The 144,179-nt window shown below is 34.8% G+C and overlaps 1 protein-coding gene, 1 long non-coding RNA gene and 2 other non-coding genes across 10 annotated transcripts; 1 reads left to right on the top strand and 3 right to left on the bottom strand.

Annotated features, from left to right (window-relative positions):
- Positions 1 to 28,605: 28,605 nt before the first annotated feature.
- Positions 28,606 to 36,332, bottom strand: LOC120597138 (uncharacterized). The gene is made up of 3 exons (XR_005651342.1): positions 31,713 to 36,332; positions 31,215 to 31,346; positions 28,606 to 29,997 (listed from the first exon to the last, which is right to left on the bottom strand). It is a non-coding gene; the product is annotated as an uncharacterized LOC120597138 (long non-coding RNA).
- A 7,173-nt stretch (positions 36,333 to 43,505) lies between these two features.
- On the bottom strand, positions 43,506 to 121,036 carry UBE2E3 (ubiquitin conjugating enzyme E2 E3). 7 transcript variants are annotated; one of them, XM_039855830.1, is made up of 6 exons: positions 120,898 to 121,036; positions 119,157 to 119,375; positions 117,341 to 117,391; positions 49,513 to 49,645; positions 45,725 to 45,872; positions 43,506 to 44,144 (listed from the first exon to the last, which is right to left on the bottom strand). In XM_039855830.1, the coding sequence occupies exons 2-6, from the start codon at positions 119,348 to 119,350 to the stop codon at positions 44,047 to 44,049; spliced, it is 624 nt and encodes a 207-aa protein (XP_039711764.1). In that variant the 5' UTR covers positions 119,351 to 119,375; positions 120,898 to 121,036; the 3' UTR covers positions 43,506 to 44,046. The 7 variants fall into 7 exon arrangements, with proteins under 7 accessions (XP_039711764.1, XP_039711769.1, XP_039711762.1 ...); XM_039855835.1 differs by having other exon boundaries at positions 120,907 to 121,016; XM_039855828.1 differs by having other exon boundaries at positions 120,821 to 121,001.
- LOC120597295 (5S ribosomal RNA) lies at positions 65,069 to 65,187 on the bottom strand. The gene has a single exon (XR_005651366.1). It is a non-coding gene; the product is annotated as a 5S ribosomal RNA (ribosomal RNA).
- LOC120597272 (5S ribosomal RNA) lies at positions 71,823 to 71,941 on the top strand. The gene has a single exon (XR_005651364.1). It is a non-coding gene; the product is annotated as a 5S ribosomal RNA (ribosomal RNA).
- Positions 121,037 to 144,179: the final 23,143 nt, after the last annotated feature.

Raw genomic sequence — 144,179 nt, 5'->3', positions numbered from 1 at the left:
TCACTTCAATGAACTTTTAAACATCAGTTATATGTAGGAATGTGTACCACTCTAATGTCAAAGTCAGTTGAGTTTGAAATACAAATTTTCTCCACTCTCAGTCAAACTTCATCACTTGCTAGAGTATATATGATGGTTTTATTCACATTACTCAGGTGAACTCTCAGCAAAAATTCGACTCAACTTTTTAGTGAAAAATTTCTAGGAAGCATTATGGTAGTGGCATGACCCAGAAGAAATGGCTCAGTCTTTGGAGGTAGGATTTGAATTCTGGCTCTGCCTCCTATTTATTGTGTGATTTTTGAACAAGTTAATTTCTCTAAGGCACAATGTCTTCGTTTGTAAAATAATGCCTACCTCTAGGAACGAGGTTCACCTAGCACACAGAGGTATTGCTATACTGGTTAATAAATAGTTGAAGTACTTCCATACATAAGTAAGTAGCTGCCACCCAACTCTCATGAATCCCCATGTCCCACTCTACCCCAGAATCTCCTGGACCTTCCCCAAATTCAGGAACCAAAGGGTCAATGCCTCACCAAGCAGGGAGGCTTCTGGAATTCTTCACCAAAACAGACATTCTGATTGATCAGTGCCCTGATTTCACTGGTTGTTACACATAAAATTATTAACATAAAATACTTCATGCGGCTATCCTTAGGATTTAGTGAGACAGCAATACTTAACATTCAGCAGGGTTTTGTGTTCTTTACTGTAAACTGTCCTACCGATGCTCAGTCTCACAATGCTGAATATGTTTGCTGTGGCTTATCAAGAAAATCTCTTACTTCATAAGGTCATAGAAGCTTTACACCAAAATTATTTCCTCTTTTCTTTGTTCCCTGACAATTCTATCCACATGTCTGTAGTATAAACATATTTGGCAATCTTAAAAAGCAGGTAAAATAAAAGATTTCTAAACTGCATCCAAATAGGTTAGTAGACTGAATTTCAAAATGACTTGTGTTTGACTTTATATCAATTCCTTAAATGAAAGTCTATATGTTGTTTCTATGTTTGCATGGTTTGTTTGACGTATAATCGTAAATACACACAAAATTAAGAGGAGAAAAAAGGGTTTGTGATCTGGTTTAACTGTGAAGTATGAACCCAAACAATTCTGATTTCTTTGTTTTAGGCAAAGAAAGGTTCAATTCTCTAAAATAAATAAAAACAAAAAATAGTGAGATAAATTTCTTTTCTCCACTTTATGGTTCAAGAAAATGGCTAATTCAGAAAAACCGAAATCTAAGAACCATGTAAGTCCTTGACCTTGATAAGATCAAGTGTATAAGACAGTAAACAGATGTATTGCAGAGGTGTTTGTTTCTTTCTGCTGTTTGCTGCTTAGTCCCTGTTAGCAGGGAGTGATACTGTGAATGTACATCCCTATGTATTTCTGCTCAGAACTGACCTGTGTGCATTGGATTGGAAGCATTTCTGCTCCTCTCTGTTCCTGTTGGCCTGATAGGGCATAATTAACATAGAATATTAGGTAGGGCAGGGAGACGATAGCTTGCCAATCAGATTTACTGTTGAAATGGTCGGTGTTGCTTTTTCTAGCTATTTCTGACAGTACTGTTAGGAATTAAATCACGGTATTAGCCAAGCACCGTTTGGCTGTGGAAACCTAGTAGGTCATCAGTTTATGCCCCTACCCTCAATACAAGTGACAGGTGGAGCAGCACTAGCCACTGCTAATGCCATGAGCTAGAGGCTCTGGCCAGTAGATGGGAGTTTACAGGGTTTTGTTTTTTTTTAGTTCATCAGGCCATATGCTGCCAGGCTCTCATGCAAATAGACAAAATTACAAATAATAAAAAAGAACCAACTATTTTAGCAGTCAGCTGTTTTCTGTCACCATTGCCATTTATGCAAGAGGCCAGTTAATGAAACAAGAGTCTTGGACTCCCAGTGACATCAACCTAAAGGGATGGATACTTCAAAATCCAAGCTTCGTTCAAACCATGTTAAACCTCTGCCCTAGGGAACCTCAGCGCCAGTGTCTATTTGGCTAAAAAGCAGAGAAGGCTGGCCTTCCAGCTGGCCTAGAGATTGGGCAAGCTTCTCTAATGCTCCCTGCAGCTGAGACCCATTGTCCACTTATGTGAGCAGAGAGAAAAGGTTAAGTTTCGTTTAGGTTAAGTTGGGCACATGGGTCTAACAGATTAAGATACTTAAAATAAGCAGTTTTAGAAATAAAAGAGATTAGTCAATGAAAAGTTTTGTTTTAAAATTATAAGAAAATTAGCATTTGTAGGCTATTTAGAAATCCCTTTTTAATATCAAAGACTGCAAAAAAAATCCCTCCAAACAGATTCTAAATTCTTCCCCTGTAATACTTGCACTTAAAATTAAAATGTTGCCAAACTTTTGAATAATTGCTGATATGTCTATAGTCATGATTATTACCAAGTTTCCAGTCTGTATAAATAAAGAATTTCACACCCTTGATAACATTCACATATTTATTTCCCATTTTAAGGCAATAGACTCCCAGTCGAAAGAAATGGGGTGGATTGACTCAGAATTCATATCTATATGTATATATTTAAAATTATTTCATTCTAGAAATGTTGTGCTAACGTTCATTTGCACCTCTATCAGGTCACTTTGAAGCCATAATTTACACCTTTTAAAGATAATTTAAGACCATTTGTACTCAATTAATACGCAAAATGTTACAGTTCAAGAATTGTCAGAATAAAAGTATCACGGAAATATGTATACCTGCATGTGTGATATTGGATGAAGTCTGCAATGAGAGTCTCTTGTTCAACTCTTGCTACACAGTAAGGATCTGTCAAGCAAAAGCAAATTATTTTCTTTCCTGTTTTCCCTACCATGTCACCAAAACCTGAGCTCCTTAGTGTGTCACTGGGTTTGCTTCTACCTCCTGGCTAATTTATGATCTAAAGTATGATTATAAAATACACATAAAATATGATTATAAAATACACATAAAGTATGATTATAAAATTCCTAACTCTGTCAGGAATTGTTCCCAGATCTACTGGGGGGCAGGGGACAAATCATAACTTTGAAGGCTACAAAGTTTGTCTCCAACGAATTGTCATAAACATAGTCTGCCAAAATTTGACAGCTTTTAAATAAAGGAAAATTGTTAGTTCATAGATAAAATTAACATTTTTAGAAAAACTATTTCATATTGTATATAAATGAGGACAATAAAAGATAATGCTCCCTTTAATTGTTCAAAAGAAAGATCATAGAGTCCTATAATAGGGAATAACAGACACCCTTGTCACTGATATTTATGACCTTGTACTCCAAATCAAATTGAATTTGTTTTTCCCTAATTTGAAAAGGTTTACTTCACTGGGAGACAAGGTTCATGGTGTAATGTTTTACAAGGAAAGCTCTACCTTTTCAATAAATTTAAAGCTGAAAAAATAGCACCCAGATTGACCTTAACTTGAATGTCTAGTGAACCAAAAAATAATTCTGCCAGTTCACAAAGGATAAATGATGAGATTTTCAAATGTTTTCATGTTATGGGAAACTATACAAGAGAGGTGTGGAATAACAGGTATGTTCTAATATTTCACTAGAAAATTTCAAGATGTAATACTTGCACAATAAATTATAAAATTTACAATTTACATTTAATGGTGATAAAAAGTCTTCTCTCAGATGAAAATACATGCCTCTAAGAGGCAAATTTATTTACACAATATAAAAATGTACCTAGATATCACTATGTACTCAAGTAGGACCATTTCATAAACCATTTCAGATAACTGAAGATGATTCTTTTCCTGGTGTGAAAAGAATAATATAATTTACTTACTTAGTCAAAGACAGATAAAATCAGAGAGCCAAATCTTTTCGGAGCTAAAAAGGGCCTTAGAGATTATTCAGTATCACTTTCTCATTTTACACAATAAAACCAAAGTTCAGATAGGTTAAGTTGCTTACTCAATGTCCCACAGCTTTAGCTGAACAATTAGCTTTCACTTTAAAAAGTAAAGGGAAAAGCTTTGTTGGTATATATTAGTTTACTAATTATTGCATGTTGGCAAGACATATATCTAATGGCATAACTAAATCTAGTCATAAATCCAGTTATAATGGAAAGAAACTATGTAAATAATGATCTTCATTTAATTAGATTATTTAAAAACTCTTATATGGCACGTGGACCTGAATATTTGACATCAAGTTTCTACTTTCATTTCTTCATAATAATGATTTTCCTTTCCAGAATGATCTAAGAAGGCTGTATTCCTTGGATACTAGATGCATAAATACATACATGGAAAACATTAGCAACAAAATTTTCTCTTGAATTTTATGAGATCATCATAATATTAAAAATCTATTGGGCTAGATCAGATATTAAAGCTATAATAATAATAATAATAATAATAATAATAATAATAATAATAATAATAAAAATAAAGTGATACCATCAAACACCTATTTATCATTATCTCAGTAATGTAATTTGATCCTGAAATGAATAAGGATGGGATAAATAGAATGGATATTATAATTCTTTTAGAAATGATAAACTGAGATTCAGAGAAGATAAGTGACTTATCCAAGGTCACATAACTAGGAAATATCAAAGAAAATTGAAACCTAGTCTTCTCATTTCAACCTTCATGTGTTTTTTCCAGAACACCTACTCCCTCACAAACATGTATTACAGAGGCATTGAGTGTTTAACACAGTGCCAAGATCCAGGGCAGAAAAAGAGACAGGGGCTTTGCCATTCAACAGCTCATAGTGTAAATGCTTTTGCACCCTCATGCTCAAGCTCGCACTCTCCCCCTTCCCCTCCCCCTGCCCTCCACTCTCTGAAATAATGGATCAGCTTGCTTGAAGAATGAAAGAATGACCCTCAGCAGCCAGGTCTTTCTACAGTGTCTCCGTTGCAAACATTTCCTTCTTATAATGTCCCATCAGTAAATTCTCAGGCATGAAGGTATTAATAGCTCCCAGTTGTGGAGCACTATCTTGCTAGTTTGTCTTCTTGCTTTCTATGAGCCATATTAAAGAATTCAGCAAAGAAGCACATGTGAGTAATTATAACAGACTAATTTACTTCCACCATTAACCTAAATGCACTATATTTAAACTATAATGGACAAACAGAGGCAGCCTGAGCTAGGGAATGCCCTAGGCATCAAAATGGTTTCATTAACTAGGAAATTTGTCCCACCAGGCTAAAGAAATCCACCATAGAAAGATAGATTATTCCATCATCTCGTGGCCAGTATCGCTATTATGTGAGTCCAGCTTAGTACAACATCCCCTCACTGCAGATGAGCTGGGCCGTTGAGATTGCCAATTGCTTGCTCAAAGACTTACATGTAAAGCTCTAAAATGGCCCATTACATCAGGTGGCTCAGAGACATTTCATGATCCTGACTTCTAGAACAAGCATAGATAATTAATAAGGCTGACAGAGACCATTATTTTTACACTCAAGTGCATCACATTAAATTAACAGAGAGAGGCCACATGATGTGTGACATTTTTTTTCTACTGATAATCCCTTTTGCCACCACATTTTTCTCTTTCATGGGCTGAACTCCAATAGCCATTCTACCAGGACACAGTGTTTTGTTTTGTTTTGATTTTCTTTAACTGGGAAAGCTATTTTGAGTCATTCTCACTGGTAGGACTCTGACACAGTGGGAAAGAAATTTGAGATAAAATATTAGCATAAAGAGAGACAAATATAGAGCTGACATTGTTTGAGCCAAAGGATATCCAATGTAGATAGAAAAAAATATATGACCTTAGTGGGTCTGTTAGAAAATAATCTTTGAATCTACCCTCATATTTTCGGAAATGGTATTTGTTGATCCTAATGAATTATCTCATAAAATGCAGCTATCCTTTGAGGAATTAAAGAAGATATTTTAATTTTTTATCATTGTGTGTTATTTTATAAGTTCTCATTTTCATACATAAAAAAATTGAATGTACAACTTCTATTATTAGTAATGTTAGAAATAATGCACTTGTGTATTTAGTGTGACTTTCATTATAGAAATAATTACTGAAAAATGATAGCTAAAATTAATTCATAAGCATTAAATTTGACTACAGAGCAATGAAACCTATTACAAACACACTAGAACATGTACATTTTAATGTTTGTTGCTATCAGAGTCTCTTTGCAAGGAATTGTAAAGCCAATGCTGCTGACTTTTGGAACTAAAGAGAGAATTTTCAGTGCATGAGTGTAAACTTGTTCTTATTTCATAGTTATGTGGTCTTTCTTCCCTCCCTTCTTTCTTCCCTTTCGTCCATTCATTCTTCCTTCCTAACAATTTACTAGAAATTGACCTAACGATTTACTAGAAATTGACGACCTAATTTATCATGTACAGTTCCAGATAACCTTCATAAGTAAAATATCAGATCTACCCTTAAATAACCTTCATAAGTAAAATATAAAATCTACCCTTAAATGTTGAAGATTTGCCACCAGTGAAATATTCCTCATCCACATAACTCATATTTGTAGTGTAAAATTTAATCTATAGAACTCAAAGTCATGAGAAATATTATCCTTTAAACATTGTACATTTACTAATGTTCAATATATCTACTAATTCATTGGATGAGGGGACATTTCTATGGCTATGTAGAAAAAATTCACCCCAAAACAGTGTCTGTCTAAATTACATTAAAATAATTTTGCTTTGAAAATACCATTCAAAATAAGATCAACTAATCTTCTTAGTCTACTACAAAATTTTCACCTGTGGACCCTATCTCTAGCTAGAAAACTCTCTTCCAAAACACTACATGGCCACACTTACTTCTCCATCTTCCTATACTCATTAACTAGGAGAATAAAATCCAAGAATTATCGATCAAGGTTTTTTTTTTTTTTTTTTTGAGACTCTCTATTCAGAGAAAAGAATACCTTTTCACCATTGTGCTGATGCATTGAAACATAGCACTGAAAATTTTCAGATGGCATGCCCTGAGCTTTGTCCAGTATACTGCTCTAGGCTCTATGTCTCACTGATGAAGTCTGTCATTTATTGGAGTGCTGCAGGCTTCTCCCTGTCAACTCAGGTTTGTGTGCAGATAAGTCATGTGTGTAAAGCACACTGAATGCCACATTAACAGATGCCCACAAAACATGAGATATAGATGTCATTTTTAAAGTATCTCAGGAACAAAATTATTTGCTGGGCAGTCTTAAGGGGCCTAATAAACAAATGTAAATATTTTATAAATGCCATCAGGTCAATTGGGTTACAAAGAATTGGCCCCCAGATGCTTTCAAACTTGAAAATGGAAGTATCCCTGTGCATGGGGACAAATCCCACAAGTGGACAGAAATTATTTGGCATGGTGTGATTCAAAGAAATGTATCTGAGAAGGTCATCAGTCCCTCAATATTGTCCTTATTGGCTTTCGCCATAATGGTATCTTCATTTCCTTGTGTGTTAATGACTGCAAAAGCTAAGAAGAGGGTCACAGAAAGGATGATAGAAGTAGATAAAAATACCATAGATAAAATTTATTTTCTCACAATCTTATGTAGGAACTTTTTGGTTATAAAGACATAATTCTATGTAGATAAAAATGTAAACAGGCTTTTCCTCCTAAATAACATTCTCCATTAATTTTAAAGCAAGATTACTGATCCAAATTATCTGATAACTCATTTTTCTCCATATCTAAGGTTTGATATAAATGTATTTTTTTTAAAAAAAAGTACAGATATAAAATGCTATACCTTGATTTGTATCTATTCGTTGATTTTCACTGTAATTTCAGAATTCAAAAAATATCAGCTCTAAAAATTAATTTAAAAATAAACTTTGAAAAGTTCAGGTCAAGATGGTGAAACAGCTAAATGCTGTGCTTGCTTCTTCTCACAACCACATCAAAATTACAACTAAACTACAAACCAATCATCATTGGGAGTCGCCTGAAGTCTGGCTGAACAGAAGTTCTACAACTGGAGACATACAGAGGAGTCACCTCAAGACTGGTAGGAGGGGCAGAGATGTAGAATGGGCTGGTCCCCATACCCACCTGTGGTGGATGAGAATTGGGAGGAAAATCTTGGCTGCAGAGGTTTCCCTTTGAGGAGCAAGGGGTCCAAGTCTCACACCAGGCTTTCCAGCCTGGAATTCCAGTGTCAGTTATAGAAGTCCCCACAATTTCTTGCTGTGGAAACCAGCAGAGATTGTGGCTGAGTGAGATGGTAGGCAGCTGCAGTCGCTGATGTTCCTCTAAAGGCGCTGACACATGGATTTACTTGCTGACAGACTCACTCGCTCTGAGCTCCAGTGCTGGGGCAGCTGCTTGAAAAGCACCAGGGACATACGGGGAGGAACTGAGTTGCCTGGATTTAGGGCCAGGTCTAGAGGGGCAGCTTCTTCCAGACAAAAGTTCAAGCAGAATCCATTATCTCTTTGTTGAGCGCCCCCAGCTCCTGGCATGCAGACCCAGGTGGCACCCGTATTTGAGTCTCCATCAACCTGGCTAACACTGGGTCATCCCACCCTGGTGATTCCCTGAGACTTCGCCACATCCAACTTGCAGGCCCACCCAATGGCTTTTCCATACAAATTGCCTGTCTTGGCTCATGCTGTGGGCTTTCCTAAAATCTCTCTAAGCTTCACAAAATTGAAACAAGCATCTGGCCTCAGCATGACCCATACCGCTTACTGAGCAGCCCCAAGCCCGAGACTAGTAACAGCTGGCCTAGGTTCACGGTTTGGCCTCTCAAGGCACCTCTACACCCAGCACAGGTGATGGCTATCTACAGCTTGCTTGGTGACTCTTGCCAGGTGGCCATAGGCAGGGCACAGACTGTGCTGAACTTAGCCTGTGATAGGGCTCCTCCCAGGAGACCCTGGGGCTGGCACACCCAGTCGCCAGCTTCTGACCAAGCCAGAGGACCTACTCTGGATAAGAAAATCCCACCCCCAGCTGCTGCATCATCATGGGTAACCCATCCCCACTTCCAGAGTCTAGAATCTAAACTATTCTCCTTCCTCCCAGCTTTGAGTCTCATATAACCATACTTTATCAATCATCACTCCTCCCTATGAATCATCAACCAATTCCTAGTTCATTCCTACTATTTCTTGAAGAATCATTCTCAACTAGCTTCTAAAACTTCATATTTTGAATCATATTTCAGATTATATCTAATCCCCTCTGCCATTGACTGAATATTTATGTCCCCCCAAAATTTATATGATGGTAATAGAAGGTAGAGTTTTAGGGAGGTGATTATGTCATGAGATTAGTTCCTTTACAAAAGAGACCCCAGAGAGTTCCATTGCCCTTTCCATCGTGTTAGGTTAAAGCACGAAGACAGAGCTATGGACCAAGACGCAGACCCACAATAGACACCAAATCAATTGGTACCTTGACTTAGACTCCCCAGCCTCTGGAATTCTGAGAAATAAATTGTTGTTTTAATAAACAACTTGGCCTATGGTGTTCTATTATAGCAGCCCAAACAGACTAAGACAAACTCTCTAACCTGCCTCAATTTGCCTTCCTCCTTCTTTTAAAACTTAGTGACCTCTTATTTCAGCTCCTCTATAAAGCTTTCCATAATTCTTCTAGCACAGTGCTTTTCAAATTTTACTTGAGTCAGTTGGGCATCTTGTTAAAATGCAGATTCTAATTCAATAGATCTGGATGGGGCCTGAGAGTATGCATTTCTAACAAGCTTCTAGGTGATGCTGATGCTGATGGCCCTCAGGTGCACTTTTAATAACAGATTTCTAGCCTTTAAATTCATGTAGGGCAGGGCAGGAACCATGCATGATCTATTCATCTTTATATCTCCAGTGAATCATAACACTCAATAAATATTTGTTGAGTAAATAACTGACTGAATAAATAAATATGTAACACTTACTCTACAACATAGAAAATTCTGCTTAAAATACTTTTATATGCACTTTTTATTTGACGGAAATTTAGTTGAGGGCAGGTATCATATTGTACTTCTTTGTATCTGTGAATGGCTGTATATGCCCTTGTGTCCACAAAATATAGACATTCAATATAAATATTGATTAAGCAGTAGATTGATAAAATAATTTATTGAATAAATAACTGGTAAAGGAAGGGTATCAGGTGTAGCCTACACATGAGGTACTTAGAGTTCAAGGGTCATTTAACAAGCTGGCTATATCTATAGAGAAAAAGCTTCAAGTCCACCAAAAAGCAGAGTAAGAGGGCAGAAATACTGAAATGAGCTATGAGAAAAAAAGGCCCTTTGTAGACTTTAATAAGAAAAGTGCTTCAGTTAGTTGAAATGCCAAGCCAGTGGTTGATATGCTTGGGAATAAAACCAAGCATTATTACAGCAGTAGGCAGATGGTGCATTTTCTTTTTCTTAATTCAAAGCTTCACTTTTGTAAATAACAATGGAAATTGAACAACTGGCACATACCAAGCTTTGCAGACTATATTAAGGGTTTTCAGAAATGAATTTCCTCAACAATTTCTGCCTTTAGAGTATTTAAATGTATACTGACTTACAGTATTATTTATTCAATATTTCACATATGTGTGTTATCTTTTCAATCAGCTACAGCCACCCAGGGATAGAGACCTGATCTATGCATATAGTAGGCACATAGTGATACCTGTTGAATGAATAAAGTATTTAGAAGAACTTGGATGACACACCTCTCTGGTTCCAGATATGGATCTGGCATTAAGCAGAGAAGAGCAAGGATTGGGAAGTGGAATTTGAGGCATGTAACTTGAGTGGATTCCCAGACTAGAGAGGGACTTAGCATATATTGGATATGGATTTCTTTCTTTTTCATTTTATTTTTTAAATTATATTCCCAGAAGATGATCGAGCTTAGAATTCTTCTAGTGACTGGTTCTTACAAAATATTACATCATGTAAATAGAGGAAAACTGCAATACGCTGAAGTTCTTAGAATCACTTCACCAAACATTGACTCTGCCACCAGGTTGCAAGTAAGCCAGATACAAATACTTTATCAGTAGGGGCAATGCACTATTATTTTCTGATTATATTATATTTGTCAGAAAAAGTAGTTAGGGTATTGATTCTTAAAAATATAGGGTATATGTGTGTATTTAAAGGCTCAGATAACTTATGGTTCAAAATATCCCTATAATGCTTAGGATTCATGTTTTAATTTATTAACTTCCTATTCTATAATTAGACAATTATGCTTTGATTCTGCTTAAAAGGATTCTGCAAGAACATAGGGGCTTCTCATACAAAGAGTATTTAAAATAGAATCGAATTAGCAATCTGTAACTTAAAATTATACATAACATTTAGCTTCATTTAAAATTAAAGCACCAGAAGAAGCAGATTTCCATGGTATTTTCATTATGCAGAGGTAAACAACAAGTAAATAAGCCATACATGAATATGAAATTAACAGCACGATAATTGCTTTACTCCTAGAGTGTGTGCAATATTAAATCCTCAAACACTTAGTTAACCTTATTCTCACATATGCTTATTGCTTTTATCAAAAGCAGCGTAGCTAGAATACTCAAACTAAGTCAGCTTCCACCATTAGATACAAAGTCCAGAGAATTCACTTCCATCCCCTGGAAATTTCAGTGATTTCTTTGCAAGTTCTCATCCTGGAGATATAGTCAAGAACCAGAGGAAATTTAGAAGTCAATAAGAAATGCATTTCACATAACATTATTATTGAGCATATGACCTCATACTTAACTCCTCTGTGAGTTCTTCAAAAAGTTTCATCCAGATCATCAGTAGAGCCATTCCAAGGAAGCACTACCACCCTGCTGAGCCCAAGTCCACCTCTCCCTCTCTTACACAGACCCCTGCTGACTTGTTTTACAACATTTATGTGGGAAACTGTTAAACCTTATTTTTGCTGAATTTTCCTTTCTCTGCAGTAAGCAGAAATTCTTTTTGTCGTTTCCTCATGATTTTCAGTAACGGCTAAACTCTATCTTGGGCTCTGGGCCCTGCTTTGCCCTAGGTAATAGTTTCTCCATCTTACTCAGACTCTAAAACTGACTCATTTATAAAGAGGCTTCTGGCACTACTGGAGTTTTCCAGTAAGCAGGGTTAAAAGGTCAGTAGTAATGTTACCTCTACCCTTATGAGTATGAAACTGGTAGAATTTCAACTTATTTGTTGTAAACTGGAAAAACTTCTCATTATTTTACACTATGTACTCAAAGATAAGCTTTAGATGTATGGCTTGTGCACACATGACACCGTCTTTCCTAGCAGGAAGTATCAACCACTTCGTCAGAAGCCAGTGACTAAAAAATAAAATAAATAAAATAAAATAATTACGAGGTCCAAAGGAAAGAAAATCTTGCTGTCCCAAATAAGCATCTTTAAAAATTATTAAGTTATTGTTCCAGTAATGAAATTAGTATGTCTTTGTTGATCTAAACTTAAATTTGACACAATGGGTAAATTTAAGCCTGAGGCTTTTATGCCATTATCAGAGCCTCTGTCAGTGAGTGCTTTAACCTAATTACATTTGATGCAGCAAATCAACAAAACCACTGCTGGTTATGACCTCTGCCAAGAGCACTAGTGAGCTAGACAAATGGAGCTTAAGATGCTGTTAGTTGTTCCGTTGCAAAGTTCCAGATACAAACCGACAGGAGGCTGTTGCATGGCTTGGGCATGCATCCTCCAGATGGCATTCTGCATTGGCTTGTGGCAAAGCTCACAGGGATACTGGCACATTTTCTCTGTCAAAATGAAAGTTTTCCAATTACAAGGAGATAATGTGAGGAGATGCAAACTTAATCTCTCGAACAAAAGGTTGCAAGCTGTGTAATAGCCATTTCGGGGGAGAGATTTCACTATCGTTCAATTGATTTAAACATTGCAGATCACAAAATGGGCTATTTTTCCTAATAAAACCAAGGAATCAGCTGCAGTTGATTTTATTTCCTGGAACGGTGTTGTAATAGTTTCATCATCTAAGGGAGGCTTCTTTTAAATTAGTGTTCTTTCATTGAATTGAACCCTGTGATTTTTTTTTTTTTCTCCTCATGTGTGAACAGGTACAGAGCAGCCATTTTTCCTTTTAGTTAAACACCAAATGCCTTAAATGAAAGCTTCAGGTATGATATTATGACAGACCACTACTGGATACCAGATCATAGAATTTCATTAGGAAGACTATACATGTTAAATGAAAAGAAAGAACTATTATCATCAAAACCTGTAGTTAAATGTTTGCTTCTTCATTTTCTAACCTGGTAAACATCAGCAAAAATGACATACAGAAATATCAATAGCTATGAAAATAAGGCGATATGCCTATAACCCTTGTCCAAAAATAACTGACCTATTAAAGCAAGTCAGTAGTACTTTGTTGTTAGATTACTTCTCAGGAAGGTGTAGATTTGCCACTTGACATGGACATGCTGTGAGGAAGCAAGAGAACCATGCTATATCCACTTCATGGACTCCAGCAGGGACACTACATACGATGAGAGTGGCATGTGCTGGCTTCCAGTGAAATGGTTCACAGGGTAACTGTAACCACACTTCTGTACAGAATATGTCGTACAGAATTTCAGCAGAGAGTAAGTGCAAATGATCATATAATTCTAATGTAAGCAAAGATCTTTCAATATTTATGCTGGATTTTTTTTTTGCAATTTAAGGAGAATTAACCAATCCAAAATTTCTAAGCAGAGATTTGCAATATTAAAAGGGACAAAGTAGACTTCCCAAAATTAATTATGCTAACTCACATACAGCAAACACTTTTACAACAAATTTCAAAATCATTTCAAATACATGTTTCACTCATTTAGATGAAGACCAACGATGCGTTTGTATAAAACACCAAACTGCAGTCAATAGGGTAAAAACATAGTAAACAGATACCTTTTGTCATTTCTATAGAAAGTAGCTAGGAAACTGTCATTTCTTTGCTGAAAATTCAGTCAGCTAAATAAAGCAGGATTATAAGTTCTAAGCAGTCTCAACTGTAACATTGTAAGATCTGTAAATCAGTCAGAAATATAAGCAAGCTCTTCAAATCACTCAGAAAACTTCACAGACTCCTATTGATGAGTTAACATTTACAAGCAATGAGCATTTTCAAAAAGTCTCAACATCAACATAAAGTGGTCTATAACAGCTGTTGTAAAGCTCAACATCAATTTTATGTCGGCTCAACTGCTAAACAGCGATCACAATAGCATCCCTTAGGAGGCATTTAAGGGCCCAAGTGTATAGCAATTTAAAAACTGAGCAGGAAATCAGAACTAATTCCTAGTCTGTTTACGAAAATATTTCTCCCTGTGTTCTTGTACCACCACCTAGCGGTTACATAGCTCTCAATCCGCCCATTAATAGAAAACAAATAGTAGCTGTTGTGATGTTTAAAAATAGAAAGGAGAAAGAGAAAAAGATAAGGTAAGATAGGGGTGAGGGGGAAAGAGAAGGAAAAGAAAAACAGAAGAGAGAATATAGAAAGAAAAATGGAAAAAGAAGAAAGTAAAACAAACAAAAACAAGTACACATATAATTTCCAGGTCTTAAGATCTATTTCTTCATAAAATTCATACAGTGTTATCATTTGAAATTAAAACATTATTTAAAACAACTTTGGTTTGTGTCACGTTCATGGAAATTCTGTATTTGATGTAACAACTGCCTATTTAAAAAAAAAAAAAAGGTGGGTGAGTTTCCAGGGATTTATCCTACACTATAGAACCAACATATATATTAACCTGTGTATATGAACTGATTAAGTACAAGATTATACAATTATTTGTAATAGCTTCACTGTTGATCAGCAGAGCTGTTTATGTAAATTATGGCGCATTCATAAAATTAAGAATGGAATAGGTCCTTGTCTTGCTGTGGAACAATCTCTAAGATATTTGGTTATGTGAGGATGAAAGAAAGATGTAGAACAATGTGTTTTGCATACTCCTACTTGTATAGAAATATACTTTTGTATGTATACAGTCCTTTCTTTCATATGTATACAGTCCCTCTAAAAAAGAGAGACAAGAAGCTGGAAAAATAACCTCCACAAAGGGGAACTGGGTGAGTTGGAGGCCAAGGGGAGAAGGAGACATTTTGTAGTTTACACCACGTGGATGTATTCCCTTCCCAAAACTAAATAAATTTTAAACCTAAAAATTAGTACATAACTAAAATAAACTTAAGTATTACATGTGGCTTCTTCTAATCAATAAAACCACCTCTAAAATTTTTCATTTAAAGAAATATTTGTCACATTGAATGTGAATGTAAATTTAATGTAACTGACAAAAACTCACATTTCAATTTTTCTATTAAAAAGAAATATGATAGTCCAAAGGGGAGAGATTATTTGTAAAAAGCATAAAATTAATGAAAAAAGTATTTTACTCTCATGGTTTGATAAGCTCTGCAGACCCGGGTTGAGGAATATTCTTGCCAGAAGAGTCAGGGCATTTTAGACCCTCGCGGCTCCGGGCTGAAATGCTTGGACAGTGAGACAAGTACATTGGAGGAAACTAGTTGCTCATCAGACGTCTATAGGTAGAAAAGTCAAGGATATAAGGAGGTGAAAGGAAGTAGGGAAGGTGTATGTAAGTTCTTTAATAGAGGGAGAATGATATCAAGACCACTTGGACTCAGCTCAGCCTTCACAAAGGACTGTTCTTTTAAATGTTAGCCTTTATCTTCCATCGCCACAGGGAGAGGTAGACACAACAGGCAGAAAAATAAGGTTCATTGTAAATTTTTGTTAAAATGTTCAGTTATCAAATACAAACATTTAACATATACCATCATTTCTGTACTCCTGACTTAGCAGATCTTTATTTTCTATTATTCTAGGACTCTTGCAAAAATGAAAACCTTGGAAAAGTCCTAGAGAAGACCCTGAGTAATCCAGGGAAGCTGGAAAAATAGGGTTAGAAAGGAAAAAAAAAATTCAACAGGTTTTGGATCATGAAACCTGTAGAAACTGATGTCATAACACTGAAGAAGGGCATATGAGAACATGAAAGAAATAAAGCTCAGCACGAATGAGGCACAGACAAGGAAGTACCGCTAGCATCTACTGTCCTCATAAAAGAGAATGCATTGGAATGCTTGATTTTGTTTCATGACCTGATAAAAACTTCCTAACATTGATACCTCCTCCCTCATTTTGTTGATGTTCATATTATTTACTATGTTTCAAAGGTCAGTATAAGCTACGCCACTCTAAAGGTTAATTTAATGTGTCAACTTGACTGGGCCAGGGGACACCAAGATATTTGGTTCAATGTTTTTCTGGGTGTGTCTGTGAAGATGTTTCTGGATGAGATTAATATTTGAATCTATAGACTAAATAGAGCAGATTGTCTTCCCAGATGTGGGTAGTTCTTATCCAATCACTTGAAGTCCTGATAGAATAAAAGGTAGAATTCTGTCCAGTTTTTTTTCTATATCAATTAATATGATCATGTGATTTTTTTTCTTCTTTAGTCTATCAATATAGTGAACTACACTGATTGATTTTCCTATATTGAAGCAGCCTTGCATATCTGGAATGAAACCCACTTGGTCATGAAGAATTTTTTGGAGATTGCTGGCTTCTATTTGTTAATATTTTTAAAGTATTTTCATGTCTGTATTCATGAGGGGTATCAGTCTGTAGTTTTCTTTCTGTGTTCTATCTTTGGTTTTGGTACTAAGTTATTACTAGCTTTATATAAATATAAATATATCCTCTTTTCTGGAAGAAATTATGTAGAATTGGTATGAACTTTTCTTTAAATATTTGGTAGAATTTTCTTGTAAAACTATTTGGGCCTGGAGATTTTTGGGGGGTGTATTTTAATTATGAATTGAATTTTCTTAATAGTCATAGAGATAGTCAAGTTATCTATTTTTCATTGGATGAGTTGTAGTAGTTTGTTTTTTGAGGAATTTGTCCATTTTATCTAACTTGTCAAAAATTTAGGACTGTAGCATTATTGATAGCATTCTCTTATTGTTCTTTTGATGTCTGTAAGATGTGTAGTGATATATTTTCTCCATTCCTAATATGTAATATATGTCTTTTTTTTGGTCAGTATTGTCAGAGGTTTATAAATGAACTTTTCAAGAGACTAGTTTTTATTTTCATTGATTTCTCCTTTTACCTTTATTGTTTCCTTTCTTCTGCTTGCTTTGTGTTTATTTTTTTCTAGTTTTTTGTTGTGGGAGCTTAGATTATTAATTCGATAACTTTCCTTTTTCAATACACTCTAATATATTTCGTGCCATAAACTTTCTCTTCAGTATTGCTTTAGCTGTGTCTTAAAAGTCCTAATATTTTGCATATTTATTTTCATTCAGTTCAACGTATTTTTTTAATTTCTCCTGAGACTTCCTCTTTGACACATGGATTATTAAAAAGTGCATTGTTTAGTTTCTGATTATTTGGAAATGTTCCTATTTCTGTTATTGATTTCTAGTTTGATACTATTATGGTCAGAGAACACATACTGTATGATTTCAATTCTTTAAAATTTGTTACAACTTGATTCAGGATTTGGTTTATCTTGTTATATGGTCTGCAGGCATTTGAAAATATGCATTTTGTTATTGTTGGGTAGAATGTTCTATAAATGTTAGCTAGATCCTGTTGGTTGATGTTGTCGAGTTATTTTATATCCTTGGTGATCTTTCTAGCTCTCTCAATTTCTAAGATAGGGGGATTGAAGTCTCCAGCTATATATGTGGATCTGACCATTTCTCCCTTCAGTTCTGTCAGCTCTTGCTTACATGATTTATATCTCTGGTGTTCAGTACACACATACTTAGGATTACTATGTCTTTTTTTGGGTGAATTGATATTTTTATAATTATATAATGTTTCTCTCTGTAGTTAGTCTTTGCTCTGAAGACTATTCAATATTAATATGGCCACTCATGCTTTCCTTTAATTAACTTTAACACAATATAATTTTTTCCACCCTTTTACTTTCAACCTGCCTATATACCCGTTACATTTTAAGTGAGTTTCTTATAGGCAGTAAATAGTTGGGTCATATTTTAAAAATCTACTCTTCCAATCCTCATCTTTTAATTGGTGTATTTGGAACTTTATATTTAGTGTAATTATTGATATATTGAGGTGTGAGTCAGTCTTTTATTTCTTGTTTTGTCTATTCTGTTTTTGACTTCCTATGAGTTACTTCTACATTTTCTAGAATTGAATTTTGACTCATCTGTCATGTTTTTGTGTGTATCTCTTTGTAATTTGTATCGTTATCTCTTTATATTTTATTGGTTGCTTTAGGTATTACATTATATATACAAAACTTATCACAATCTACTACTGGTGTCAAACTTTTACCAGTTTAAGTGAAGTATAGAAATCTTACCTCTCTTCACATCCCTTTATGTTCCTGTTTATAACTGTCTTAAATATTTCTTCTCCATACATTTAAAACCACAGTGTTATTATTTTTGCATCAGCAAACAAACGTAAAAAATTTAGAAGGAAAAGTAAATTGTATTTTATTTATTTATTTTTTTTCCTATGGAAAGGCCCCTGAACTAAAAACATCTGGTACCTATGTAGGCAGGAGCAGGGTATGAAGCTTTGATTGAAAGTTGTTTGCCTAACTGGCAATTAAACACCCAGATTCCCACATCTACTCTGCACAACCTTCCACCATTCTCATATTATAGGTGCTTCCAGGATAACAGATAGCTAAAGAAAGAGACACTTGGAAAACAGGAATAGTAAAAGGAGTCTACATACCAATAGTAATATTCCAATCCACTCTTCACCCTCTACCATGCTCCACTCCACACTCAGATGCTAGCAAACAAGATTATATTCTCAGGCGGAAAACTGGAAGATTTACTTGATTACTAAACTAAACCCAAAAGAAAAACCCTACATATTCTGGCCTTTATGTGATTTTATCATTGAAAATCATTATCCTGTAATGAAACCCATACAGTAAACAAGCACAACCATGGACATAGCACTTCCAATCAACTTTTTAGTAACTCCCTCTTAAATGTGAACAATCAAGAATCACCTGGCATTTTAAGGACAGCTTCTGATGTGAAAGAGACCAAAGCAAATAAGCAGAAAAAAATAAAAATTTTGGAAGAGTCAAGGACAATGTAGTAAGCTGAATAAAAGTTAAAAGAGAAGATACTGCTTTCATGATGAAAGAGTAAGATACCAGAAAAAGGAACATTCAAAGAATAAGAAAGAGCTCTTGAAAACTAAAAATATAACAGAAATAAAAGATTCAATAACAATTGGAAGGTAATGTTCAAGATGAGGATGTCTCTTAGAAAAACAGAAAAAGCATAAAAATAGGAGGGGGAGAAGAAGAATAACAGTATCAAATGAAGAGTTCTAACATTTAATTATAAAATAATGTATTGCTTCGCTGTGGAAGACTTTTATGCTATCATAATAATGTAACACTGAATATATATTTAACCCAATGTGACTCGGTTTGGGGGGAATAGAATGAGGGAGGTTGGGAAAGGGAATGAGAGAAGGTTAGTGAAAAACTCCATCTTCTCAAGTAGAATGTCACGTCTCAAATCGGAAAGCCAAGCAATAGCAGTAAAAATGTTATTGGAAACAGAGAGTTTAAAACCAGGAAAAAAAAGTTAAAAGTGTTAAAAAGGGAATACCTACAGGAAATGGGAATCAGAGAGTGGGGAGGAATGGGATGAAAGCCTATAAAATTCCTCATAAACTTAGTGGTATTTTACTTTACCTCCATACATGTGCTATTTTGATTAAAAACTAATTTGAAAATATAAGAACAGTAATCACAATGCACTGTGAAAAAATTTGAGCAATACAGAATGGTACTACCCAAAAGTTAAGTTTCTCCCCCTTCCCCGCTGCCCAAGGTGATATATCCTTTCAATTGTAAAGAATCTGGTTTGTATACTGCAGAACATTTTTTTCTGCACACAGAAATGTACATCTAAGTAAAACAAACAAACAAACAAACAAAAAAACAGTAGCTCAGGGGGAAGTAGTCGTTCTGGTTAATTTTATGCGTCAAGTTGGTTAGGCCATAGCACCTAGATATTTGGTTAAACACTATTCTAGATGTTTCTGTGAAGGAATTTTTTGAATTGGATTAATATTTAAGTCAGTTGACTTTGAATAAAGTAGATAATCCTCAGTAATGTGAGTGGGCTTCCGCCAATAGTTGAAAATTTTAAGGAAAAACAGATTGAAATCCCTAGAGGAAGAGCAATTCTACCTCTAGGATGTTTTCAAATTCTTTCCTGGGTTTCTAGCCTGTCAGCCTATTTTGTAGATTTTGCTTTTGCCAGCCTCCACTATCATGTGAGCAAAGACTTTAAAAAATAAATCCCTTTTTTTCTATCTATCTGCCTGTCTGTCTGTCCATCCATCCGTCCGTCCGTCCATCCATCCATCCGTCTATCTATCTGTATATACAAACACATTATTAGTTCTGTTTTCCTGGAGAACCTGGCTGTTACAGTAGTGTTAAGAGGATATATCGAGAATGAACTTGAAGGCTGAGAGGAATGACTCTGAACAAATAAAATGGGATATGCTCTAAAGAAGTCTTGAGATAGAAAATGGAAAAGCAAAGTTAAACTGGTTAGGTGCTCTGTATGGCTGCAGTAAAGGGAAATGCATTATAAGGACCATTAATATGAGGCCAGTTTGTTAAAGTTTTTAAATTTTAATAATAATTTAAAAGATGACATGCTGGTGGTTTTGTTCATATTAGTGCAGCTTTAATTCTTCTTTCACTCAAGCCAAAGACTAAAAAAAAAAACTGGGAGAGAAGCTGAAATAGTAAAAGTAGTAAGGAGTCAACCTAATTTACTTTCAAATCCCTGCAGAATTGCTTTCAAATTCTTATTCTGTCTTGAATTTGTGTAGTCTTGAACAGGTTCTTTTATTTCTCTAATCTTGTTTCCATATCTATAAAAATGAGGATAATTATACCTCTCTTGTATGGTTATGGAGATAATTAAATAAGAGAATGTATGTAACTGTAAAACCCACATTAAGTTGGACAAGAAGTCGTTAACAAGTAATGAATATTAGTTGCTTCTAGGGAGCAGTTTCAAGGACAGGAGGAGGTCTTAAGTGACTCTTCCAGGCAGGGGGAGTTTCATCTCTCATTATCACAGGGGGGAGAGGGAAGAGAAAGAGAGGGGAAATGGGGGGAGGAGGAAGGAAGAAAGATGGAAGAAGTGGAGAGAGGGAAAACCCTGATCACCCAGAAATAAAATGACTACCATTTAGAAAGAGAATGTAGGTGGAGTGTCCAAGTTAGTGAGGCAGGGAGTTGAGCTACAGGAACAAACAAAGAGGAACTGGAGAAAATATTTTTTGTTATATTCTTTGTCATCGTATGTGTAATGAAGTTAATTTTTCAATGAGGGCTTTAATAGCTAGCACCAGAATTTCTCTTAGGGAAAGAACTGTCTTTGTTGAGGAAAATGTCCTGCTTGTGGGCTCTTTCCCACCTTGGTGCCCAGCTGAGTGTTAACAGAAATCAAGAAATCAGAGGAAGGGGAAGCATGAGAGGACAATGGCATTTCTTGTTCTTTTGTCTCCCTCTGGATAAAAGGGACAAATATGAGTAAAGTTTGGAGACAACAGAGGAGAAGCCAGCAAGATAGAAATAAACCTGGGAGGAGGTGAGAGGAATCAGTGAACCCCTGGGGTAGTGGAGTGGCCCAAGAAGTTATTTTAAAGTATTTGCTCTGCTGCAATGAAAATTCACACCTCCAGCATTGTCTCCCCATTGAACTACTGTATGAGGTGACTAAGCTCATGGATGCTAAGGTTGTTCATCTGTACATTTGTACCTTTGCCTTCGGGAGCATATATTTTGAAGACCCCAGAGTAGGTATGCATGTGCCCCATAAGTCTCAAGGAACTTACTGGTTTTCAATGAATTCACTTTTCCAACATTATTTCTTACTTTCTCAATCCAAGTATTCTCCTACAACTATTTCTCAATACATCATCTACCAAATGTACTTGATAGTAATCATCAGAGGTATTACCACTGTCTTTTCCCATCTTTTCCTACCTTTTTAATTTCTGTAGCATTCAGCTCAATAGCCTCTTCTTCCATGAAGCCTTCTTTATGACTCCAGCCCAGAGCTATTCCCTCCTGCCTTAATGTCTTTAGGATATGTGTGTATCTTTAGGATTTATGTGTATCATTAATTTGATGATTCGTCTTTATCTTTTCACACACAAATTACTTAGGGAAGGAGTCAGTAAATTCAGTAAAAGTAACCTAAAACACAAGAGTATCACTATTTATGTTGTAGAGACAAATTATAAGGAAGTTGTCTGAGTTTTCCAACTTTTCAGCTATAAGTTTTAAGCAGAATCATTCATAACAACACAATAACTGGTTAATTCTCGTTTGTTTTATACTAATTCTTTGTCACAATACTTTGGCTAAAACTCCTAAATTAATCTTCAGCATACTCACAAGCTATAAAATATTTGAGGAAGGGAGGAGTCAGGTTCTGCCAATGAGTAGAGCAGAGCTACTGTGTTCATTTGTCAAATGTTCAGAGAAGTATCTCTTAAAAAGGACTACCTATTAGTACTAAGTACAGTTTTCTGGGCCCTACATATTTTTGGCTGAGGGTCTTCAATCAACATCTCACACCTTTAACAACACAGATAGGTGCATCGATCAAATTATTTTATTGATCGCTCTGTAAATGTAAAAATAATGGAATTTTAGAGCCGCAAAGCCGTCTTCAGAAACACTTTGCTTCTTCTTGGTCACTTTGGTTTCATAAGATATTGCTTAAGACACCAGAATGATAATGACATGCTCTGCTTTCTATGGGACATATTTTTGCTTCCAGTTTCATTGACTGAGCATTGTACTGGGGTAGCACTGCGCAGCACTATAATGGTTCATGACTTGAGAGAAAAATATTCTTGCCTAACTCCAACAAAAATCAGTGCAGATTACAACTACAGAAATTTAAAAAATAATGCCATGAAAAGCAAACACCAGTGTTTCATAGCAAATGAAATACCCCTCTCGCCAAAGCACATATACTTTTCACCAAAAGGAGGCATCTTTTTAGAAAGCTGTTGCTATAACATACGAATCTCGACTGCAGCAATGATCATAAGCAAATAAAAATGACTTCTTTTTGGGCCCCTATATATCTCAGAATATATATTTTAAAAAATCAACAATAGATGGTTGTATAAAAAATATTCCCAAGGGCCTGTTCTTGCTCATCACCCTAGGAGGAATGCCTCGGCTATATCCATGAGTGTATTGCAAAAGTGGCCCGTATACATAAATCTTGACCAGTTGTTTCAGGCAGTATGAAAACCATATTGGATGTTTATTAAAATGCAGATTCTTGGATCACTTTGCAATATAATCTGTTAGAGGACATTTGGAATGGGGCCTGAACACTCACATACTCTCCAACCAGATGATGAGTTGTGGGACCACGCTTTTAAGAAACACTGCTGTGGATCTTGGACAACATAGGCCCTACACTCTCTATAATGAGAAATGGAAAATAATATTGATGTCTTCCCCGCCCCAATTTGTTAAGGACCTGAACAAATATGGACTTGAGGCAGTTACTCGTGTCTGAAACAGCATATTGCACTAGGAAAGGAATTTCTAATACGAAAATTTCCAGTAAAGAAGGTTCAATACAACGAGGTTGTATGACTGACAGTTGGTTTAGTACAAGAATGTTTGATGCTTGGTTTCAAGGCCTGGGCAAATTTATAATTATCAAGACAATAAAACACTTCAGTATTGTATTTCTGGTGATTCATTTACGTGGGTAAGTTTCCTCTTAATTGAATAAGTTGCATTTGATGTAAATTGACAAAGTATGATTGGTGGGTTGTTACAGACACTGGGTCCTTAATAATTATTAATTTGGGGGACATTTCAGCTCATAGAATCAATTTTAGAATTGGGGAACAATACTAGCAGAATAAGAAGCATCCTTACTAAGATAGCATGCCTTATGTTCCTATTGGTTACCATGTAAAACAAAGCCACTTGCCTTGTCAGTTACAGGGTCTCGAATTTGAATCCTGATTCTGCCATGTCCGCTTTTTGCAACTTTGGGCAAATTAGTCTCAACAAAGGTGCAGGTACAGTTAATCATGAGATTAGAGGTAGACAAAGAACTAGGCTAGTCAGATTGTTTAGGAAATAGGAAAAATAAAGACTCTAAGGTGCTGTTTGATGTTGTGTACCTCCAAAAAACATAATAACTGACACTGACGGAGCACATAATGCACCAGGCAAATGCAGTTATGCTACACTCTACCACCTTTATCTCGCTCAAGCCTTACAGCAACCCTATGAAAAAAGTAAGATTGCTACATGCATTTTACAGATAAAAAATTTAAACCACAAAGAGGTTAAATAATTTGCCCAAGGTTAAACAGCTAGCATGGGGTAGAAAGCCCATGTTTTTAACTGCCACACTCTATGCCCATTCTTACTATGTAATGTTAATAATTTCAACTAACCAAATTTTGTCTGCTCCTCATAGACTGAAAAAACAAAACAAAACCTTAAAACCAAATAACTATCAAATCGTTCTTTTTGTACACTGAGCACAAAATTAAAGATTTAATTCATCTAGATAAGTAAATTACACTGTTAAAAAAATATACCATAAGAACTGAGAAATTAGAGGGGAAGAGTGCTATCGTGATGAAAACCGGCATGGGGAAAAGCCAACAATGTTAAGGTCTAAAACAAAGTTGTCCTATTAAAAAAAAAAAAAAAGCACAGATGGGCCGAGAGAGTATGAAGGCGAGACCTAGTTAACAGATATTTTTAAGTTCATAAAAATCTGAAAACATTTTACATCTACAACTCCAAATAACAATACTAAATGTAGAAATAAATTTAATGCAAATGTTTGCTTCTATATATTGCCTTAAAGTCACATTTTAAAAAATGAATGAACACTTTCATAGCCCAAATTCCCTTTCCTCTCTCCCACTGAAAATTATGCCTGGGAATGGGAGACATGTGGCTAGCTGGGCAAGGAGAATCTGGAACATAGCTAGGATTGTTGAACACAGCCTGGTTGATGAACACACACCTCCCTGGAAGAGGAAAGAGAGAATACTCAGGCCAGGATGGGTACGGAATGGTACGAAACAACTCATAAAACAACTTCAGAGCATTGGAAACAGAGTGCCTAGCTAGCTCCTTTGATAATGGGCTCTGGGTTCAATTTTACCAAAAAGAATAAAACTAAAGCCTCAAGTTTCTAGCAAAGAAGTAGAAAAATATCCCCTCAAATATGTTTGGTCCACAAGCATTTATTAAAGGTACAAAAATGTGTCAGCCAGCAGGTTAGACACTGAGTATAGAAAAATAACAACTTTGTTCCTAGGGAGCCTACTTATGGTCTAGGATGAAACAAACAAGATATTCAACAGTCTCTAGCTACAGAGGGGTCCTGAGTTTACCAAGAGTGGAAGCAGAAACGTATGGGTTCATGAAACGGGGACAAAGCTGGCTCTAGCCCTGATAGTGCCTGTCTCCCTGGAGAATGCAGCCTTTGTCAAGTCATGGCACCCTGCACACAGGTGTGGGAGATGGGGGCAGCGGTGGCAGCAGCCACGGCCAATGGGTTCTCAGGCCTATGCTGGGAAGTCAGGTCCAGGATGCTGGAGTAGCCACATTTTAATGGAAGGGCAGTAGAGACTTCCAAGCAATCAGCTCTCTTTTATCTGAACTAGAGAGAAATTTGAGGGACCAAAGCACAAAGTAACTATTAATACACATTCTGAATGGCCCCCAAGGCTGAATACCTAGAGAAATATCTGTTACGTATGAGTACAGAGAAATTTTTAATAGCAAATAACTATTAATAAATATTTTTTGAGTATCACTATGCTGAGTGCTGGACAGTCAGTGAAGAGTAAAAAGGCATGGTCCTCGTGTCCCTGTGCTTCAGAAGCCCAGATGGGGAAGATACATAGTCAAATAGATACATAAATGAGAAAATAACCTTAATCACAGAGTGAAGTGATATCTATGAAGAAAAAAGCCTGGTTATATGAGAGTATATAACAAAAGAAACTGGCCTAAGTGGGTTGGTGGGGTGAAGTTTTCTCATTCGAAAATCTCTTATAGTGATAGAATTGTAAATAATGTAACTGAACTATTGACATTTAAAGTTAACTGAAAAAAATACATCACTATAGCACACGACCTAGAAGTTTCTATAAGTATGAAAGGAAAAGAAGCATGCTTTAGCTAGATTTGTTCAGATTAGCCCTGCTAAGTAGACCAGCCTCTAACAAGCAACATTTGACGAATCTTATTATTATTGTAGTTTCATATAGTACATGTTGTTATGTCGTTACAAAATGAGGTTTCTTAGCTATTGCCAATTGTGCAACTCAGCTATGGAATGGGGTACTTTTTTATCAATTCTCTCACAAATCCCCAGTGAGGAAAGCTAATGGTCTTAAATGCATGCCCGCTGAGAGAAATTTTACAAATTCCAGCACACTAGAGCTCAAATAGGATGGCTATATATTAATGAAATGAGTAAAACTGATTAAAAGATGAAATATATATAATCTTCATACTTTTTTAAAGATATATTGTTAAACATAATACTTAGCATATTTAATCTTTCAGGCATTAAATTTTGATAATCCTTAAACTGAAGTAATTATCAAATACTGCTATGTGAAGGTCAAGGAGCTATACGATGTTTTCTCATCATGATGATGATGATAACACATCCAAAGATACTGAAGAAAAGAGAACCGATTAAAATAAAAAGAAAACGGCTTGTTGGAAACAAACATTTGAGTAACAGTTTTGTATTTTAAGCTGTTGTAATAACAAAAACAAAAATTTCTTTTAAGTCAATTTAAGTTAAAATCTTTTATTTTTAGCCCCATCTTTACTCTTTAACTTAACAAGAACAGAATAAGCATTATCCTAGAAAGATAAAAACTTTAAGAAGTTTTTTTCCAGTTGCCTATGGAGGATTTTCAACATTTTTAATGTGTTGGATTCTTAAATTAAAAAGAAAAAATTTCCAAGTTTTTAAAATTTCTATCAACGTTTGAAGAGATTTTGCCAAGAAAAGCCTGCAACATTTGAAACAGTATCATTACCAACACCTGCTGAATATCCTTAAACAAGTTGTGGATTTCAAGCAAGTCAACCCACTACCGCCAGGAAATTATGATCTACATGAATTTGAGGTCCTGTGCCTACAGCATTTCTAGTCTTTATCCTCCTGATAACTGAGCATTGAGCATGCAAGCCACCAATACAAAGAAATCTTGATCTTCCTGTGTGACTAACCTTACAAAGACAAGCCAACATCAAAAGAGCTTGCATGGAGATCTAGCTGATATTTTTTTTTTTTTTTTTTGGGGCAGAAAATGAGGATGCAGGGCTCACCTTTGTTAGCACGTCAGGAAGCCCCCACAACTTGGATCTTTGGGATATGTTGGGATACCGGCTTCAGGGCCGCAGATGTGAGTTGGAGATACGCTGTCTAAAGCATTGCTACTCAAAGTCTGTCCCCAGCATCAGTCGTTAGAAAGGCAAACCTGTGGCCCTCACCTACTGAATCGGAATCTCTGAGATAGAACCAATAAGTGTTTAAACATGTCTTCCAGGTGATTCTTAGTCTGACTCAAGGACACCAGCTTCTGGTCTCATGAATCCTGTGTGCTGGGTTGTAGGTCTTGCTATAGACATACAGGTGGAGGAGATTAAGTTCCTCTATACCAGCAGCATGGAGATCACCTGGAGCTTCTTAGAAATGCAGAATCTCCTCCCCCAGCCCTACAGAATCACAGCCTGCATTTTAGTTAAAAATGGATCTCCTGTTTCCAGGAGGAACTCCCTTAAACAAACAGCTTCTGCCCCTCCTGCCTGTCCCCTAGAACGTTCTGGTTTTTTGGTTTTTTTTTTTCCACTCTCTTAGCAAAGTCTCTCCCCAAACACTTGCTTCAGTCAGCTGGGCTTGGAAGTGATTTTTCCGAGTTAATGAGCTTTAGTGTATAGTCACTGAATAAACTCAAGTGTTACTGATACCTGTAATATCAGTATTAAAAAGAAAAGATGTCTGGAGATGCCTTTAAGCCAGAGAATGAATCTCTAATGGTGGGATTCTAGATACAGCAAACAACTATCATAAAGGTTTTATGGGAGCTGTAGTTTTTGATATGCTATGAATCAGACATGAGGTAGGCTGAGCTGGTCTTGGTCTTCCACCTGTGCTCTTTTCCTTTACATTCAACAATTGATTGAACAGAGTTCACCTCCAAATGGGAGTCTGATCACACCTCAACTAACTTATCACTTAATTTGTTTCAACTCTAACTCCAGATCACTGTGAGTCCAGTATTCAAAATGTTTAAGGCTAGTAACATTTTAGTGGCTCCAGGAGTCTAAGAATTAAACTGAGTATACACCTGTGGGTGGCAGTGATTTTGAAGGTCTTATATGCACCAAGACTTTGCAGCATCCTTAAAAATCCTGAAGTTGCACACTCTTGCCTCTATCCACCCACTCTGACAAATCTAAAAATCCAAGTTTCCAAATCATGATTATAGGATGGAGATAGTACAAAGAAAACATGGTTCATAAAAAGTTTTATAGTTAATTTTGACACACATGCCCAACTTTTCCAGCCGTTAATCCCCGATCAGTTCTGTAGATTATTGTCCATGAATTTTTTAATATATAATTCAATGGTAGCTACACCACTTTTTCTTAAAATGAGACATACCATAAAAGTACAGGTTTTCTTTCACATATGTGAAATGTTATTTTACACCTCAATTTGATTCATGCATGTTTTAATATATGTTTTGAGTTGAAATATAGGTCCGAGCATGCAAAGTCAATAGCTATTATAATTTTTAATTTAAAAAATCTCTTTAACTTTACTGGTAATTCTTTTAATCTTGCACCATTTAAAAGAAAATACAAATTGAAGAAAGCTACATTTACTAAACACTTCATTGATATTTACTTAATATTGACAATGCACTAAATACTTCAGCAAACAGTCTACTGGGATTTGGGTGATCATTTATTTTCATTTAAAATTCACAGTAATGTTTGAAAGTATGACCCTGTACTTCTGCCACTTTAACCTTGATTTCTATGATTTAACTGAAACATTTGAAGTAAACAAACCAAACCAAATCTTCTCAAATTTTGATATTTAATGTACTTTATTGATACAAAAAACAAGCCTTTCTAAAGTTGGATTGTGGCAAATTTTTTACAAGATGAACCATAAAGGAGAAACCATTTTTTCTTTTTATTTATTATAAAAACAATACTACCACATAATGGGGAAATTTAAATTTACCATAATCCCGCCACCTAAAATCTTTTCTGTGTATTCTTTACATTTATATACACAAACATAATTTTTACATAGTTGTAACCTGTATATTTACACAAATTTGGAAAAATCACTATTTAAATCCTTATATTCAGGATTATACGTACTCTCCTCTTTAAGGAAATTATACAGTGTAAAACCTATAATATACAATATGCTCCATAAATCCCCAAAATACAGTAGCTTCAACCTTCCAAACCAAATTACGACTGGCTTTCTTTCCTTCTCTACTTGAGTACATGAACTAAGGTGAGGTTCACATTAGTCTGAATTCACCATCTTTAATATAGTATACGTAAATATAAATTTATCATCTTGGTTGTTTAGCAGACTCTTTGTATAATCTTTATAAAATCTTAAAATTCCATCTTAAACATTACCATACTAAATTGATAATCTCAATCATGCTTAATCATTCCACTCTTCTTGAGCTTCTTTTATACGTATGGTAGTTGATACAAATGGCAGATGAAAGAAATCTGCATTTAAATACACCAAAGGAGAAGCAGGAGTGTTTAGGTAGAGTAGGCTGCAGAAATGCCAGCCTGGGTCCATCAGATGTTGACTGGTGATCTTGGGCCATTTGTCCCCTTGCACTTCAGGTTACTCTGCTGTAACATGTAAAATGAATATTTGCATTCTCTCTCTTTGGGGATATCATAGCAAAAAAAAAAAACAGAACACAAGTAGAGCATTTTGAAATCCTCAAATGAATAGTACTGGATTTTTTAAATAAAAGATTTCACTTTTATTAATATTCATTAGGACAAATATTACTAACTTGTATACTAAAACTTCTCTATCACTCTGGTTAAAAATCATGAGAGTTCACCTCTCCAATGTTTCAAGCATGGGTGTGGGGAGCATGCTTAACCGGCTTCACTTAGTGACACACTGACATCTAGTGGACATTTATGGTGCTCTACGGGATACCATACACCCCAAATAAACTCCACGTTTCTGGTGGGGCACAGGGAAACAAAAGCACTTCACGGTCTTTATGCAAAGCATCAAGAAAAAAATACAAACAAATTTAAAAAGCAAGGCACACTTACTGTATATTTAAGTTTTTGCTTGTTCAATTATAAACAATGACCAATTTTCAACATTTAATCCAAAGTTAAGAGATGATGCAGGTAGGGTTGGCAAACAGCTATTTAGTGTTGTAGCTGTGAAATATCTCAAAATAACCTCCCTGATTCAGCATTTAAAGGAGCAGGAATGTAACTATGTGCTCTCCTACTCTTCTTTCTACAGTGAATGATAGCAAGGGTGGGAGAAAGCTTGAGAAGGAAGGAGAAATAAGAGAAGGAAAATGTGGGGAAAGTGAGTTTTCTCACTTTATATCTCTTGAATTAATTTACCTCTTTGTGGTTAGAATTTTATTAAATCCACAGGGAAACTTCGTTTAACCAAATGTATGTGTAAGCTTTTTGGCATTTCACTAAGCATTTATCTAACTGCTCATTTAATACATTTGCTTTAATAATGGAATAAAAATATAAAATGAAATGTTTCTATTACTCTGAGCTTTCACAAATGTAAACTGTAGCTGTTTCCTCTATCTCTGCCTAAGGCTGCAAGAAATAAATGTCAAGTGGCCTTGGGAGGTAGTCCATCTGACACCCGCCCCTGTGTTCAAATTAGGATTAACAAATATTCACTGGAAGACTGTCACGATCACATTATATCTGCTGCAGTACAAATTAAATTTAAATGTTGTCTCCTCCCCTTTAGTAAAAGTGGGAGGGACTGCGTGATCCCCACCACCCCACTTCCTTGTTTTCTACCGAGATTCCACCACTGGAAGGGGCTTCTTGTACACTACCGTTTAATGGCTTTGTTATTCCAATGAACATGCAAGGCTGTAGAGGAGGAATTCTGGAAGCTGGAATAAAGAATTTTTTTATACTGCTCTGCTTAGTCTCTGGTTCTGGCAGACCCTTCCAACACACCTTTTCTGGGAAGAAAAAAAAAAGAAAAAAAAAATAAAGAAAGTGAAAACATTTTTACTGTAGGTCTAGAGGAAACAGGGAACTAAAAAGAAACCTCAAGGATTAGGAAATGTGTAATTTTTTTTTTTAAAGAATGTGCATGAGTTTGTTCCTACCACACCCAGAATATTTCTAAATTCTTTTAACTCCTTCACTCTTTCATTTATGTCTGGGAATCAGAAGAATCAGCTAGAAATGATTAGAACAGGCCAGCTCTTGAGTGTAAAATCATGGAAGAATATATGGCAGCTATATTGCTTAATTCAATTTAAACATCCTTATGTATCTATCCATTATTGGTGATGTTAAATTTAAAAAATATATATACTCACTTATGTCCTTGTTGGCAATTAATTAACTTCAATCTTCAGAGCCCAGAGACAAAAACAAACAGAAAAACAAAAAAAGATGCGACACAACCTATTAGCACAAGCAAAAACAATATTCAAATAGTGAAGCTTCATGCTAAACTCAAACATATAATTATCCAGACAATTTGCAATTGTGTTTTACTGCTTTAAAAAGTCTTTCCAGACACTTTCCACTGCCCAGTGTTTTACCACTAAATAATTTTGTTTCCTGTCACATTTCTTCAGTGTTCTTGTTTTTTGTTCACTTATATAATGGAGAAAATTAGGCCCAGAGAAATAAAAAATATATGTTCCTACTTACAAACAAGACCATAAATGAGAAATCTGAAAGCTTACTCTATTACAGGCTGGTGGTTAATTAAACTATGTTGGCTCTAGAGTTCAGTATCCTGAAGACCCAGAAGTCAGAATTGAATTATTATTGAAGTCTTTTACTCACAAAGAAACTATTGTGATAAATCTATAACCTCTAATTACTCTAAGTGATAGATAATACAACTAAAATCTAAATGTTGTGACCTCCATATTCATTTCTTCAAGAGAAAGTGTCAAAATGTCAGGATTCATTTGGTCCTTGGTAACTAGTTTTCATATATGTGCAATATGTATTTTATTTGATCATGTTCTATCTAAGATATGATTTTAAAGATTCCTGATCAGGATTCCAACTTTGGAGCCAAGGTTACTATCCCTACTGTGTTTAACAGACTCCAGTGATTTCCAGAGAAGCCTTCAGTCATTGAGGTGTGTATGTGTCCTCCTAAATCACTCTTCGGGTGCCATTCTCCCAGGGTATGCCACTATGTAGTAGACAAGAACTGAGTCTTCCAGACATGCTAAAAGTTGTAGATGCTGAAGAGGTGACTGTTAAGAGATCAGTCCTTGGATATGTTATATGATATGAATCTAGGGATGTGGTCAGCGCACCTCTGCACGATATATTTAATATCAGAAAAGAAATTTACAGTAACATTATAGAATCAATACTAACAGCCCCACCACTAGAATCCACCAGCTTTTGTGATCTCGGCTTCCTTGGAAATATGTAGAGAAAAGAGAGACAAGTCTGACTTACAGAATCTGAGAAAACTTTTTATTGATCTCTTTATACTTCCAGCATTATGAGAACAGGCAATACAATATTTTTAACCCAAGCTCAGACGTGTAAACCTTTTCCCAAAGCTTAAATGGGCCAGGCATTTTCTCCACATTACGGTACCCTCTCTTAAATCAACAATCATCCTCCTCCATCAACATAATCCACAACCGAGTACAGAACGTGGGTGTTTTTGCTGTTCCTCTTCAGAGGTCCCCCTGGAGTGTTTTTGTCTTGTGGGACTTGGCATCCTATAATACTTAACACCTAGTGTTCCCCAAATGAAAACCACAGAGTTACATAAATCCTACTTTGAAAATACATGAGGAGAAAAAAAAACACATTTCTGGCTAATCACTCAGAAGGCTCTAATGAGCTGTTAAGTCAAAAGGAATACAAAACACAATTTCTAAATTTAAGTAACAAAACATAGGGCTTTGGAGATGCTATTTGTTGCAATCTTCCAGTCTGGCCTTAAATAAGAAAATTCTGTCTTCGCAAGGTACCTTAAAAGAGATGTTAACCAGGGGAATAAAATGAAACCAAGAAGTGATGACCAACACAAGATTTAAAAGCCTCTGCCCCATTTAAAGTCACTTCAAAAACATTTGAAAAACCTCCCCTTTTTGATCTTAACTCACATTGGTCTAGCTAACAGGTAACTTTAAACCTGAAAAGTTGTGTGCCCATGTTTAAATATGCCCAAATACTTGTTAATCTTATTATAAACATATCACTATAATGAAAATAAAAACAAATGGTGTCATATGCCAAAATGAAAAACAGTGCTTATCCACTGATTATGTACTTGCCTGTACTGTCATTTAATAAAGGCGCTCACATATAGTTAATATGTAAGCTAAAACACTTCCAAATATTCAAATCCAGCCAAAAAATATATATATACGAAGTTGCCCACTCATCACTGAATTATTCTGGACTGAACAGAAGGCTCGATTTCAGCACTGCCAAATGCTCTTAGGCACAGAAGCAACACACCATCTGTCTTGAAGCACCAAGTATATCAATTCAGATGGAAAATACTGGTGTGCTTAGCAAAGTATCTCAAGCAATTCACTTTCTGATGCTTGAAACTTAACATGGCCACTAGGTTAAATGTATCAATACTTCAAACTGCTAGTAGTAACAAAAATTATAAAAATGTCAGAGCATGATAGAGTTGTAGTCGTACCAGCAGAAAACCATGAAGAGGAATCGGAGGATTAAAGAAGTGTTCTCAGTGAGTCACTATTGCTACTTCTCTGAGAAAATATTTTTAAGTGAAAGATGGAACTGCTGCCATTGCAAGAGTGACTCTGGTATTTCACAACAAAACAAGTGCCTCTGAAGCTGCTACTGAAATAGATGCTGCTTCATCATGGAAGTACACTGATGTCATGACAGAAAGCTAGGCTTCTAAAGAGTCTGGACTTTATTCTGTAAACAGTGGGCAACCACTCAAGTCTTATGAGTAGGGAGTGTCCCGATAAAGAGCTTATTCTGGGAGGATTAATGTGATAGCTGTGTGAAGAATAGATGGGAATCTTCTGTGTGGACAAGAAGGTACCTTAAAGGGCCCCTGTAGATCACAGATAACCAAGGGCCTGACTAAGGCTAGGCTGGAAAGGAGAGAACAGAATCAAAACATGATGTCCTTCAGAAATAAGGGGAAAAGTCAGCAACTATCAGCCTGTGTGTATGTGAAATATGCTAATGAGTATTATGATTAACTTAAGAAGAACCAAACCCTTCTTTAAGTTCAGACGAGTATAGTTGGGTTTTAATGTGCCATAATCACAGCAAAGGAATTGTTCAGCAAGGCTCAATCAGGAAAAAGTTAACCTCCAAATATTTAATTCCTAGCTCTCTAAGCAAAATTAAGCGGTTGTGCCAATTACGACTCGGGCCTCTGACTCTGACTAGATTTTTAGAGGAAATAAGCTAAGATATGCCTCATTTCTTGTGTATGAACCTTGGGGAGCAGGAAGTCAAGACAGTGGCAGGGAAATGGAAGCACAACATAAGGTATGAGCCCTGGCCATAAGCTCACTGCTTCATAGGTTCTCTGCAAATGAAACCTGCTCTTCAAATTCCCTACTTCCCGAGTAAAGGTATGGCCTGGAGGAACAGAAGGCCTGGAACTGGGAGTACCTTACCATGTGACTAGGGGGAGAAGTCAGGGTAATGGGAGTTGGTATCACTATCCTTCTCTGACCACCACATCCACAAAGACCTGGGGTGAAGAATGCTCCATTTTCTAGAATCAACTGAATAGGCAAGAAAGGATTTTTGAGAAGCCATTTTCCTCTACTAAACTGTGAGAAGTCACCTGCCACGTCATCTACTATGGTGTTTCTGAAGCTCTCTGTAAGTCGTCTCTTTTTCCAATTACACTATGATGAGCTTTTGGGGAAACGTCATTTTCTTCTGTTTCCAGAATTTAAAACAGAAATAGCTTTCAATAAATAAATTCTTCTAGTTAAGTTTGGTATCAATGTAGATTCTTCAATGGCATAAGGAAAATCACTTGAAGAAAATATTAAGGTGCGTTTAAACCAACTAACTGATGCCCCCATCCTCACTTTTAGCCAATAAACACTTCCTATTTCATGGAGTAGAAGCAACAAGAGAGCTTTGCACTACATCTACCCTCCAGCCTGGACTTATCCCTTTGTCCTCTGTTGTTTTTCTGTTAACCACACATGATGGGGTGAGATGTCTGAGGCCGACCACTTCACTTGTGAGTTAGATACTATCCCCTCCAGCCCACCAAGTACAATTCAAGAATCTGGTGAAGGCAATATGGCTTTAAGTGCTGGTGCTGGACACTATGTTTCCGAGTCCCTAGTCAAATCAGGAAAAGACAAATGTCCAAATAAAGTGCAGAGCTTTGAAAACACCCTCAATACATGGTATAGCAGATGATCTTCTGCAAGACATTGCCTCTCTGCCCTACATCATCCATTTTCCCTATTTCATCTTTCCCATCAACATACAAGTACACTGTAATTTTTTCCATCTTAAAGAAAAAATATCCAACTCCAATTACTCCCCATTTTTCTACTTTATTGCAAATGAGAATCTCCAATTTCTTTCCTTCCATTATCTTTGGTACCTACTCTAATCAAGCTTTTGACCTCACTGCTCCAACGAAACTGCTTGTAAAAGTCACCAATGATACCACCCATCAGTTGCTAAATAAAATGGACACTTGAGTCCTCTTCTTATATATTTGACTCATCAGCAGCATATGATGTAGTAGGTCATTTCCACCTCCTTGAAATTCACTTCCTTTCCCAGTCCCCATACTTTTCTGGGGTTTTCCTTTTACTTCTTTGCTTCTTCCTGGGTTCCTTTGCTGATTCCTCATCTCAGCTTCTTAATGTTGGAGCGCCGGCTTTCTTCTCTAGCTGCACTTATTTCTTTGATTTCATACTTTTTAGAAAACAAAGAAACAATAACAACCAAAAAAAAAAAAAATGTCACAACACTCAGGTCACCAGTTTCTATAGTTGTAACATATCATCTGTGGGACTCATATGAGTACCAAATGTACACACTGGCCCAGAACGAACTTCTAAATTCCAGTTTTGCATATCTACTGCCCTGACATCTCTATTTGGATGTTTTACAGGCATTTGAAACTTAGCCTGTAGAAAATGAAGCTCTTAAACTTTTCCCAATCCTGCCCCACTCCAAGATTCTTCATCTTAGTTAATTCTAACTCCAGCATACTAGTTTGCTCAGATGCCAAATTTTTATTCCTTTTTCAGATGACATAGTCAAATCTATTAGTTTAAACCTTGCTAGCTCTACCTTGAACTAGAATCTGATCACCTTTACTACCTACACCAATGCCACCCAAGTTGAAGCCATCAGTATCTCTTACCCTGCTGCTCCCTCTCCTTCTCCCTCATCTTTTCCCTAACAGTAATCAGAGATTCTAATAAAACATTGTCATATCCTATCGCTCGGGCTAAAAAGCCCTCCAATGGCTTCCCATCTTATTTAGCATACTATCAAACTCCTTACAACGAAATATGATGAACTATAAGACCATATGTGATCTGTCCAGCTGTCATTTTCTTGCGCCTGCTTCCCACTCCTCTCCTAGTTGCTCGTTCTGGTCCACTTCCTCTGGGGCCTTGCTATTTTTTACATGCATCAGGCATGCTCTTACTGCAGGGTCTTTTCACTTGCTATTCCCTCTGCCTGGAATAGTCTTCCCCTATGTGGCTAATCGCTCACCATCTTCAGCTCCTGACTCATCTTTTTACTGACATCTTCTCTATCTTTTTATAACTGTACTGCAACCTCCTCTTTCTCCCACCCAGCACACACTCCCTATTTCCCTTTCTCACTTTAGTTTTCTCTATAGTACTTAACATGTATATAATTTACTACACTCTTTTCTTTTTTCAACTTTCGTCTCCCTGCTCTGAAAAGTAAATGCCATAGTCAGGGATTTTGTGTGCTTTGTTCACTGCTAATCCTAAACCTAAAAATATTTGCTAGAGTATACAACTAATGACTTGACTGAGTGAAATGAATGGAATCCCTGATTTCTAGGGGCTCATGATCGAGTTAAGGGAGATGACATAAAACACAAATAAAACCGTCATTAAAAAAACTATAGAATAAATATTGTCTCACAGGTATATTTAAAATTACCTTTTACCATCTGGGAGTTGTGAGGCCAAGGGAAGAATTTAGCAGAGGGCTAAAGTGCTCCTAAAAATGATAAAGGAATCAGGTTAAGGGGTGTCAGTGATACTCTTATAAATTTATTCACTCATTCCCTTCTGTTCTTCATAATTATTCTTCATAACTTCGTAGATGAAATTGTGACATGCTCATGTAAAGACTATTATAAGCCCCCCAAATTTCAGACACTGGGATATCTTTAAGTTTCCTTACACACTTGACTCCATGATTGTAAGTACTTCTCTTGGTGCCCAACACCTCTCAGTAACCTGTTTCTCCACAGGTTTGCCTTCCCCACTCTCAGACTGAAGTGGGCCTGGGTCAGTAAGCAGCCAGCACACCTGAGTTTGCTCAGCTGACTTATGAAATACTCATGCTACAATAATTGAGAAGTTGTATGAATTACACTCCTGGAGTTAGGGAGCCTTTACCCAGTCATCTTTCAATTTTACATACTGGTGCAGGAAAACATGGGGCAATAAAGAGTGACCTGTTTGAGTCTTTATCCTATTCTATTTCCCTTTCTCACAGAAGCTAGAAATGAAAAAGAAAAAAAAATTAAGAGACGTGGATAATAATACCTGAATAATCAACTTTCAATACTCCTCCATATTACTTTATTCTGGTTCTTTTACTCTAAATTTACTTCTCTTAATTTTTTTCAAAGGCCATCACTTTTTATTTTCCCCATTAGATTTCCCTAAAAGAATATGGTAAAAACAGATACATGCATTCTCTTTAACAGCAAAAGGGAATAGGAGAAATGTATCAATTAAGGAGATAGTAATAACAATGGGAAATTATGTAAATTTTGTAGAACAGAAAGTATTTTGGTTTATTTATGGACTCTGAAAATTACCAAATCATTCTCCATTTTAAACAAGGAAACATTAAAGATAGGAATAACCCTCTGCTACTTCTCATATTTCAAGTTAACAGGAATCAATCCAGCACCTACAACATATAAAGCACTGAATCAGTATGATGGGGAATTAAGACATGACTGATATGCTTCACATGGTCTCTGAATAACCTTATGGAGAAGACTTATATCCATGATACAATATTCATCATTCAGCAAGCACATGCGTTAGATACTGGGCTGAGATAGAGACAAGAAGTACATTTATTATCCTCCAAAAGGTCACTGTCCAGAAATATGTATAAGGTGTTAAACTGAATATAAAATGCCAAAATGAATGTTAAAAACACTGGGTAGTAAGAACAGTATGACAGAGAGAAATTATTTTAAAAGCATCAAATAGTATTATGTTTAATGTCATATAGATTGGGAAAAACTTAGCAAATCATTACACTAATATTTTCATAGTTAAATCAGCAGGGACATCTGTTCAATTTCTCATTCAACAGAAAATGGATACACATTAGCAAAGATGTGTCCTCCTCTGTTAAGAAGAGGGAAAAAATCTATCTGGACAAGAAATTAAAAACAACTTAAAGATGTGACAGTGTATTCATCTCTGTATGCATCACAGTGCCTTCTGCCATCTGGGAATTGTGAGGCCAAGAGAAGAATTTAGCAGAAGATGAAAGTGCTCCTAAAAATGATAAAGGAATCAGGTTAAGGGGTGCCAGTGATACCCTACACTGGGATTTATTCCCTCACTCTCTTGTGCTCCTCAAAAATACCGTTCATAATTTTGTAGATGAAATTGTGAAATTCTCATGTAAAGGACCTTCAATTAACAAGTACTTATAATCTGTAAAATAAACTCTTAGTTAAGGAGTTAAATAGCATAACGCCCTCCTCCACACACCCTCTCTAAAAGAAAAAAAAAAAGAAAGAAAAAGAAAACAGGATTCTTACTGAGGAAGGAACTTGGCTTGTTGCTGGTACTTGGAAATATGCACATGCTTGAATTCCTTTTATTATTTCTGATATTTGTGCAGACAGTGCCACAGAGAAACAGAATGAGAGACTAACGGTACAATAGTAAAATGAAAAGGTTTCATCAAAGGAGCTGGAATTGATTGGAGGATTTGGGGGGAAAAAACTGCTAGTAATGCTTTGTGTTGGGTAGACTTGCATAATTGGGACTTCAGCTCTACTGGGTTTCAACAAGGTAACCAACCTATAAATACGAAAGATTTAAAGAATCTTCTCTAAATACACTCATTGGTAATATCCAGATTTGCTGAACAACTCCTTTGCTATGCCATAGTTTCTGAATGCACCCAGGGCTAACACCCAGAGCTCTGTTGCCTAATCAAAGTCAAATCACTCTTTTTCATATATAATTAAATTAATGAAAAATACTACTGCTAAAGGATGTTTATATTACCCCTGTACCTGAATGTGGGTAATCTATTACTTTTTTTTTTTAATTTTCAAACTTAGCTTCTATGTTTGGTCTTACTAATACATAAGATATTATCATTTAAATATGTCATTTAAATATCACCTTGGGCTTCTAGTCACTTGAGCTACTGGGACCCCAAGAAGTTGCGAACACAGCAGGTGCCACACTAAAACAACAGAGATACTGCTGGAAATCCAGGATATTCCCTTCAGAGAAGTACTTATGAGTTTAACAGAGAGTCTGGGAGAAAAAGAGTAAAGTGAGACTGGGTTTGATAATATACAACCACTCTAGAGGATCACTCATCTCTAATTAACAAGGTTGATTCTGAGTAACAGGGTTTAATACTACCCATCACTGTTGGCAATGCAGTTTATAAATCGGTCCCCAAAATTTACTTCATAACCACTTTGAAAGGACTATCAGTCCACTGTGTAGTAACATTCTATTATACACTAGAGAGATACACAGTTAAATAACTGAAGAACTTTACTCCCCAAAAGTTAACAAACTAGTTACAAAAAATTGCTGTTTCAAATAATGCCTATCTACTAAAATGTAGATATAAATTATTTTTATTATTTGGGTATTACTTGAAAAAACTTTAGACAAAAAACAATAGATTTATATATTCTATTTATCTAAAATAAGGAAGATTAACAGACATATAAGTGGATAATGTAATTACTGTAGAATCATCTCAGCCCCTTAAAATAATTTGGAATGGTTTTATAAAATTAATGTTTCCTATCATGCCATAATTCTGTCCAAAGATACACTATAAATGTTAACTGAAAATGTGTTAATGTACTGCATTAGCATGACTACAATGCAGGTTAATATCTGAAGTCAGAGGGCTGAAATTGACTTAAATTTTACAAGTCATTCTTGTATTGTTTAAAGAACACACCTGGACAAGTTAATGGGCTGAGTTCAAGTACACAACATCTCAAAGTTCTTATTAGAAATAGCAGCATATACATGGGTCAATTCAAACTGTGTGTCTACAGAATTCTATCCCTGTGATTACTTAAGATTTCCTGGATTTAAAGAAAAAAAAAAGCAATGTCTCGATAACTAACGCATTTTGTCATTTTGGAAAAAAGTAGTCATCAAATACTTTAGATTTTCTAATGTAGTTATGTGATGTGTGGTTAAATAAATTTAAAATAACATTTTTTTCCAAATTAAAAAAAAGGGAAATCACTGATGTTAAAAGTATTCTTTTGACAAATCTCTAAGGCAGAAGATAAACATATCTCATATTCACTGGAAACTATCAACAAAGCTTTATAAGGTTTGATTTAAGACTTTAAAATAGACTATTAAAATAAGGATTTACTAAAATACAAAACCGTACCTTCTATTACTGAATAATTTTCAGAAGTTATCAATTAATCATGTATATCTGCTTTTCTATATATATATATATATATTCAATATTACCTAAACTCAGCCTAGTGGTAAAGATCGGAGGATTGTACCTCCACATCATATTAGCTATGTAATTTGGGACAAGTTATTTAACCTGTCTGTGCATCAGTTTCACTCTGTCAACTGAGGATCATCAGTGTCTCCTCTCCTAGAGCTCTTTAGGAGATTTTAAATAAGATAAGGCCCTTCAGTAACTAAATGATGCCTGGCATATAGTAGTGCACTGCATGGCGCCTCTGAGGGAACATGAGACGCGGGCTCGATGGGATGCATGGTGCCATGACCATTTTTGAATACTTATGAAGTTACATTTGGACTTGTAACTTGTAAATTTTGCTCTTAATGAATGAGAAAAAGTCTGGGTTTTGAAATATCATAATTTACATCTAGAGCAAAGTTTCAAAGAAAAAGCCCTTAAGAGTATACACAGATAAATATCTACTGAACTGGGAAGCAGATACATAGTTTTTCAAAAATAGAGAACATAAGAAAATTTCAGAATTTTAAAGGAACCTAATATAGGAAACCAAATGATGATTTTTTTTTTGATCCATTTGAAATTATAGCCTGTTCTTTAAAGAAAAAGTGAAACAAGCATAAATTTTATAAGGTTAGAATTACTTGAGTTTGTGGGCTAATAGAGGATAGGGAAATAATCAAATTCGATTGTTTCATAGACAAATTGAAATTCAGAGAAGTTAGAAGTATCTTATTCAAGGCTACAAGGCAGTTTGTGGAAGAGTCACAATACTTTTTCAAGTAACAATTTCCTCTACTCTGTCCCAGGTGAGTAGAGGACAACCCACAAGTATCAAAACAGGTTGGTGGTTGTAATAAGGCTAATAGCAAATGAAGGAAGACCAATGATAGCATCCCTAAACATCCTAATATTCAGAATGATGAAAGCTTTTCTAGCACCAAGAGAGAAATATATTACTCTAAGAAGTAGAATGTACAAAATTGGAATTGGGCAAAAACTTTCTATAGTGAACCTACACAGAAAGCTTTATTGTTTACATAAAAGATCCCCATTCTCATCCCACTGACTTGAACTTCATTACAGATTATTAGTCACCATCGAAAATAGTCAAGGCTTAGAGGTTTTCATAGGCCTAAGCCTGAATTTTTCAAAATACCACCTTTTTGTTTGGTGTTCCTTTATAATAAAGGGAGATTTTTTTTTAGGGGGCAGTTTAAGTGAAAAATAGATATATAAGTAATTTTATTTTTATTCCGATTTAGACTTCTATTAGACTACTCAAGTAGGAGACCACTATTCTTAGTGAGAGGATATGCAACTATAAATGTTTTATTATCTTAAAGCAATGTATTTTTATGCTAATAATTCCACTCTGTAAATTTTAAGATGGCACTCTATTTTCATACCTAGGACTAAAGAAGACATTTGTCTTAAATTCCACAAACTTGGTTACATGACCAGGGAATTACCTCAATAATTATCCCAGTCGCAGAAAATAATAGCATATTTATATTGTTTATCAAACCTGAATATTGGAAAGTAATTGTAATTTCCGTAAGGAAACTCATATTTAAAAATTTTAACTAGAAAGAAAAAATTTATAAGCTGTAAACCCCTTAAAATTTGGTATTTTTTCAACTGAGAAAAAAATGCCACATCTGCACACCAATGCAGTTTTATTCTACCTTAGGGTTGACAAGGGTTTCTGTAGTCAACTCTGCCTCTGACTACATCTGCTGGCCAAGTTGCCACAATGAGAATGGTAACCCATATGAGACCAGGATTAGAAGTAAAAAATGCACCAAGACATAGAATAGCTATCAAATTACAGTTATTTGACAACACTGCCTAATGGTGGATAGAAATCACCAATTTGGTAACAAAATGTTCCATAAGACAATATCAAATTCTTGAGTGTGCCAGGATTTCGTATTATTTTTAGCTCAAATATTATATTATCAAAAGCAGTGCTTTATACGTTTTTGAGACCAATGGTTTAAAATTCAGTTTTGCATATTTAAGCTCATTATATGCTCTCATTAGGACTTGAAGGGAAAAAACTAGGCATTTAATAAAATTTCAAATGTTTTCAATTTAATAATTCATTTATTTTTACTAATCTTTAGTAGTCAATCTTCATATCCGCATTTTTACTTCATCAACAATCATCTCAGACACACCTTCTAACAAGACTGACTTAAAATATTACGACAGGAAACTATGCCTTCAGGAGCATGTTTATTGTGTTTGAGATGATACATCAGGTGCTCTCTGAGCTACAAAGGGTAAAAGGAAATCCTCTCATTACAAACTGACAAAGGTAAAAGGTAAAACATTTTTCACAACAGCATTAACCACATACTCAGAAATAGATCTGGGTTTAATACAAATGACATAATTCCTAGTCATCTACGGCTACTTTTATAACTTCATACAGATAATGAATTAGGCTAAAATGCACTATAATATTTGGTAGACTTCAGGACCAGTATCCTTAGTACATCACAAAATACATTTTGATATCCCAAAGAAGCAAGACTTGCAAGTAGGCATTTTAAACATAACTAATCTACAGCTACAAAGTTCTACTCTTGATAGCGTTTACCTTTTTGGGGAGTCTCCCAGTCTCCAAAGGATAAAAGCAGAGAGTAGAATCAGTATAACATATACACAGAAGTCCGTATTGTAAAGGCTATAAAGATTTGCAGCACAGTGAGAAGATGCCTTCTGCTCCTTCACACTGCATACAAATTATGTGAATTATGTTGCGTATCTCTTGGTCCACTGTCTGGCTATCCTGTCATGTTCTGCTCTGTTGGTCAAATACTGAGTGGCTATGCTTCCAACCAGAGGATCCGCTGGAAAAGTGGAAAGAATATTAAAATATATGGTGTCTTAAGGTACACTCCTAATAGTCTATTAAGTTTGAAATGCTATTTTTTTCAGCAGCATCTTGACATACAATGGCTAAAATTTCAAAATAAAAATGTTTAAAGTAACAATCATCTGTGTATTTTAATATTCAAACTAGAAAATCCCCTTTAAATAAAAAACATGTTGAGCTAATTTTTTAAAAAGATGAATGGCTTTAATATACAAACTTTTTTTACTCTTGGCATTTTATTCCACAATAAAAGTATGCTAGATAATTATATTTCTGCCTTCTTATATTAAAAAAATATAATTTTAAAATAAAAACTCAGGTCTAAATGCAATTCTATTCAGAATAAAATGTTTCCTTCTTTCTGTGCAGTATAATTCAAATTACTATCCTTGTCTCCATTTTAAAACTTACCATTTTGCTTTAAATAGAATTCTGAACTAGAATCTGATATAAACCTTTATTTTGAATTTGCTTTTCAAAAAATTAAGATATGTACACGATACAATATGTGAAACATACCAAATAGCAATCAGTAAAACGTAAAGCTCTCTCCCTTCCTGACTCGAACCACTCAGAAGTTTCTCTCCCTGGCAAATGACTGTTATCTGTATATGGCATTTCTACCGAGATATCATACACACTTAGAAATTATTGTTATGCATATGTATTTTTTTTCAGTGCCTTGCTTTTTTATTTAATGTATCTTAGAGTGCTTTCCCTACCAGTTCATATAGAACAGTCTCATTTTTGTTAATAGGTGCATCCTCTATTAATGGACATTGTTTGTTTCTAATCTTTTCTTTAATAAACGATGCCACAAAAAAAAATCCTTCTAGATATCCCTATTTCTCTGTCTGTGTCTCCTATCTTTGGTATGTGTGTAACTGCTGAGCCTAAGATAATAGTAATAGCCTTTAGTGACCAATCAAAAGTCAACTTCTTTTTAAAAAATGACTTCTCAGTAAGATAACATGCAAAATCTCTGGTTTAAACATCACTTTTTCAAGTCAGCTACCCATGTTAAAGATCATGTGTGGAAATTATGCATTAAAGTGTTATGAATTATGCAGTAACGACTTTATCTCTGAGTTTATATAATCATAATCTAGTCCAACTCTCTCATCAGCTATAATTTTTTAATATCCACTATTATTACATGTAGTACAACTAACTATAATTCACAAAGGAAGAGAGAACAAGAAGCCCTTCATTACTAACAGTTGTTTTAAAGCACATGGCAGCATAAGAGAAAAGGAAGCATTAGTGTCAGAAACATTTATTACTGTCAAAAGTGGTTTGCACAGTTACATAATTCAGAAAACAGTCCATCAATGATAGAAAACAATTAGAAGGTAGTATTCTACTAACTAATGAAAGTTATCGTGAAACTTCTGGTCTATTCTAACTGAAATAGCACTGATAATTTCCTGGCAAAATGTTTTATGCTGATCTTTCCACCAAAAGCATTTACTTCTCAAACCCACATTTAAGTCAACCAAGAAAATTCAATGGTTTCTGTAGCCTCATTGTATGTGTTAATAAAGATTTGCTTACCAGGGTTGCAGTCTGTCAAAAGAGAACAAATCGACAGCAAAACTTTTGAAATAGTCAAAGCAGGACTCCAATTGTCTTTAAGGATGTCCAGACAGATGACTCCCTGACTGTTGATGTTGCAGTGATAGATTCTGGTGCGGAAAGTAACCTAAGGGCAGTCACATTAAAAACAGAAAGAAAATGAAATCTTTCTTACCAACTAAAACTCTCACCAGCAAAAATGAAGGGTAACACAACACATCACAAATCATACTAAATAACAGATAATTTATCTGAAGAGCTAATCAAATACTAGGCTTAAGTGATAACAAAAATAAATGGTTTTATTTATTTTGGTTGAAAGAAATTGTTTTTATCAAGTATAGCAGGAACTATATTAATTTTTAAACCAAAGTGAGTAGTTGATTAGATTAGCTTCACCAAAATTAATGATGCAGTAATTCTATATATGTATGTGTGCATGCACCATACACAAATGCATGCCTGTGTATACACATACTCCTATTTAAAGACAAAGTGAGGGACAACAAAAATGAAAGGTAAGTAGAACTGGTAAAGAATTTTTTTAAAAACATAAAACGAAAGTTACATTAGTTTATAAGTAGAAAATATCAGTATCAATTCAGCTATTTCTTGCCAAATGTCAGAAAATACTGGAGAAGGATTTGGAGGAAGACTGGTTAAATTACGAGCCTATTTTCTCAGGCTTTCATTTCCACAACTGGCTCATTGTCTTGTTAGACTAAGACAGTAAAATAAAACACACAAGATCTTAAGCTACTAAATAAAGGAAGCTAATATATCCCTGAGATGTGTAAAAAAGAGAGGATAAACTATAGGAACAAATGCTGTCAAGTTTCAAAACAGTTACAAAAACTAACTGGGTGGTTATTTCTTAATTTGGAGTTGCAGAAAAAAACAGTTTCTGATCTCTTGGAACTAGCAGTGTACTATGATCTCCCAAGTAGAGTCTGCAAAGAAAATATTAAAAGCCCTCAAAAGTGTTTTTCTGATAAGGATGCAAAAAGAAGAAAGAAACCACTGGTCTTGCAGGAGTGAGGAGATGGGAGACTATGCACCTCTACAACTGTGTTCTACTACAATACATACTAGTTACACGGAGCTCTTAAAATGTGATTAGTTGAACTGAGATAGGCTACAAGGGTAAAATACATATCAGATTTCCAAGACTAAGTACCAAAAAGAGAATGTAAAATATCACATTAATAATAATTGGTTATATGCTGAAATAAAAATATTTTAGATATATTGGGTTAAATAAAAATATTAAGATTTACAGTTTCTATTCTTTAATGTAACTAGAAAATTTAAAATTACACGTGTAGCTTGCATTATATTTTATTAGACAGTTCTGCTCTAGAACGTAGGAATAATATATGTTCAGATCATTCACAACTGACTATATGCGTGGTTTACAAACAATATAATATTATGAATACTTTCAGCTATTCATGAGTGAACAGAAGAAAACTGAATTTTATTATTATATTTCAAGAAATTCAACCCCTTATCTTAACTTCAAAAATAGGCAGTACTGTAAAGAAATAACTGTACCTATCACTAACGTAACAGGAGAAGTCTTATTTCTTTTTCACTTGTCCAACTATAGATCTGAATAATGCTTCGTAATTCTATATAAGGTATCTTAGGCAAAAGGAACTAATCAACATTAAAGCATTAGAAAATTAAAAATTGAGACCATCGAAAAAATTAACATGCCAAATAACCATTACATTAACCAAATGATTATGATCAATCGTATACAGAACTACAGTTTAGAACTGTTGCATCAGTCAATTTCTATTTTTCCTTTAAAAGATGCTAAGAAAGAAGTCTAACAGATTTTCCTCACATGTGAAGATAATTTTGTAAAAAATAAATCTTGCGAAACTTTTTCTGCTGATTTTGCTACCAGGTTAAAACTACTTTCCAGTATGAAAAACAAGGCATGTAGAAATAAGTATCACTATTTATAAATATAGTCATGAGCTATTTTGCTCAAGTTTTGTTTCCTATAGTACAGAAAGCTACTGAATTCAAGTTGAGCAGTTAGTGATATACTGCCATTTAACATGTCATTTGTTTTCTTTTTTGTTTATATAATAGCTTACTTGTTGTATTTTGCAATTTCATTTCTTTCATCTGTACATAGTTGAGAGAAATAGCTGCAAAAAAAAAAGACAAGGGCTATCTTCTATTTTTACCTTCCTCAATTATTTAGGTTTCCTAGAAGGAGAACATGAGAGAAGATATATACACTTACCTCATTGTCTCCTTCTTACTTCATATGAATACTATTTGTGGTATTATTAACATGAGGGTTTTGTCCTTTTATTAGATTAATCTAGTAAAACATACACTACATACCTGAGAACATTAAATAAGACAATCATTTAAAAATCTTAAATTCTGATGGGAACACATAGTAAAGAACTCAAAAAACTGATAGCTATAATTGACCAAAAAAAGAAAATTTTCTTTTATTAGATGTTTTCATTACGGGGTCGGACTGGCAAAGAGAACGTCAGAAGTTTTATGCTGACCATGAAATATAGTTCTAAGCTCACATGGAATCAAGCTTCATCAGAAAAGGTGCTGGTGGCTTCATCATGGAGACTGCAGATGTGATACAATGTGGCCACTGAATCTAAAGTCCCAGGAGCCAAGAGGGCAGCTCGGCTGTGGCCCCCTGGCCCCAGGGCTCCCAGACCCCACGCAGGCCACAGTTCCAGCAGCCTTAATCGCCCAAGGGGCACGAAATGAGTGGGGACACCGACATCTCTCCGAAGATGATAGGTAAGCTTGGCATCTGCAATTCGAGGTAAATACCACTAGGTGGAACTGTTTGTTACTAGATAATGGACAAATGATCTTTTTTTTTTTTTAAAACAAAATAAATCCTTTATTTTTACACACACCAACATACGCTTGTGCATGTATATGACTGCAGGCATTATACCAATACATGTATTTTAAAGGGAATTGGGAAGAGAAGGAACAATGTTGAAAAGAAAAACATTTCACCACAGTTAAGGGCTTGATAACACATATGGTGAAAGTCTCTGTGACTAAAGCATAATAGTGCACAGGCTTAATACTGGTGGTTTTTATCTGATGGCTTGACCATTTTATAATGAGAAGGCAGAAGAGAAAGCTATTTAAGTAACTGTTATGTTTAAGACTCGAAAAATAATTGCCGGTCATTACAAAGCACAACTCAACCCTTCTCTCTATTATCCATTTATTCATATTCTGTGACATGTCACCTAGCCACCCTCATTCTCATTACTACATCATACCTACTAAGGGCACAAAATAAATTTACTAAATAGTATCTTCTTTCCCATGGCTTTCTAGTTTTTGCTCATCTATAAAGACAGGTATTTAACACAAAATTCAACTTATTTAACTCTTATTTCTGTAAGCTGTCAAACAGGTTTATTTCTTATCCCAATGTTTCTCAAGGAAGATTCGCAGGGCATTCCTGCTCTTATTAAAAACCTAAAATTTATCTGCTTCACTGATGTGCAAAGTGGCATGCTTTTATTTACAATTAACAAACCACCTTTCTGCTGATTGCAAAGTTATTTGTAAAAGGCAGAAATCAATTACTTTAACAGTTTCAAAATTCCTGGTTACACGAGTTTCCATATCAATCCAGGAAAAACAATGAAATTAAAATGATTACATCAATACACATTTAACCTCTAGGACAAACTGATTTTGGAGAGGGATAAATATTAAAGAACACACTTCTAGGTTCTTACCTTTGGTGGCTTAAATGGATAATCAGATGAAAATGTAATATCCAGAAAAAACACACCACCTTCATATACAGAACCTGGTGGACCAAGTATAGTCGATCTCCATTCATAAATGTTATCTCCTTTAGGCCCAGCACTATTAAAAAGAAATTAAAAATCAATGTATATATCTATAAACAATGAACGTTAACATCTTAAATGAATTTAGTATTAAAGGTAAATTAGCAACCTAGAGCAATAAGCCCCAATGAGTGCATGCATGTGTGCATAAACTTATTTGGAAATATTTCAAACTTAGAGGAAAACTGCAAGAACTAAGAACACATGTATAACTTTACCCAGAATCTCCTTCTGTCAGCATTTTGCCTACTTTGCTTGATTACCCCCCTTTTTTGAGCCATTTGAGAATAAGTTGAACACATCGTAGCCCCTGCCTCATAAATATTTCAGTGTGCATTTCCTAAAATAACCTCCAATACAACCATAATATAGATACAACTCTAAGTAGACTATCAATATTTCACCCTACAATTTGCAAAATTATGTTGTCAACTGATCCAATAATGCCTTAAACAAACAAACAAACAAAAACATTTAATTTTTCTCCAGATTCAGGATCCAGTCTTGGGATAATCCATGTCCTAAGTCTTCTTTAATATGGAGACTTTCACTCTTTGACTTTATAACATTAACATTTTTGAGGAATGGTTTTTTAATAGAATGCTCATCATCTTGAACTTGTCTAATGTTTCCTCATGATTAGATGCAGGTGGTGCATTCCTGGCCAGAACAGCACATTAAGTGATGTGTTCTCAGGGTATCACATAGGGAGGCACATGGTATTTACCTGTCCCTAATTGGTGATGTTAATTTTCATTACCCAGATCAAATGCTGTCCAATTTTCCTACTGCTTAGTGTCTTTTCCCTGCAACCGACAGGCAACTTGTGGACAGACTCTTTAAGACCATGCAACTATTCTGCTCTTCATCAACATTTCTTCCCTAGATTTAACACCCATCTGTGATTCTTAGCTGAACTGAGCTATGATGATGCTGATTAAATCATGATTTTCCAACTCTAGTATTATCTCCACTGGACTAATCTTAACTTTCTGAACTAATGTACTATATAAAGTTTTTCTTCTTTTAAGGTGACCATCAGTTTAGAAATGATCTGTGTATGTTTGATTTAAAATAAGTGCAAACCAGCACTGATAAATCAACCATGTTAATTGCAATATGACACTAAGGTATAGTTTAAATGCTTTAATTATTATACTTTATTAATTCTAAAACATAAACTATGACCTATAAACAACAGGTAAGTGCTATCAATAATCAAATATGTGCTCTGAAAAACAGTTCGTACCGAAAGGCCGTAGAAAACTTGATGGTATAATCAAAAAAGTTTACAGGATGCTTCAATAATCTGCAATTCAAGGCAGATACATATGACAAAATCTTATTATTTTGGCCTATTTTAGAAAAATATATCTTGAAAATAATACTTTATAAGTTTTAAGTATACACAGCAATCAGAAATAATTGCAGTAATGGCTCACTGTTCTATCATCACTTGAGAATCAGGTATATTCCTTAGGTGAATTTTCATTGTTAACTAAAAACATATAAAACCAGGTACCAATTTAGTTTTAAAAAAAAATGTTAAACCTGATTCAATGGCATTTCCTTTTTCTAAGTTATTTTTTCCCCCTTGGTGGCTCAAACTAATCATTATAAATTAAATTATAGCTACTTTACTAAAATGTTTCTAAACTATACATGTCACACACCAGTAGTGGTGGTGGTGGTGGTAGTAGTGTTAGCTAAGGTTTACTTCATCCTTATTATAAGCCAGGCACTGTTCAAAGCATCATAGTGCAAAACTCATTTAATTCTCCTTACAAATCTAGGGAAGAGTTAGAGAGTTAAATACTTTCTGTATGTCCCACAGCTACAAAATGAGTCAGACAGAATTTGGACAAAGTCTGTGAACTAGTCTGTATTGTCCTCAGTGGTTTTGCTTTACTCCTTCTTATAATTTCAGTGCTTCTATATCTAATTTAATTCCTAGTCAAATTTTGCAAATAATCATTTGTGTAAGAACCCAAGGGGAGCTGTTCTCCATAGAAACCAAATTTCTTCAATGATATTTTTTGGTTCTTAGCAGAACTGTTATGCTTCAGATAGTTGGATAGCGGGTAAGTTGGGGATTACTATATTTTAATGAATTATAGAATTTCAGACTGAAAAGGATCTTGTTGAGGCTGAACCCCTCCCCTTACATATGAAGAAACCAAAGCACAGAAAGTAAATAATCCATCTTAAATTTCCTCTGCTGGTTGGTAGAAGAGCTGGGATTTCCACACCAAATTCTTGATTCTTAAATTTGCTGCCTTATCATGCTATTTGCACAGGCCAAAAGATATATTTATTATAGCAGAATATTAAATGTGACTTTCCCTTTGTCTTGCAGTAGACTGAGTAGGGTTGTAGTTTATGGTAGTGTGATTCCTTTACTGTTGTGTTCCAAAAACACCTAGCCTACGGTAAGGGCTAAAATCTAACCCTTGTGTTTGCTGCCTTGTTTGAATTAAGGGGCCCTTTCTCCTTCTCACAAAGGTGTCATCTGTTCCTCAAGACCTGGGGCAGGTAGGGAAGGGGAGGGAGGGAAAGTGTTGGATCAAGGTTTGACTCTCCACCCTAATTCAAACAAAGCATTTTATAGGCTAGCACCAGATCTGCCACTGAGGACTCACAGCTGAGTAGAAAATAAGTGATAAATGCTGACAATTTCAAGATAGGTGCTATTACACCTTTCACTAGTTTTCATTCTCTTTTTCCACAAGAGCAACACTCCAGCAACTCTACATTCCATCTTAGATCATCTATTTTTCCCTCTCTTGTGAATCACACCAACAACAATACCACAATGTCGTTTCCCCAATCTTTATTTATACCCCCACCCCATTCCTCTAACCCTTACATCTCATGTTATCTTAATAGGCTTACTCCCTATCACTCCACTGAAACAGCTCTCATCCAACCTTACTATGTTAGACTCAAAGTTCATTTATCAAATCCTAATCTTTTTTGCCTGGTGCAACATTTAACACAGTTGATTACTTCCTCCTCCTTGATATACTGTCCTCTGTTTCCTTCCTAGAATAATATACTTACTGGTTTTCCTCCTAACTTTCCTGGCCCCACCTTCTCAACCACTATTGCTATTCTTTACCTCCCTAATAACCTTTAAATATTGCCAGTCCTCCAGAGCTCAGTCCTTGGGCCTCTTCTATTTTCTACCTATATCCATTCTTTGGTGATTTCAAGCAGTTCTACAGTTTCCAACAGAGCTAATGAGCTCTTAACTCCTAAATCTGTATCTCCGGCCTAGATTTCTATACTGAAATCCAGAGCTTTGTATACTAAATTCTCACTAAAAAGTCTAATAATTTTGAAAAATGCCTCAAATTTAACATGTTCCATCCACATTGAGTTCTTGATATTCTAATTCCTCCTACAGTCTTCATTATTTCAGCTAACGGCAACTCCATTCTTCCAGTTCGTAGGGGCAAAACCCTAGACCTCATCCTTGACAACATTCTTTCTACCCCACATCCAGTTTATGAGCAAATTCTATTCATTCACCTTCAAAACATACCCCAAATTTTACTACTCCCCACTCCTACCACCTCCACCTTAACTCAAACACCAGCATCCTCTGCTTGGTTAATTACAATAGCCTCCCTGCTTTCCCCTTTGACCCTAGCCCTACCACAGTAATCTCTTTTCAATATGACAAACAGGCAGCGTGAGAATAAATAGTAAATCAGATCATGTAACTTTGGTCAAAACCATCCAAAGGCTTACCTTCTTATTCTGTGTTAAAGTCAAGGTCTATGACCCTATAAGACATTGTATAATATGCTGCCATCACCACCACCACCATCTTTCTTATCTGTTCCTCTCTTCCTTGTTCAACTGGCTGAACAACCTGTTTCTCCAACATATAATGTCCACTTCCACCTCAGGGCCTCTGAACCAGTTGTGTCTCTGTATGAATGCTCTTTCTCAAGATATCCACATGGTTTTGCTTCATCATCTTCTGCGGGTCTTGACTCAAAAGTCATCTTCTCAGTGAGGCCTTTCCTAGCCACTCTATCTAAAATGTCACACATGATCTCCATGTTTCATATCCTTTCTATTTTTTCTCCATAGCATCTATTACTCTCTAATACCTTATCTATTTATCAGACTTACTGTCTTCTACTAAAATATAAGCTCCATCAGGTTACAAAATGTGGACTGGGCTCTCAAATTTACAGTGGAAGAGGTTTCTTATGCCCTAAAAGTATGATGTATTTTAATAACTCAAAGTGACTGAAGAGTTGTGGGATACCCTCAACGGGAGAAGAAAAGAAAATCTCACAGAGTAAATTTAAAGGCAGAAGAAAGCGAAAGGGGAAAGGGAAGAAAAAAGAAAGAAAAAATGAGGAAAGAGGGAAGTGAAAAGGGAATTTTTTCTTATATTATCTTCATAAGGAAGGGTTCATTTACTTCATAATTTACTGATATTGCAAAAGTAAAATTCATTCCAGTTCTGAGTCAAATTATGAAACAAACAAGAAAAATGCAGAGACCAAACTGACAGGGGTTTTGTTTACTGAAACTTCAATATGCACTAATGCCAAAAAGAAAGATCAATAGTTAAATTCCACAATTGAGGACTTAATTCTTTGTTTAAATACCATCAAGAAAATGAAAAGCACCTTTATTCTATTGTTTTCCCCTGCAAACACTCATTTCTTCCTTTTAAATACCATGTTTCCCATAAGTTATTGTATCTTCTACACATAACAGCAAAAGTAAAAGCAGGTTTAGATAGAATAATAAACCTGCACCTGGGAATTTTCAGTTACTAGCTGCTCTTACTGCTAACAAGTGGCACTATTTCAGACATTAGCAGCAACTGATATTTTAGCAAAATCCATTTCTCATTGCTTGATTTTTTTTTTTTCAGTGATTACTGTTATTGCAAGGGTCATAACGCTATACCCTTCCAGCCCTGGAATGATTCTCTATAAGAACTTTCAAATGCTTAATTTAATAATGGATTCGACTTACAAATATACTTTTTTAATATAATGCTTTTAACACATACAATTTAATCCCATACTAAGCCAAATGCAAAGATTTATACTACATTCTAAATGTTTTTTTATCCCTCTGGCAAAAAGTCTTATCTTAAAATGAGCTAAACTAAATTTAAGTAGAGAAGAACATAATAATGACTTTAGTCTTGATATAACTATGAAAACTGTGGTATATGGTGAGAGTCCCATTTTAAATCGTTAAACTGTTAACATAAATATTCCTATGTGTGTAGTCTGTATTTGAAATGAAAAAAGAAAAATCTCACTAAGTTCTTAAGCATGGGTTTAATTTTATGGCTACAAAAATGAAAGAGCTTGAACTAAGATGCCATATTAGTATAACTTCAATAGTCCTTATCCACCTTGACTAAATTCTAAAGTACTATATAGCAAAATATAATAAAAATATAAAGAACAAAATAAATGAAGAAATAGTCTACGTTCATGGGTCAGAAGATTCAATGTTGTCAAGATGTCGGTTCTTCCAAACTTGATCTATAGATTCAATGCCACTCCAATCAAAATCCCAGCAAGTTATTTTGTGTATACGAACAACTGACTCTAAAGTTTATATGGAAGGGCAAAAGAGGCAGAAGACCCAGAATAGCCAATTCATCATTGAAGGGGGACAAAATCAGAGGACTGACACTACCCAATATCAAGATTTACTATAAAGCAAAAATAATCAAGACAAAAGAATATATAGATCAATGAAACAAAAGATCCAGAAATAGACCCACAGAAATAAAGTCAAAAGTTACCTTTGACAAAGGAACAAAGGCTACAATGGAGCAAAGATAGTCTTTTCAAAAAATGGTGCTGGAACAGGACATCCACATGTAAAAAAAATGAAATTTACACAGCCTTAATACTCTTTATGAACATTAACTCAAAATGGATCACAGACCTAAAATAAAATGCAAAACTATAAAACTCCTACAAGATAACACAGGAGAAAACCTAGATAACCTTGGGTATGGCATTAACATTTTAGATATAACACCAGAGGCATGATCCATGAAAGAAATAATTAATTGATAAGTTTAACTTCATTAAAGTTAAAATCTGCTCTGCAAAAGACAATGTCAGAGTATAAGACAATTTACAGACTAGGAGAAAATAACTGTAGAAGACCCATCTGATAAAGAACTATTATCCAAGATTTACAAAGAACTCTTAAAACTCAGCAAGAAAATGAACAATTTAAAAATGGGCAGAAGACCTGAAAAGACACCTCACCAAAGAAGATATACAATGACAAATAAACATATGAAAAGATATTTGACATCATATGCTATTATGGACTAAATTTTTGTGTGCCCCTATAAATTCATGTTGAAATCCTAACTCCCAATATGATGGTATTAGCAGGGGTATTTCTGGAAGGTGATTAGGTCATGAGGATATAGCCGTCATGAATGAACTAATACTCTTATAAAAGAGATCCCACAGCTCTTTGGCCTTTTCTGCTATGGAAGGACACAAGAAGATAGCCATCTATGAACCAGAAAGCAAGCAAGCCCTCAGCAGACACCAAATCTTTAGCTTCTCAGCCTCCAGAACCATAAGAAATAAATTTCTGTTGTTTATAAGCCACTCAGTTTACGGTACTCTGTTAGAAGAGCCCAAAGGCACTAAGACATGTCATTAGGGAACTGCAAATTAAAACAAGATACAACTCCATACCTATTAGAATGGCCAAAATTCAAAACACTGACAACAATAAATGCTGACAAGAATGTGAAGCACTCATTCATTGATGGTGGTGGGAATGCAAAATGGTATAGCCACTCTGGAATATGGTTTAACAGTTTCTTACAAAACTAAACATATTCTTACCATACATACAATCCAGCAATTGTGCTCCTTGGTATTTAATGAACTTAAAACTTATGTCCACACAAAAATCTGCACACAGAAGTTTACAGCATCTTTACTCATAATGGCCAGAACTTGGAAGCAATCAAGATATCCTTTAGTAAGTCAATGGATAAACTGTGGTACATACAGATGATGAAACATTATTCAGCACTCAAAAACAAAACAAACAAACAAAAAAAAACCAAAAAAAAGCTATCAAATCATAAAAGAAATGGAGGAAATGTATATGCATATTACTAAGTGGAAGAAGACAATCTGAAAAGGCTACATACTATATAATTCTAACTATATGACATGATGGAAAAAGCAAAACTATGGAGACAGTAAAAAGATAAGTGGTTACCAGGGGTTTAGGCAGAGAGATGGACAGGCAGGGCACAGAGGATCTTTAGAACAATCTAAGTATTCTGTGTGGTATTACAATAGTGAATACATGTCATTATGCATTTGTCAAAACCCAAAGAATGTAGAACACCACAAATGAACCCTAATGTAAACTATGGTTTTTGAGAGATAACGATGTGTCAAGTATAGGTTCATCAATTTTAACAAACCTACCAGTATGATGCGGGATGTTAGTAGTGAGGAGGTTGTGCATGTGGGGACAGCAGGTATATAAGAGCTCCTTACACCTTTTGTTCAATTTTGCTGTGTACCTAAAACTGCTCTTAAAAAGTAAAGTTAATCAATGAGAAAAAAATACAAATAAAGTACAGAACAATTAAATGTTTCTATATTAAAGCAAGAAGTAGAAAATGTTTAAGTGTTGGTGTATAAAAACAGTTTCCAACTTGTTTTAAAATCAGGTACTTTGAAACTTGGAACACTTTTTAACCACGGTTACATAAATGGTGGTTTCAAAGTTGGCTCACAAGTCATTTCCCCATGACTTTAAATAAGGTACTGTTTATTTGCAGATCCCTGGTTTTTCTCTTAGTAATGGATACATCGAAAATGCCTATCCTCCACTCCAAAATGCTAATTCAAACACCCATCACCCCTTCTCCTCCTAGTCCACTACGCTCTCAGATGAAGCCTACCGAGTTCTACCTTTTCTGAAACACAGGAAACAGGGTAAGGTAATCTTATTTATCAATGAGTTGTTCACTTGAACGAAGTTATCCACGGTGGTCAGAGCTTTGACTTATTTCTGGCATACAGAATAAATTTAATTAAGTACATCAAAAGCTAAATGAACAAAAGTTAGCTAGACTGGAAACCTAAGCAACCTCTGTATTGAGAAAATGTATCCCAACAAGAATAGCAGCTGTAGCAACAACAACAAGCATTTGCATTGACCAAGAGCTGTATGTTGCCAGGAGGCACTAGGTTAAATGGTATGTATCTCATTTAACCCTCACAGAAATACTATTTTGAGACAGATACTGAAAATGAGAAAACCAAGGCTCACAGCAGTTAAGTAGTTTCAGTTTCCTCTTAAGTCTCATGGCTAGCAGACAGTATCTAGACAGCATACAATCTTAATCATCTCTATTTCTTTTCAAACTTCAAACAATTGTTTTATAAGTGAACAGGTGGTATCCCTGAGTGCTAGGTTGAAAGTAATTAGGAGTTTACAATTTATTAGGGAGAGATATAAGACAATGAAAGAGGGGAATAAACTAGAAAACAATATAGGGAAATAATTCTACTAACTAAAATAACAGACCTCATTATCTGCTAGCAATTCACAATTATCTTCCCCCAGAATCACTTTTCTCTGGTAAATATAAGACCTTGTGAAGTCTAGTAAAGAATGATATTGCTTATTAATCCACACTGAGTATATGAAATCACTTTGATTCTGAAAAGTGTATTCGAGCTTTTACAATATGCAAAGTACAGCATTTTGCATACTTTCCACAGTAGAGTCAATGGAGAAAGTAGAAATATATTCATTCATTAAAGATTTGAGTGTTTACTGTTTGTGCTGGGTACCTGTGCTGGAAACTAAAGATAAAATAGCCACTGCCTTCAGGGAAATTACCACCTAGCTGGGGATATAGATATTAACCAAAAGTACAAAAAAATGTGAAACAGAAGATGTGGTACAAAGGAGAGGTATACCTTGCTGAGTGCTAGGGGGATGTGACCTAGTTAGGAAGATCAGAAAAGATTCACAGAGGAAGCAATGCTTGAGATGATATTTTAAAAACCCAGTGGGAGTTTACTAGAAGTAGAAGGGAGAACTGGAAAAGGCTGAACAGCATACGTAAATGCCCTGAGGCAGTAAGAAGCAAGGGGAGTGGCAAGGCCTATAAATAAGTTCACAGTGGTACAAGCAAAGAGAAGGTAGTGAAATATGAACTAAAGAGGAAAGTAGTAATAAATGTCTATGCAGAACCTTATCAGACTATATTAAAGGTATCTGTCTTTATTCTAAATGTAATAGGAAGTCATCAATACATGTTAAGCGAAGGAGGAGGGCATACTAATATTTACATTTTGAAAAGCTTCCTCAGTGTAGAGAGAATGGTCTGGAAAAGGACCAGAGGGGCTGTAGGGGGACTACTGTAGAGTAATCCAGGTGAAGATGATAGCAGGCTGTATTAAAGTGATATTACAAGAAGCTGATGGATTTGAGAGGTACTTAGGTAAAAACCAATCAAACTCATGTTTTTGAAATATGGGAGGTGAGGGAGATGGGGATATCAAAATTTGTAGTTTTCTGGATCGAGATGAATATAGATGCCATTAACAGTAGAGACAGGAACAATGAAAAAGAAGCTGGTTTTAGAAATACTAGGATTAAGATGTATTTGAGATAAACTAGAAATAGACATGTTAAAGATGTATTTTCAAAGATATATACGTATCTTTACAACTCAAGAGTTGGGCCCTGGGCTGAGAACTTGGCACACAGGTGGTAATTAAAAGACCTTTAGGTGGAATGGGCCAGATTATGAAGAGTGCAGAGTGAGACAAGGAGGTAACATCTGGGATGAGAGAACCACATATAAGTCACGATAATATATGGCAGACCTGTGACAGGTAGGTGTATAATAGAGAGACAAAAAAAAAAAAAAGTAAATGGGAGCAAAGCAGAGAGAGATTATGGGAAGAAACTGGGTTTGAAAAGGATATTACAAAATAAGGAAGACTTCATCTGCTAAGGATATGGGGATCATACAAGTTCACAGTGAGAAAAATAAAAAGTAACTTGGAAAGATCTCCAAGAAATATGTTAAATGAGGGGAAAAAAGGAAGGTAGAGAGCAGTGGATATGAATGTTTCTGCTATAGGGATAAACTATCTGCATGCTGGATGTGTGTGCTGGCAATATGAACTGACTCTCCTGGAAAGATACATAAGAAAATACTAATAATGGCTTTCTCTAAGAAGGATTTAGTAATCTGGAGTAGAAAGAAAACCACTTTTATTGTATATTCTTTTCTATTCTGAATTACAAAAAAAAAAAAAAAGTGAGTTTTATATGGCTGAAGCACTAAGACCACAGGAGTAAATCTAAACTATAAAAGATTTTAAATAGGCAAAGTAAATTTGTATGATATGCTTTGTTATCCTCAATCCTAAAACTGGAGAACTCTGGCAACAGAGATTCCCTAACTCTAAAATAACATAGATTTAATAAGAGCTTTTAGAGACCTTGGCTAGAACTACTTATCCTTTCTTAGGTAACTTCCTTCCTCCCATTGCACACTGTAAAGTTAAGGGCTCATCCAAAACTTAAGCTATTTTGTCACTATGCTGTAAATCTGTATCAAAAGTCAAACATATTTGACAGGATCATCTGTCTTATTTTTATTTTCCACCTTCTACTTTAAGACAGAGTATGACTGTGTAAAATACAACTAACAAGCTGACAAATGTGCCAAGCTCTAGTCTAGTTTATTATAAAGCTTAAACTAAGGACAGACTCCAAAAGCACCTGTTTGGCCATTAGTTTTTCTACACATTTTGTTTTGTTTTGAAGTTTGATCTAAGGGCCAAGTACAGAAATGTAGCATCTCCTAGGAATTGTTTGTGTTGTGTGCTGCATCTTTGTTCAAAACTTAATAATGTCCACACAGAATCTTTGACTTGCAAAAGACTTTCAAAATTCAATAAACCTTTATCCTGCTCTATGAAAGATCATTTTCCTCAGTAGATAATATAATTATAAAACTTCAACATATATGTAGTACATATAGATATAAAACAGTGAGGTACTCCCGAAACTCAGTGTTAATGATTCATTCTTGTAACATTTATTGAGTATCTGCTATGTACTGAGCACTATCAGGTACTGAAAGCAGTGTGAAAAACAGAACAGACACCAGCCCTACCCTCATAGAGATTATACAAATACTGAACAAACACCACAAAATTATAACATGAAACAATACTGGATAAATCCGAAGTCACTTATATAAGCAGAGTATCTCCCGAAAAGAGTACAGGAAAAATAGCAATTAACAAATTGATCCTATGGTTTTTTTGTCCTAACAGATCTAAAGCATGGCTATATTCTCATCAGTTAACATTAGTTCACTCAAGTAATAAGGGGAGAAAGAAAGAACACGATGGATAAAATCTCCCACGTGATTTTAATAAGCAATCCTGTTAGGAACTACAGCAGGTCCTTGAATATGTTGTTTCATTTTAAGTTGATAAGGCACCACAGGAACTTAAATCTTGGCTACATCAATTAGCGTATGATAAAATCAGTTTTGTTACTCAGTTGACCCTTGAATGCTAGGGTTAAGGGATGCCAATCTCCCTGCACAGTCAAAAGTCCACAAATAACTTCTGACTCTCCCAAAACTTAACTACTAATACCCTACTGTTGACTGGAAGCCTTCCCAATAACCAATAGTTACTTAACACATATTTTATATGTTATATGTATTATATACTGTATTCTTACAATAAGTAAGCTAGAGGAAAGAAACTGTTAAGAAAATCATAAGGAAGACAAAATACATTTATAGTACTGTCTTATTTTTTGAAAAAAATTTGGGTGTAAATGGACCCATACAGTTCAAATCTGTGTTGTTCAAGAGCCAATGTACTTCATTTCACTTAAAGTTGCAGAACTTACCGACGTTAAGTGAGGACTTATTATAGTAGTTCACTATATTACTACATCTGAAACAATGGGTCAACATGACCTTGGCCACCAAGTGGATTCACCTGTGGAGCTTTAAAAATGACTGATTTCTAGGTCCTAGCCATCCTATCCCCCAACAAAAGATTTTGATTTAATCAGTGTGCGGTGTGGTCTGAGTTTAGAGAGGTTAAAAGCTCATCAGGTGATACAATGTGCAGTCAAGACTTAAAAGCATAAACACAAGGTAGAGCTATTAGAGACAGGTAAAATCTTATTTTAAAGTCCTAGTTAAACATTTAGTAAGTTCTTTCACTTTACATGCTAACATTTAGAAAATTCTACATAATGGAAAAATATATTATTATGTATAATATCTAATTATTAAGCCTAATCACTAACAGTAACATCAGTAGATATTATATGACCATTTTGCTATAAAATACTTTTAAAACAACTGAACAGTTTGAGACCTGTAACTATCATTCAAGGACTTTAGTAATATCTTACCATCTGAAAGAATATAAAACAGCAAAAGGTTCACTATATGACATAAAACACTTCTACTGGCATTATTGGAATACTATAATTAGATCAGAAACTTCGAATTATAAAAGCAGTTGCTACACAATAAGCAAAAACTACGTACTCCTCAGGATAAGGCCTTACAGAAAACACAATATCCTGTTAATGTAAACACACATTCTCTATCACCTCCAGCATTCTTTCACCTCGAAAGATTCTTTTTTTCACTTCCATCCCTTATTATCTGGGTTTGCCCTGAAGTTCAGTCTTTAGCGCTCTACTTTTTCCTATGTATAATGTCACAGATGTCATTACACATACTATACACACCCACAGACATAAACACACTCTCTCTCTTAGAGATATCCTGTTTCATATAAACTACATATAGACAATTTCTAAACTTTTAGTTGTAGCATTATATATTTTGCATTTATCTCTCTGCTTCATCAAGCGCTAGTTACTGAACATTATATTTGTCCAACTGTTTACCTCAAACTCAACAAAGTCAAAATAATCTTCAAAATAAAACCTGGCCCTTCTCAAGACCAAAACTGTTGTACCTGACTGCAAAAGTGTTAAGAGGAACAGTTATGCTCACTACTAGTGGGAGGAGAAGAGTACAAGTTTTTTTAAAGGTTTCATAATCGCATGTGTCGAAAGCCATTCCTAAGAGACTATACAAAGAGATGTGGATAAAGACTTTGTACAAGGAAGCTGAAAGCAAATAACAATAATGAGACTCTAACTTAAAAAGTCCAACAAAATGGTACTATGAACTATGATACAGCCACTAAAAATCAAGATTTTGAAGACTGACATGGGAAAATGATAGAGTAAGGGGAAAAAAGGGTAACAAAACTGTATATAGTAATATATCAAAATGTGTAAAAAATATGTATATGTATCATATTTTAGAGATAAAATGGTTACGTCTACAAAGAAATGGTTGATTTTTATTATTTACTTTTTGCTTTTGAATCTTAACAAATATTCTACAATAATTATACTTTCATAATAAAAAAATAAATGTTATTTTTAAAAATAGCACTTTCATTTATCACCACTGGTGCGGGCATAAAACTTAAGATTTAAGTCTCATTTCTCATAGGGCTCCATATCCAGTCATTCAGCAAGCTTTTTAAAACAATCCTTCTTATAACACAAGAACGGAAGCACTGGAAAGCCACGGAAATCCTCTGGAATTCTTGGAAAATTCCTCAGGTTTTTACTCATGCCATTTCTCCTACTTCCCTGATCACTCCTGCCTCTTTCAATATTCTTATCTGAATTCATTAATAAATAGAAGGTCCTCCCTAAAGCTAAAAGTAACTTCCTCTTTCTGAACTTATCTAGTACATTCTGGTGTTTGGCTTTCTGGTTAGGTCGCCCTGATGGACGGCCAACTAGAAGCAGAACGCAACAGCTTGAGGTCAAGACAGAAAACATGAAATATGTAAACCCTTGAAGGCACAGAATAGTATAGTAACATCTTTCACAATAACAGCCTAGAGTTAACAAGAAAAGACTGAGTGAAGTTCAGTACATACTTTGTTTCTTAAGCAAGAGCAAACATTATTTTTTCAAACATCTGGAAAACTTAAAATATGCTTGAAAATTGATGTGTTAGACCAAAGAGATGTGACAACTAAATGCAATGTGGTATCCTGCCTGGAATGGCTCCTAAACCAAAAAAAAAAAAAAGATATAGTGAAAAAAACAGATAAATCTGAATAAAGCTTAGAGCTTAGTTCATTGTAATTTACCAATATTGATTTCTTACTTTGGACAAATGTAGCAGAAGGCTTCACAAATATTCTTTAATTTGTGATTGCTTTCTCTTGCCTAAGGCACAGGCATCACTATAGTACTAAGTCAATTGTAGTAAAGTCTGCCCAGATGACCCTTCACTTTGTGATGGTGTCATGTGCCTCACACTCCAATGCTCTTCTAGATCACACTACCTCATATGCAAGGAAAGCTCGGTTATCATTCCAGTCAAAAAGCGAAAGCAACAGCCATGAATACAATTCTATTTCACAAAACCTTATCAAAACTTACAGTATTAAGAATCCTTTTTCACATCACCCACAAAAAACCCTGACATCCATTTTTAACAATTAGTACTGAGCTATAGTGATCATCTATATAAAAGATATTGCATACTAAGCCTCAATTTTCTGTTCAATGCCCCTAATAAGGAAAGGTAAAGGACTATGTCTCAAGTGCTATTTGATACTCTATATGAGGGCTAAAACCTACTTTAAGGGGAAAAAATGCCAGTGAAATTCTAAAGTATAGTGCTTGTACTTCTTTGAGAAAAGGAAATGTGCTGAACCACCAGAAGGAACCTCTAAGAGACTACTTATAAAAATTCAAGTCTTCTACTCTTCTAAGATAGAGTATTTCATTTACTGCACAGTCCAACTCTTTTGATCAACTCAACATATATGACAGTAAGGAGATAACTTCAGAAAAATCCCATAAACTGTTTTGTTAAAAGACATTTAAACTGATTATTCTGAATATTATAGCTGCTGAAAAGGGATTTCCTTTGTGAGCAGACTAAACAGTTTTTCCAATATTTTTAACCTATGATCCAAATGAAAGCTCTAATGATTACCCTCCCTCCTCTTTTATATTACACCTTACACTACATAGAGATTCTATTTTATTCTAACCTTAAAAGTTTAGATGTTATAGCATTTTTATATGTCCCAAAACAGCTAATATAATGCTTTCTACAGAACACGTACTCAATAAATGCTTGCTAAATAAATGTTAAGTATGACAACAAGCATCAGGGCACAAGATGGAGTTTTTATAAAAAATATTTTTAATTTTAATTTTATTTTTATTTATTTATTTCTTTTTGGGCGAGGCAACCCTCTGTTGACCTCACAGATTGCAAGGATCTTGTCAGCTTACAATCTCTTATTTTTTATTTTTACACCTACAGCACCTGGTCTTCCTAGGTGGTCTCCCATCCAAGTACTAACCAGGCCTGACCCTGCTTAGCTTCCAAGATCAGATGGGATCGGGTTTGTTCAGGGTGGCATGGCTGTAGACTATAAAAAATTTTTTGACCTATCCATCGACTTTATGTACATTATCAGAAGCCAGACATTATAACTATGGTAAGGAAAACTGAATTTACAGATATGAAAATGGTTAAATGCAACTCAGTGCCACATGTGCAAAACTAGAGATAGTTCAATGTCTCATGGAAGAATGAAGGGGATAGTATCTACTCTGTTTAACTGGGTATAACAAAAAGCTCTACGCATGCCTAGATAAAAGGCAATCCTCCACTTTCCCAGTAATAAGGAAAAAAGTTTCCCCTAAGCCTATTTAAGTATATCAATTTTAGGTACGTCAAGGAAACAGGAGGTTAGTCTATGTTTCATGACTACACTGCAGCCTTTGTATGGATCGTGAAGAGCTCTGGGTTGCTCTGAAAGAAATGAGTGTGCCTCAGCACTTAACTGTCTTGATGAGTAACCTGTATTGTGGATAGGAAGCCACTGTCAGGACAGAATAGAGAGACAGAATATCTTCTTATAGGCAAAGGCATCAGACAAGGGTGCATTTTATCTCTTTTTGTTTAATCGGAATGTAGAACATATACAAAAACACTGGGCTGGATTCAGAGGAGTGAAAACTGCTGTGCAAGAAATATCAGTAACTTATAAGCAGATGACACCATCTTACTGGCAGAAAGTAGCTGTGATTTCTGATGAAAGTGAAAGAAAGTCAAAGCGGGACTGCATCTGAACATTAAGACAAAAATGACTACAGAAGAAATATACAACTTTAACATAAATAATGAAGACAAAGAAACTTAAAGATTCTGCTTACTTTGGTTAAGTCATCAATTCAAATGGAGGCTTCAGTCAAGAAATCAAGAGAAGGCTGAGACTTGGAAGTGAAGCAATGAAGGAATTAAGATCGTCAGGAAGAGCAAAGATGTGTCATTAGAGACCAACCTAAGGTTATACACGCCTTCACATTCCCAATTACTATGTATGGATGTGAAAGTTGGAGAGCGAAGAAGGACAGTAAGAAAGAAACTGATTACTATGAAATACAATACTCGAGAAGAGCTCTGTGGATACTCTAGGTCACCGGAATGACAAACATATGGGTCCTAGAGCAAATTAAGCCCAAAGCATCACTGGAAGGTAAAATGACAAAACTGAGGCTGTGTAATCTTAGGTACGTCATGAGAACACAGGGTTCTTTGGAAAAGATAATAATGCTGGAAAAGATCTAAGACAGCAAGAAAACAGAAAGACCAAGCATGTGATGGACTGACTCCATAAAAGCACAGGCATGAATGTACAGCAGGGGTTCCCAACCCCTTGAACTGGGCCACACAGCAGGAGGTGAGCAGTGGGGAGTGAGGAAAGCATCATCTGTATTTACAGCACTAGCATCACTGCCTCAGCTCCACCTCAGATCATCAGGCATTAGATTCTCATCGGAGCACCAGTCCCTGGTGCCAAAAAGGTTGGAGTCCATTGAACTACAGGAACTGAATAGGGTTATGGAGGACAGGACATTGTGGACATAACTCATTCACAGGGTCACCAAAAGTCAAAGTTGACTCAATGGCAGATAAAATGTACACATAAGGAAAACAGTCAAATGGCCACTTAAAATATTTACTAGTCTTGCAAATAATGCTTTCCTTCACTCTCAGGTTTCATTAAAATTTTATTCAACCTCTTGACATAAGTCTTTATCACTAGAATCCTTTTCTAGGGTACATTACCATCACTTCTGTTATTGAGATGTAGTACTTTTTGATTCTGCAACTGACAGTTATTAGAAATTTTATCATAGCCTAAAGTAACATTTGTACAATCTTGAGACAATTTTTTTTATTCAATCTTAAAGTATATTCATTATATGCTCAATGTACCCATTTATTATATTTCTTCGTAAATGTTTTAATCAGCTTTGTTGAGGTAGAATTTATAATAAAAATCACCATTTTGAAGTGAACAATTTGATAAGTTTTGACAAACATGTAGTCCTGTAACATTACTCCAATCATGATTTAGAACATTCCACTATCCCCAAAGGGTTCATTCCTGTTCCTTGCAGTTAATCTCCTCTCCCCACCCTTTCCATGAGAACTACTGATGTGCTGTCACTATTATTTTGTCTTTTCAAGCACGCTGTATCAGTAGAAACATACAGTACATAGCATTTTGTGAATGGGTTTGTTAATTTCACATAATCTCTTTAGACTCATTCCTTTATGTAGATATACCACAATTTGTTTATCCATTCACCCAGTTGGTAGACACTGGTTTTCAGCTTTTGGCTATTAGGACTACATCTGCTATAAATATTCAAGTGCACCTTTGTGAAACTATGCTTTCATTTCTCTTAAGCAAATGCCTGTGCGTTGAATTGCTGGGTGTATTAGTTTCCTAAGGTTGCTATAACAACGTATCATAAACTGGGTGGCATAAAATAACAGAAATTTATTTTCTTATAGTTCTCTAGGCTGGATGTGTGAAATCAAGGTGTTGCCAGAACCATGCTCTCTTAAAGGCTCTAGGAAAGTCTTTCTTAGCTTCTGGTATTGTCAGGAATCCTTGGCAGTCCTTTGTTTACAGCTGTATAACTCCAATCTCTCCTTCCACTGTCACATAGTGTTAAGTATTCTCCTCTTATGTTTCTATCCCATATTGCCATCTCTCCGCTCTGTGTGTGTCATCTGTGTCACTCTTTTCTTGTAGGAACACAAGTCATATTGGATTAAGAACTCTCTACTCTAGTATGACCTTATCTTAAGCTATAATGACCTTATTTCCAAAAAAGGCCACATTCTAAGGTACTGAAGGTTAGGACTTAAACATACCTTTTTGGGGGACACGATTCAACCCATAACACTGGTTAATATGGTAAATATATGTATGCCTATAACAAATTGCCAAACTACTAAAGTGGCTTTACCATTTTGCCTTCTCAATAGCAATGTATGACACCTCCAACTAATCCACACCCTCCCAAACATTTGGTATGATGTTTTTTGTTTTTTGTTTTTCATTTTAACCATTCTAGCATAGTTGCATCTCACTCTGCATTTCCTACATAATTAAATACATTAAGCATCATTAGAATTTATATAGCCTTAAAGGTGACGTGTCTATTAAATCTTTTGCCTATTTTGAGCTTTTTTGTTTTGTTTTGTTTTTAGTTTTTGCAATTAAGATGTAAGAGTTCTTCATATGTTCTGGATAGAAATCTTTTATCAGATAAAGATTTTGCAAATATTTTCTATCTGTGGCTTGACTTTTCATTTTCTCAAGTTTTATTTTGAGAAGTCCAATTTACCTACTTTTTTTTAAATTTCATGCTTTTAAAAAATCTTTGCTTAATCCAAAGCCATGAAAACTTTCTCAAGTTTTATTCTTGGAGTTTTATTGCTTTAACTTCACTTTCTAAAACCCATTTAGAGTCAATTTTTATATATGATGTGAGGCAAAGGTCGAGGCTCATTATTTTGCATATGGATATTCAATTATTGTAGCATCATCTGTTGAAATCATTTCCCTACTGAATTACCTTAGCACATTTGCCAAAAATCAAGTGACCATTTATGTGACCATCTATTTTTCGGCTCTCTACTCTGTGCCACTGATCTATATGTCTATCATTATGCCAAGACCACACTATCTTGATTACTGTAGCATTATACAGTACATTTTGAAATCAGGTAGTGCAAATCTGCCAACTTTTTTCTTCATTTTAAAAAGCTAGAACATCCAAAATGGTGCCAGCTATGATCCAATCCCTCTATCCTGTCCATTTCAAAGAACAATTTGATATTTCAAAGATGTCACTCAAGAAAATGAGGATTATGTCTCTGTAAAGGAAAATACTATATTGATATCAACCACTACATTGGAGGCTTACTTTAATATATACCTAGAATTCAATATAACATAAAATACTGAATCCTAAGGCAGCTGACGACTAAAGTATTAAAAGAATTCATTATAAGTTTTATTGCCTATTATGTGACCCTTCTCCTGCCCCCATGCCCCACTGCAAGTACCCTGAGGACACATAGAGAAAGACTTGTATTAGCAATAATACTTATTTAAAAATTAACTCCTTAGGAACATATTTTTTAATCAATAAAATAATAATAATGCTTACATGTAAAAAAGAAAAATTAGTAGGTGTAAAAACTATTGCAAGGACCAAAAAAATACCTCAGGAAAAGGAATGTTATCATATGCTCATCCTTATATATTCTCTATATAATCTGTATCTCTATTAGAGATATATATTTCCCTGCATCATATAAATCACAACAGGTGCATAAGAAATTTACTTGTAGGTTTTACTTTTCACTATTAAAAGTGGTGTTGTCCATTAAAGAGTGAATACAAATACTGAAACAAAACAGTTCTTTTGCTATAATGTACACAAATTAAAAATTCTGAATACTAATACTAAAATACTTAAGTGATTTGAATAGTTTATGAATGATATGTATATTATTTATTATTATGTAGCTTTTCCAAAGGGCATTTTGCTATTTATCTAAATAGAATTTCTCTATCTGGAATTATCTAAAATACTAGTATCTTACCTTTCCCCTTCCTCTACCTTTCATAAATTACAAGTCTCAAACCAATTCTTTCTTAATGATGTTATTAATAGATCCTTTAAATATATTAACTTCAAAAAAATTTCCACAATAAAGTTGTGTTTAAATTCAAACTGATTTTTTTTCTATTACTCAATCTTTTTCACCTGTTGAAAGTCACACTTTGTCCTTCTCAATACCTCTTTTGAGACTTCGATATAAATAGAAATGAAATATAATTCAACGTACACTGAAATTTGAGTAGGGCATAACATAATATTGTGACATGCTAAATCCAGAAAATTTCAGATAGTGTTTGATAATCCTAAAATTACATCAAATACTTGCCCATAAATTTCGGTAGTTCTGATTCATAGTCGGAAATAAGGAAGCACATTTAAAAATGATATTTTTTTTCAATCTTGTTTTTTTGCATGTTCAAATGATGGAGATACACTTAAATTTTACTTTTATTTTTTCAGAGCCTAAATTTTTCTTATTTATAAAGAAAAAAATACCAGGTTAAAAGATTTAGAGTGTTAACAATAAAGAAATGGATACAAATGAGACAGTGCCAATATACAAAGAACATATTCAAAAACAATGAATGATTCACTCTAATATTTTTTTGAAATTTCGATCTTATCCACACTAGCTACACTATGGAAGTTCCTGTTGACAAGAGCCATCTGAATAAGCTGGCCAAATGATTCTTTTGCAGTCTCTATATATGGAATAACAATATACATTTTTACCAGAGAGCAGAAGCTGATAGAAAAATAAATGTCATCGATTAAAAATTTCTCTAAATAAATGTCATCAATTAAAAATAAATGTTGAATATGTATTATTTCATACAATTGCTACCAGATCAATAAGGCCACGTTCTACTTTTCCTTTGAAATAATGATGTTTACTTTAAGCCTTCATAAGGTATTTCTTCAACATAAAAGTTCACTTTGTCAGAGATAACTCCCAAGAAAAGGTGGGCACGGAATCTGCTCCAAGCAGCACTTCTTCAGAAAATAAAAACCTCGGAAGAGTGATTATCAGCAGTTTTTGGTTTCTAGGTCTTGCTGATGGAATGAATACCTCCCTGATGCAGGTTTCTTACTGCAGAAAATAATTCTTGGATGATAAGAATAGGTTACATGGTATTCCAACAGTGGCATTTGTGAGCCTGGAAAACTATGAATTAGATGAAACCAATGGTATTTAAAAAGTCTTTAGTCTGGAACCATTTAAATCAGGAAAGGAGCTGTTGGTATTAAACTGTTCTATAGTCCTTGTGTTATAGGAGAGGGTTAAGATATTAACTTAGGATTTCTTTTAGTAGGTATGGTAAAATGTCAAGGGAAACATAAGAAAATAGAACTAGTGCATAAGCCCAGAGTTAACGTCATATTCAAGAGACAAAAGCTGAAAACTTTTCCTCTAAGATCAAGAACAAGATGCACACCCTTTCTTGCCATTCTTATTAAATAAGAGTATTGGAAGTCCTAGGAAAAGCAATTAGGCAAGATAAAGAAATTAAAGGCATCCATATCATAAAAGATGACATGATATTAGAGACAACCCTCAATACTCTACCAAAAAAAAAAAAAAACCAAAAAAAAAACTGATAAACAAATTCAGTTCCAGTATACAAAATGAATATATGAAGATTAGTTGAATTTCTATAATGAACTACCAAAAAGAGAAATTCAAACAATAATTCCATTTACCACTGCATAAAAAATACTTAGAAATAAATTTATCTAAGGAGGTGAAAGATTTGTACACTGAAAACTCTAAGACATTGATGAAGGAAAGTGAAGACAAATAAATGGAAAGATATTGTGTGTACATAGATTGGTAGAATTAATATTGTTAAATGTTCATACTACCCATAGCAATCTACAGATTCAAAGCAATTCCTACCAAAATTCAAGTGGCATGTTTTGCAGAAAAAGAATAAACAATCCTAAAATTTGTATGGGAGCACAATAGAATCCTGAGAAATAAGAACAAAACCAGAAAGTATCACATCCTGATTTCATACCTTTTTACAAAGCTAGTATGGTACTGATGTAAAAACATATCAAATGTTGTCTACAGCTATGCCACCCTGAACGTGCCCGATCTCATCTGATCTCGGAAGCTAAGCTGGGTCGAGCCTGGTTAGTACTTGGATGGGAGACCACCTAGGAAGACCAGGTGCTGTAGGCATTAAAAAAAAAAATCAAATGAATGGAAAAGAGAGCCCACAAATAAACCTACACATATACAGTCAACTAATTTGTGACAAAGGATCCAAGAATTATGCTGAGAGAATGGTCTATTCAATAAATGGTGTAGAGAAAACTGGACAGCAATATGCAAAAGAATGAATGAAACTCAACCACTACCTTACATCATGCAAAAAAATCAACTCAAAATGAATGAAAGACTTGAACGTAAAACCTGAAACCATGTAACTTCTAAAAGAAAACATAGGTAGTAAGCTCCTTGATATCAGTGACCAAAAGCAAAGGCAACAGAAGGAAAAATAAACAAGTGGGACTACATAAAACTGCACAGCAAAGAAAACCATTAACAAAATGAAAACACAACCTATAGAATGAGAGAAAATATTTGCAAATCATATATTTGATAAGAGGTTCATATTCAAAATATGTAAAGAATTCATATAACTGATTAAAAAATAGGTAGAAGGTCTGAACACACACATTTCCAAAGAAGATACATACATGGCCAACAGGTACATGAAAACATGCTCAACATCACTAATCATCAGGGAAACGCAAATCAAAACCACAGTAGAGTATCACTTCATACCTGTTAGAATGGCTATTACCAAAAAGACAAAAAATAAGAAGTGCTAGCGAGGATATGAGGAGAGAAAACTTGCGCATCGTTGGCGAGAATGTAAACTGGTGCAGTCACCATGGAAAAAACCCTGGAAAAATTAAAAACAGAACTACCACATGGATCCAGAAGTTATACTCCTGGGTATTGATCTGAAGAAACAAAAACACTAACTCAGAAAGATATACACACTCCTATGTTCACTGCAGCATTATTTATAATAGCTAAGACATAGAAACAAACTAAGTGTCCATTGACAGATGAATGACTAAAGAAAATGTGGTACACACAAGCCATAAAAAAGAAGGAAATCTTTCCATTTGCGATGACATGGATGAATCTTGAGGGCATTATGATAAATGAAGTTCAGTCAGACACAGAAAAGCAAATACCGTATGATCTCGCTTTTATGTGCAATCTAAAACAAACAAACTCACTGATATAGAGAACAGATCCAGATCAGTGGTTGCCAATGGACTAAGCTAAATAGATTAAGATAGTACAGACTTACAGTTATAAAATAAGTCCTGGGAATGTAATGTACAGCATGGTGACTATAGTTAACGATATCGTATTTTTAAAATTTTTATTAAATTTACTGAGGTGACACTGGTTAACAAAATTATATAGGTTTAAAGTATACAGTTATATATCATATAATACATCAATTATATAATACACATTGCACTGTGTGTTCACCAAAGTCAAGTGTCCTTCCATCATCATATATCTACCCTACCCCACCCTACCCCACTTATTGTGGTAGTTATTTCTTAATATACAGATATGTGGAATCACTGTTATACCTGAAACTAATATGTTAAATGTCAATTACATCTTTAAAAAAAAAAAAGAAAAAGATTGTAAAAGTCCAATTACATTGATATGACACATATAGTGCTCAAAAATAAGCAAAAAATATACTGTTTAGGAATATACACAGAACCTGTATTTTTATAATAGGGAAATAAATTTTGGGGGGGATAATTTTTAAAATTCTCATCTAGGTGGGTGAGAGGAAGTAGAGGGCTACATAAAGACAATATAGATACACTGAATGATATATTCTAGTTCTTAAGGTAGGCAAGAGGTCATTGTGTTTTAGTGTTGTGCTTCATCGCATGTTACACCTATTTTTTCTGTGAGTTATGTGGTGTGTTATTTTTTTCTGTGCATTATGTGGTGTGTGCAGACTTAATGAGTACATTCACATACGAAACAAGAATATACTTTTTCTTTAGAATCAAATGACTAAGTAGAGTAATAGCAATGTTGAGTAGAAGATGGCAAATAAAACCTAGCAGAACTATATTCAACTTCAATACATTTTTATGTGGAAAAAATTACTAGGAGAGAATGTGGGGTTTTGGGGTTTTTTTGGTCACCCTAAAAGACCTTTAAAAGATATAATATGCTCCAGTACTCTTGCTTCTCATACTTATATATTTTTTCAAACATTTAAAAAAAAAAAATTCTAGCATCCATAAGGCCTGAATAACAAAACATTTTATAAATGTCTACCCATAAATGAATTCTTATATTTTTTTAAGTTAAAGCTCAGAATAAAATGGCTTTTCATCTAGGAATTCCTATTCAAATCTTTTCATTTAATGGGTCAAACAGTTCTACTTGTAAATTTCAGATTACAAGAAAACGCCAAACAACCTATAAAGTATGTCATCCACATCTGCTATACTCAAAAACCCATTTTTCTGTTTCTATGAAAATGTCTAAAGTATTAGCTTCAAATCATTATTTTCAAAATTTTTGACTAAATCTTCCAAAGGGTTTGAATTTTTCAGTTTTTCCCACTGTTTTAATTAAAGCTAAGTATTCATTATGTCCCAACACACTTGATCCTACAGCAAAAATCTCTTCAGTTCCATAGTCATTTTATTAACTACTTTGGTGATTCTAAAAGAAATAAAATTGCTTCTTGGTAATATTCAAATTTTAACATTTTTGAACATTAAACATAATTTTTACACATTTTAGATAAAATATGGGTACAAATTTACATGCAAATTTCCACAAAACCATTTCCTGATCTTCTGAAAATTGTTTCCATATAAAGTTGAACTATTTTAGTTTTAAAAACAAAAAAGGACTATACATTGACATTACACTTGTTCTTACAGAAGGCGAGGTGTGAACTCAAAGTTTTCTCTTATTAAATAATAGACTGTCACTAAAATGATTCTTTCCCTCTAATATATGTAGATGTGACTGTGGAAGATTATTAACAGCCAATAATATGATTCAAATCCAGAATTACTATGACCTGCATTTCCATCATTTCTGAGACAAGTTCAGTAACACAGCATTGTCGTTATTTAAATCTGGGCAGGGGGTCGGGGGGAGAAATAACATGGTATTTAACAACTATGATTAAAGATACCTCAGATAACTGTTCTAAAATGTACATTCCAGGCAATTACACCTGTTTTCCTAATAAATGCTTAAAGAAAATATCAAAGTTATATCTTGCCTAACATAGCTAAACACATTCTAACATGAACCACCAGAGAAAAAAATAGGTAGCATCTTCAATGACAAAAATTAAAATTATGACACTGAAAATTATATTTATAAATAAAATGCTGGTAATAAAAACATTTTCCAAAAGCAAATTCACTTCCCTGTCTTATATTTTATTAATGGCAGGGTTTCTGGTCCATTTAAGAAAGTGTCTAAGCTAGTGAATATGTTTAGGAATTCAAATGTTGAACAAAGTAGTCTGATTTCTGGACAAAAGCCCAGATCCACCCTAAATCCTAAACTGTATCTCAAAACACTGTTATCCCTAAAAATTATTTGGTATTTTTAACTGAGAATATTTCCAACTTTAGTCCCAGAGCCCACCAATGTCTGACTGACTAAAGCTACAAGAATTGGTTATGCTGAATTCTAAAAATCTTTTAACAATTTTTAAAAATTGGTTGTGCTGTCAATGGGATCATGAGATTTTATTATTTTACTGTTATTAATGAAGATTAAACAGTATGATAACATAAATCAGAAAAACTTACTTTTGAAATTTTATTATTACAATTTAAGAAAATTACCTAAGTTTAAAAAAATAGACACCTTTATTTCATTTCTATTAAAGACTCTGGAGATCACATATTTGCTTTTTTAGAGTGTACCAGTTTTTCATTTATAAAACTGCTATATCAAACAGCCTTTTTAAAAATAAATTACTCAGTGATAGAATCTATGTGGTGGGCATAAAGGGAGTCAATACAGGGAGTCACTATAAAATTTTTAGCTTTGCTGTATGTTTAAACATTTTCATAACGTTAAGAGAAAAATAGATTACTATAACACTGACTCATATCTACACAGCAGCACATCACAATTACATTTTTATAATATCATATGTAAAATGTAAGGTTGAAAATAAATTGAGAAAAAATTCCAAGTATACAATTCTGTTTTATCAGAGCTTTACTTAATTTGGTTATTGCTCATTCATTCCATAATGTCTGAAACTCAGTTTCCAAAATACTTCATTAAATGTTCATTCCTTTTTGAAAACTTTTCTGAAATATTTTTCATACAAGGTGAATGAATGACATGATGGCAGGATGGAAGGATAGAGTCTTGCTTTTTCCTAATCGAGTCTTAACATAACTCATAATTCACTTTAAGAGTCAACTTTATATACTCTATCAACCATTTTCAGAGAACAAATCAGTCAAAAAACTAATGCCGGAAGAAGACAGTTATTAATGAATATTTTTAAAAAGAGTCCTTGGTGATTACTGCTAAAGTCCCCATATCAACCTTTGGCTCACAATGGAGGACTGAACATATATATTTAAGTTTATTTCCTCCGCTTCACGACCTCTTATAATGTTTAAAGAAATGACTAATCAGATCTATAATAAACATGCGTACTGGATGAGGTTACAATTTGGAGAAGTATCATAAAACATACGTTTTTCAATTGCTCTATCACCATGACAGTAGGAGACAGGGAGGAATAAAAGGGTCTACTTAAATTAAGGATGATAATAACAAAAGTAATACTGTAACATTTACTGAGCACTAACTTAAGTGGTAGGCATTATATTAAGTAAGTTCTATGTATCAGTTCATTTAGTTCTCACATATTATGAGGTATTATTATCCTCATTGTAGAAAAGAAACTGAGGTACAAAGAACTTAACAGACCTAAAGTCACACATGTAGTATGTGATACCAAGAGACAGCCCATGCTCTTAACCCCTTTGCTATACTGGATATCCATATTTTTATGTCCAGAAATATCCAGAGGTTGTCAGAATGGAGTCACTTAAAGAGCATAACTATTGCTGAGTCGGGTAGTGTTAAGAGATGCTGCACACGGTCACACTGGCCAAAGTCCCTCATCTTCTTTCTGATGCCACACAATTCATGATTCCTTATCACCAAATGAAAGGGTAAAGCATTAAATTAATTTAAATTACTTATCACAAATATCATTGATACAGGAGTCCCAGCTGAGGTTGAACAGGAAACACTTTGCCTTCCTGTTCAGCTCTCTTACTGTAGTAAACAAGTGCTCTTCTTAAGGTCTAGTTAGTACCATGGATTTTTGCATTTTTGTGTTTTGTTGATGATTTACTGTTTGAAATGGCCCCCAGATACAGTGCTGAAGTGCTGCCTAGTGTCCCTAGTGCAAGAAGGCTTCAATGTCCCTTATGAGAAAGTGTGTTGAATAAGCTTCCTTGAGGGATGATTTAAAATGCGCTAGTCATAGGTTCAATGTTAATGAATTAACAATGTATATTAAAGGTGTCCTTAAACAGAAACATAAACCAGGTTATGTACTTATCTGGTGACCAAAATATAGGCTCACAGGAACCTAGCCCTGTATTTTCCTTAGGAACGATGCTTCGATATTCCCTAATTCAATGTCTACCGCAACACTAGAGAACATGACGACTGCAAATAACAAGAAATGGCTAAAATTCTTTTAGAACCACCTGATAAATCTTCCTGAAATGGATAGAGGTAGCGAAATTAATCTTATTTTCTAGGCAGTCTTACTGAAAAGGTTAAATTTCTAATCAGATAACTATTAAACATTCATTTTAAAAAAAAGGTGGTCCACAATCCCTAGACTTATAGCATATTGGCCGTAACAAACATTAATCAGGACATCAATACGCATTCCCACATAAGTTCTAATATTACTGTTAATGATATCTTTTTACAGCTGTACTGCATTTTACAATTTCTGAAATGACACACATATTATTACTTTACCTTCATCAAAGTTGTGAGGGCAGCTTTTACTCTTAACAACTGATCAAAAGAGAAAAATTAGTGGTTTCATATATAAGGAAGACTAACATCATGAATTCTCAGTACTGTTACTCCAAACCAGCAGGTGCACTTAGAAATCATTTAGGTTAAGAGAACAAAATCCAAAAACATTTCCCAACCTACTTATGGTCTTTGAAAAAGATAAAGTATAAATTAACAGAAACAGATAATTAGTCTACAAGAATATTAAGAATCAATCGGTTCAAACACTACTAAATTACTTTAGTTGGTTCCATAACCACAGATATTGACATAGCATATCTAAAAGAAAAATTATAACTGTGAGATGAGAACAGCTTATAACTATCTGAATAACTGATCTTTAAAACTTAGATAAGGACAGAAAAATATAATTTAAATGAGTACATAATTTCAAGAGGGAAAACATTCCACTGGGATTAATATCTTGTTTGCTAGCAAACATACCACAATCCTGACTAATCTCATATTTTTTTAGTTGCAACTATGTTACTACATATGCAAATCCACAAGAATTGGTATAATGCTATAGCAACTATATAATCCACATTTCTATACTTGTTAAACCATCTTTCTGAAATAACTACTGCTTTTTATGCAATAACCCTTTCATTAATTTCAAATGTATATACACCAAAAAAACTGAAACTTTCCAAATAAAATATTACAAAACAGGAAAAATAAAATTCCCTCCTTCTTTTCCATGTTCTATTAATCTCTAAATCTGAAAATTAAATAAAAACTTTAATCTACCCAGTGAGCTACAACCATATCACTAGATTTTACATTCACATCAAGGAATTCCTGGATATGTTAAGATTAATGTAAAGTTTTCTAATTTCTATGACAGCTAACATTTTTTTCTTATGCACTTCATATGAAACTTTTATAATTGTTTGTAATTGTTCGCCTTCTTTCTCTTAGCTTTATACAAAAACTAGTTTGAACATTTCCTCTAAATCTATACTAAAGCTTTTTTATTTGACCTTAAATACCAGAAACAAAGGAGAGTTTAGTAACATTCGCTCAGCACATGGAAATGTGGTAGTGGCATGTTGAAAGAATTATAAAATAAAGAGTAAGAGGACAATAATCTGGTTTTAGTAGACTATTATTGATGATAAAAACTTCTTATTAACTGTTACAGGTTGAATTGTGTCCCACCCCAAAAGATGCATTGATCCCTTAACCTACAACACCTCAAAACGTGACCATATTTGGAAACAGAGTGACTGCCTAAGTAATTAAAAATGACTCATACTAGAGTAAAGTGGGCGGTCACAGGATAACAAGGGCAGAGGCTGGAATGATGCATCTATCTACAAAGCAAGGAAAGCCAAGGATTGCCTGTTCACTAACATTAGAAGCTGGAAGAGACAAGGAAAAATTCTCCTCTACAGGCTTCAATGGCCCTGCCCACATCTTGCTTTCAAGAACATCTGGCCTTCAGGACTGTAAGACAATAAATATACATTTAAAGCCACACAATTTGTAGTACTTTGTTACAGCAGCTCAAAGAAACTAATTCATCAACCTTACAAAACACACACACGCACATACACACAGTACATAGACTTAAAAATCACTGGTACATCATGCTCTCCAATGAAAACAAATTTTAATTTAACTACAAATGAAGCTTCCCAACTCCTGAGAGTTCTGTAGTTGCTATTATTCCTTCAAAATGAAAATAAAATCCATGCTATGCTTTCCAAAGTAAGATGAAACAAATTAAAAATACCACTGCACCTGTGTTTTGAACTTTATATTGTAGTGGCGAAAGGGAGATTAATGCAAAGTTAATATGGTTCTGAGTAACTTTTGTGGGCAGTAGATTTTGAGCACTGGCTGAATGTGTTCCACGATTTAACACCTGTCCACTTAGAGTTTCACAGACTCACACTCTCAGAACTGCAAGAGAACTTCTGAGTTTAGTCTCTCCAACTTCCTTAATTTACAATGAAAAATATGAGACCAGAGGATCTAGAGGTCCCCTGCTCCTAGCCCGGATAATTGTTTATCAAGAAAAGAATTCTCCCCTACAGAAAAGGTATGGAACTTTTCTAGATCATTCAGATACTGGGGGCAAAAACAAACAAACAAACAAACAAACCAATTATATGTGTTGTATTACTACACTATGGCCATTTATTAAGATATTATCATTGAGATATCAAATCGAAGATGAATAATCCTGGCAGAATGAAAAACGCTAACGCCTGCAATTAAAATGACTTCTTTCTTTAAGCTCTTCAAAACCTGCTCATTTGAAGAGCTAAGAAAAGAACAAACATTAGAAACAAACAAAATGGAGAGGTGTCAGCAAATAAAAAAGGCACACGATTTTTACTACCTACACTTCCCTGGGTCCTTTGGCACAAAAGCTAATAATAAATGGATCATCTATACTGAAATATGTGATTATATATATTATATACATATACAACACCCCTATAGATATACAGTACACACACTACATCTTCCTATAGGTAAAATATGTGTATAGATGAAAATACTAAACACATGTGTAAACACAGGTGCTTATAGGTGTGCATGTATTTACATATGTATGACATCACCAGAATTACATTCCTTCAAGAGGAGCAGAATCTTTAAATATAAATAGTGTTCTTTAGATTTCACTGGCATTAAGTACCAATACAACCTTTTCTAATAACGGACTCAATCCCTCGGGTCAATCGCTCTCTTTAAAAAGGCAGCCTAAATCCCCTATACTCTGGCTATCAAAGCCTTCTTTTTATTTGGTAACTGAAAGGCAAAGCAAACTAAAAGTTCTAAGTATTATTTAAATTAAAAAAAAATAAGCCTTTTATTTGACGCTTTTTAAATAAGCAACACATGACACAAGAGGGTAAATATTTCTACACAAACTAAAACAAGAGAGAACCCAGAGTCAGAAGGGACTGATGAATCAAATCTAGAAGCAGTCGCATTTACTGTTAAGTGTCGTGTGCACACTACTGTATGTACAAGAGATGATTTTAGATTGTATACCAAAAAAAAAAAAAAAAATGTCTTCCCTTAGAGAAAATTGCCCAGAACTGTTGCACTCATGGTCCAGTCTTACGACAAAAACTGCTGCCTTAATACAAGAGAGAATCGTACCTGGTTCCCTCTACTATGCTGTCAACCAAGCCTCCAGAGTCCCAATATTAGATGTACCCACCCTCTAGACTTTCATTTCTGCTCACTATCCCTGCCAGTGGTCCTTCGAGGGCCTCAGCCTCCACCTGCATATTCGTTCAATCTCTGGAGAGTCCTGATTTAATCTGAGCTCCCAGTCATATTCTTCTTCCAGATTTCCCGATCCCTATGCCAGTCCTACAGGCTCTACCCTCCTACCCGCTCTGAGGGAGAGTTCCATCCTTAGTTTCAGTCCCTCCTATAATCCAGGTTCCACTCCTGGCCCAACTCTATTTCCCACCCCCAGCTCTTTCTTTTAAATCAGATCCAGGAACTCCTTACTCTATTTCTCATTTTCTTGTCTGTGACACAGTTCTCATTTGGGATCCAAATTCCCAGTTCCAAATCCACTTCTCTGAACTGTTCCAGTATTCCCAGGCTTTAGCCTCGAACCCAAGAGATGTCCTCTCTGGGGCCTTGGTTCCTTCCTGCCTTTCATATATCTTTTTTTTTCTTTCTTTTTTGGGGGGTTGGAAGGGAGAGTTTCTTGTCTTTTCAGTCTTTCGTAACAGTTTATTTTTGTTTTTATTCATCAACCAGTTTCCTTCTGAAATAAGTTTAAGTAAAACATGTGAATATACATTTATAGAAAAATATCAATCAAATAAATCAGTCATAGTGACACAATAGGGCAACAGTTGTTAAAATGGTACAAAAATGAATGAAATATGGGATGTATTGATGCTGTGTAAAAAGCATCAATTTTGGAGTCAACAGACTTGAGCTGGACTCCTACCTTCATCACTTACTAGCCAGGTATTCTTGTCAAGTTACCTAGCCTTATGTATAAAATGGGGCTAAGATGGGCAGCCTCAAAAGGTGTTCTAAGGATTAGATGGGAAAATGACACTATCCCTCTCACATAGTTGGTGCTCAATAAATGTGAGTTTTTTCAAAGCTCTGACTCCAACTCTACTGATAAAGACAGAAAGGTATAAAAGTACAAGTTTTATGTCTTTTCCAAGTTTGTGCAGCTAAATTGGTGACAAATTTAGGATTAAAACTCCGTTCCTCTATCACCGAACCCATTATATTGTTCATTACTATCTATTTTAAAGTCTTTTTTTTAAATCTTCACTGGTAATTACCCCAGTCTCATTCTCATAGCTCTAACATGCTCCACAGTACTATGTAACATTCTCAACAGGGTGAGAAGAGAATCCAATTTCTACTTTGGGCATTTCCAGTATAGTTAGCTGTGAAATACTAAGCTAATAACAAGTTTTCTGAGTCTTGTCTCCAGTAAATGGGACAAAGACCAAGCATTCCTTTAGTGATTACATTTATTTCAGACTTCTTTGTGTTCTTTTAAGTACATTCCAATTTTTGTTACCATTCAGTTTTGATGGAAATTGTAGCATCTATTTTTAAATGTCTATTATTTTGGGGAGACTTCCTAAGCCAATTAGTTTGCTTTTAACCTATCCTTATTCTGTTGAAATGATAAATTCAAAGTAAAAAGTAGTCTTGCCTTTATCATTTAATGGAAATTGTTCATTTTCCCAAGAATGTTGATATTGTGTTTTAACACTGCCATTGGTTTGTTTCCTTAAGATTATACCTTATCATTTATTTCGCCACCTTTTTTTTTTTTTTTTAAGTAAAATCCCTTACTTTTGTTCCCCTTTTATTGTAAAAATCTACTGAGTACTATCCTTGCTTTGGCTCAATAAATACTGCAGTTATTTACAAATGTTCCAAATTTATGAAAACCAAAAAAATCAAGTGACCAATTTAGTTAGGAAAAAATACATATAAGCTACACAAGAAAGTAAAGCTAAGTAAAAATCTGCATTTTTACAATGGTCTAATGTGACTTTATGCAAGAGTGGCTTACGACACTAGGCCATAAATGCCTTATTTCAATTTTTAAATATCCTTTTGCATGCCCTAACTTTTACACTAAATTAACAACATATCTAGAGTTCTGCCCTTCTTTCTGCTCTCTTGATCCTTAAATAAACATTTAGAGGTGTCAAGCCTCTTCCATTTTAGACGGGGAAAACTTTTTAATTAAAAAAAAAAACAAAAACAAACTTTACCTTACTTTGCTCTGCAGCTATAGGCCTTAGTCCTTCTACTCCCCAACCTGACCAAAATTCTTAGAAGAGGTGCCTCACCAGGTAGCCCCATCTCCACCCTTCCCACTCACTTTACACAGCACACCAACTTATTTTTACCTCCACTCCTCTTCAAAAGCAATTTTGCTAAAGTCACCTCCCAGAGGCCAAATCCACTAAACATTCAATCCTCAACCTGCTTGCCTTTGATACCCCTATGGAACACTACCTTCCTTAGGTTTCCTTGAAATATATCCATCTTGTTTTCTTCCTATCTCCCAGGACAGTCCTTATCAGTCTTATTTGCTGACATAGCCTCCTCTAAACCACTAAAAGATAAGTTCCTCAGAGCTTTTTTCCCTCTTTTTATCTTCTCGGTCTACATTTGCCTACATGAACTTTAACCATACCTACTGCCATCTATTCAACTAAAATTCTCAAATAATTATTTCTGGCCCAGACTGCTTCTCTGAGCTGGACTAGCAACATCCTGTTTACACTGAATGTCCCTCATGTAACTCAAACTCAATTTATTCAGAAATGAACTTAGAGTCTTCATCACAACCACAAACACTGAAAACAAAACCTAACCCCCACTTTGGTCTTTATCCAAGCTATGGCACCATATTCATTTGATTGTTCATGTCATAAATATGAGAGTCATCCCTAACATCCCATCTCCTTCACCATCCACATCTGTTCAATCACTAGATTCTGTCCATCTTCTAGCATATCTCTTATATGTATCTACTTCTTTCCATCTCTGCTGCCACCACCATCATTTTCTCCCTGGACTAAAAAATGAGCACATTAACTAATCTGCCAGCATCCCCTCTTGTGCTCTCCCTTCTGCAGCAGATTATATTTTCCAAAAATTACCACATTAATACTATGATCCAAATGCTTTCCCAGAATCTTGTCATTCCCCAGTAAGAGACATGGTCTCTTTCTCCTCTCTTGAATTTGGGTGGGACTTTGGGACTACTTTGATGAACAGAATGCAGCAGAACTGACTCTGTGTGACTTCTAAGGCTAGGTCAGAAAATGCAATGCAGCTTCCACTAGTTCTCTCTCTGTCTTTCTCGCTCTCAGAATGTTTGCCCTTGAAACCTAGCAATCGTGTTTTAAGGGAGCCCAGAACACACAAAGAAACCATGCTCCCCCTCCTCTTTTCTCTTTGCTTATTCTGGAGACAGTTAGCTGCCATGTTATGAGGACATTTAAGCAGCCTATTGAGAGGCCTATATGGTGAGTAACTAAGACTTCCTGCCAACAGCTATGCGAGTGAGCTATCTTGAAATGGATCCTCCAATCTAATCAAGTCTGCAGATAACTACAGCCTGCTGATACCTTGACTGCCAATTTCATGGAAGATCTTGAACCAAAAACACTCAGCTAATGCTCTCCCAACTTCTTGACTTATATAAAGTATGAGATAATAATGTTTGCTATTTTAGCTACTAACTTGTGTAGTAGTTTATTAAATAGCAATAGATAATTAACACAACCCTTAGTTAGGGTATACTATCATGACACTTAGTATCTTTCCTTTTTTACACTTATTTGTAATTTTAAAAATTAATGTACATGCTTTCCTCATTAAAAAGGAAGGAATATATAGACAGAGAGAAAACCTGACCTATTCACTGTTACATTATTGATACCATGTAATGTCTAACACATGGTAGACTCCAGAAATATTCAATAGGATAAATGTCAATATCCATCAATATCTCTAAATTCACGCATATAAATGCGTTAATAATGGTAAAACTTTAATGCATGATGTCACCTAATGGCTTAATATCTTAATTCGAAAAGCAGATGTTGTTACAAATACATACATATACATATAAAATGAGAAATATAGGAATGTAAGTGTCTGTGTGTATATCAAGCTATTAGCATACAAAAAATATATTGCACTCCCTTTTAATATTCTGATCCTATAAATTAACTTCAGGTATAACAAACAAATTATTTTGTGCCTCTGTGTGCTTATCTGACATGATGTGATTGTTAGATAAATGACTCAAAATCAATTATACACACACAAACATGAATCCATGACAGCACATATACATATACGTATGGTGTGCAGACACAGGTAAGCGCATGTACGTGTATGCACATGCACACTCCCTGACCGTGTGTTTTCCTGTGTTTTTTTTAAGAGTTAGTACAGTATCTAAAATATACAGCAAATTACCTAGGAAACAATGTAAATCATAAGACAAAACTGATTCAAATGACAACTGTGATTCACAAACATCTTGACTAGAAAGTGAATAAGACGAAATATTTGCCTGAATTATATTAGATAATTTACAGTATACATTAATATATGTAAAAGATCTGTTAAGACTACTCTAATTGGTGTTGCTATCTAATCAGCTTTCCTGCACTGGAAAGGAATATGCATGCTCCTTTAAAAAGTCATTCTTGATGGATTTATAGATATTTTCAGAGCATTTCACCATCAAGCAGCAAAAATACACATTCTTCTCAACTGCACATGGATCGTTTTCCAGGATAAATCATATGTTAGGCCACAAAGCAAGTACGAATAAATTTAAGAAGATTGAAATCATATCAACTGTCTTATCTGATCACAATGGTATGAAACTAGAATACAACTACAAGAAAAAAACTGAAAAACACACAAACACAATGGAGCTAAAGAACATGCTACCAAACAATGACTGGATCAACAATGAGATCAAGAAATCAAAAGATACTTAGAGACAAATAAAAATGAAAACACAATGACTCAAAATCTATGGGACACAACAAAAGCAGTCCTAAGGCGGAAATTCATAGCAATACAGGCTTACCTCAAGAAACAAGAAAAAGCTCATATAAACAGTCTAACTTTAAAATGAAAAGAACTAGAAAAAGAACAGCAAAGCCCAACGTGAGTAGAAGGAAAGAAATAATAAAGATCAGGGCAGAAATAACAAAGTAGAGTCTAAAAAACAATACAAAAGTTTAATGAAACCAAGAGCTGGTTCTTTGAAAGGATAAACAAAACTGATAAACCCTTAACCAGACTCATCATGGAAAAAAGAGAGGACTCAAATAAAATCAGAAATGAAAGAGGAGAAATAACTACAGACCCCATAGAAATACAAAGGATCATAAGAAAATAGTATGAGCAATTATTTGCCAACAAATTGGACAATCTGGAAGAAATGGATACATTTGTAGAAACATACAATCTCCCAAGACTGAGTCAAGAAGAAACAGAAAATCTGAACCAACTGATTACCACCACCAAAACTTAATTAATAATCAAAAAAAATCCCCCAAAACAAAAGTCCTGGACCAGGTGGCTTTCAATGTTTTACACTCAAAGAAGAATTAACACCTATGCTTCTCAAACTATTCCAAAAATTTCAACAAGAGGGAAGGCTCTCTAATTCCTTTGATGAGGCCACCATTACCTTGATTCCAACACCAGACAAAGATTTTACAAAAAGAGAAAACTATAGGCCAATATCTCTCATGAACACTGATTCAAAAATCCTCAACAAAGTATCAGCAAACTGAATTCAGCAATATATTAAAAATATCATATACCATAATCAAGCTGGATTTTATTCCTGGGATGCATAGTTGGTACAATAGCTGCAAATCAATTAATGTGGTACACCACATTAACAAACTGAAAGATAAAAATCATATGATCATATCAATAGATGCAGAAAAAGCATTCAACGAAATCTAGCATCCATTTATGATAAAAACTCTCAGCAAAGTGGGAATAGAAGAAACATGCCTCAACATAATAAAAGTCATATGACAAAACCTACAGTTAACATCGTACTCAAAAGGGAGAGGCTAAAACCATTTTCCTTAAGATCAGGAACAAGACAAGGATGCCCACTTTCACCATTTCTGTTCAACATTGTACTGGAAGTCCTAGCCACAGCAATCAGACAAAAAAGAGAAATAAAAGGTATCAGAATTGGAAAGGAAGACGTAAAACTCTCCTTATTTGCAGATGACTTGATATTATATACAGAGAACCATAAAAATTCAACCAAAAAACTGTTAGAAATGATCAATGAATTCAGGATAAAGTAGCAGGATACAAAATTAATATTCAGAAGTCAGTGACATTTTTATACATCGATGCTGAACTTTCAGAAAGAGAAACTAAGAGAACAATCCCATGTGCGATTGCACCAAAAACAATAAAACACTTAGGAATCAAATTAACCAAGGAGGTAAAAAACCTGTTCTCAAAAAATGTCACTGAAAAAAAAAAAAATTGAAGCAACAAATAAATAGAAGCATATACTGTGCTCATGGGTTGGAAGAATCAACATCATTAAAATGGCCATACTACCCAAAGCAATCTATAGATTTGATGCAATCCCTATCAAAATACCAACTGCATTATTCAGAGACTAGAACGAATAATCCTGACATTTACATGGAACCATAAAAGATCTCAAATAGCCACGGCAATCTTGAAAAAGAAGAACAAAGTTGGAGGTATCACACTACCTGATATTAAACTACACTACAAGGCTATAGTAATAATAAAAAGCATGGTACTGGCATAAAAACAGATACACTGATCAATGGAACAGAATTAGAGAGCTCAGAAATAAATCTATGTCTATATGCTCATTTAATCTATGGCAAAGGAGACAAGAATATACAATAGGGTAAAGACAATCTTTTCAATAAATAGTGTTGGGAAAATTGGACAGATACATGCAAAAAAATGAAACTGGACCACCTTCTTACACCATATACAAGAAGAGACTCAAAATAGATTGTGAGACCCGAAACTATAAAACTTTTAGAAGAAAACATAGGCAGTAATCTCTTCGATAGTGCTACAAGTAGTTTCTTTTCGGATATATCTCCTCGGGCAAGAGAAACAAAAGGAAAAATAAACAAATGAAACTACATTGAACTAAAAAGCTTTTGCACAGCAAAGGAAACCATCAACAAAATGAAAAGACAACCAACTGAATAGGAAAAGATATTCCCTTATGATACATTGGATAACGGGTTAATATCTAAAGTACATAAAGAACTCATACAACTCTGCAACAACAACAACAACAAAAACAATCCAATTAAGTAATGGGCAGAAGATCTGAATAGAGATTTCTCCAAAGAGGAAATACAGATGGCCAATAGACATATGAAAAGATGCTCAAGGTCACTAATCATCAGAGAAATGCAAATTAAAACCACAATGAGATATCATTTCACACCTGTCAGAATGGCTACCATCAAAAGAACAAGTGTTGGCGAGGATGTGGAGAAAAGAGAACCCTCATACACTGTTGGTGGAATTGTAAACTGGTACAGCCACTATGGAAAACAGCCTGGAGGTTCCTCAAAAAATTAAAAAAGGATATACCTTTTGACCGAGCAATTATACTTCTGGGTATTTATCTAAAGAAAACCAAAACAATAATTCATAAAGATCTATGCACCCTTATATTCAGGGCAGCACTATTTACAATAGCCAAGATACGGAAGCAACCTAAACGTCCATTAACAGATGACTGGATAAAGAAATTATGGTTCATATTAAAAAAAATGGAATGTTACTCAACCATAAAATAATGAAATCCTATCATTTGTAACAACATGTAAGGACCTAGAGGTGATTATGCTGAGAGAAGTCAGAAAGATAAAGATAAATACCATATGCTTTCACTGATATGCGGAAAAAGAACAAATGAATCAAAAACAGACCCACAAATATAGAGGACAATTAGGTGATGACCAGAGGGGAGGGAAGTGGGAGCAAGTGGTGAGGGTTTAAAGAAGTATAAATTAGTAGTTGATAGAGGGTCACAGGGATGGAGAGCATGGCATAGGGAATGCAGACAGCAGTAAAATAATGGCTATGTGTAGGACCAGAGGAAAGATAAGAGTAATCATGGGGATCATTTCATAAACTATATAAATGTCTAAATAAGGTACTGTATACTTGAAACTAATGAAAAAAAAAAAATGTCATTCTTGGCAAGGGGAAAAACAAGCCTGTAGCTAGTAACCAATCACACCGCTTTCTCTCAAAAGAAGATAATGATTAGTTTTACCCCTTCCTACTTAGTAACTTTGTCCTCTACCTTGCAGTGGATAAAACAATGCTACTCTACCATATAAAATAATAGTTTAATTTGGAAAACACTAAAGTTACAGGAAAACATGATGTATTCTATGGAGTCCGCTTTGCCTAATAAAGCTCACTCAGGGATTTTAAAAGCAAATAAATAAAATCACTGTCCATAATGTAAAATTAAACAATTGAAAAAAAAATTACAGTCAATCTTTATCTTTTGTTCTTCCTAAAAGCAGTTAAAAGGAGGACATATGGTTCATTAATTTCAAAAGCTAAAATAAAAACAATAATGGTATGATCCAATTATTATAACACTATCTGCCACAAGATCTCAGTGATTAAACTGTTATAGGTCACACAATACTGGCAGTAAGATAAAAGCTGAAGAATGGAAGAACATTACCTAGCAACTAATATAGTTAGAAATGATGCTTCTATATCATGGTCCCTTTGCAGCCATACACCGGCTTATCTTTCTAAAAGAAAATTTTGTCTGAGGAACACTAAAAAGAACCCTGGACTGGAGACTAGAGATATGAACTTTTGTTTCTGCTGTGATCAAAAATGAGTCAAGACCTTGTAGCCAAGTCACTAAATTGCTCCTTGATTTTACTAACAAAGTGTGGTGTTTATAACAGATAAATCCACAAAGGACCTACCTGTTGTATGATGTGCGGTTGAAGTTGGTAAGTGTTCAGTAGGCAGTTTTAACTTTGGGCACGCACTCAGAAAGAAAGCAGCAGGGTCATTTTTGCAGAGGGACTCAAAGCATGTGTAAAAGTTTGAGATGAATATGAATATTGCCAATAAGCACATCCAAGAAAGAGTAAAATGCAAAAAAAAAAAAAAAAAAAAAAAGGCTATAGCAAAAACTACCAGCAAGAAGGCCATATATTCAGTATTATAGAATGTCATACTTCTTTTTATCAAAAAAAATATTTTCCCCTAAATTAGTTTTATCAGTCAAGGGCTGTTTTAGTGACTATAAAGTCCCACTAGAAAGCATTGTTTATTCTAAACACAGAAAAAGGAAAATATATTACACTGAGAATAATTCTACTAGCTACTATTTTCCTTTTATATCTAACTGTGAAATGAAATTCACACGTAACTACTCAATCCATTTTTGGCAGCCATAAAACAATTACCAAAAGCTAACTAAAACAGTGCCAATCCTAATAGAATTTTTACACTATAGCAAGGAGAAATTTCAATCAGACAGAAGTATTAAAAACCTGCATAGTTTCTGCACAGTTTCTCCCTTACTGTGAGGGGACAGCACACAAAAAGATTACGGCAAACAGGCAAATCTAGAAATACATGAATATCTCTTTGACTTCTACACTAAAATATCAACCACTAGTCTTATTTTAAAAAGAAATCAACTAAAAACAATCACCTCAAAAAATAACTCTTCAATGTTATAAAGGACAGGACAAACAAGAAACAGTAGTACAATAACACGTTAGTAACCAGTTCTATCAAACTCATCTGAAATTGAGCCTTTGAATGAAAATGAGATCTATATAGAGAAGCACAATTAAAATATAAAATACAGCCTACCACAAATATATATTTTTTCTAATTATTATACCAGTACTATACAAGAAGTAGTACTTTTATGGACTTTCACCTTGCTGTTTCTAGTTGGTAAAACATTACCATGATCCAGAAAGGGTTTAAAAAACAAACAAAAAAAAGATGTGACTAGAATCTTAATTACAACCACATATTTAACTAGAACAGAAAGTAGAAATGGTATTTACAATATCAAGATACAAATACATTAGAAGACAATTAATAAAGAGTAAAAAACATTTTAAAAGACTGTAAACAGTTTATCAGGAAAAATAAAAGACTGTACTTTTATGATTAAAAAGTATTTATGAAGTAGCTAAGCACCAATGTGCTTTATTAATACCACTTTGCAATTCTAGATAACAACAAATCCTTAAAACGGTGTTGCTTCCATTTCCTAAAGAATTTAATGTTAGCATGTACTTTAGAGTAAGGAGTCATAAGAAAGTTTTACAACATTTTAGTAAAAAGAAAAAATACTGAAAAGAAAATTATAATTGTTCACTGACTTCAACCAAGTGTACACACTACAGTACACAATAGCAATATGATAACTTAATAATTCATAGAAGGCTTTACAGATAGTGAAAAAGATCATTTACTGTTCAGTAATTTGTTTCATATGTGCCTTATTTCTCAAAATAAAAAATATTACGTGCCTAGGAAAAACAACACTCTAGCATTAAATTAACAATTACTGAGAAAAATCAGGGATTAGATAGGACATTCTTCCAAAAGGAGCTGACAGGTGACAGAACTTTTAACTAGTTTATACAAATAATATAAAAGATGCTGTTTGAGAAGAACCATCTTTAGCACTGCTGTAGAATTTCATGCATCAAGACTCAATGTTATTCCATCCAACTAATTTTACTTTCCCATTGGAAAATAAATTACAGCCTAGTCTGATGAAGAAAGACCATAGTTGACCCTTGAAAAAGGTTTGGATTACAAGAGTCCACTTACAGGAGGATATTTTTCAATAAATATATTGGAAAAATTTTTGGCAATTTGCAGCAATGTGAAAAAGCTCACACATCAACTGCATAGCCTAGAAATGTATATATCTATATATAAAGAAAATGTTAGGTATGTCATGAATGCATAAAATATATGTATTTACGAGTCTATTTTATCATTTATCACCATAAAACATATATAAATCTATTATAAAAGGTTAAAATTTATCAAAAATTACACATACAACACTGACTGCATGAGGCACCAAAGAGAAATGTAAACAAAGATGCAGTATTAAATCACAACCACATAAAAATAACTATATTACATACTATACTATTGTAATAATTTCATAGCCACCTCTTGTTGCTATCGCAGTGAGCTCAAGTGTTACAAGTATCCGCTTAAAAAGCCATGTTACACTATCTCTGAATGAGCAGTTCATCTCTCCAGTAAATTGCATATCTCAGTAAAAAGTGATCTCTTGCGGTTTTCACATATTTTTCATCATGTTTAGTGCAACACTGTATACCTGGAATAACATCATGGGACCCATGCAAAATGCCACTAGTGATGCTGGAAGTACACCCAAGAAGCAGAGGAAAATCATGACATTACCACAAAATATTGAACTGCTTGATATGTACCTTAGATTAAGGTCTGCAGCTGTAGTTGCCCAACATTTCAAGATAAATGAATCCAGCATTAAAGATCATTGCAAACAAAGAAAATTTGTTAGGCCTTCACTGTAACTACACCAACAGACATTAAACTTGTGTACTTTTTATGAAATATCTTTTTATCTTGTACTGAAAATGCAGCTTTGTGTGACTGTTAAAAGATAAGCATACCTATAGACTCTAATATGATTTGAGAAAAAGCAAAATCATTTATTACAAGTTAAAGCAAGAGGAAAGTGAAGGAGCTAAAGCTGAAGAATTCAATGCCAACAAAGAATGGTTTGATAATTTCAGAAAGAGGTCTGGCTTAAAAAATGTCAAGAAACAAGAGAGGCAACTTCTGCCGATCAAGAGGGAGCAGATGAGTCCCCAGGCGTCATTAAGAAAATCACTGAAGAGAAAAGATATCTGCCTGAACAGGTTTTTAATACAGACTAAAGTAACCTACTCTGGGAAAAACTGCCACAAAAGGCCATTTATTAGCAAGGAAAAGAAGCGAGCACCAGGATTTAAGGCAGGAAGGAATAGGCTAACTCTGTTTTGTGCAATTGCAGGCAGGTTTATGATCAAGACTGCCCTTATCTATAAAGCTGCTAAATCTGGAGCCTTGAAGGGAAAACTTAAATACAAAGCACCAGTCTTTTGGCTGTACAAAAAGGTCTGAATAGCAAGAACCCTTTTTATGAATTGGTTCCATTCATGCTTTGTCCCTGAAGTCAGGAAGCACCTTGACAATCAGGACTGTCTTTTAAATTTCTTTTGATATTGGACAATGCCCCCTGGCTTCCAAGAACTCTATGAGTTCAACACTGAAGATGTCAAAGTGGTCTACTTGCCTCCAAACACAACACCTCTAATTCAGCTTCTAGACCAGGGAGTTGAAGGACCTTTGAAGCTCATAACATATGGTATTCTATGGAAAGAACTGTCAACACTATGGAAAAGAACTCCAATTGAGAAAATATCATGAAAATCTGGAAGGATTTCAACACTGAAGATGCCATCGTTGTTACAGAAAAGCTGTGAAAACTACTGAGCCCAAAACAATAAATTCCTGCTAGAGAAAACTATGCCTAGAGTTGTTAATGATTTCACAGAATTTATGACAGAGCCAATCAAGGAAATCATGAAAGAGATTGTGGATATCACCCAAAAAAAAAAAAAAAAGTGGGGAGATGAAGGGTTTCAGAAATTCAAGAGGTAATAGACACCACACCAAATATTAAAAGACAATGACTTGATGGAGATGAGTGCTTCCGAACCAATGCCAGATGATGAGGAAGAAGACAAAAAAGAAGCAGTGTCAGAAAACAAATCGACATTAGATAATCTAGCAGAAGGGTTCTGATTATTCAAGACTGCTTTGACTTCTTTTACGACATGGATGTTTCTATTATACAGGCACTGAAACTAAAGCAAATGGTGGAAGCAGGATTTGTACAGTACAGAAACATTTTTAGAGATGTTGAAAAGCAAAAAGTTCAGATAGAAATGATGGTGTATTTCTGTAAAGTTACACCAAGTATGCCTGCCTTTCCTGCCTCCCATTCCACTCCCTTCACCTCTGCCACCTGAGACAGCAAGACCAACTCCCCCTTGTGCTCCTCCCTCCTCAGGCTACTCTATAAAGATGAGAATGAAAGTTTTTATGATGATCACTTCCACTTAATAAGTTAATAAACTTATCTGTACAGTTAATAAACTTATCTGTTGTATATGTATGTGACTGTCTTCATGTGCAATCTAATAACTCTATGGCAAAATATGAGATGTTTTTGTGTCATCGTCATCATCGTCTAAGTATTCATTGCGTAGAACATCAAGAGCAAGATTTGTTGAAAGTGAATAGTCTATCCTTACATAGGCATGAATGTGTTAATTTTCTTATTGTCACAGGTGTTTTTTTTTAATGTAATGTTTCTAATACTGTATTATGAATATGACAGTAATACTATATGCCATACACATTTTATAATGACTCATTTACTAGTGTATAGGCAAAGCTACCATGAAGCAATCCTATCAATTACACTAGGCTACCATAAAGCAATCATACTGGTGTTTCTTCATTATCAATGCATGAATACTTATACCTGTATATAAATATGAATTTTTTCGAATTATCTTTTCATTTTTTATGTCTAGTGTAATACATATCACATTTACAGGGTTCTGTTTCATATTAAGACAATATTGATGTAGACATTGACAGACTTTTCATCTTGTAAACAGACAATGCCAACTTATGGTATCAATAAATACAGTACAGTACTGTAAATGTATTTTCCTTATAATTTTCTTAATACCATTTTCTTTTCTCTAGCTTACTTAATTGTAAGAATACAGTATATAATACATTTAACATACAAAATGTGTTAAGAGACTGTTTATGTTATAGGTAGGGCTTCTGGTCAACAGTAGGCTATTAAGGCTTCTGGTCAACAGTAGGCTATTAAGATTTTGGGGAACCAAGTTTTATGTAGATTTTTTACTGTGTGTGTGGCGGGGGGTTCTGCGTTCCTAACCCCTATGTTGTTCAAGGAAAGATGTGATGTGAGACTGAATGACTCTGTCAAAGACTACAAGGGAGAATCATGGTCATAATTTATCAAGTTATTATTTCAAACTCAGCTCTCAAGAAATTAAACCACCATGTCTCAGTAACTGTTTAATGTTTGCTTATAAGCTGACGTGCTAAGCATGTCCAGTACTCTTTGACTGCTTTATGTATGCTCTTTTCCCAACCCAAAGCCATTTAGGAATTCTATTCCCCCTTTACCATCCTCCTCACCACTAGAGACTGACTCTATTGTAGCCAGGCCCAATCTCTCGCTCTGCTAGAAGCTGGAGCTGCCAGAAGCACTGCGCTAAATGGCTTGGAACTGGGAAATCTTTTCTCACACAATCGGGGGGGTGCAGTATACATCTCTGGAACTTAGTGCGTTTTCCACTACAGCTACTAGGCATGCAAGCCAAATGTGATGGCTACTTTAACTACTTACAAGACCAGTGCAATGCAGCAGTTAAGAGCATGATCTCTGGAGCCAGTTTGCCTGAGCTCAAATCTTGGTTCTACCTTTTACAAATTGTGTGATCCAAGGCAAACACTTTATCTCTCTGTGCCTCAGTTTTCTCATCTTAAAGTGAGAATGACATTCATAAGACTTACAAGACACTTGGAATGCCAGGCACATAGTAACTGTTTAATAAATACTAGTAGAATTATTTGCAAAGTGTCCAGCCAAACCTCATGTAGAAAAGCAAAACCCTCATGCAAAACGGCTGCCCAACTGGCACAGCAATCATATTTGTCTAAATTGTAGAGACCCCATGATGTCACAACCAATAATCACTAAAGCCAAAGTTTAAACTGATTAAATTCTGATACCTGTCAAGTCTTACTGTATAAAGCCAGACTAAAGACTATTCAGAATACAAACACTGCATCTGTTTGGCTTTATTTTCAGTGTATGCTCGGGGAACAAGCACAAGTTGACTTTTCTATTCCTGTTGAAGCTTGGATAAAGGCTCAAGTCTCCATTCAATTTTAGCCACTAATCACATGTGGCTATTAAAATTCTGAATAAGTAAAATTAAATTACAAATTCAGTTCCTCACTTGTACTAGCCACATTTGGAGCACTCAGTTTCCACATGTTACAGATCAGGCATTTCTACCATTGCAGAAAGCTCTTTTGGACAAAACGAGAGTAGACAGAGCCCTGCAGCAGCACCAACTGCTCTACTGGCCTCCATTCATTGCCACGCCTCTCAGTGAGCAGTGGCAGAAAGAACATCTGGATGCTGTGTTCCTCCAGAGAAAGTAAAGCTGGAGACCACAGCTTATTCAGTGGAATGCCCAATGGACTAATTTCAGCTCTGATTTCCATCTCTTCATTAGAGAAAACAATGTTCTATACCTATTTGCCCAGGTATTTCTAAGCATAAAGGAAAAAAGAGATGATCAATTCTTATGTCAGTTTGACTTCTCCTTCCTCCCAGTTCAGTCTATTCTGTATACGAAATACTAAAAGTGCTATAAAGGGTTTACCAGTGGAGAGACACAATTGGGATTGACTAAGAAGTTGTGTGGAAAATAAGCTGGCCATGTTTCTCCCCCATGTCATATCACCTATTGTCCAGATAAGGGAAAATAAGGAAATAAGCTGTTCCAATTTAACTAAAGAACTCCAATTTAACTAAAAACCTGAAGGGTTACTTCTTTTCTTTTTCCCATCTGATTCAAAGAGGTGGTGGACATATAGGATCTAATTTATCCAAATGATAATTCCACAGTTATGAAATGACCACTGACTGCTAGAAAAGATAGGATTATGTAACTCTTGCCAAATCTGGGTCAAAGGAAAGGAGTTGGGACAATTTTGGAGAACTGGGAGATGAAAGAGATCTGAGACTACCTGGCTCAAAATACTACCTGCTCAGAGATGCTTCAGGCTAAATTAGTTCATTGTTTCATAACATTTCCAATGCAGTGTCTTGCTAGAAGATTAAATTATTAAATTCTAAATTCCTCATGGCTTTTAAAGTAGTTTTATTCTGAAATTTTGAGTGTTTAAGTATTACTAGGTACCTCACCTCAAAGATTATTCTTTCAAAAATCAGCCTTATCTGAAGTATTACAGGGCTCTCAAAGGATTATTAACTAATATTTATTATTTGCAAAACACAAATGTTTTGAGGTTGGGTTGCCTTATGATGAAAAGACCCAGAGAGGGTTGCCAGATTTAGCAAATAGAAACACAGGATGATCTCTCTGAATTACTTCTTACAACTGCATACAAATCCACAGTTATCTCAAAATAAAAAAGTTTAAAGAAAAACACAGGACACTCAAGTTAAATTTTAATTCAGATAAACAAGGAATATTTAATATAAGTATATCCCATGTAAGTAACACAAGTTACTTGTTGTTTATATGAGATTCAGATTTAATAGGTGTCCTATATTTTATCTGGCCACCCTATACCTCAAAACTTTAGCTTTCATGGAATCTGAAAAGGCAAAGAGTGGAAGCTGATAAAATCTGAAATCGCAATCAACATGGACATCATAAAATAGACACTGGACAGAGAGGTATAAGCCTTCCAAACAAGTGAAGACATGCCTACGAGAGCAAATCCTAAGCCTCTGAATCAAATGCCAGTGCAAGAGAATCTTGTCGAAGGAATTTTTTCTACATGAGTTGTACTCAATTTTAGCTCTACTGTTAATTTTACCCTGTTGACACAAATCCCATATAATACCACAAACTTGTGCCTCTCCACACCCTCTGGTGCTGGCTTGCTCTCAGAGTAACGGACTCTAGAAATGCCTCCTGATTCTGTTCCTATGGAAAGACTTGGATCCTTTCCCTTCCAGTATGCAGCCACCTAACCCTCAGGCCAACCACTGGTTGTTAGATCAGTTTCTTGGTTTAATTTAACTATCCATACAAGCCAAAATCCTGGCTATAGGCTCCTCAAAAAAGCTAACAGAGGCAATTAAAGACATCTTGCTGAGGTTTAACCAAAAGTACAGGCATACCCTTGGAGATATTGTGGGTTCTGTTCCAGACCACAGCAATAAAGCAAATATCCCAATAAAACAAGTCACACGAATTTTTGGGTTTCTTAGTGCATATAAAAGTTAACACTACACTGTAGTCAGTTAAAGTGTGCAATAATAGCATTATGTCTAAAAAATGTACACATCTTAATTTAAAAATACTTTGCTAAAAATGATAACCATCCTCTGAGCCTCAGCTCAGTTCCCGGTGGACAGTCGATACTGATGAAGCGCAATAAAGCAAAGCATACATAACACAAGGTATGCCTGTAAATTTGTTTTGGTAAAGTCGTTCAAAAAAATGAATTAACCCAATCCTTTGGAAACATCTTCGCCATTCTACAACTCAAACAAATGTAATTTCATAGTCATAAGAATATTTAAGACACAGATATCCAAAAGATTAAAGCTATGAAAACAGATCTGATAAATGGAGTAGAGAAAAATATACATTCATATAACCAAAACAAATTGTTCAATAGTTCTTTAACAGGAAGCTATAAAACCAGGAGAGTCAAATCCAAATGCTCTCAAGTGGCAAGCAGGTAATGTAATGTAAATTAGTCAAGTAAGCCAGCATACTGGGAAGAATAAGGACTGTGCAGAATACCTGCCATCCCAAAAGAGGTACATAAAAATTTTGCTGCTCAGTTCCATTCACTTGACTTGCGGTAACCCATTTCACATTTTCGGCCCTTCTCATAACCTATATCCTTCCAGTGGAGTTGATGCTATCCAAGTTTCAGGGATAGAGCATTCACCTATGCATGAACCATATATACATAACATTTCACCCCCACTCCACTCACCCCATTGTGACTGATTCAAGGATGAACCCGATTAGAGTTCACAAGATAAAATTAGACTTCTGATGAAAATACTGAGGCCAGAACTCTTGCATTACTTCACACTGTATCTCAACCCCTGGGAGGTACTAGCAGTTATCTTACAACTTCAATGAAAGCCTGTCTAATAATGGAGTCAACTAGGAGGAAGAACTAGCAGACGGAGATAAATCAGATGTTGATGGCATGCCTAAGGCCAACTCTACCCTGAGCTTTTCAGTTATGTGAAACAACTAATTCAGTTTTGTCATTATTCAGTTATACCAACAAATTTATGTTTTTCTTGAGCCAGTTTGGTTTGTTTTCTACTACTGCAATCAAATGAGTCCATGATACAGGCATTTAAAGTCAATAGTTAAAAATAACTCCCAAACACACAGTACTGAGTTTGGCTGACAGGCCTCACCAGTATTCAAGTATATGCAAATAAAAACTCTTCGGTTTTATTTAAAATTCTTTCAAAATGTTTTCTTTATAAGATATAGTCTACCTTAAAATTTAACAAACACTATTGCCTTCATAACAACATTTGCAAAAGGCCAAGAAGCAATAGCAGCCTTGGCTGTCACGATGTATATTTTTTTTCACAGTATATCAGACTATAAAGCCTTGGCCTCTTTAAAAAGAAATAAGCCCTAACCATATGCATACAACAGAAACACAAATTTAAAAGTATTCCTTGTCACAGAGTACTGTGCCAAACTGATGATTCTCTCTTCACCTCAACCATGCATACACAGTCTCTCATATATGTGCACACACACGCACGCATATACACACACTCTCATACCTCCTGCCATAATAACATCTAAGGCAGTATGATGAACAGCATGATCTTTGGGGTCAGATGGACTTGAGTTTGAATCTTGTTTCCATCATTAATTAGTATGTCTTTAAACTATTATGTAATCTTTCAAAGATTTATTCTCATTTCTAAAAAGATGATAATATCTGCCTCAGAAAATTGAAAAATAATACATGTAAGTAACCCAGCAAAATACCTAGTAGTCAGTAATAGCTGTTTTTTTCAAATGGGCATGCATTGCTGAAATTAAGTGATACCTGTCATAATTCAACACACACAAAAAATAAATGGTGATCAAAATGAGCAACACTAGAAGTCCTGAAAAAGTCTATCGTGTACAATGTGCAAACAAAATTTATTTGTTCAAACTTTATGTGTTCAAAAACAGCAAAGTGACTTACAGAATTAGGGTAGTGAATAAAAATCACAATCTAAAAACAGGGAACTAACCATATCTTAAATTTTACATCAAATAACTATAATTAGAATAAGTTAATTTTACATCTTGAGACAATATTATCCTTTTTGGAAGTTCTTAGAAAAGACGTAATATGAATTGAAGTTATTTACAAAGTACTTCTATAAATGTCCAGAGTGAGAACACCACATTTTCTCATTAGAGGTTGTACGAGATGTGAAATTGCTAATGGCAAGATTATCTACAAAAAGATAAAACAGTTACAATACATTAGCTCACATTTGCTTAAAAGGTGTTACTATAAAAAAAAAACAAACTCATAACAAATGACAGTTCAACTTCAAAAAACAATGAAAATATATTTAAGTCCAATATAAGCTCCTTACCAAATAAACTCCATCTAGGGATCCCAATTAAGCTGAATATACTTCTTGCTATAAAAGTGATGTTCAAAACACACTGTCCACTCTCAAAAAAGATAGACTCCCTCTCAAACAAAAAGTATGCATATACTACCATAAGATATCAATTAAACAAAGAACCATGGGCAGAGAGATATGTTTCAAAACAAAATCCTCTGGAAAACAGCCTGCATTTCTGTACGGGATACTGAGCTCTCTTTTGAACTTTTCATATCTCCTCACCGCTAGCCAAAAAGAGTTATTAATCTTCCTTTTACAAATTGGGGTGTGCCTTAGTTCTTGAAATCTATGCACAATAAAGAGTTAAGAGGGGATAAAAGACAAGTTAATTCATGATAGGTAGAAGGAGGACAAGAAGAAAATATTCTAAATCCTTGATTGCCACTGGCTACCTATGGATATTAAGCATACAAAGTGGCTAGAGTCTGAATTGAAAAGTTAAGTGTAAAATATACACTACATTTCAAAGATATTGTACTAAAAAATGGTAGAATAGATCATTAATAATTTTATATTAATTACATGTTAAAATAATTTTAGGTATCTGAGTTAATAAAAATTATCTTAAAATTAATTTCACCTATTTCTTTTTAACTTTTAATGTGGCTACTAGAAAATTAAAAATTACATAGGTGGCCTGCATTATATTCTTATTAGATATTAGATAGCACTGTTCTAAATCATGGCATCTAAAAAAGATGAACTTAGATTATTTTCTTTATTTGTAATCATTTCTAAGTTTGTCTTTAACAACAAAAAAAGAAATGTATCTGCCGGTGTACACAATCACCATTTCCTGTTACCCTTCCATACGTTTTCATACAAACTCTTAGGATGCCCTGCTAACAGCAGTGAACAATACAAAATAAACATATTAATATATAATTGTACTTGAAAATAGATCAGAAGCCAATATTATGTTATTAACATACTAGTGCTTTTACCATGCAGCCAATAACTGATAAGTATTTTTATTAAAACAGCAATCCATTAAAACAAATCCATTTCAAGTGGTGGTTAGTAGGCCAACCATAGTCAACCAAATTCCTAAAATGTCATTTGTCAGCGAGGTGTAGAAGGCCACACATACTTCTAGCTAATGCCAACTGAGCTTCTATTATATTGTATTGCCTGCTGCTTGTGATATTCAAGCCCTTGAATCCCCATAAGCAACAGCTAGGAAAATACAACTTCCTTGTAAATTTCCATTATTAAAACACAAAGACACGGACAAACATTACAGTTTTTATCACCAAATATTTAATAGTAAAGACAGTATTATCTTACTAGAGAACTAAAAAGTAAAATTATAAAATCTCCTCACCCAATTTCAAAATAGTATATTATCAGATTTGGAAGATGAATTGCATCCAGATTATTTTCTCCCAGAACCATCTATCCATTTGCCATTTACCCAAGTCTCTTTAACCACCACAACTCAAGTTACAGGCTAAGCTGTTACTTCTAAATCTCCAACTCCTCTTTTCAATACCCAGCAAGATGTCTATTGCCCTTACGTGTCAGGGTCCTGACCTTCAGTTTTTGAGAGGTATCATTAGGCCACTTCAAGCCTAATCTTTTTCTTTTTCTTTTTCTTTTCCTTTTCTGTGTATTCCATCCACTGTGCTTGAGCAAAACTACTTATCTGGTGTTCCATCAATACACCCCTTGTTCAAGTCATTTCTTTTGTTATATTTCTACTTCTTCTTCCCCTACATAGTCATAGTAGTCAAGGCAAAACAATTTTATTTTCTTTTCCCCAGCTATTTAAGAAGCTCTTTAAATTCTACTTATAAAATACAAGCTCTCAACTTTCTGGAGGCTATACATACTTATTTCTCTCCCATCTATCTTTCCTGAATGAGACATATTTTACTTTGTTTCTTAGTACTAGTTTTACATTAAATGCAATAATTCATTTATAAAACTCTAAAGCTTGAAAGAAATTCTGTGGTCCCCTAAACCTGAAATATTATGTTCGAAGTATTTTTCTGAAGAGTTGGTTCATAACTTTCAATAGGTTTTTTAAACGGTCCAAGGAATGCAACCCCTCTAATGTTGATTCTAGTTTCTGCTTCTTTAAGAGCTTGTGTGAATTTACATCCTTCCTCCAATCACTATAAATCTTAATAAATTTATCACTGATGTGAGCAAACTCTTTATGAAATATACACATCCATTGTAATGCTGATGAAAACCTTTCTCCTGTGTGTTTTAGTTTTGTTCCTTTTCATAGCACTTACTTTACATACTGGAATTTCAATGACCTCCTTTATAATTATGTTTATGGATTTAAAATTAAAAATCTCAGCTTCTAATCATGGCCACCACACTGCACAACTGCAGGGGTGCCATTCACACTGTATTCTATGTTCAACAAAGCACACAATACAGTGTAAGTGGCAACCCCTGTAGCTGTACAATTTAGATGTTCTGGATCAACCAACAATGCATATGCTCAATTTTCAAAGTCTTCCAACAGTATGACTTTTAACAATATATTCAAAATTTTCATTCATTTGGAGATTATACTGGAAAAGTTGTGATTAACAATTTTTTAAATCGCTATTCATTTATCCCAATTTCACTTAACAAGTAATCTTTACTCCAGTTTTGAAAACTTTAACAGATATTTTAAAGGTATTTAATATACTGAGTCTCAATCTGAAGTTATATTTGACAAAACTTTAAAAATATTTTTCTATGGCTAGAAACAGGGTTAAATGCTGATACTGAAAAATGCAAAAGCAATTTAAGAAAGAATTGTACTTCAGTGTTTAATTTGAGAGAGAGTTGAAATCTACCAAATGATGCTCAACATCACAAGTGATTAAGGAAATGTAAATCTAAAGCACAATAAGGTAATACTTCATACCCACTAGCATGGCTATAATTATAAATAAAATAAAAACCCAGAAAATAAGTATGGCAAGGATGTAGATAAACTGGAACCCTCACATATTGTTGGTGGGAAAGTAAAATGGTACAGCTTTTGTAAAAAGCAGTGTGGTGGTTTCTCGAAAAGTTACACAGAATATTAACATGACACAGCAATTCTACTCTGCAAAGATCTGAAAACAGGTATTAAAATAAATGCTTGTTACACAAATGTTCATAGTGGCACTATTCACAGTAGCCAAAAGGTGGAAACAACTCCAATGTCCACAACTGATGAATGGATAAAATATGCCAAATACTTTTATTTTATATTGTGTATTTCTTGAAATGTTCGATCATTTTTCTTCTTTAGCCCACTTTGCAGTCAGAGGACTGGGAACTGCCATTCTTTGCAGCCCTGTAACAAATTTCCCTTGTTGAGGGGTATTACTCCCTTCTTTAAAAAAAAAAAATGAATTCTACTTGTTTTTACAGTCTTAGTACTTTTGTTCATCACAAGATTAGACAACTGTCAATTTTGGTAGTAATATTTGGGGATTCAGATCATATCTGCCTCAAAACATGTTTAAGGTCGTTTTCTATCTTTTTCTCTGCTCTAGAACAAAAGATACATGGAAACTATCTATCACTTAGAAGTTTAAATCATCTTATCTGAAAAATTTTAACGTATTTAACCAAAGCATAAATTTTTTAAAGTTATTTTACAAATCTAATATATATTTTATATTTTCAAATAATCATCCCCTGTTGATTATCTGAAGAGACAGCTGTTAGTTTAATTTTGTTTTTATAAATAAAAACACATAGTCATGAGATTTAGGATATCTCTGGTGCTTTTAGTTCACACCATCATTCGCCAAAGTTGTAACTTATTAAGTTCTGATTTACTTCTATTTTCACCTATTTGCACTAAAATTTCATGCCCTCATTACTTCATTAGCTAAACACACACACATGCCTTAATGTTAGCAGACTCCTCCCATACACTTTTACCAACACTTTTCGTTGATGACAGGTAATCAAAGTATACCCAGGGTGCTTAAGTTAAGACATAGCTAGTCATTAAAATCAAATAAGAAACATGTCCTTACCTGTTCTTCTCTAGCTTCATAGAGAATAAATGATATTTCATTATCTCCCCTGCACCTTCCCCACTCTCCCCATTCCAATTAAGACCTTAAACCTCAGAGTACTATTTCTCAAAAAATGATTGGAGGGCTGCTAGTATTTGAATCCTAAGACATGCTTCTTAAAATTCACATTCCCAGGCCACCCTTGGACTAACTAAATCAGAATCTCTGCTTTGGATAATTATTGATTACAAGAATCTCTTTATTTACCAAGCCCAAACAGAACGCTGTCCACATATAGCATTAGGATGATCCTATAATTTACCATACTAACTGGGGCATTTCTGAAAGTGAAAGGAAATGCTAGTAATAATTATATTAAGACGATAGGTATAAACCAGAATGTATGGTCAAAGCAGGGTTTCTGTGGTGCTCCACACTTTGAGAACTACTTTCAACTACTAAGTTTATTAGAATTAGTCTAAAATGTAATGCTAGAGCATTACACTAAGAACGGAAAATACAAAGAAACAAAAGAGCCATACCCAGCTCTAGGTGGGAAGAAGGCACATAACAAGATGCGATAAGTTACAGAAATAAATATATAAATCTCTCAAAACAGAGATGTGCAGGAAGGTCTTCATAGGGAGATGTAGGATCTGAAATGGGCCTTAAAAGATCACAACTATTTGGAGGATGACAGCCATTCCAGGCAATGAGAGAACATAAACAAAGATGCAGAGCCTAGAAAACCCATGTTTTATAGCCATGAGGTGGGAAACAAACTACTTTTGCTAAAGCATAGAGCTTTATCTTCCATTACACATAATGGAAGATAAAAATAAAATTACGAGCGAAATGCAGAAAATTTTGATGGACGACTGCTGAGATTTCTGAGGGTATTCCATAATCAAAAAGCAGCGTGGATAAATGTAGGAGTGCCCAGGGGACACTGAAGGGTGAAAAAGGAATAGATATCACACATACTAAATACTAAAGAAGAGTAAACAGCAGAAAAAGATTTCAGAAACATCAAAAAAGCTGAAAGTAAACAAACATAAAGGGGCACCTAAAACGAACAAAAAAATTAAAATAAGTCATGAAGAAAGCATTGTCAGTTAGATTACCAACTGATATGCTGAAATGAAATAGGAGAAAACCAAATTTTAAAAGATGCAAGAAATACAAGACAGAAAAGTGGAGAAGGAGCTATACATATGGCCCAATATATTAAAGATAAATGGGAGGAAGCCAGATAGTGAATAAAGAGAGAAAAAAAATGAAAGAATTAAATGGGCTTTAAATATAAATCTATCAGAAATAGGAAGAGGTTAATAATTAGAAAGAGACTGAAGAAAAAAAGAAAAGTTCAGTTTGAGGTGATGGGCTAGCAAAAAAATCCTGTTAAGAACACAGGTTTTCCTACAAATAAAATTAAATTCACTAATAATAATAAGATCAAAGGTAAATACAAAGAGACATATTTGCAACAGAGGGTGTATAGGTATATGCTAAGCTCATGCACGAAGTTCAAATTTAGTATGAGATTTCAGAATTTGGGGGAAGTGTAAAGAGTAAAGTGCTAGAGGAAGAAAATAACCATTTTCTGCATAGAAGACAATTACATGTGCAGCAAAAGCACACATACTTAGTCAAGATAGACTTTACAAAAGAAATCTATGACAAATTATTATACGTTACTTGAAGGAACATTATACAAAAATAGTGTTTTTTTAATTACAGCATTATGATTCACATCATTATAATGTGGACTCTAAAACAGTAATTTGCAATTAGAAGTAATAACTCTTCCTCACCCAAGACATTTGGAAATGAGAGGAGGAGTTGGTTTCTGGTAGCCGCAATACTGAGAGGGGGCCCTACTAGCATTTAGTCAGCAGAATCCAAGGATGCTCAATGTCTTCCAAGGCAAAGTACGACCCACCCCAAAACGCCAAAAGAGGTCTTGATGAGAAAAACTGTAAACAGACAAAGAAGGTTGCTTTGTCTTGTATATTGATAATGATAATGTTCACTTTTCAATTCATGATAAATTGATTCTGATAAAGGTCTTTGCATTCCACTTTGAACTATTTTAATTCAGAACTTAAAAACAGAACTATAGTTCTAATAAAGACATTTCAGTTATTCTAATGCTAAGACATTAATTAGCTCTTGATAAATAATGAAGAGGTGGCTAGGAGAATGTCATGTTTAAAACAGTAGCTTCAATAAGTATTCAGTTTTCAAAATAATACCTGGGGCAATGCTTAAGATGAATGCATGCATATACATTATTTTACCACCAAATATGCCTATGCAATTTTTATACAGCTGAATTTTCCTAGGGCAAAGCAATTTAAGTTGAAGTTTACTTAAAATTAAGATGGTCTATAAGGATTATAATGGCAATATATTAAAGTAGCACAATGGATTGAAACAAAGCAAATTTGAGTTCACAATGATTCTGAAAAGGGTACTAAGGAAACCAACTCATTATTTTGAAAAAGAATTTAAAAATAAAAATGGTATATAAGGGAAAGAATTAAACATTTATTTTGCCTTTACTATGTAACTTACCCAACTAGGTAACCAAATAGAGGATGTGGGTAAATTTCTCTTTAAAGATGTATTCCAATGGCTACCTGCATCACAAAAAGACAACCAGATCTTATGTGTCTCCTGATAGAAAAGCACACTATCACCTTTGAAGCAGCTGTCAAAAACAGACAGGAAGGAAGGGAGAAAGGGGTGGGAGGAGGAGGGTGGGAGGGAGGGAGGAAAGAAGGAAGGAAGGAAAGAAAGAAGGAAAAGCCTCTTGACTGAACTCTCAAATTTACAAGAAACACTGAACCACAAAGGAATATGTCACTATTACACCATGCCGTAGGAATGGAATAAGCAAAATCCAGAAACAGCCCCATTTCATCATTAAGTAAATCACAAAAGAAGAAACTTACAGATTAGAAGAGCTATAAAAGGCATATCAACAATCGCAAAGTGCCTATTTCAAAATTGATTCAAATAAATTGTGGTTGGGGGATGTCTAAGGACATCCAAGAGATATTTGTAAATTTGAATAATGACTGATTAAGGAACTTCAATAAAATTCTAATATGTTAATGACATTGTGGTTAAGTTAAAAGGAATCCTTATCTTGTGAAAATACACATTGAAATAATTGTGCTTTAAAAATACCGATGAAATGTCTGAGATTTGCTTCAATGTAATACGAAAGGTGAAATGGAGGGGGTTATAGATGAAACAAGATTAGTCAAGGGTTGGTAACTACTGAAACTGGGTGAAGGCTACATGGGATTCAGCACATTAGTCTGTTTACCTTCATATATGTTTCAAGTTCTCCATAATAAAAAGTTAATTTAAAAAAATCAAGAAAACTCAGCAGGAGGGAAAAACAATCATTTGCAACGTGTTTATTTTAGAGTTTGAAAAAGAATAAAATGAATACTTGCCATAGTCCTCTAATGGATATGGGGACACTAGGCATCTCAGGAGACAGAACATAAAGGTCCTTTAAATTTTTAAAGACAATGGTATAAATATAATTTTTTAAAAAATCTGAAGACACACTAATTAAAACTGCCACTGAATTCCACATAGATTACTTGCATCTAAGTCTGTGTTTAAACGCCAGATTTTTCCTCACTGTGATAACAGGTGAATTTATTACAAGCATATATCTACACAAATCCAACAAATATTACTGATACTCTTAGAAACAAATGTGAAAAATAAAACCATAAAAGCCAAGGCCTTATCGTGCCCTCTATATTTTGTTGTTGCTACTGTTTAAATTGAGAAGACTACAGAAAGCAATAGGAAGCTATAAAAAATATGTAGCCACAATCTTCTGAGATCGATTCTCTAGGGGTACTCTGAATAAATGGATTCGTGACCTACTAAAATTAATGTGAAAAAATGGTCCATTTGTAAAAGACCTAAAAGATTAAAAATGACAAAACAAACTGCAAAAAAGCACCTTCAGAAAAGGAATGAACAATGTTTATAAAAAGTGAGACCCATGGATGTAAAGGGAGGATCATCATGATGATTTATAAGCAAAGGAAAATAAAATAAAAAGGTAACAAAATTCATGTTTCCCTAGGCCTTTCATTCAGACCAAAACATGTAGAGCTATACTCCCAAAAGCAATTTCAGACCGAAGATGTCTTTATTTTACCTCAGACAAGCAAGAAGTTAAACAGAATGACAAAGTATATTTGCTCTCAGACAGTGAAGCAGCAAAGAAACTTTGGAATGACATAACTGGTCCAAAACAGGACGACTAAACCTCAGACAATGAATGAACACAGCACTACTGCAATTTCTTTCCAAGTTTTGTTTCTTGCAAATAACCATAAAATTAAAACGATTATTATATACATGAAGGACTAAACAGAGGAGACTGGGATTTTTTAAAATGTAAATGATCCTTCTAGAAATTTGACTCTAGTGCTAGTATATTCTTAAGGTTAACTACTTCCCACTGACCATCATATACAAAATAGGTACACCAAAAACAAGCTTTTGCTGTTTACCTATACACCCTTAAAAAACCTACAAAATGTTAACAGAAAAATCTCAAAACTTTAGAATTTTACTTTAATATTGCATTTAGACCAAGAGAAAGGCTCAGACTGATTCGTAAAACTCATTACTTTCATCTATCCAAAATGAATCATGTAAAGCTAGCATGTCATCCTGGGAACATTAGGTCTGTTGTGCTAAGTGAACCAGCTCCTCTTCCAAAGAGACTCATAAGAAAAAAAACAAAAAACAAAACAAATCCCCCTACTAATATCTAGGAATAATTTTTGTATAAATCCACAAGTTTAGGAAAAACAACGACTAAACTATGAAGCTATATAAAACAAGACAAAATTAAGAGGCATATAATATAAAGCCAAATTTCTGTAGAAAGTCAGATCTGGTACCAGTATTTAAAAATAAGCACACATGCTGCTGAGAAATCAGTATTAAAATTCTCCTAAAATCCTATATGATTGGTTGGGGCTTTTCTCCATAAAGCTAAAAATTTTTATCTGAAAAGAGACTTTATCCAACTTCAAAGCAATTCATAAACATGGACTGCTTCATAACATCCCAGAGAAAAAAGGAGAGGTAGATTTAAAGTTATTTCCTTTGCCCCCAGGAAAACCATACATAAAGAACTACAAGGCAAAGAACAAAGATTTGCCTTTTCTGTTATGATCATATTCAATCCCTTACCTTCTTCTTTACAAGGAAAGAGAGTAGGGCAAGAAAGCTGGCAAGTTGGAGAATACTCTCTGAAAAGAAAATTCTAATTAAAAAAAAAAAAGGGGTGAGGAGACTAAGAGCCTAGCACCCCAAGCCAAAGAAGAGAACACTTCTTTCTCCAACTCACTATCTGGATTCTACTTGCCAAGTTCTAAAAACCCTACAGAAACAGTATTTTGGATCCTTCAATAGACTATAAGCAAATAAAAGAGATGTATTTACACTAAGCATGCACCTACAGACCCATAATCAACTCAACTGTTTTCACCGGATTTCTCAAGCAGCTCTGTACAAAAGCAAAAGTGCTTACTTTCATGTAAAAAGTAAGCCTGTATTTTTGCCCTGGATCAATTATGTATATGCACTATATATGTGACATTTGGCAATTTTCTCAACTCTAAGATTGTTTTGAAATCTTAAGAAGAATGATACTTCAAGGGCTTGTTTTGGGAACTAAACAAAATAGTGTATCAATAGGTACTATTCTATGGACTCCAGTAGAGTGTCAGGCTGGGTGCTCAATTATTTCCTTCTTCTTCTTTTGAAGTGACAGTGAAAGTCATCTATTCATGGAAGTATATATCATTTGTGGCAGAGAAATTGATTTCGCACTAAATCCCCATATGCTCCCCCACATTTTCCAGCTACCTTGCAGTTATCTGAGGCCATGTGATTAATTCATGTCTTCCTTCCAGACCAAAGCACTTAAAAGGTAGCACATGACTCTTGGCTCTTGCCTGGACACATGTTCCAAATGGCAGAGCTATAAGACACAAGCAGCATAGATCTGAGTCAACACATGGAAGAGCTACCCAGGAGAATTCCTAGACCTACGGTGGATTTCATATGAGAAACAAAAATATATCTTTATATGTTTATGTGTTTTAAGTCTTCTAAATTAGTTAATGCAACACAGCTAGCAAAATATAGTGTATCTTTTTATAGCTGAATTGCACTCAAATGCAAGACAAAATGCATACATAAAAATGGCAAGTCCTGTGCTTAAGTATTAAAGCCTATCTTCCTTTCTATATAATTCTGTATATCTAAAACAAAAGGAATGATTAATAGACAATATTTGATAGTAAAGTGGAAAAGTAATCGAATATACACAGAATAACTTAAAAAGAAATTGATACTTATGGTTTCACTTTAAGGAGAAAGAATTCTAAAATTAAGAGTCTAAATTTCTTTCTAGTTAAGCATACAAGTTATACAACAACAAAAGAGCAATGGCCCAAAAATAACAAATTAGAAACTGAAAACAGCTATTAAGAAATAGGTAAAAGAAAAGAAAGCAGAAAAGGACTTTAAAACATCCTTTCACCATGAGTAAAGTAGCTGTAGTCAATGTCACAATAATAAAAGTAGCATAGAGCCACAGTTGTTCATCCACAATTCTGGAATCCCAAAAGCTCGAAAAAAATCAAAGCTTAAAAAAAAAAGTTTGGTGTAAAATAATTTGGCAGTAACATCAAACGTGAACTAATCTGAAATTATTTGTAGTCTCTATTTATCCCACATAGTATTAATACTCATAAAAAAAATCTCCAAGGTACTGCCTATTGTTTGGAAGGGGGTGGCAGTAGGGACGCAAAAATGCCCCTCCATCTTTGAGAACTACTCATCTAGAGGCAAAAGATAAAAAGTTTAAAGATGTTTCTTTTTCCAGATTGTAATAAAATGTCAAATATACTTTTCTGTCAAAAGCAATATGGAAAAAGAAAAAATCATTTTCTATTTCTCTCGATTTACAAGTGGTTTTATTACGTGCTTTTAATCTCAATTCTGTAGAGAAGACAAGAAGAGCAGATTAAGTTCTCCATTCTCAGTCCGAATGGCACTCTAAGCAAAAATGACTTGATTTTCTTACGGCTAAAGTGTTATCTATCTATTGTTATAGCAACTCATTCAAAGAGGAAATGAGGTACCAATTGGTTACCTATGGAAAGAACAAAACAATTTGGAAAAATAAAAAAAAACTTGTATGTAGCTGCAAAGTAACCATGTAACTTTTTAAAATGCACAGTTTTCACTCACTTTCTACTTACATTATCTGCACTAAACTTAATAGATATCTTGTGGGGGAAGAATATTGTTTTCAACCACCTCATTCTCAGGGAAAAAGTTTCTAGTCAAGATAGTACTGAGATAGTCAAGACAGTACTTCTGCTACACTCACATATATGACGGACATAATTAGGCTTACTGTGATTATCAATTTCCTTTTATAATGAGAAGGTAGCCAAATACTTTTGAATCATATTAAAAATTACAACTATTTAGAAGTAAATAATACATGGGATATTTAATAGATTCTCTCCACTCCAAACTCATTGTTTTACCCAGAATTTTTATTCCTGTCGATTTGACAGACTTCAATTTATTTAACAAATCTTCACATGCAAAGCACTGTGTGAAGAGATACAAAGATATCTAAGACTATTCTCCTTTCAAAGGAACATTAACTTGTAGAACATAGACAAACACACAAATTATAGATTATAGTATACAGCATTAACATACTGCATTATGTATTATACCTGTATTAAAGTAACTATTAGCTTACTGAAAAACGCTAAATTTATCAGTAATGTCCAAGTGCCAAGAAAAATACTCATGATTTTTTGAGGTCTATGCTGATGCCAAAATGTAATTAATTAATAATAAAATAATAAACTATCAACTAATAGATGACCACAGTAGGGTGGATTGGAAAACACCTTCAGTCAGAGTAGTTCTGTATTTCTCTTTTGTAATTAAGTTTCCAAGTATAATTTAATTTTTACAAAAAGAGAATTCAGGGCTTTTTTTTGAAGAGTTGAAAATAGGACTAGATTTATGAGATACAATTTTGTTTTATTATGAGTATACTCGCATAGCATACAGTTTGATATAAACAACACCAACAATCATATATAAGTACAAAAGAAAAAGCAATCTATAGTTGTGGGTTTAAAATCACATAGTACAGTATAAGCAAGCAACAAAGCTATGTAGATATCATGTTATTTTGATATGACCCGCCTTCATACACCAATTAGAAAATGCTTCCAAAATATCTCCTTAGATCACAGACAAGGAAATACTACTTATGTCTAGGTAACTGGTAAACTATATCAATTCAGAGTCTAAATTTTACAAACACTGATATAATCTCATTCTCAGTAAAACTACAAATTCTTATAATGAAATATTTAAAAGGGGAAACATAACCATCACCCTTCTTTTAAAAACTTTCACAATTTTCTGGATAATCAAAGCATTCTCTATTGTACTAAATATCATTAACCTAATGCATATTCTTTTAAAGGAGATAACTACTTGTTCACTTCTGCCCAATATTAAGTTTATTTTCTTTTTTATTCAAGTTCCAATGACTGCTTTTATTAACATCAAATGAATAACTGCTTGCTATGGTCTCAATAAATAGATGCAGAATTGATTAAAATGAAACTATTCATATGGTAGGATGCTGACGTTCCAGGAGAAAATGCAAGCAAGAGTGAGGGCATGCTGCAAAACTGTCTCTCCTACTTTAATCAGCTGTGACTACTTGATTGACCCAATTTACACTGTTACAAAACTTTAAAACATATTAACTCATCTAATCCTCATAACAAACCTATAAAGGGGGTATCATTTTAATCTCTACTTTACAGCTAAGGATACTGAAAGGTAGAAATAGTCCCCAATTTATCCAAAGTAACATAACAAGTGACAGAGCAGGGAAATGAACCCACAGTCCAGTACCAGTACTTTTCGAACCTTAATATATATTTGATTCACCTGGGAATCTTCACATTCTGATTCAGTACTTCGCAGTGAGGGGAGGCAAGATTCTGCATTTCTAACAATCTCACCTATGATGCAGACGCTGCTAGTCTGACGATCACCCATCCCTGAACAACAAAGTTCTAGTCTACCCTAGAAAATGGTGGAAAGTGGTGGTAATCCTCAAAAGGAGGTAGAGTTCATCCACAGTTAAGACAACTAGGTTTATGAGTAAATCAGGGATCGCCAACTTCAGGTTTAAAACTTAATTGCTTCTTTTATTATTTTTAAAAATAAGGAAAATAGCAAAATTTGCAAGTATTATAGTACTTCCGCTTTCAGGTTTTACATGTAAACATATTAATACTATAACCTGACACTGTAACACTTGCCTCCAATAAACTTTTCCCACATCCAAAAACTATTTACAAATGTCCCTGAATATTTTAGGTACTTTAACACAGATTCAATATCAACATATTAAAAGGATATTTTAAAAGTCTATATTTGCACTTGCTTGTATATGCAAAGAATGAGAGGTTGAGTTAAAAATTCAGCATTCTTTGTCACTCATACAAGTGGTAACTGAGAGAGAACAAGATTTGGGAAACAGGTGGAATATTAAGTATCTTAATAGCACTCACTCAACAATTCTGGTCAATAACTTTCTCTAAAAACAGATAATGAAATGCCCATAACACAATTTTCCTTCATTTTCATTGGTGTATCAACTATTTATACCCTCACCTAGAATGTAGTATGTAAAGTGTACAAACTGAAGTCACAAAATATTATATGCCTACGTTTAGGATACTTTGGCCTAAAGGCACTCCAATACTTAAAAACTGAAATGCCATCAAATCACTGGAAATAATATTTTATCAAACTTTTATACTAGCAGGAAAAAAAATCAACACTATCAAAATTTAGTCAGACAAATTTAAAGCCACACAACTTAATTCAACAATTAAGCCTATCATAAGAACACCCTGGGTGTATACAATATTAGACATGGCTACATAATAACAAAAAAATATTTTATTAATTAAACATAGCAAGAGATTTAAGAGAAATCTTAATCTAGTCTGAGTAATTTTGGTTTTGCTGTGTTTCCTTCTATTTCATTTAACTTTTTCCTAAATGTACACAGATATATTTTCATTTCTTCCCTGAGGAACAATTAAATCTGTCACATACTTTGACAAGCTGGTAAAAATCATATTCAAAACCATAACAGAATTCTATTAACTATACATGAAAGTCAAAGGAATTATTCATCAATTTCGGGCAACATGAATTCATATATTCTAGTATTTATTTATATAGAATCCCATTTTTAATAACACAAATTAATAAATTTAAACTATACAATCACCATAAAGCTAAAATTCTCATCGATGCACCTGTGAATTACAAGAATACCACACAATCTGTCGCATATCAGACAGGAAGGTAAAAATACAATACAAATTCGGACTTAGCTGTCAAAAACCTTAAAATGCCTCTACTAAACACTCGACAGTCCAGTTTCCTGCTCAAGGGCAAGGACTAGCTATTTCACCCAAAAGAAACTGAAGACATAATAAAACACACAAAAATATCTGGATATTTTACATGTCAGGTATATATGGAAGAAGACTGTGCCCAATCTAATAAAAACTTTTCCCAGTCCCTTACTAAGACTTATTTTGTTTGTTTTTTCTTTAATCACTTACAGCCTCAAAGAAACTCATAAAAACTAGAGAACAGAAAGATGTCGATTGCAATAGCTGACAGTAAACATAAGCTGACAAAAGAGCGCAGATGATACATTCCATGTTACCGTTCGCAAGCAAACTCAAAAGGTTTGCTATTTCACTATTCTAATCACTAAATGTTAAGTGTTATTTCATGGGCTGAAACAAAATATGGAATATAAAGAGAAAAATAAAAACATGCTAAACTTCCTACCTCCTAGAAAGATTCCACTTACTCTAAAATAATCCTCAGTGACCTTGTGGAACCATTCTTGGGTTAAACTGAAAAGTGTCTTACTTCAGCAACTGCAACACTTCGCTATAGCTCTAAAGGTATTCAACACCTGTCTACCGGGTTCTCTAGCTTTATGCAGGTTCTCCAGTTTGTGCTATTTGCAGAAAATCGACAGAAACCTTTAAAAATATTAGACCTTACATGCAATTTTAAAACATTTAAGAGTTTTGAATTGATAGATCTTTACATCTTTTACAATGGGAAATATCAGAAAACACTCTGTAAGTTAAGTGATTCTTCCAGAGAGCAAATTTTACTCGACACTTCTAAATGGCTACAGATTTTACACAACATTTAGAAGCCTGGAAGGAAATACTTTATTTATTCTCTAAAGCAGTACTGTTCAATAGAAATATAATGTAAACCGCACATGTAATATTAAATTTTCTAATAGCCACATTAAAATGGTAAAAAAATTCAGTTAAATTAATTTAAAAATGTATTTTATATAAACCAATATATCCAAAATATCATTTCCACGTGTAATAATTATTTCTTAAACCATTAAGTTAGTTTATATTCTTTCTTCGTATTAAGTTTTCAAAATCTGATGTGTATTTCATAGAGTACATTTCATTTTGGACTAAACTGAAGGGGTCAATAGCCACAAGTGGCTAGTGAATACATTACCGGACAATGCGGCTCATAACTAACATTTTTGCATCTGATATATCACTGTCTGTTTAAAATTAGTTTACATTCATTTTTTCTTTTTGGATTGAAATGGCTGATAACAAACATGAGCACAACTGGTAATTCACTGGATAAATCAGGATGATATCACCTTAGCTGAGGACCCCGTTAACACATAGTAAGAAGCAAGTAGATTTTACACTATTATATCTTAAATAGACTTGAGAAAGGTTTGATCATCACAAGCGAACACAACTTGTAGCAAAAAGAGAGGTAAGACAAGAAAACATTTTCATATCAAACCTTATCAAACCTTAATTTTAGCAACCACTCTCATCTATATGAAAATTACCTCATAAGACTGATGAATTTTGGAAGGCATATAGCCATTGTTGAAAAGAAAAGCACTAAGTAAGATGAATTGGGAAAAAAAATGTTTCAGGAAAAAAATTACCGGTTATTTTAATATGACCTATACTAACCAACAATCTTAAATTATTCTACATGAGTGTCACTGAAATGAATTCTTCTCACAAATTCCAATTCATCTACTACTTGTCATACACATTTCATGTACTTAAATTACTAAGAACTTTCCCAAGTAATTAGAATATTTGATTAAAATGTAAATAATTCCAACAATGCATTTTCTAGAAAACAACAATTAAAACCATTAGCTTTGCACAAAAAATTTCTCCTTAAGGCAAGTTACTTAATAAATCAAAGAGAAAACAATACTCCTGTTTACTGCATTTACATTTTGTAACACATTCAGCAATTTCTAAATTTGGAAGGTCAGTTCAGATTGCACACAAGCAGTAACTTTAAAGCTTAGCAAAATTTTAGAAGTTTCTGCAATATATTTCTGAATAAACACACTCTACAGAAATAGTACAAAAATCAGCACCATTCATACCAATCTTGGTAAGCAGCACAAAATCAGTATAAGTCCAAAATGCATGAACATGCGAAAAAGTATTTTTCTGGTCCCAAATTTATTTAATTCACTTTAGAAATTTCTGTTTAATCTACTTGCAAAGCTGAAAAGAAGCAAATGTGTCCTACAGCACATGCATTCAAGGACGATACATTATTCTCTTGATTTTTCCACAATTTAAAATTAAAACAATAAAATTTGTTTCTTACCTGCAGTTAGGAGGAGGATCAAGGGTTATTTCAGCTAGCTCCTTCTGAATTCTGTTAGTGAAATGAGAACAGACAAAAAGGATTTGAGATAGTCTTCAGAATAACCGGGGAATTACACTGCCCTCTACCACCATGCAGTTAAATGCAAGGCTGGCTTTGCCTTCAGTAATGCTAACATGGCTGCTTCCTCTTTGTTCTCAGAGGCATAACCCAAATCCCTTAACAGAAACTTTGCAGCTTTTTTTCTCACTTGCTACTGTAAATAAGTAAGACATTTACACCCGATTTGAGAAATAGTCCTCCACTAGCACTCAGTAAAGGATATAAAATCTATTTTAAAACACTTTTTACCAAAGAAATTCTCTTTTCAAGCTTATATGCAAATGAGACAAGAAGGGAGGAGGGAAAGCACTAGAATATTTGACAATGACTTCAAGTTACTTTTATCAACGGAAGAATTAACAAGCTACTGCTCTTGCACATTAATAGTTTTGACAATATTTTATCTGTCAAAAAAAGTTTAAAATTTACAAATACCTTTACCAGTGAAAAACTTCAAGGGACTCTGGCATTTAACCACATCTGTTTTCCCTGATCTTAAGTACAACACTTAAATTTAATAAATTTGGGGGGAAAGTAGATAATAAGATATTATGAAATAGATTTGAGTAAAGAAGGAAAAAAAGCAGTTTTTTAATTCAAATTTGATGTTTTCAAAACTGAAAATGCGTTTAATACATTCCTCAATAAGACTACAACAAATTGACAAAGATTTTAAGTTATTCAAAAGACTTAATATATTAAAATATTCTAAAGTTATTAACAGTTGAATATTCATACAAGATGAAAATCCATAGGAAAATAAAAGTATTTTTGAATCACTACAGTACGCCAATATTTGATCAGTTTTCATATTTTTTTTCCTTTGGTTGTAATCCATAAAAATCAACAAAAAGGTCAATATTGCCTAACACTGTAATTACAGTTGATGTGTAATTTAGAATTCATGGATATTCCACTATCACTGATGGCGTGCCATTTGACAGAATATTATTTTTACCATCGTAAGTAATAAAAATCAACATGAAACTTGATTTTTCACTTATACCCAACAAAATGTCTCTCCTGCTGTTGATTATTGAAGTGCCAAGCACATCCACAAGTTTTAAAGGGAAAAGGCACAGGACAATGAAAGTTTTCAATCACCAAGTGCCACCTAAAATTGTAAATGGCTACTTTTCAGTTTTATTTGCCCTCAGGAATTCCGAGGCGGAACCGTAATTTAACTACAAAACCTAATACCTGGGATGCATGACTTAAAGTCATGTTTGGAAAACTGAAAGCAGATTTACAGCAGAATTTTTAAATCTGCATTCAAATATAGCCAAAGCCTTGAAATTACAAATTTTCTAGAAAACATAATTGTTCTTGAACATTAAGTTTCATGAAGAGAGGCAATGCTAATCTCTAGAAGTGTCAATTTCAACGATGAAGAGTATGGCTCATAAAAAGGAACATCCTCAATGTACCAGCTAATTTGGGTTTACCAAATTTTCCTTGCCAACTCCTTAAACAATCTGTTAAAATGTTAGTCCCAATCTTTAATCAAGGATACTCTTAATGAAGTTACCAAAAAGTACAGAATAAGTTTGCTTAAAAGTGTAAGTCTAGAGAGGTGGTTTATGTATCACCTAAAGAATGACAATTCATTCATGATGTAAATATTTTTGAACTGTTATTTATGTAAAACAAACAAAACTGTCCAACCATTTGAAAGACAACCCGAAATGTGCTTAATCCTTCTTTAACATATTACCTTTTAGCACTAGTGGATAACTTAGCAGTGGTTTTGCTAGAGAGTTTGGTGTTTTTCTTCTGCTGTGTTGCAGAAGGTTTTCTTTCTTCTTGCTCTTCAGGCTCTGGAGCGGCTGGGTCTCGCTGGTCCGCATCTGAACTACCACTGCTGGTGCTGGGGCTCTCATCATCAGACCTTTGCCTATCACTGGACATCTTGATGAAGTTATTACTTGGAAAACTTTTTAAAAGAAAAGAAGGGAAGAAAGGAAATGTTAAATCTAAGAAATAAACCAATACAATTTTCTTCTCTTAATATTCACGGGAAATCGTGTTTTAATGAAAATGCTTCAAAGTGTTCACACTTATCTCATCGTACAGCAAGGTTACAGGGGAGGTGATGTGTCTCAGAACGCCAGCGTTCAGGGATTTACCAAACTCAAGTTAGAAAACCCACTCACATTTTTTTTCCATCCCTTGGACAATCTATCAATTGTCTACTTTCTCAGAAGGCATGAAACAGATTTGCCAGGGAACTTAGGCAACAAGCATTAATAACATATGACACACTGTAAATAACAGATCTCGCTGAAAAATGTTAAAAAGTCACTAATAACGTCTAAATATTTACACACTGACATTGGTCAAAGCTACCAAATTCCCTTTCCGAGAGGAAAACATACCCTGTTAATCGCCCATATGCTTATTTAAGGTGGCGATTCCTCCTCTGTGCACGTAAGCCTTTAAATATAACACTTAGGAATTTAAAAATTAACTAACAAGCTGCTCTTGCCGTTTCCACGGCCAGCAGCGAAGATTCATCCGGCCAAGACCGAGCTGCCACCCTGGGAAAAGCAGAATCCAAACTGCACCTTCTGCAAAGCTCTCAATGCCATCAAGGTTCCTCGCTCAATTTTTACATCACGGACCGACATTTTGTCCAAAATAACAAAAAAAACAATCAGAGGAAAAACAAACAAACAAAGAAGTGCAACAAATTTCCGCGCCCGCGGAGGCGAGCCGCGGCCGGCGGCGGCGGCCACGCAGCTCCGCGGCCCTTTGTGGGGAGGGCCGCGCGGGGGCCGCGGGCAGCGCTCGCCGCGCCGGGCGCCAAGTGATGCGAACAGCCTGGCCGGCCCCGCCGCGGCTCGCGGACACCGGCGGCGCGGGCGCCGGGCGCGAACAAAGCTGCCCGCCCCCGCCCCCTCCCCCACCGCCGCCGCCCCGGCCGCCCCCCACGCGGCCCCCCGGCCCCGCCGCCTTACCTCGGCCGCCCGCCCGGCCCGCTCCCGCGCCGCTACGGTGTGGGGGAGGGAGAGAGAAAAATACCCTTCCTTAAGGAAATGGAGGCAGCTGGGGAAAGGGGAGGAAAAAGAAGCCGAGGAGGCTCTGGCCGGGGAGTGTGGAACATTGAAAGTCGGAGGGGGTTGTGTAGTGCCGGGCTCCGGCCGGAGGGTGGCGCCGCCCAGCGCCTTCGGAAAAAACGGGGGGTGGGAGCTCGGCTGGGCTAGGGCGCGAGCTCCCGGTGAGGCGGAGAGGACGCGGGAGACCCCCGCGCGCTGTGGCCTCCCGCCGCCGCCGCCGCCGCCGCCCGGCTCGGCTCCTCCCGGCCGCGTAGTCAGCAAGTTCCGAGGCGAGCGCGGGGGAGGGGCGGGCGCGGCGGCGGCGCGCGTGCTCGCTGCTTGCCTGGCGGAGGGGCGCGCGCCGCCGGCGTTCGGCGGGCGCGAGCTGTTCCCGCGCGCTCCCGCGCGCTCTCTCCGCACCTCTCTCACCCGGGGGGCGCACGCGTTCGCCCGCGCGCGGCCAGGACAAAGAGCGCGGCGGGGACCGGGCGGGCTGGCCCCTGCCGCCCTTGGCCGCGGAGCCCGTGCCTGAGAGGGCGGGGGCGCGGGCGCCGTCTCGCGGGGCTGCTGTGCCGCGGGGTGGCTTCCGGCCTGAGCCCGCCTCCACAGCGAGGCTGCCCATTGGGCTACCCGCCCCGCAGGCTGGGGGTGCCTTCGGGGCGGGCGGACCAAGGTCATCTTCAGGGCTGGCCACATCCCATCTGACGGCTCAGGGGCCGGTGTGGACTCCTGGGCTCCCACGCCTGGGCAAGAGCCCTGGGCGTGTGGTCGGGAGTACCCCGCTTCCTTGGAAGACTGCAGACTAATGGGTGTCGTTGACGAGGCCAGGCAGGCTGAGGAAAGCTGCGTCTTGCCCCTCATGTGAGCTAAAGGGGTTCTGGCCACTGAAGGAGGAAAAAATTGGATTTGAGACAATGGGACTAGCCTCTGCTTCTCTTTGGCCCTCAACCTGCCAAAGAGGACAGTCCTTTGGATGCTTTGAAAACTTAAAAATCCAAAACAGTTTTTTAAATTGTTTAAAAATGTCCCGCTCAGGATTTTTTTAAATCGAGAGAGGGGAATTAGACGGTTCATATCTGACAATTTACTGTAGGACTATTCCGATGTGCATACCTGATGCCAGTTCTGCAAAGAGAAGACCTGAGTGATACTTGGTCACAATGTACACACAAACCCTTCAGATGGGGTAGCGAAGGTTACTTTTGTTCTATCATTCTCTCTCGAGTCTCCAGGTGGACTCTGCAGTTTTTTACCCCCAGGCACAAAGTAGCCAGAAGTACAGAAACTTCCTGTTTGCAGCCCAGACTTCTCCAACTACTGAGAACTTGCTCCAGTGATAGAGCCCCAAAGGGATTTGTGAATTCCTCTCCCACAAGTGTCCAGGGGCAGGGGTGCTGGGAGAATGTGGAGTTCACTGAGGGAGTGAGAATGGCAGAGTCAACAGATAAGCTGCAGTTAAAGGAAGAAAGAAGGAAAAAAGACTGAGTGAGCCAACACATTTACTTATTTTTCCTCCAGATAGCAAAGTTTTGGAAGAGGGTTGCTTAAAACTCTGAAGAATCAGTTACATTTCTGTAATTTTCCAAAGACACAGTCATTTAGTGAACTTCATTGAGAGCTATTCTGCTAAGTGCTGGACACACAAAATTCACTCATTCAATTACTGTGTGACTAAAGCCAGGTCTCCATTCTGTGCTAGAAGCTGCCAGTCCAGAAGAGGAACAGTTCATTAAAGTTCACCAGGTTGATAAGGAGGAAGGATACTCCAGACAGAATGAACAGCATGTCTCAAGAAATGGTGAAGAAACACTATGGTGTGTGTGTTGACAAGCTTATAGGAAGAGCTTGCTAGTGAAAATACAGACAGAAGGTCCCCCCACCCCCCAACTTTTATACTGTGATGCTACAGCAAAAGCCAGCCAATTTGGAGTTTGGACTTTGCTTTGTTTGGAATGGGAAGCTGTGAAAGGAAAGCTGTGTATAAAACTGTATTCTTTTAGGGAATTTAATATCACAAGAAGGCCCTGAAGGCCCAAAGGCCAATTGCTGATTGGATTTGGGTGGACCCAGGAGATTTGGGAGATAAAGATATTTAGCTGTGTTTTTGGTAGTATCTTCTATAGAAGAAATAATATTGAGCTGAAAAGCAGGGGAACTGGATTCTAATCTCATTCTACTAAGTTTATGTGACCTTGTCCCAACTTAATTTTTCTTATATGTAAAAGAAGATTGTAGCAAAGGTTCGAAGTCCTCTTGCTCAAAAATTCCATGATTCTTCGATGAGTCTGAAGTCATAGAGTTCCACTCAACATTCACTCAACAGGATACTTAGGAACTACCAAATGCTGAGAAATTGGAGTGCAGTACGGGTGCTGCTCTTACTGAGGTCAATGGGAAGTGGGACAGCTAGAAATGTAGGCTACAAAATAAGAAGTGCTACATTAAAGAAGTGAACAGAAGGAATGGAACGTTATTAATGATCAATTAATTAATAATGGAATTATTAGTTCAGTTTCGGGTAATATGGTTTGAGCCAAAAGAAGTAACAATGAACTAGGCCAGAGGGATCAATAAGTGATAATATAGATAATGCTCTTGGCAAAGTACCTGGGACATAATAGGTGTTCAACAGTACTTACCATCTTGTTAAAGTCACTTAAAGAGAATGAATGGCTTTGTAAGATTAGGGAGTAGTGGCCTGCCCCCCCCCCACAGTATTGGGTGCCCAACTACCTTTATTCATACCTGACTAAAGGAGTCATTCAAGTGATTTCTTCCAGCTCACAGCTCTCCTCCATGGTAACATGACATCACCATCTTGACCAGAAAGTAGCTTGTAAATTATGAATTCTTTCCAACATGATGTTCTTCATAGGACACCTTGTTTTATAATAATTTTCTCTTTTGTTTTTGTCATATCTACCCTTAAAATTAGGGACGTTTTATAGGCACTCCTGAGCGTGTACAAATTTGACCTAATGCAAATTATTCTATAAAGTATGTAATAAAAAATTTCCCATATGTCCCCTCAAAAGAGTACCACAAAGCAGATACCAGCTACCACAAGAAGATTGTTCACTGTCTCCTATTTTTTTCTTGTTAGTGTGGGTCCTGTTAGCTCATTAACTCTGAGTCAGAGATAAGAGGAAAGATAATAAATCTAATTGCAACAAATATTGCCACAGTTACCTCCTCTTCCTTTTTCTCTCAAATATTATGACCAAAAGGGACCTTTCAAAAGGGCAGACAAAGAAGGCCCCAGAATCCTTTAAACCTCCGCAGTTTGGGAGATACTTTTTCCTGAGCCTTCAAAAGGTCTCAGTGTTATATGTGTACATAAGTATATATGTGTATAACCAAGAATTCTATAGGAATATATCATTTGAGTTGCCTACGAAGTTTCTGAATTGAGTGATTACGTAAGCTACAGTGAGGCTACTGATCTTTTTAATCACACGCCATGGCCAGCAGCATACCTCATATATAATGGATGTAGAATAAACACTTATTAATTTGTTTCGTTGATTTCAGATTGCTTTTGTTTGTTTCCTTCACTCAATGACTTTTCTAAATATCTCTTTATTTTACCTCTTTCTTTTTCCTTTTTTTCAGGCTGTCTGAGATGCTATTCAGTTACTTGTATCCTTTAGTCTTCCAGCTATAAAATTTTCTCTTTCTACCCATGAAAACAGGATTGGTTTAGTAAGAAGTCAATACTTGGCCCAGGCTTAAAGAAGCCATGTTTGCCAGTGTTAGTTTCGGTGTCTGTGGACCCCAGAGTCCAATGTACTGCTTGACATCACTGCGTTTTTCCATCGTGTTATGTATGGAAAACCTGCTGTGTGCCAGACCCTGGGATGGGCCCTGGAAATAGAAAGGTACTTAATCCTCTGTTTGACTTCAGGGACTTCAGGGCACAAAACTCTGATCATTTCCTGCTTTTATCCTTTGAGATAACTCAGAGAGGAGGGTAAATATCAAAAGAGGTTCATGTCTTTATTCTATAAAGAGCTGGTAAGCAAATGAAAACATAAGCACCTTAATGGAGCAAAAGGCCTATTTTGAAAATTTCAAAAGAAATACATTTATTTAACCTTATTAAAATAAAGAAAATCTCAACCTTGCTAGTTATCCAAAAACAAAAAACAAAAAACAAACAAACAAACAAAAACTTAAAATGAGTTACCTATCAAAACAAAAACAATTTTTAATGATTATAATCATTGCTGGCAAGTTGGCAAAAAAAATCCTTTTTGTCCATTTCCAGTGGTAGTGAAAACTGGTACTAGGTTTATGAAAAGCAATTTGGAAGTTGGTGTCAATAACTGTAAATGTGTTCATATCCTTTAACTAAATTTCTACATTTCAAGAAATATGTCTTAAGGAAACACTTTAACTGCAAAAAAAAATAACATGGAAAATTGGAAATGTCCAACTATAGGAAAATGATTACACAAATTCACCCATATGATGGAATTTACAGTAATAATAAATATGAAGAATATGCAAAAATACACAAGTGGATTATGATAAATGTTATTGAGGCTAGGTTTTTTATATTTTGTGAAATCAGAGCCTGACTTCAATACCTAGCAAGGTATCTGGCATAAAGTAAGTGCTCAATAAATATTTGTCAAATGACTATGCACTGTATCTTTACAACTAGCAAGGCAAAAATATCTGAAAGGAATATACTCTAAAAGGTTAAGTTAACCATGCTTATATTTTAGAGCAACTATGAATAAGCTTTTTCATTCTTTCTATAGCCAATTTTTTTCTAATTTTATTTTAATAAGCAGGTACTACTTTTAAAGCAAAAAAAGATTTGACTAAATGCAAAGGTTCATATTTGGTGAAAATGAACACTGATTAACAGTTTTAAAAAATAATTTTATAAATTAACAGAAATGATGAAAATTCAAGCAGACTATTTTAGAATTTATGAAAATTATAAGGTCGATATAAGAAAAATAAGCAAGACCATTTTTTAAAATCCTTAAACAGCTATATGAGGGGACTCTATATCAAATAAACAATAAGCTCTGACTCAAGGACAGATAGATCTCTGACACAGAAGAAATAATGAGGAACTAGGTGATTTAATATATAACAAATGAGACTTTACCTAAAATACAGAAAAACAAAGGATTATTCAATTAGTAATATTGAGGTAACTATGGAAAAAGATAACACTTAGAATCATAACATATTACATCAACATAAATTGCAGCTGAATTCGAGTTAATTTTTTTAAAAAGTCACTACTTAGGAAAATTAGAATAATTTGAGTCCTTAATGTAGACAGAGGAATTATGACATGCTATGCTAAAAACCCACGGAAAAAATAATCACAAAAGAAAACATATATTTAATCAGGTATAAAAATTGAATTCTCAATGTGCTTCCTGACACACATACACCTACATGCACCAAGTGGAAATAACAAAATAGATGAAACAGTATTATGAAAAAAGATTAATATATATTACATATACTTCTGTATAGACTAATAAAAATATCAAATCATCATAGATAATTAAAAGACATGTTAGAAATCTGAGGTTATTAATCTGTTTTGTTGCCTTGAAAACATCTAAGAAATGTATGTTAAAATAAGGTACTACATTCTTGTCCACAAGATTTGCAAATCTAAAAACTGTGATGCCAAATACCTGTGAGAATATTATGAGAAGGGCACTTTCCTATATTGCTGGTGGCATTGTAAATTGCTATAAGCTTTTTTTGGAAAGCAATTTGGCAATGTGTTTCAAGAGTCATAAAAATATTCATACCCTTTAACCTAGTAATTCTACTTCTGGGAATCTATCCTAAGGAAATAATCCAAAATATTAAAAAATGCCATATGCCTGACAATGTTTATCCCAGTGTAATTTATACTATATAAAAATGGAAACTACTCAAACTGTCCAACATAAAGGCTATGCTTTAGTAAATTATGGTCCATTCACTCAGTGGCATATACATGAATATAAAATGGTGAATATTATAACTATCAATTTTACCATCAATTCCATCTCATGGTTTAAATCCTTCGCTATGAGATCAGTTCATGTTTTGCTTAGTTAATAAGACTAACAAAAGATGTCGCGCATCATCTTTTTAATATTTTTACTTAATATTATGTCACTTAAATTTTTCTGAGATGCTTTAGAGTATATCATGTGTGAAATCAGGTTAAGAGTATTTTTTCTGCTTCAGAAAACAAAATTGTATACACAATATGATTGGAAAATGTATAAAAGAGATTTGGAAGAAATGTGCAAACACTCATTTTGGGTTAAGGTCGTACTTACTTGTGATTCTGGTCATCTATATTGCACAAGTGGTTATCTCATTGGAAGAGATTCGATAAGAAACAATATGCTTTAATTTGAGGCTGCAAAGAAAGTAGTTTTAGTTTAATTCGACATGATAAAAAGTTTACATTTTAGCTGAATGTCTTTATAACTAAAGAAGTAAAACAATTTTTTTAAAAATTAGGATATTAAGTTTTTGAAAGTTATACTTTAGTGTTTTTTCAGGTCCAAATTCTAGAGGTTTATCATAATTTATAAAAGATCTCAAAAGTATGTCTGATAAAATGTCAAAGTGCATATGATTTTAACTTCTCTGGACTATAATATCCTGAAATAACTCAAATTAAAGAAGCACAGTAATAATGTGAGTGAGTTAAAAAAAACAATAAACAATTTCCAATAAGAATATGCACTCAGTATGTGGAAGAGGTAGGTAGTACCAGTACTTATAATCCAAGAAAAGAATATTGAAATACTAGACTTTTTTTGACAAAGGAAATTGAGTCTCAGAGACACTAAATGACTTCCCTAAAGTCTTAAAGGTAGCTCTTGACAGAACTTTGGAATTCTGTTCCCATTCCACTATACTGCCGTATCCACCAGAGCATATAGTCCAGTTTCCCAAGCTCTTATAGACATGTCAAAAGGATGTTATCAGAAAGTTCTTTTCTCATAGTGTAACAATCTTTTCTTACCCTCACTCATAAGCATGAGAAACATATTCTGAGAAACGTTGATACAAATTTGATAATCCTGTTACAATCACTCATAATACACCATGCATTATATAATATTATCCAGTTTGTAAATAAATATTTGGGTAATTATTTAATATTTTTCTTCCTCTACCAGACTGAGGGCAGGGACCATATCTGTTTTTTGTGCTAATAGAGTGCCCGGCATCTAATATTTAGAAAATAATTTCTGAATTAATGAATGGATGACCACATTATCTTCACACTCAACGTCGATTAAAGGGAATGGTATAGAATAACAACAAGAGACATGATTTTTTTTACACTGCCTAATATATTTATGGACCTGATTTTCATGAAAAGTAGCACAGGCCAAGCATATAGGAGTCCAAAAGTATCTAGAGAAATTAAAGGGCAACAGGTGAATGAAAGGACAATAGGTTAAAGGACAAATAAATTAAGGGTGCTTGGTATGTGCCCCTAAACTCTAAAGTACATGTCAGAAGAACAATGACCGCATTTTCTCACCAAATTACTTACAGAGCCATGGTCAGAGAATGGACATCCACTTATGTTCTTTTCTAAAATACAGTAGTGTAGCAAAATTTTTCTAACCTGCTTTATAAAATGTCTACATAAACGAGATCAAGTTATATCTTCTGTAAAGCTAAATGCTAGCAATTAAGATTAAAATCAATCAACCTCAGTCAATTTCAGACTCACCGGCAGAAGTATTTAAAAGAACTGATGGAAAAATAAAACTGTTATATATTTGGTCTTTCTTTAGCTCTCAATTATGGTCATTGTTTCAGAAACCTGGCATCTTGGGTTCTAGTTCTTTGGATTACATTGCTTTAGCCTTCTAGATACCAGTTTCCTCATCGGCAAAATGAAAGAGTCTGAAGCTTTTTCCAATTCTTGAACTTCTTTGATTTATGCTATTGTTTAAGTAAGTGCTATTGAACAAATGGAATTAACTAACATGGCTGGTAGTGCTTTTTTAAACTTTCATATTGCTTAACGGCAAGACTTATGCCAGCAATGATTTAAAGCCATATGTATCCACACGAGTTGATTAGCTGTTAAAATTCAATTTGGCTTTAAAAAATTTGAATGTCTTTCTTATATAAAGACTACCATAACCAGCTACTCTACTCTAATCCAGCCCACCCTACCCTCAGTTATTTTGGTTATATGAATATATATGCACCCAAACTGGCTGTTAGTTTAAATGGGAAAAAATATACCCGTAGTTCTAGTTGTTTGGAATTTTGTAAAGAAAATAATCTGTGTCATTTTGAATAATGTTATTTGCATTGGGTGAGATTTCTACTTCCTGGTCAGATTAATACTAAAACTTAAATTTTTTTCTTGTCCCTAGAAAAAAAAAAATTTTTAAGTCCTTAACTTACCATATCCACACACTAAACCCTCCTACATAATTGAACTCAGGAAAGACAATTATTTGCATATCTGAGCCTTTATTTACTCATCTAAGAAATGTAACGAAATATCTTTTAAAAAACAATACTGGCAGACATGTGCCAAACAAGATATGAAACCATCTCTGCTCTAACAGGTTTATGATCTAGTAGGATGATTTAAGAGGGAGAGTTTCAAGGTCCAAGAATAGGAGTTTCTTGACTAAAGTGTATTTTTGAATGTAGATGACATGTCCTTCAAAAGACAGGCAAACAAACACAGACACATAGAGCAGCTCTGAAGAAGTAGGCACTGGTTGATAGATGTAAAACAAGTTCTATCTTAGGCTAATTCTGTGGTTAAAAAACAGCAGTTGAATTATTTCTTGCAATGTAGCAAGTTACTCAAACACATTTTTTTTAAAAAGTAGAATAGAGTTAAGAGTTCAACCTTCCAGCTAGAACACTTTACTTATTGGTTTTTTTCACTCACTCCCTGCCATGAAAGCTTAATCCCCAGTGCCTAGCACTCTGTTGAAGCTCAAAAGTGAACACTTCTGTAACATTTATTGTCTTTTATGCTGTACTTGATTTACATTTACTCATTTAATACTCTCAATAGCCCCAATAAGGCAGGTACAGTTATTATATGTTAATGTTACAAATGAGAAAACTGAAATGTACAGAGATAAAGCAACTTGCTCAAAGTCGTATGAGTAGTCAATGATGGACTCTGGCTGGGGAACCCATGCTCTTGACTGCTATGCTGTGCCACCTCTAAATGAATAAGTAGCATTCCAAGTGAGGGAATGGAAAGGAACAGAAGAAACTAATAGCTTGGTTGGCCCCATAGTCAGGAGGAAAAGAATCAGGACCTCTGGGACAGGCTGGAGATATCGATAGCCAGTAAAGTACGGGTAAGTGCTGGGTTTTAGGCATCCCAAAGGGGGTTACTTCTGGACAGTCTTTGGATGGTGGGATTGACAGAGATTGTCCAATGAGAAAGAGATATGTAAGGAAACTTCTATAAAAATCAGAAATGATTTCTCATCCTTTTGGGCAATTTTTCTTCTGCTAGTCTCTCTCTAGTTCATTCTCCTTCTTTATGCCATTCCCTTTTCCTTTTTCTCTACTATCCCTTTTATCCTATTATAAAGTTGACCTACATTTTAAATTATTGCATTTATTAAATGTATATATCATCTCTCTCTCTCTGCACTTCCATTAAAAGAAAACAACTGAAGTTATTTCAAAATTGTTCTTTATTAGTTTGGTACATGGAGGTTAGTGACTCTTAATAGAAGAAAAGCCTCCCAAAGTGGACTAACCCTTAAAAAGTTTTATTTATTATGAAAATAAGCTTTGATATTTTATCACTTCAATATTAGAGGAGATGGCCAAATCTTAAATACAAAGCATTTCACGTTGAAATTTAACATTTTCTTTTAAATTTTAAAAACATCTCCCAATTTAGATTTAAGACCATTTTAGCATTGATTGAAGTCTTCACTAACAAGAACAACAGTTCATTTGTGCCTAATGTTGGCTAACGGATAGTTTATTAAAATGCTGGAATTTCTGGGTTTCTCGAAAGAACACTTAAACACTGATAAATTATAATTGTGCATTTAACTATATGAGTACATAAAAATAATAGTGAGTCACTTACAGGAGTTTTCTAGAGAAAATTCTCAGCATCATCAGGCAATCTGTGGCTAGTCTGGTACGACGTATGGATTAATGACTTAATCTGAACATACTTTATCTAATTAGTAAAACAGTGCAAATACATATGCATATGTGTGTGTGGCACACATGCACAAATAGCCAACTTGCTACAAGTACTTATTAGTTAGAGACTGAAAAAAGGATTAACATTGTAGCACTTACAAAAATATATCTTGATAAACCACATAACTTAGGTGCTGCAAATAAGGAGTAAGGAACTGACATTGGGGCTCTGTATTGCCTGAGCTAAGTCACTATAATGTATTTTAGTGTGGTATCTGTGATGGACAATCCAAACAAAAGAGATTTATTTTAAAGAGATTGATTTTGGGTGAGGGAAGGTGATGTGATATCCCTCTCTGTATAGCTTCTTAAAACTGATTTACTGCCACGGCTTGTGCAAGTAACAGATGTTAATTTTAATGAATATTCATTGGCTGACATCAAATCCCAGTAGATGACACTTTCCTCTTAAGAGGTCATATTTTCCCCTTACGGAGTGTGTTTGCTGTTGCAGTTGCCAATTGTCTGTTTGGAAGACATAACACTAAGGAGCTATGTAAAGTGGGATATTGATGTATAATGATTGTAGAGTCTGAACCAGAGGTAGTATGCTAATTAGAAAGAGCAACAATGCCAGATATAAACATTATAGTGACTTACCTTATCCTTCTTGACAGTATCATGATAGCTTCTCATCAACCAATCTTGAATTTTCTTTTAAATTACTTGATTAGTACGCTGATTGAATTGTAAAAACATTTATTTAAGAAAGAACATGACCAAGAAGTGAGGTGACTTTAAATCACCATAGAAACCAAATAAAAAATTTTACTGTGAAGAAGCTTTAAAAAATATATAAAATTTTGTATGAATAAAAATTATTATTGTTTGGAGCCTAGCTGCATCTCTACCACTTGCTATATAGAACCTTGCTTTCTTTTATGTGGTTTTAGAGAAAACAGCAAATCAGAAGTACAGATAATCTGTTATAATTATTTATTTCATAAATTCATGCATTGGGCCAGTTTATCATATCTAAAGTTACTTTGGCTCTGCAAAAGATTATTTTGGCAGAAATTTTATTAGTGTGTCAAATCATCTTTTAAGACACTTGGCCAGATTACTGCCCAAGACAGTAAGTTATAATTTTAAACCTTATTACCATATACTCCCACTCCCCTTCCCCAAGACAGAAATATCATTGATTTTTCTGGTGCTATGATCCAAACACAAATTTGTTACAGAATTCCAGACACGAATAAGATAATTTTAGGAGCAGAGTTACAATAAGATCATGATCTGGTTATATTTCTTGGTTCGTGAAATGCCTAGAGTATTTAGGAATATAACTAAGTCTCAATTATCTATGGTCTTAGGAACAGATATAACATATATACATCAAAATCTATAGCTAATTCAGAAGTATCACAGTTAAGCCATTAGAATTAGCCTTCTTTCTCAAACACACAAAAGTATTTTCTATAATCTGACCCTTTATATTAGTGGTTCTCAACTTGAGCTTCACATTTGAAACATCTGATGATGATCGGGAGCTGTTAAAAATCCTGATACACAGGCCACAGTCCTGATTAATTAAATCACAAGCTCTGGGGGTGAGGCCCACACACTGGTGGTTTTTAAAATCTTCCCCAGGTGACTGCAATATATAGTCAAGCCTGAGAACTACTTAGTAGTAAGGATGCTGAGTATCAGTGAAGAGGAGAAACAGTAGGAAAAGAATATCTATTTACTAAGTTAAAGAGTAAATGTTAGTGTGTGTTCAAACTGCTATAGATCAATGATATGTAGAAAGAGATTACTGGGTTATTTTTCCCTTGATTTCTTCTAAAATCATAATTTTAGTTCCATCTATTATATAAGAGGATAAATTTCCAGATTATAGAAGTTTACCTATTTATTAAGAATTAATGTACCAGTGACAGAAGTTGCCTCTGCATTTCAATATATAATAATGTAGTGTTTTTTCAGAGTAGTTTTAAATAGATACTTTGCAAAAATATTTATTAATTCTAAAACTATATAATATATATTATTTCATAGTCATGACACAGAATGAATAATTTTCAAATGATATTTTGAGGCAGCAAGCAGCAAGAATGTCTTTGGGAAGTGGATTTTAGTCATTCTCAGTTTAGGGAAAAATGATAAATCTATATTTTGTGCTATTACTTTCTGAAGTTTGTTCATTTTCATAAAGTATGTTTTTCTGAGGTATCATAAGAATTATCCAGTAAGAAAGATGATTTACAATAGAAGCAAAAATTATCCCCCTAACTGTAATATCAGTAAGTTGGAAGCAGTGATTTATTTACTTAGATATAATTAATATAGAAGGCAGTATGTATAGTGATTAGATTCAAACAAACCAGGGTTCAAAACCTAGCTCTGTCCTTCCTAGCCATGTTTCTTGGAACATATCATTTACCTAGTCCAGGACTCACTTTTCTCATTTTTAAAAGGAGCATACAAAGTTGTTAGTTGTGGGAGATTAAATGTGGAAATATTAACAGAGCCTTTACCATAGTGCCTGGCACATGGTAATCCCTAAATAAATGGTAGTTATTTTTTAATTACTCAAGCAGGTTTTTTGAAAGCCTATCTCCCTCCTCCCACCCTCCTCTGGTTAAAATATGCTGTTTTTTATAACTGCCCACTACAGACTTGACATTCAAGAGGGTTATAGGAAATCATTGTATATTCTTAAATTTAGGCGTAGAGCGACCAAGGAGAGTGTTAGTTGCTGCACAGGTGCATTCATGGCCATGTGAGTTGAATGTGTAACCTACCATACTCATTCATTAACTGAGGTACACCATTCTGTGACCAGATGGGAAACATGAAATGTGTGCCTCAGCAAAGCTGAAATCACCTCCCACCATGGACCATCTCAGTTACTTCTGAAGAGTGGGAGTCAAGAATGTCAAGAATTGGGTCTCCCAATTCTCTATGTATTGTGTTTCATTGATTCTAACATGCACATTTTAACATCTCTGAAATCAAAATGTACTATCTGACCGGTAATGTCTTAAATTGTTCTCAGTCAGGCAGCACTTCTGATGTAGTTGGCATTGCCTATGACTCCATGAACTTGGCTGTAGCTCTTTATATTATTGTGATGCATGATAAAAACCCAAGGCCAAGTAAGTTTAAGAAAATTCTTTCAATAACTGTAAAATAAAAATTCTAAGTGATAAAAGATAGTGTCATAGTTTACTTACCAGTGATTTTTCTCCCTAATGGCACATAAAATAACAATGCATCTTAGAATCTAATCTTTAATTTGATGTAATTGTTTGGGTAATAGTTTGCAATGGTTTCTGCAAAGCAATTTGACATTATGCTTCAAAACTTTTATAATGTGGATATATATGGCAATTTCAATGCTCATAATTCATCCTATGGAAATAATAAAAATTAAACCACCTTAATTCTTCTGTCTCAGTTGCTGTTTAGTCTAAGTTTATTAATATGGTAGGCAGAATAATGCCCCCCCCCCAAAAAAAATACATGTCCACAGCCCATTCTTTGGAACCCATGAATATGTAAAATTACATGACAAAGCGAAATTAAGGTTGCAGATGAATTAAGGCAGTTTATCAGATGATCTTAAAATAGGGAGATTATCCTGCATTATTCAGGTGGGTGACAAGGATTGTTAAAGGTGAAAAATTGAGGAAGAAGAAAAGTCAGAGAGAATGACATGAAGCAAGAGCTCACAGTAATATGGCTTGGTATGAGAAGCACTCCATCTCCTGTTGGCGACTTTGAAGATGGAACAAAGAGCTACAAATCAAGGAATGCAGGAGGCCTCTAGAAGCAAGGCAAAAGAAAACACAAGAGGATACTTTCTCCCCTAGGCTGTCCAGAAGAGAACGCAGCCATCCTGACACAGTGAGAATGAGACCCAGGTCAGCTTTCTAACCTATAGAACAGCAAGACAATACATTTTCGTTGTTGTAAGGCTTTAAGTTTGTGACAATTTGTTTATTATATTAGCAATAAGTAACTAATATAGTTGATAAGGTAGAAAAATTGTTATGATCGTCTGCATTAGATAAATCGTTTCTAGCCTTGTGAATTTAATAGACCAGTAAAAGTTCCAAAAAATATTAGAGCCAATTGCCAGCTTTTAATTTTACTGCCTTATTCTAAACTTACTGCTTAAAATTATAACATAACATCAGCATATGGTTTTACAGCAACAGAACATGGTTTTACAAAGGGATAATAATATAAATACATACACAAATATTTAAATAAATTTAATTTAGAAAAAACTCATTACATTGTCTTTATTTTCCTCACTTCATCCAAGGACCCATAAAAATATCCCATACAGCACTACTTTATGATCAAGCATTTGGAACCTCTTTATTAGCTGCATTTCAATTTTACTGTATGGATTTTAGAATTCTCTAAAAAGATGGAAATTGGGATAAAAACAAACAAAAAATCCTTAGATCATAAATTCTTAGTTCACAATTTTCAGAGGTTTGGAGTAAGACATTTTATGATTACTTTGGCTGTGATTTTTTTTTTATTATTCCTTCCCCATCTTTTCTTGCCACGTATCCAGAACATGTATTAGTTTTCAATGGCTGCTGTGACAAATAACCACAAACTTGATATCTTAAAATAACAAACATTTATCCTTTTATAGTTCTTCTGGAGGTCAGAAGTCTATAATCAGTTTCACTGGGCTGAATTCAAGGTGTTAACAGGGTCACACTCCCAGGGTCTAGAACAGGGGGACAATCTGTCTCCTTGCCTGGCCCAGCTTCTAGAGCTACACTTCTTGGCTCGTGGCCCCTTCATTTTTCTTCAAAGCCAGCCTTACTGCATCTCCAAATATATCTCTCTCTGATGGGGTGGTCACCTGGCCTTCTTTCTTCTGTGTCAAACTGCCCTCTGCCTCCTTCTTATAAGAATATTTGTGATTACACTTAGCATCCACCCAAATACACAGGATAATCCTCTCATCTGAAGATCCTTATCACCTCTCTGAAGTCTCTTTTGCCATCTTAGTTACATTCACAGGTTCCAGGGATTAGAAATTGTAGACATACTTGGGGCCATTATTCAGACTGCCACATAGATTTAACTTATATTGCATAACTGTTATATTTGTTTTAATTTAAGTAGGAAAACTTCCTTTGTGAGGGTCTATTAAGTTGCTTATTAAAATTGTGACATATTCTAGGATGTTTAAATCCTAGAACACTATGACTACCAAAGAAAAGAGGGTTACAACACAATTTAGCAGTTTTGATTAATTTAATAACCTATTTCTCATGTATAATATCTTCTACAGAAAGCCTTCTTCTAGGTAGAAAAGTATAAACTACTTGTGAATATTCAACATTAATTTTGGAACATTCTCTGAAATCCTGGTGCAAAAATGACACTCAGACTGCTAGTGCAGAACAGCTTGCTGAACATCTCTCGACAGGTGCTCAGGAACCCCTCTTTTCAGCAGCACATTTCTGAGATCGGCAGGTGCATATAAAATGTAATGTAAGAGAGCTCTGAGGGCCTCTTTTCCCCTTCTCCTGAATCACTATCAGACAACTGGAAGATCAGTTTTACTGCTGGGAAAAATAACACATCACAACAAGCTGGCAAACCCAATCCTGGTCTGGTCAATGCTGCTGAGGTTCAGTAAACAGTACCTGACTGACACTGATCCACCCAATGTTCAACTAATCGCCAAAGAAGAACATGTGTATAGGGAGGATGTGTCTCTGTGTCTGCCTCTTATAAATAAAACAAGTATCTTCTTGTATGCATGGAAAAAAAGAGACTCTCAGTTGGTGGTTTCAGATTCAGTTCTAGGTGGGCTTCTAGGGTAGATGGAGTAGACAGAACAGATCCAGCTCAGGGTCATTCACCCTAGGTTTATCCAGAGCAATCTCACTTTTATTAATTTTACTTATTAGGGTTCTGTGTTTTTGTTTTTAAGAATAATGCAACCACTCTTTTAAAAGTAAAAGTATTTCTGTAAAAAGTAAAAGCTCCACCTTCATGACATAATCACCTCTCAAAGGCTCTACCTCCTATAACCATTACACTGGGGATTAGGATTTCAACCTATGAATTAAAAATTTGTATGAAAATAACCTGAATAAAAAAAATGGACAAAGGATCTGAATAGACATAGACATGTCTCAAAAGAAGACATGCAAATAGCCAACAGGTACATGAAAAGATGCTCAACGTAACTAATAATCAGGGAAATGCAAATTAAAACCATGTGAGATATCATCTCACACCTATTAAGATGGCTATTAACAAAAAGACAGAACTGTTGGTGCAGGCGCAGAGAAAAGGGAACAATTATACACTGTTGGTGGAAATGTCAATTGATATAACCATACAGAAAAGAGTATGGAGGTTACTCAAAACATTAAAAATAAAACTACTATATAATCTAGCAATCCCACTTCTGGGTATACAGCCAAAGGAAATGAAATGTGGATCTAGACAAGATACCTGCATACCAATGTTCATTTCAGGATTACCTACAATACAAAGATATGGAAACAATCTAAAGGTCCATTGATGGATGAATAAAGAAAGTGTGACTGAGATATATGTATTACCTACACATAAACACTTTGGAATATTATCCAGCCTTAGAAAAGAAGGAAATTCTGCCATTTCTGGCAACATGGATGAACCTGGCAGACATTACGCTAAGTGAAATAAGATAGACACAGAAAGACAACTACTGCATGATATCACTTATATGTGGAATCTAAAACGGACTCATAGGAGGAGAGAATAGAATGTGGTTACTAGGGGAGATGTTAGTTAAAGGGTACAAAATATCAGTTATGCAAGATGAATAAGTTTTAAATATCTAATGTGCAACATGGTGACTATGTTAATAATACTGTTATATACTTGAAACTTGCTAAGAGGGTAGATCTTAAAAGTCCTCGCCACAGAAAAAAGGAAAGAAGGAAGGAAGAAAAGAAGAGAGAAAGAGAAAGAAAGAGCAAGAGGGGAGACAGAGGGAGGAAAGGAAGATGGATGGAAATAGTAAGCACGCGAGATGATGGATATGGTAACTAGCTTGTGGCAATTATTTTATAAAATATAAGTATCAATATAAATATCAAGTTGTACACTTAAAGAAATATAATTTCTATTTGTCAGTTATAGCTTAACACTGAAAAAATAAAATATGTATGAAAAAGCAAAGGGCTGGAAGTAGCCAAGACAATTTTGAAGATAAACAAATTGAAAGATGTGCTATACCAAATATCGATATTAAAAACTACATTAAAACAATGTGGTGTCAGCAGAGGGATATACCAATAGGCCAGTTAGACATAAATAGAGCAAAGTATGAACAAGCTAGCAGTTCACATCGGTGGGAAGAAGACAGACTTCAATAAATAGATTTAGACCCCATTTGATAAACAAAGCCTAGGTCCTAAAGACAACAGCCAAACAAACTCCTGTATTGAATTGTTGCACTTCCCAACTTTGGTATTTGATATGGGAAAAATTGTATTTCTCCTCATTTTATGCACAAAATTAAGCTCAGGGGAGGGAGTGGAGTGAGGAAGGGATTGAAGACCTATCTGTGAAAAGCAAAACTTCAAAACTTTTTGAATAGATGAATACCCATATTTGAATCATAGCAGAAGTTTCCAATCCTGTTTAAAAGCAATTTTATGTTATTAGCTCCATTTTCTTCACTCATATTTAATAGTAGAACTAGAACTATAATAGGAAAAGCACATACCCATTATTTGTTTTATCCTTTCCTAAATCATGGGTTTCTAAATGGAACACACTTTAATATATGTACACTATCAGTCCTAAATTTTCTAATGCCTAATGCTTTTTGATAGAGGTCTATTTTCAGTTCTCCAAACCCTGAGACCATGGGGAAAGGGGTGTTGTGATGGTCAGAGAAGCATGCTGCAGGTGAATACTGAGAGTGAGAACTTGAGCACCTGACCCAGAGTCAAGTTAGCATCATGGCTGCTACTACCTGGAAATCAATTGATTTTACAAGAAATCAATCAAGGACTTCTATTTCAGATAATCAAGTAGGATTTGGTAAACTACTTTGGTGTGTAGGGGGAAGTTCAAAAAAAGTAGAAAGAGGTCATGAAGCATATAACCTAGTTGGAGAAATAAGCCAAATCCATAACAAGGTAGCAATACAAAGCATCATATAATAGACAATGAATAGTATTGCAAGTAGGTGCCACACTTTTTCCCATTTATTTTACTACACCATGTCCCCAAATTATTTAAGATAGCTTATACAAGTTGCAGGAATATGACATTAACTATAATTACATAAGGCTCCAAAAAAAGGGGAGGGTTCCCATGCATGGTTTTAAAAAGAACTGATGTAGATAAGCAGAGAGAAGAGGAGAATAGGAAAAGGAGAAAGGTAATCGTCCTCTTGTGTGGGGATAACAGTTCAGTTTATCTCACATGAAAAAACTAAGGTTTAAAGTCCATAGTAGTTTGCTAAGGCTGCTGTAATAAGGTATCACAAACCCAGTGGCTTAAACAACAGAACCTTATTACTTCACATGGAGTTCAGAAGTCTGAGGTCAAAGTACTGGCACGGCCATGCTCCCACTGAAGGTGCTAGCAAAGGATCTGTTCCAAGGTTCTCTCCTAGCTTCTGGTAGTTCTGTGGCTTATGGAAGCATAACTTCGATCTCACGTGACACTCTCCCTGTGTGCATATGTCTGTGTCCAAATTTCCCATTTTTTATAAGGACACCAGTCATACTGGATTAGTGGCCCACCTTACTCCAGAATGGCCTCATCTTAACCAGTACATCTGCAATGACCCTATTTCCAGATAAGGTCATATTTAAGAAACTACAGGTAGAGACTTCAACAAATGAATTTGGGGGAGTTGAGATATAATTCAATCCATACCAAAGCCCAAGGAATCTACTAAGTAATATATATATATATATATATATATATATATATATATATATATATATATATATATATATATATATATATACATTTTTTCTGTTTTCTTTGTGTCAGTAAACTGATGTGTTCCTGCGGATCTTTTAGAAAGGTGAATCCAGTTGTAGTGGGCAATAGTAATTGAAGGGGCTATAACCTGGAGGCAGAGAGGCTAATTTTAGGCTAAGGGCTACAATCTAGTACATAGCCTACAGGGACCTTGCAGGCCTCAGGACAAAACACTATCTTCCTCTCTTTGTCCTCCACCCAAACAGGCTTTGGCCTGGGCAGAGAGGGCTCCTGTATTCCAAATGCCCCAAGCCCTTTCCTCCTCGGTGTCTTTGAACACATTGTTCTTTATGCCTAGATTGTTCTCTTCTGCTTCACTTAGTTAATGACACCACTTCAGAGCTCAAGGCAAATGGTACTTCCAAAAGAAACCTTCACCTGGGTTCTCCAACTAGATCTGAACCTCTAGTTATTTGCACTTAATATCTTAGTCCTTCTGTGAAGCATTACCACAATTGTAGTTATATGATTAATTGTAGAATTTATCATTTACTGTCTGTCCCCCTGCTAGTCTATGAATTCTATGAGGGTAGGAATAGCATCAGTCCTAATATCATTGTTATAGTGTAAATGCTCTGTTGCAGAGTAGGTGTTCAATGCATAAATGAAGTAATAAAAAATTGTGCTAGGGTAGAAACTCTGGAAATAAACAAGAACAGAAAATAGGTTCAGGAAAGTTTATGATTTGGTAACTGATGATAGGCAAGGAAGGAAGTCAAAGATAGCTCAAAGTTTTCAAGTGTGAGAGAAGAATGGTACCACTGTTACAAATGAAACTAGCAGGAGTCCCACTTTTGACACTTTTAATGTAAGATGGATGATGAGATGCTTAAGTAGAAACATCTACCACTTAGTTAAAGAAAGGAAGGTAGACAGATGTTAGAGGTTGATGTATTGGGCTCATGCTGGTTGCAAGAAACTTCTAACAATCAATGTTGAGGGACAGGATGTTCTAACTTATCTCATCAGCATTTCTAATATTATATCTTCAAAGCCATTTTTCATATGTATGTATTCTTTATTATCAAAATATTCATGTTTAATGTAGATCATTTGAACAATAAAGAAAAATATAAAAAAGACTTGGTAAGCTTGGCACACATAAGTTGGAATTGGCTTGCTTATAATAAAAAAAAATACAAATTGGTATATAACACTTCAGGATTGTCATTTGAAAATGTGACATAAGTGCTTAAAAATAACAATATACCGTATGCTGTATTATTTCTATGCTTAGGAATTTATTCAAAGTAATTAATCAGAAATGTATAAAAATCACATGGAAGGATGCAATCTCTTTACCTAGATATGACTGCTGCAAATTGAATTTCCTTTTAGTAATGTTTCAGTGATGGGTCTTATTGTATGAATAGTAATTTTTAAAATTCAGGCAATAATATATAAACTATTTCAAACTCTACTTTTTCACTCTGTGTTTGGTCATAACCGCATGTTAGGTGATAGGTCTAATATAGGTCTAATGACCTAAAAATTAGGTTATTTCCATTTTTTCTTTTATAAATACTCTACGATAAACATCTATTTACATAAATCTACTTTATCCAAAGGGGTGCTCAGATATGAGCACAAAGTAAAATTGCTATCCCTTTTAGTACTCTCAATATTAATACCAAATGATCGTCCAAAAGTTGAACCAACTTACATCCTCACTAGAAGGAAATAACGTTTTATAATGACAACACATTCTGGCCAAGTTAAAGCAATCTCTGATAAGTTCTAGGTGACTGGGTCTATTCAATGTCAAACAGGCATTTGTCTGGGCTTTGAGAAATGAAGAAAAGAGGTCACCACTATATATCTGTCATAGCGACATAAATTTTAGGGTAAACTGACTTAAATCAATGTAAGTATTTCGGTCTATTTTCACTGAGTTAATTTGAATTGCATGTAAGTACAGCTTAAATATAGAGCTAAGATATTTTAAAGATGTCTTGTTACCCTTCATTCTTATTTTTCAAAGAACTATTTCATTTTTAATTGAGGCACTTTATTTGCTATATGTGAGATATCAGCATTCTTAACTGAATATGTTGGTTTCTACCTGATTCCCCTCTACTCTCTGCTGCACATAAAATCCAAAAGGAAACTATTCTGAGAATATTTTTCTTCCAAAACTAGGATTCAGATTAAATAAACCAATGTTCAAATGTTATATGCAAGATTATTCTCCAATGAACTCTTACATGTTATTTCAACGGAGATGGTTTTATTTATTTATTTAATTATTTTTTTTATGGTGACATTGGTTAACAAAATCCGATAAGTTTCAGCTGTACATTTTAACAGTAAGGCATATATATATATATATATTTACATTGTGTGTTCATCATTATAGATGTTTTTAAACTGGAAGCATAACTTATTCCATGGCATTTGCTCAACTAGAAATTATGAAAAGCCTTTTTGCAGAGACAGATGAGGGTCCCATTTTCTAAAATAAAGATGTCTAATGTCAGGCAATTTAGAGAAAATCTTTTTACTGCTCTTGTAAAAATTCTGTTCTGAAATAGAGAATAAAAATTAAAAGTCAAACAAAAATAAAGACAGAATGGAAACTGAAGATCACCTGAGAAAAGAAGCAGAACCAGGAAGAGCAAAATGTAACTACCTCAAAGTGGCAGGAAACTCTGAAATTTATGTGTTTTTTAAGTTGAAAATTCCCTTACATTTGTCTCAACTAAGACATTTTTATAATTTTTAATTTATGCCCTTTCTCTCTCCTCAAATGTTACAACAATTAATCTTACCTTCACTAAAAGCTTTTACATGAACATCAGTGAGGACTCATTTTTCTGCATGGATGAAGAAATTTGGGTTAGAAATTGGATTAGTTATACATGTTTGGAAACAGCTTATATGTAATACAACAGTTTCCACTTAAACATGAGGTTGTGATTATATACATCTTTGCAGATGTGAAATTTAAATGTAACAACATTTACTGAGTGACACAATACATTATTTAAAAACCCATAACAGAGTGAACTGTACTTTGCTATTTTAAGACTTTTTTGTAAATGTTAAGCATTCATTGAAAGAGTCAATTCTATCTAATTTTCGATAGAATGTTAAATAAATGTGTTATACACTGCCTTTTACCTGACCAATATTTATTTCCTCTTTCATCCTTACTAAGAAATTCTCATTTTGTTCAAGGCAACAAATAGCATCACTAAAAATACTGACCTCCTGATGCTGCCTGGCATCCAGGGTAGATAATGTGACACACTTCTGGCCAAAGGCAAACAGCAGTCTCTTGTGCATGTATCAAAAGTTTCAGCTCTAAGGCAAGTGTTACCCCTTCAGTCTTCCACTTTATTCTTTCCTGAAACTTGGATGTAAAGTGTGGAAGTACAAGAACCAGTTTGCAGCCATGAGGCAACAAACATGATGAAGATGGCAAGGATGGTGGAAGACAAAGATGGAAGGAGCCTGGGTGCCTAATGATGTCACTAAGCATCACTATGCCCAAGACCTGGACTCATGTCTAGTCTGTTTTTCATGACATGAAAAATCTCTTCTGTTTAAGCTACTATAATAGAATTTTCTATTATTTGTAGCTATGTACAATACTAACTCATATAGTAACCAATTCTTTTGCAGATTCCTTGTCCTTTTCTGTTAAGGTGAGCCGTGCCAAGTATTTCAGAGAGAGAGAGAGAGAGAGAGATTTTATTTAAAATAATAAAATATTCTCATGCAATTTGAAAATAGCCACTGCCCCAAGCCTTGCACCTGCAAGACTCTTGCCCCTGCAGTCTTGGTTATTCCCCTGAGGCCTATAATACTTTCCATGATCCAGCATGGATCGCAGGTCAATGTCAGGTGCAGTAAGGGACCTCCAGAACCTTGCACCAGCTGGGCCATGCATCCTTCCAAATAGGTCTTTTTCATACCTGAAGGTAGTTAAATACTTTGACTGTCATCTCAGATAAAGCATATTTTATTCATAAGGACAGCAATAATGAGATTTTATATACTTTAAATGGTGATACTACATAACTGTATATTTAATGTTTACTTACTTCTTTTTGTTATAGAAAACTTTCAGAATTTCCCTTTCAGTTTTAAAAAGATATCCATTAATTTTTCTTTATGGCACATAATTTGGATAGCAAGAATCTTTTATTTGGTCTGGGTAGATCAATGCTTTTCTGAGTTTCTGTGGCCAAGGTTATTTCATCTTAGTTCCTACATCTTGGTCAGGCCTCCCCATCTCCTCTGTCTTACCTCCTTATTCTCATAAGTAAGGTACAGAGAAAAACTTGAATATTTGAACTGGTATAAATCATTACTCATCTATATTTAATGCATTCCTCATCATAAAGCAGGTATTTCTTACTCTATTTCCAAATACTCAGTTTTATAAGGTCTTAGCCCTTTCTATGATGAGTTAAAGCCAAAGAACATGTATTTGGCTTCCTTTCTTTTTACAGATGTCACAAGAAGGCAGTCCTAAAATCTGC

This window comes from Pteropus medius, unplaced genomic scaffold, assembly GCF_902729225.1.
Source record: "Pteropus medius unplaced genomic scaffold, Ma_sr-lr_union100, whole genome shotgun sequence".
NCBI lineage: Eukaryota > Metazoa > Chordata > Mammalia > Chiroptera > Pteropodidae > Pteropus > Pteropus medius.
This window is presented reverse-complemented; position numbering and strand designations above follow the sequence as displayed.

Bases quoted from the DNA above. Each gene is read 5' to 3' on its own strand.
- UBE2E3 (XM_039855830.1), bottom strand. From the start codon at position 119,350: ATGTCCAGTGATAGGCAAAGGTCTGATGATGAGAGCCCCAGCACCAGC. The intron at 49,646-117,340 runs GTAAGAAACAAA...TCTTTTTAATAG, and splicing joins GATCCTCCTCCTAACTGCAG to TGCTGGGCCTAAAGGAGATA. The intron at 44,145-45,724 runs GTAAGCAAATCT...CCACTTTTCCAG, and splicing joins TTTGACAGACTGCAACCCTG to CGGATCCTCTGGTTGGAAGC.